Source organism: Coregonus lavaretus (assembly GCF_964263955.1).
Source record: "Coregonus lavaretus genome assembly, chromosome: 32".
Classification (NCBI taxonomy): Eukaryota; Metazoa; Chordata; class Actinopteri; order Salmoniformes; family Salmonidae; genus Coregonus; species Coregonus lavaretus.
The window spans coordinates 10,942,571-11,063,779 of record NC_140019.1 but is presented as its reverse complement, the minus strand read 5'-3'; the positions used below and the strand labels follow the sequence as shown (position 1 = coordinate 11,063,779).

Below are 121,209 nucleotides of genomic sequence, written 5' to 3'. Positions count from 1 at the left end.
ACCGAAATCCACAATGCAGCAAAAAGTACGAAAAATTGAGAGAAAAAACAGTGGTAAATGCGTACAGATGTTCATATAAATCTAAATCGAATGTATGCAATCGAAATATATATATATATCAAACATATAATTTCATAGAATAAACCTATGAACAACACACACAATGAAAAGTTAGGATGATTTAAATATGAAATAGCCTGATAACTACATAGGCAGTAGCCTAAATGTGTACGGTGAAATGAGAGCTACTACAGTCCAATTCTTCTCCATGAAAATATGGCCACCAGCGTGGTCACATATGGCGGGGAAAACTAGCCAATTCTGCGAGTCCATATCGCTAAATAACCACCTCAAAATTTGGTTGTCTTTTGACACCTCGTTTATTCGTTTACGGACAACACATGTATTGTGAACTGCTTCAAAAATATTACTACGAAATTATTATTATTCATAGAGGAAATTCTACAGGATGAATCTGAAAACCTTAACGCAGTTTTGATAAGAAAAAAATATTACATGTTTAGATGGAACATTATAGCCTAGAAAAAAAATCAAGATAACCTCCATTTATTCGTAGAACAAATTCGATCGAGTTGATCATTTTGCATGTGGCCGGTAGGCTACCTATCTCATATTGCCTCATCATATGAATCATGAAAATAGTCTTATTCATTACAGTTACAGTTATCAATGCGTGTCAAAATTAAAACGTATTGCAACCCAAAATATAGGGTTCAATTATATATAGGCTAATAGTTACAAAAAGTGAAACCTGTGTTGAAAATCTTAAATATTCTAAATAAATTAAATGTTAAATAGTTGAAAGACTAGGCCTATATCAGTACCAGAGATGAGGACAGGAACCCATTTCAGCAAGGCTCTAGCCAGGGGTCGATGAACAGTTAATTGTGTCCCTCTTTTCATTGCGTCTGATGGGCAGCAAGTTCCAGCGACCATGCAGACCCTCCACTTCATCTGTACTAGCCCGTGGCCTCGTCACACAATTCCCTTTTATTAACAATTGATGTGGCACAGCCGGGGTGCACTGTGCACCATTTCCATATAGTTTAGGCCTTATAAGGACTTAAAGCATTATTCCTATTATAATTATTAATCCTGGCGTGTGTATGATATAACCCACTTGTTTACTTACAGAGGAGGAGTAAATTGTAGCTGTTAACAGATGCCCGTAATCATAACGGAGAGGTGATGCCTCGCATCTTCTATACCTCAAACCAATGGCCCTAACCAAGGACCACCTCAATCCATGACGAATAGAGAGAGACTCTTGTGTTAATACAGGACCTCTCGTGTTTCTCATAGAAAAAAATCAACAAGACGACTGAACTGCCTGCGTTCATCTCCACTACTCCATACTGGTCCAGGGAGAGACGCACAGCCCACAACACACGTAGCGTTATGGACTGTTCTGCATATCACAGACATACCATAGAGAAAAGACAGGCATAAACAATAAAGAGACAAGAGCTATTGAGATAATCAAAGATTAAACGGTATATTATACAAATAGGAAACAGCAATAAGAAATAGAAATATATGTAGGCCTAACTGTTGCAACTCTTGTATGTTATTTCAGTTCAATGGAAATATTATATTACAGCATACTGTATTTCCATGGAGACCGGGACAATGGTTACAAAATGGAGATTAGAAAACATGGACTCCGATCACCTTTTCAAAGCCTGTAAACCCACTATGTCAAGTGAAGGATTGTCCAAACAGGTCAAATTAAAAGGTTTAGAAATCGATGCTCTGAAATCGCACTAAATTGTACCAACTCTGAGAGCTAAGAAGGAGTATGGTGCCAAATGATACCCACCATGCTTCAATCAGTCATTAAAATGACAGCCAATGAACAGTCAAGGCGTTGACAGCATCAACCAATAGAAACACAGGAATGGGGCTTTTGGGGGGAAGCAGCTAGACCAAGATGTTTTGACGCAAGGAGTAGAGCGTCACAGATGTCTCCAAACGCACATTAAACTTTCACTGGCGCGCGGGAGGATGATCTGAAGGAGGCCTTTCCGAAGTTGCAGACCGTCGGATTTTAAAAGGAGGATGACATTGGAGCCAACGGCATCTTCTCTTTGGCATAAACCGTCCGTTTAACCTCTTAATTTAATTTCCATCCAGTCCAGCCATCCCACAGTCTATTGAAAGGTGAGGATGGAGCGCGCACCCAGCGCCCCAAGTCCTCCTCCCAAAGCGGCCCAGCACGAACCCATCAGCTTCGGTATCGACCAGATACTCAGTAACGGTGCTGACTCTGAGACCGGCCGGACCAGCAGCAGATACGGTTCGGATACAAGCAGTGGAGACGGTTACCGTTTGGGAAGCACAACTGGAGGGAGTGCTGCCACCTACACTGCGCTGTCCATCTCCCTCTCCGGCATGGTACCACAGTTAGAGGATCCTGGTTTGTACGGAGTGAACCATAGCCTGGGCAGCAGAGGAGTGATCCGGGTGCCCGCTCACAGACCGTTGACTACCTCGGGGCCGCCGCACTTGACGAGCGCTGTACCCGGGTATGGAGGCCTGTGTTACCCGTGGGTCGGGAATAGGTTCGCCAAGGACAGGTTATCAGGTAACTTTCCGATACAACCCTTAGCATCAAATAATGTTATTGAAAAAAATACACAATTTCATGCGCAGTGATTTAGGTTATCTATTTGAACATCTCCCCGTTTCCCGTAATGGCAATTTTACTTTCAATGTGTTCAAAACAGCTTAGCTTACAATAAGCAATAAAAACTAAAATAATAAAAATGATGTGATCAATAAAATAACCATTCATTTAATCTTCAACCTTTTATGCATAAAACAAATCAGAAAATCTAGGTTTACATTTTAAAAATGTAGTCATTTAGCAGACTTGACCCATGCAATTTTACTGAAATTGTAACCTGTTTCGTTATTCTTCTTAACTATTTAGCCTATACTGTAGCAAGGAAAATCACACAAATATTGAATTGGTCTATAAAAAGATGGCCCTTTTTTGTTAATTTTTGACCTATAACAACGAAGTGAGTGAGAAAAATCTCAGACAAATTATTTGGTGCTAGAAGACCCTAAACCCTAAACTGGAAGTCAATGAAAATGGAGGCATTTACAGAGAGATCAAATCAAATATAAAATATACTATTTTGGTTGATTTTACAATGCAATTTCAATCAATTATAGGCTACCGATTAAAAAGTTATTAACATACCACGTGAAATAGGAAAACATAATAAACAATGTTATTGTACCAATTATGTTGGGAGTCATTCTTTTCCACAGGGATTTTATTTTCACCATAGTTCACACCCAACAGTTTAGACAAAGACATATGAAGAACTCGAAAATATTCTCCCCAAGAGTGGTTTCCCATAGTGTGAATGTTATGCCATAATGCTATTGATCTATTTAATTTTTAATATTCCAATTCGGCACTCAGAACTGAACCCAAAATGATTAACTCCCTGTATTTACAAGGCTATTTCATGTGATTGTTTGTTCACGCTAGAGGAAGCAAGCCTAACTTGAATAGCCAGACAGGAATGATGGCTTTATCCACAGAACATAATCGGATAAAATAAAAAGGAAGATTCACACATTTCAGGTGGGTTAGTCGATGTAGGTCCAAACAGAACTGCTCGGTTTTATGCAGGCGTCAAAATCAACCAATATAATAAATATTATTCTGTTCTACTACTTTCTTTCTCCAAAAACATTTATACCCTAACCTTTGTTTTCGGGTGAGGATTATGTAGGCCCTACAAGTAGGCCTACTACCAAACCTTATGAACTGTAACGAAGTTGGAGGCTCACCTCACTCTTCCACTACGTAAACTCAACCTCCAGTCTGTCTTTCTGCTCTCTCCATCAGCTCTCGTGCCATTCACGGTGACCCGGCGAATAGGTCATCCATACCAGAACCGCACGCCACCCAAACGGAAAAAGCCTCGGACATCGTTCTCCCGTGTGCAGATTTGTGAGTTGGAAAAGCGCTTCCACCGGCAGAAGTACCTCGCGAGCGCGGAGCGGGCCACCCTCGCCAAGAGCCTGAAGATGACGGACGCGCAGGTCAAGACCTGGTTCCAGAACCGCCGGACCAAATGGAGGTCAGTTGATCCATGAGCTTACATGTTTACTCAAACCTTGAGTTTACCTCATAGAGATGGATAGAGGTATCTAGTGCCCAAAAGCCAGTTTTAGCATGTGCAGGCCATTGAGGACTTTCACCATTTTGAAGCAGTCAACTGGGTGGGACTTCCTAAGGGTTAAGGAAGGACCACATGATTCCATCCAGGTCATCAGGAGGGATCAGCCAATTAATTATACTAGTGAGCAAACATTCCATAACTGCAGATGACACCATAAATAGGACAGGTAAAATGAAGCGATGTCTATCTAAGTCTATGGTTTACCTCTTCATTTTATATGTTTTCAAATCTCATTCACCAGTCACTTCCGCTCATGCACAATTAGTCTGGGGAGGAGGTTAGTTTTCAGCTAGGCCTTAATGGGGACTAATCATTTTCGGGTTGTGTGAATGTATAATTGCAGAGGATTTTAAACTAAAGGAAAACAGACTCAGGCTGTTCTTACCATCATGTTTGTTCCTGGCACTGATTTCAATTCCTGGTTCTGTCTTAAAAGGAGACATACTGGTGGTAGGCCTACAGGATATTCCTATCGTTTTTTGGGAAGAAACATTTGGGATCTACCAGCTGGTTCCAGTTGCCTAGTGTGCTTATTATGGGATTGTTCAGGAGAGTCGCTATGATCTATGTACTGTGATGCCAATTTTTACACTTGTGTTATAAGAAAAAGTAAGCTGTAGATGAATATGGAAAGTTGAGGTGGTTTATAAATGTCCACTATAGGCTACTTAAGTGTGACCATTGCTGAATGTCAACATATAAATATATTTTGTTCATATTTCGATTTTATGCAATTAATCTCTCTCTTTTTGCTCTCTCAGGAGACAGACAGCGGAGGAGAGGGAGGCTGAGCGGCAACAGGCCAATCGGCTGATCCTGCAACTGCAGGCCGACGCCCTCCACAAGTCCCTCAGCGAATCAGCAGGCTCCGACCCACTGTGCTCACATAACTCCTCCCTGTACGCCCTGCAGAACATGCAGCCCTGGGCCGAGGAGAGGGAGTAGGAGGAAGTCTCCCCTAACCGCTGATCCAGGGTCGCATATTTGTTCATCCGTCCAATTGGGATGATCTGATCTGATCCTAGATGATTTGTTGGTGCCAAAATGGAGGGTATGGACAGTGTGATGCCCCTTTGAGACTGTGTAGAGACTAGGTGTCTTATAGGACTACACCCTCAACCTGAATGAGTGACTGTACTGTTGACATTACACAAGCACCGTTACCAGTTTACACAAGTGTTTTTACCCCTATCTGGCCTTATGTTACATTCCACACTTTGACTCTATGGCTAAAGACTGAGGTTGTAGACTAAAGAGAGAGGGAGGAAGAGGGGGAGAGAGAGGGAGGAAGTGGACAGGGGGGAAGAAGGATGCATGTAATGTTGGTAATACAACTAAAACACACATCCTCAAATGTTTCATTTGGGACACATTTCCTATGAGGATGTAAATGTTTCATAATTTGTACTTGGGATGTATAGATATGTAAATAACGATATAACCTCTTCACTTGAGAACACTTTGTTTATGTTGTTTGTGACATACAGACATGAATGGAAAGCTTTATTTTAGTCACAGCCTCTCTCCCTTGCTAAAGAAGACACTTCAAACGTCACTACTTTCTCTGAAAAGTTTATTGTTAAATATCATTTTGTACAACATTTCAATATACACTGATGTGATTTCTTTTTTTCTGTCTGTCATTCTCTGTCTGTTAGTCTCACCTTCCTGTGCTTTGCTGATCATGAATCTTGATATTGTATAAAAGTATAGGTGACGGTAAGGTAATAGGTGGCTGTGAAATAAGGGATTCTGTGTTTTGTTGTCAGTAAGTCTTCACATTGATTAGGCTATTGTCATCATCACCCATGGGTCATGGCTTTCATTCCTGTATTCTCAGTGACAAGGTATAATTCTCTCTCTCTCTCTCTCTCTCTCTCTCTCTCTCTCTCTCTCTCTCTCTCTCTCTCTCTCTCTCTCTCTCTCTCTCTCTCTCTCTCTCTCTCTCTCTCTCTTCACAGTGAGTGGTTGGGTATTGTCTTGAGAGTTGTTACTGTACAGTCGTAATGTCCCACAGGATACCACGCACACACCCATATTGGCACAAAACAAACATAAGAATACACTTCAAAATAGTGCTGAGCAATTAGTGCTTTTTGAAGCCTGTTCAGTTTTGGTTTGTTTTTGGAAAAAGAATCACGGTTTTCAATTTAGGTTAATTTTTTTCATATTTTTTTAAACAATAAATGCATTATGTGTTCAATGCTGTAACAATGAATAAAACAATTGACAGTAGTGAGTGACAGCCTATAACTATCAGTTATTAGAATCTAACCATAATTTATTCACATTACTTTACTTAAATATTTTGGTTGTGTATATTACATATTTGTTTTTAGTATGGTGATGACTTTATTATTTCATTAATAAAATCCCAATGATGGTAGTGACTGGCCATTACTGCATATCACTTTTCAACAAACCATTCTTTATTCACATGACTTTAATAAAATATTTCAATTGTTGTGTATATTTTTATTTTTATTTGATGACTTAATATTTTATTCCAAGTCATCATCTCATCTCTGCTCAGGCAGTAGCAGCCAGCCAGCCATCTATCTCTGTGCTCCCCAAAGAGTCATCCTTCAGGATAGTAGGCTAGCCTAGCTGGCTAGCTGCCTGCTGTCTGATGAAATCACTTTTTAAGTAGTTATTTCAAGTAGATAAGGTATATTTTTAACACTGCTAAATAACAACTATCAATCAATTAGATGTATTGTCGGGTAGAGATACCCAGGCAACCGCTTTCTATCCCTCTCCTATCTCTCTATCGCTCTTCCTCAGTGTCTGTCTGTCGGCCCACAGGCTTGCCCGGCAAAGAACCAATGAGAACAGGCAGCTAGCTGTAGGCAATGGATTCTGGTCATTGTAGTTCATTACCACGTTTTCGGCGCTTAACTCTGATGAGTTGGACAACATGTCCCAGACAGAAATCTCTCTAGAGAAATGGCACAAATGACGCACAGGAAAACCCCCGAACTAAATGGAATTCAAATAATTGAACCACCGTCAGTCAATTAGTTATTTACAAACAAAAAATAAACAAAAAATGTCGGTTAATCGCTCAGTGCTACTTCAAAATTGGACGTAATACGTTTTTACTATTGTATATTTCTGTCATAGGCCACAGAACATCCAATCCAGGCTCTGTGGGCAGGAATATCGTCTGGCCAGATTGATAGACAAAGAGACAGGTCAACAGAGCTCAGTGCAGACAGAAAGATAGAAGCCAAAAACACTGACACAAGGCACAACAACACGAAAAACATTGACTAACACTAACACTAACACACAAAGTAGGAGTGGTGCATTTAGCAGGGTTAGGACTGACTTGGTTTAAATGTATATTTCTTAATATGTTGCAGTCAAATACAGATCATATGAATTCTACAAATGAAAATGCACAGGAAATGTACTTAATGTGTATTTGTAAACTGTATTTGTGGTGAGACTGAGGCCAGGATTCAATCCAAGGTGTGTTATTGAGCAGCGCACTGACTGCCGACAATGCAACTTTTAAGGGCAACTTCCCCAACGTTCGCGGAGATTGCTTTATAGTGCGCCTCGGATTGAATCCCGGCCTGAGACAGTGTAGGTATGTGTGTATGTCTTAATCTGTGTGTATGTCTCTATAATGTCAGTATGTCCATTAACAGGTGTTATATACACTCTCGGAGAGAACAGTAACCATAACAACAATGTCAACATCAACAGAACAAGACTGAGAGAGGTCGGACCAGGGGTGAAAGGTTACAGGGTCACAGGAAGATCAAAAACAGGTACAGGGGGTCAGAGGTCAATGGGAAGGGTCATAACCCAGCCTGTTGATTGGTCACTGCCATGGTAAGGTGATGGTGAGACACTGTGCCACATGACAGATGCATATAGCTGTTGCTGGGCGGCCAGTGTTGAGTACCTCTCATAACCATGGTGACAACAAAGTTTATGTGTGTCCCTTTTTGCCATTAAATGGCAGGCTGCTCTTCCTTCTCACAGTTCAAAGGTCTCTTCCCATCCCTCTTTCATTTTCCCACTGTGTCTCTTTTCCTCTCCTTTTCTCTGTTTCATCTATATGACGTTTTCGAAAAGCTGCAGGGACCTCATGATGTTTTCATCCTGGAAAAGAAAGTATGAAAAAAATGAGAAAACTGATCAGGAGGAAAATAACAGTAACACCTCTGAACTTGCACATACAGTGCTCAGTGGAGTCCTCTGACTGCATCATATAAGTACCACTAGGGGGCAACAAAGACTTAGAAGAGGTTAAAGCAGTTTAAAATAGAGTACCACATTATGAGTCATAATACCCATAAAACCTAGCAGTCAAAAAAGGAAAGGGTTCCAATCATTTTTCCACCATTCATTTTTCCCATAGGGGATTTTAGAAACTGAAAATAAGGGCTGTGTTTTGTGTAGGCTTACCCTGGCATGACGTTTTGATAAGCATGTAAATCTCTAGGACAAGGTGACTTTAATCAATATATTCACCTGTATTTATCCCCCAAAAATGAAATGTTAATTAGCTGCTAATGTGGCTATCATAATGTACTACAAATGCCATGATGAGCTCTGGGTGCCCATGCGCCTGTCATCGAAATAATTTTGACAGTAACCCTCCAAAAAGTTGTTCATAAACCTTTTTAATTTCCATATGTACTAGGAAGATAAGTGTTTGTTTCTTGGGCTTCAGGAATGTGACTGAAAAAGTGCCTCAGGCCTTGAAAGGGAAAAAAATTTAACTTATTGAAAGGGGATATCGGTGAAAAAATGCCCACGGTTATGACCGCGCCAGTGCCTGGAGCTTACTCAGGTGTTCAAAAGCGCATATCAGACCGAGAGCATAATGCTTATTAATTAGTTATTTATGAGTTTTAGTTTAGAAAATAATCTCTCCACAGAAGCAACAGTTACAGGGATGGTAAAAACAGCTTGAATACCATGACAACATCAGGTAAACTGGGCAGGAGGGAGCTGTGCTTCTAATACAGCAGTTCTGCAACATCTTTAATTGAGCCTCTCATTCTCCTTAATTGCCGGCCTCAAGAAAGGGATTAACTGTATAAGAAGCTCTGTGGACAGGTCATCTGGATAGCCAATACATTTGCAGATACAAACATATGATCATCTTTAGAGGACAACAGTTCTTGAGGGCTTGAACAAAAAAAGCAGTTTGCGATTTCTTTCATACTGGTAAACCGGCGTTTGAGTTGTGTGGTTGAAATATCAACAGTCCCTTATCTCTGGTATAGCTTGGCATGCATCATTCAAAAATAAGTTTAAATTGTGTGCAGCGCCATGAGCATATAATGCACAACGTCTCAGGAAAGACTGTCTGGGTTGGCAATACTCAGTATAGGAAACAGTCGGGCGCGCAACCTGGACCTACAGGCGGTGGTGAAAACATTTGCTCACAAAAATGCAAGGCGACGCAGTCGCATACTGTAGCTACTATAGGCCTCTACATAAAAAGAAAAGAGAGTACAGATATACAAATATACTTTATTCTAAGAGAAAAAAATAGAAAAAGAGACGCAGACAGAGAAAGCAAGGATGACTTCAGGAGACCAGGGGAGTCTCTCAAATTGGATGACATTTTATTTGATTCAATTTAATTTACCTTGAATACTGCAGCCCATTTGTGTAGGTTATTAGCCAGACAAAACCCGCTGAGTTCAACAATAAACAGCCGCAGAATTTATCCTCAAGCCTACTACTTTTTCCCTAATTGTTATAAAACGTTTATAAATAGCAGCTAAATACGGTATATAGCTATAGATAGTAGGCTACACTGCATAATGAATCCGTCCCTAGTAAGCTAGTGTTTTGAGGGTGGACTGACTGTATTATTAGGCATTAATAGACTGGTTTTAAGCACAACAATGTTCTATCCAAGCTGGGAGAGAGCCCGAGGATGGCTCATGTCATGCAGCTTCAGGTAGGCTATACAGGACAGCTGTATATTAAAACAAAAATCAATTGGTAGCTGTTGCATCGAACATTTATTTTACAATCTGCAATTTTTGAATTTCCAACTTTAATTACTGAATAAGTAATTACATTATTTTCACCAGCCAGCAGTTTAAATGGAAGGATTGCGACACCGTGTATATCGCTTCATGACATTTTAGGCTTAACATGAGAAAATTACAACCAAATAGGCCTACCAATAAACATTTATCCATTAGCTAAAGCAAAGCTATAGGCTACATGCCCTGGCACCACAGAAAGCCTATCGATTCAATAGGCAGCCGCATAGACATGTAGACAGGCCTCCTGTAGCTCAGTTGGTAGAGCATGGTGCTTGCAACGCCAGGGTTGTGGGTTCGATTCCCACGGGGGGCCAGTATGAAAAATTTATGCACTCACTAACTGTAAGTCACTCTGGATAAGAGCATCTGCTAAATGACTAAAATGTACAAATGGAATGTAGCAATTTCAGCACCATGGACAGTGATCGGTAGTCTATACTTTGTGAGTGGCTGTCTGGCTGACGCATAAAAAACAAATTAGTGGGGGGGAATCTGACCTTGCAGGGATCCAGAGAAACTGCGTTATGGCAGTGCTGTGAGACCAATGGCTCTGGTCTACTTATTGCTCTCTCCACCCGCCCCGCCATACCAGAAAAAAATGAGGGAATGGGGTGTCTCGCTTTCTCTGCCCTGTCTGGTAAAGTGTAAAGACCAACAGAAGGGGAAAATGATAGTGTAGGATTATTTTCTAAGTTATATTATTTTCTAAGTCACTGTTGTGTAGTTCTAAAATAACAAACTACTCAAAAGTGTTTGGAATTGTAATGATAATTGATTATCGACTACGTTGCTCTATTCTGATTGGTCAAATGTTTGTTGATGGTTGGAAGAGTACAGGAAGTATTTGAGTTGAAACGTGCAGTCCTAATGGCGGTGAAAATGGTCAGTTGATCAACATTTGCATAAGAGTAATCAGTCTCCAGCCAGTATTCGTCTACATAGAGAGTGATCCATCCAACATCTAAAACCCTCAAACTACAATAGTATTAGACAGGATTAAGTGGGAGGGATGTTTAAGGATCAAATCTAATTTTATTTGTCACAACAGGTGTAGAATTTACAGTGAAAAGCTTACTTACAAGCCCTTTCCCAACAATGCAGAGTTAAAAAGTAAGAACTATTTGCTAAATAAAAAAAGGGAATAGTAAAACAATAAAATAACAATAATGAGGCTATATAGAAGGAGTACTGGTACCCAGTCAATGTGCAGGGGTAGGAGGTAATTGAGGTAATATGTACATGTAGGTAGGGGTAAAAGTGAGTAGGCAATCAGGATAGATAATGAGCAGAGTAGCAGCAGCGTATGTGATGAGTGTGAAAGTGTGTCTATGTGTGTGTGTGTGTGTGTGTGTGTGTGTATGTGTGTGTTGGAGTGTCAGTGTAAGTATGTGTGAGTGTGTGGGTAGAGTCCAGTGAGTGTGCATAGAGCCAGTGATAATCATATAACTCCAGATAACTCCAGTTTACCTCCTGGCAGGACAGAATGAACTCATCCAGAGTGACTACTCCATCTCTGTTCTTGTCCATCTTCTGGAAGAAAGCATCCACATGTTGTTTGGGAGTGTCTGTCTTCAGGGCTGGGTATGTATACTTCCCCATCATGTCATATATCGCTCTGACGATGTCTGTCATCTCCTGTAATACACACAAAAGCACAGTTTGTCTGTCAGTGGATGTTGAATGATGAAACAAAACACATCATTATTTAGAAATGTACTTCATACATAAACACACACACACACACACCTCCTTGTTGATGTAGCCATCTCTGTTGATGTCATACAGGTTGAAAGTCCACGTCAGCTTCTCCCTCACTGAACCCCTCAGTAAGATGGACAGAGCCATGACAAAGTCCTGGAGGAGGGAGAGAATGACAGAATGAGACACTGTCACAGGGACAACAAGAGGAAGAATGATCCAGCATGGAATACACAAAGGGCGAGTGATCTGAGAATTGTGAGAGAGAAAGAGAGATAGAGAGAGAGGGGGAGAGAGAGGGGGAGAGAGAGAGAGGGGGGAAATTGAGAGACGGCAGAGGAATGTTAACCTCAAACTTGATGGATCCGCTGTGTGCTGAGTCAAAGGCGTTAAACAGGTAGTGTGCGTAGGAACTGACATCTGCAGAGCATTGGAGAGAAGAGAGATTTGTGTTACTCTTTGTGCTTACACGACATATCCACTACACAAGTCAACACCTTTAAATGTTATGTAGACACAGACACAAACCAATTTCCTACCTCCATGGGGAAAGAACTGGGCATATATCTGTTTGAAGGTGTCCTCATTCACCACACCACTAGGGCACTCCTGCGGTGGAAATAGAAAGAGAGAAGAGAGAGAGTGAAAGACAGAGAGAAAAAAGAGAGAGATCAGCCACAGACAGACATCAGTGACAGACACTAAGTGATGAAGTAATGAAGAAATGGAGTGATATGGGTATATTGACTACATACGTTTTTGAAGCCACGGTAAAGGACTTGTAGCTCTCTCTTGCTGAAGTTGGTCTGAGCCTCCAGTTTATCCAGCCCTTCTGGCCGATGACACACAATGCTCATCTCAAAATCATCATCAATTTTATCTAGAGAGAGAGATATATATACTGTAGGTAGGTAGGTAGATAGATAGATAGATAGATAGATAGATAGATAGATAGATAGATAGATAGATAGATAGATAGATAGATAGATAGATAGATAGAGAGAGAGAGAGAGAGAGAGAGAGAGAGAGAGAGAGAGAGAGAGAGAGAGAGAGAGAGAGAGAGAGAGCGAAAGAGCGAAAGAGCGAAAGAGAGCGACTGACCATCATCAAGACCCCAGAGGGGATTTACACAAAAGGTTGCATTTTCATCAGCTATAGAAAATAGAAATAGGTAGGGAGAGAGAGAGAGAGAGAGAGAGAGAGAGAGAAGGGGGGAAATAAAGAGAGGTTCAGGTAAGGGAGGGCACAATAGGACAGGGACGGAGCAGAGAGAGTAACAGAGAGAGAGGAGGGTAGAGAGAGAGAGAGAGAGAGAGAGAGAGGTCAGTGTAGAAATCCCTGTGTTGCGCCACCTCAGTGACCTGATCATTAACAACTCCTTACTGCCTCTGCCAGAGGGAAGGGGACCAGAGGACGGACGGATGGGCACACACACACACACACATGCACACACACTCCACCAGGCCATTTGGTTTCATCATGGTGGCAGAGCTGTCTCTGTCAGTGACTAATTAGTGAGAGGTGGAGAGTGCTGACTCTAGCCCAAGGTGAGGTAATTCAGACACAACTCACCTAGGAAGCCAAGTGACACATAATGCTACAGTTGCTCTGACAGAGGCACTGTTCAATGATACTGTACAGTCACACATTCACTGACACACAAAACCATCCTCACACAGAGGTAGGGTTGCAAAGCTACTGGTACTTTACCAAAGCTACTGGAATCTTCAGTAATTTTGGTAATTAACAGAAAATCAATGGCAATATATTGTAACTTTGGTCATTTATACTAACTATACTAATTTATATTAACTTAAAAAATGTATTCATGTATAGTATTCCTTTTTTGGTCCCGCTTTAAATGACGTGCAGCTTATAAAGGCTTCATAAACACTACTTAAATGTGTTACAAATCATTTATAACAGTATGCCATGCTTTATAAAGTGTTCATAAATGTGGCATAACCACCAATAACAAATGTGACATAACCCACAATGTCAAATATTACATAAACCTGTGCTTTATAAAGGGTGGCATAAGCACCGCTTAATAAAGGCCTTATAAATCATATTAAATTGAGGCTTCACAAAGCATTTATAACCCTGTCATGCATCTTGGTAGAGTATTGCAACGTCAGGATATTGGGTTCGATTCCCAGGATCACCCATACGTAAAATGTATTCACACATGACTGTAAGTGGCTTTGGATAAAGTGTCTGTTAAGTGTTATATTATATTTCACTAAAACATTTCTAGGATGGCCCAACCTCTTTCCCTCTTGGGTGCAGAGTCAATATTGGACCTGACCTCAACATCCCACAAAATGCTGTGCTGCAGGATGACATACACTCTAAAGTGTATGTCATGCACAGCAAAACATGTTGGTAGGGCCTTTTAAAATCATTTTTTGCCCAAATTTCGTTTTCTTGGTTTTGTTTTGCCAGGTTTCGGATTTCCCCCATTTTTTCTGGTTTACCACAGTTTGTTCACACTTTTTTGATAGAAAAACAACATAATTAGATTTTTTGTGTTCACAACAATGCTTAAACCACATTAGGGGCTGACTTTTGAGGTCTGGGAAAAATCTAAGAAAGATTTCTTTGTGTAATTGCCCTTTAATTCAGTGAGCATGCCCTGCACTGTTGTTTGGTTAGCGGGTTTTCTGTAGTGCATTAAGTGCACATGTGAAGTGATTCAGCCGCCAATGGAATGGGGATACTCAACTTATTGTAGCCTCACGTGGAGGAAAGAGTGGCGGAGGAAGGACTTAGCTTCTGCTGCAGTGTTCATGGTAAAATATTACGCATTGTGGCTGTGCTTCGAATAAAAGGCCAGCAACACTCTGTATTATTCAGAGCCCCATGAAATGATACCATATACAGACCCTACTGAGTATTCCCTAACATACTTTTACTGCGGCACCCAGAATTGTTCTTGCTGTAAGCCAATATGTATTCCATATACAGTGATTCGCACTGGCAGCATTTATTTGACCTTGGAACATGTTTTAAAACCCAAATGTAATGAAAATGTCACTTAAATATTAACAAATATGAATCATTGTTAATGTTTCAACAATTATTTTTCATATATCATTAATGGTTATTGACACTGAGTAAAGTATTTTTTATCGTCACTACTTAACACAGTCAAAAAGTTATAATTATGGCTAAACCCTGCCCATTTCCACAATGTATCTTCTTAAAATGTGATTTTAAACCTAACCCTAACTAATGAAGGCCAAGTTTGATGCGTTGGTCCACCTGACCTTCCGCACATTTGGGCGGAAGTGTCTGGGAACGAGATGAGGTGTAATGTGACTAACATGACATCACTTTAGAGCGTGTGTCATCCTTCAGCACAACATGTCACCCTTTATAAAGCGCATGTTAATATCACATTCGACACAGTGGGTTACGTCAAATTTGACATTGGTGATTATGTCACACGGTTATGCCACATTTATGAACCTTTTTATAAAGCATGACATACGGTTATAGATGATTTGAAAAGCATTTTTGTAGTGCTTATAAAGGCTTTATGAAGCCTTTATCAACTTAACCTAATTTAAAGCGGGACTCATTTGGATCTATCTGTGTCCATATTGTCCATGAGTTTCTAGTAGATAGGGTTAGGGTTCAAGAGAAAATAGACTAATTCATGAAAAAAGCATCTAATCAACATTTACATTTACATTTTAGTCATTTAGCAGACGCTCTTATCCAGAGCGACTTACAGTTAGTGAATACATATATTTTTTTATACTGTGCCCCCCGTGGGAATCGAACCCACAACCCTGGCGTTGCAAACGCCATGCTCTATCAACTGAACTACATCCCTGCCGGCCATTCCCTCCCCTACCCTGGACGACGCTGGGCCAATTGTGCGCCGCCCATGAGTCTCCCGGTCGCGGCCGGCGGCGACAGAGCCTGGATTCGAACCAGGATCTCTAGTGGCACAGTGCCTTAGACCACTGCGCCACTCACTCAACAATGGTATTATTTTCAATTACCTCTGCAACTCGTCCAACTATTAACTTTTTTCAACAAGTAAATACATATTGACATAGTGTCAGGGGAAAATTAACGTATTTACCTGCTTTGTTGATTATTTCTGTATGAATATTGATCGATCTCTTTCTATTGCTAGGGGATTTCTTAACTACCAATGCTGTGCTTTTCATAAGGATGGTTCCCTCTAGCTCCCTGCAGCTGGTCTGGGTGTTTCGTCAAGGACATGGTGTGACTCGAGTTTAGAGATTAACAGAACAGACCTGTATTGTCTCCCCTCATCTTTGCTTCTGTTCAACTTGGTCACACGGTCAAGAGAAAGAGCCTCAGAGTGACCACAGTTTTTCAGTTCATCCTGTCTTTTACTATCTTACAAGGGCACAGCTATGTGGAGATATGAGGTGAAACGGAACTAACTTTATCACTTGCTCATGCGCTATGACCCGATACACATAGCCACAAGAAGAAAACAAGGTAGCTTATGATGCCCTGAGCTGCCGGGGAGGGGTGGAACCAGCCATGACTAAGCATTTTTAGGTCCTCTATATAAGACGTCAGCATTTCCTGTATCGTTGGGCTCTCAACGAATCACATACGGATGGTCGTTGACCAGCTCCATTATTGCAATAATTAATCGATATCAAATAAAGATGAATTGTTTGAAGAAATGACAGTCTCTCTCACTTGATTCGAATTTCCACGACAATAGTAAAATAAATAGAAGTGTGTAAAAACAATATATTTCATGCTGAAACATTCATATTAAACACAAAAGGTATTCAATAAATGTATGGTTTATATTTAGGATCATGTTTTACAGCTTTGTCATTCTATTTTCATCTTATTTAATTATTTAACATATTTGACATAAGGCCAGAGAGAAGACCAGAGAGAGGGCCAGAGATAATTACAGACACCTACAGTGCATTCGGAAAGTATTCAGACCCCTTGACTTTTTACACATTTTGTTATGTTACAGCCTTATTCTAAAATTGATGAAATTACACACAATACCCCATAATGACAAAGCAAAAACAGGTTTATAGAAATTCTTGCACATTCATAAAAAATCAAAAACGTAAATATCACATTTACATAAGTATTTAGACCTTTTACTCAGTACTTTGTTGAAGCACCTTTGGCAGTGATTACAGCCTTGAGTCTTCTTGGATATGACGCTATAAGCTTGGCACACCTGTATTTGGGGAGTTTCTCCCATTTTTCTCTGCAGATCCTCTCAAGCTCTGAGAGGTGGACTCCAATCAAGTTGTAGAAACATCTCAAGGATGATCAATGGAAACAGGATGCACCTGAGCTCAATTTCAAGTCTCATACTAAAGGGTCTGAAGACTTATGTAAATAAGGTATTTCAGTTATTTTTAGTTTTACATTTAGCTGTCATTATGGGGTATTGTGTGTAGATCAATTTTAGAATAAGGCTGTAACGTAACAAAATGTGGAAAAAGGGAAGGGGTCTGAATACTTTCCGAATGCACTGTATAATGATCTAAAGTCACCAAAAGGACGACTAGATTACATAAAATCCTTCAAAAGATACAAACATTCTGGTAGTTTACTTTGAAAGCTTCCAGTAATATACCCTCCCTTTGCAACCCTACACACAGGCACCGCTAGCTCTCTCTCTCTCTCTCTCTCTCTCTCTCTCTCTCTCTCTCTCTCTCTCTCTCTCTCTCTCTCTCGCTCTCTCGCTCTCTCGCTCTCTCGCTCTCTCTCTCGCTCTCTCGCTCTCTCGCTCTCTCTCAGCCCTAACTTCACACACAGTCACACCCCATAATATTACAGCAATAGTCATAGAAACCAATACTAATTTCTGTCTTCTATTCAAATGAAAAAAAATATTTGCTCAGCGGGCTAACATGGTCAAGAGACACAGACTATCCGGGTTGATATCCTGACAGATTCAGTATAGTAGTAGTGCCAGTGGTAACTACTCACCCTCAACATGGATGACCCCCAGAAGGTGCAGTAGTTTAACCGCCCCACATATCAGAAGCATAATAGCTATGATATGGAGACTGCTCGCCTCATGTTCTCCATCCTCATTATCCATTTATCCTTTATCTATCTCTATACCTATCAGGTCTACCTCTGTTTTTTCTTCCTGTTCTCCCTTCTCCCCCTGCTCTGGCGGTACTTATCTAAACTTTCTATAGAACTTATCCCACCCCTCTCTCTCCTTCCCCTCTATCTCTACCTCTCTCCTCTCACTGACTGCAATCACTATCACTCTACCTGCCTCGCTCTCTCTCTCTCTATCTCTCCTCTCCGTATCCCCCTCCCTAGGGCATCTCTTTCTCTCCCCCTAACCTTCACTCCATGCCTGTGACCCTCACTCCCCCTATCCCCAGTTTCTCACTATCCCTCGCTCTCATTTTTCTCATTCCCTCCCTCTTTCTCTCTGTTTAGTAATAGAATGTCCTTCACTCTCAGGATGGACCCCACCTCCAGGGTGAGAGCTGAACCGCTGAACCTACCAGGACAATGATACACTCACCTTCAACCTGCCAGCTGTGTGTGTGTGTGTGTTGATGAAGGAGCCTCATTAAGAGGTGACGTCACGCTGTACTTTACATCACAGAGCTGTGCTTAACTTGCTTGAAAATTACTTTGCTAAACTGACATTATATCCATTCAATGATACACAATTACAATAGACACAAGTTATTGTCCCCCATGTAAACCAACCAGTGACACCCAAGAGTTATTATTTTTTTACCTAGAAATTACATCCCACTGTCTGAATAAAGTAAAATCAACTTGCAGTAATCAAATTGTACCAGTAGAGGGAGGCAGACTGTCCACTTCCTCCTTTCATATTGGTCTAATGGTGTTTTTTCCAGAACCTGTTCAGCACACTGAACATGACAAAAGCAAACACTCCTGGAATCTTGTCAGGGTTTCCGTACAATGGAGTGGGCAGTAGGTAGCCTAGCGGTTAAGAGAGATGGGACAGTAATTAAATCCCCAAACTGACTAGGCGAAAAATTGGTCAATGTTCCCTTGAGCAAGGCACTTAACCCTACTTGCTCCTGTAAGTCTCTCTGGATAAGAGCGTGATGTATATGAGTGTATACGTCCCTATTCTTCTCTCGTTCTATTGAAACTGATCCCTCATCTTCCGTATGAGACACTTGTTTGCATAATCTGAATCAGCCTAATCTGGCAACGGCTACAGCTGCCTCTCATTTGTCATTTAACAGTGAGGAGCGCTCTCTAAGAAGCATAACCACTACTCTGACATCACAATACTGAGCAGGTACAGTGCCTTCAGAAAGTATTCACACCCCTTGACTTATTCAAAATGTTGTTGTGATACAGCCTGAATTTAAAATGGAATATATTGAGATTTTGTGTCACTGATTCACACACACAATACCGCATTATGTCAAAGAAATGTTTTTAGAAATGTCAACAAATTAACACAAAATGAAAAGCGGAAATGTCTTGAGTCAACAAGTATTCAACCCTTTTGTTGTGGCAAGCCTAAATAAGTTCAGGAGTAAAAATGTGCTTAACAAGTCACATAATAAATTGCAATGATAGTGTTTAACATGATTTTTAAAGTACCCCATCTTTGTACCGCACACATACAATTATCTGTAAGGTCCCTCAGTTGAGCAGTGAATTTCAAGCACAGATTCAACCTCAAAGACCAGGGAGGTTTTTCCAGTGGTTCACGAAGAAGGGCACCTATTGGTAGATGGGTTAAAAAAAAAGCAGACATTGAATATCCCTTTGAGCATGGTGAAGTAATTAATTACACTTTGGATGTTGTATCACCCAGTCACTACAAAGATACAGGCACCTTTCCTAACTCAGTTGCCGGAGAGGAAGGAAACTGCATTGTTTGGGGCAAATCCAACATTACTGAGTACAACTCTCCATATTGTTAAGCATGGTGGTGGCTGCATCGTGTTATGGGTACGCTTGTCATCGGCAAGGACTAGGGAGTTTTTTAGGATAAAAATGGAATAGCACTAAGCACAGGGAAAATCCTAAAGGACAACTTGGTTCAGTCTGCATTCCAACAGACGCTGGGAGACCAATTAACCTTTCAGCAGTACAATTACCTAAAACACAAGGCCAAATGTACGCTGGAGTTGCTTACCAAGACAACATTTAATGTTCCTAAGTGGCCTAGTTACAGTTTTGACTTAAATTGGCTTGAAATCTATGGCAATACTTGAAAATGGCTGTCTAGCAATGATCAACAACCAATTTGACAGAGCTTGAATAATTTTTAAAAGAATAATGAGCAAATATTGTACAATCCAGGTGTGCAAAGCTCTTAGGTCCCGATTCCGACCTGAGTTAAGCACGTAAATGGAACTTGGTTTCCCTTTTTGTGCGCTTTTCACTCTCTGCGTATTCTGACCATGAACTTAAGCGTGAGAAGAACATGCTATTTACACACTATTCGTTTGAGGTGGAGCTCGAATAAATGAAGGCGTGGAGGAGGTGTGTCTACAGATATGCCGTATTCGGACCTTGACTTAATTCCCTTATAATTCCACCACGTTTACACACGAGGAAACAACGAATAAGGTCAAGCGAACCTGCCGGTTCCAAGTGGAAAAAGCATCTACTTTCTTTTTTTTCAATAGAAATAACATAATTCTCCATGCACTGTAATTTATAAATTGATAAGCGCTATTGATAAGAGCTAGGTAAAGGTGTAATCTGTTTGGAGAAGGGGATTGTAAATACACATACCAATTGTTTTAGATTATTTTTCCTTGTGATCCCTGGGGATGCATGTGAAAACAGCCATATGGAAACAAACTGAAAATCATATGACGTAAAGCGTCCCCTTTTCCACAGTGAAATAGGATATAAATAGCTGTGCCGTTATTCCTCATAATTTGCGTGGATGAAATGTGGAGACCCAAGCTATAGGCTTCAGTAGGGCTGAACCTGCCAAGTTGATCTATGAGCTTTGTTTTGATTATATGGCTGGGCTTTTCTCCGTTTTATTTGACAATTTGTATCATGTTAAATATTATCCACTATCGGGAGCCACCGTCAGTAATTCCCACATACATGTTTTTTTGCATCATTCCATTCCGTTTACCTTTCTTACCTCTGTCACATGGTTGTCACTTGTTCCTGAGGGTTGCTAGCATTAGTGGATCATATTAGGCTAACGTTGTGCAATAATTTGGGACATGTAGCCTATTTGTATCATTATGGAACTCAGACTACACATAGCAGGTTAAACCTGGAGCCTGGCACACAGTTCATGACGACTGTATCGTTGTCGTCAGTTCCATGATTAGTGAGGATTAGGGTAGATTTATAGGATTGTTATTCAACTCTTATTGTACACCTTTTTCCACCTTCCAATATTTCATGAATTGAACTTGAATATGACAACTTTCAGGATGAATCAAACCACTGTACTTTTTATTCATCAATATATTTCATGTGTAAAGGCTCTTCAAACCATTTTTTATATTTTTTATTCATACATACCTAACCATAAATATCAGAGTATTTTTTAAACTACCAGTGCTGAAACAGAGACGAATATGCATAGATGGCTTTCTTTCATTGAGCCCTATATTCTGACCCTGTTTTCTCAATGTATTCTATTGAGTCTGTCGACAAAATTGTAATTAAAGGTACACCTTATTTAAAGGGATGGCTTAAGGTACTGAAAACCCCATTGAATGAAAACTCCATGAGAATATCTGTTGGCCAACTAGTGGGAGGGTTTTCAGCGGTTGAATGAAATGTATTCAGAGCACGCAAGGTACAGTGCATTCGGGAAGTATTCAGACCCCTTGACTTTTTCCACATTTTGTTACTTTACAGCCTTATTCTAAAATGGATTAAAAAAAATAAAAAATCTACACACAATAACCCATAATGACAAAGTTATAACAGGTTTTTAGAAATTTTAGCAAATGTATTACAAATTAAAAAACAAGCCATGAGGTCGAAGGATTTGTCCGTAGAGCTCCGAGACAGGACTGTGTCGAGGCACAGATCTGGGGAAGGGTTCCAAAAAATTTCTGCTGCATTGAAGGTCCCCAAGAACACAGTGGCCTCCATCATTCTTAAATTGAAGAAGTTTGGAACCACCAAGACACTTCCTAGAGCTGGCCGCCGGGCCAAACTTAGCAATCGGGGGAGAAGGGCCTTGGTCAGGGAGGTGACCAAGAAACCGATGGTCACACTGACAGAGCTCTAGAGTTCCTCTGTGGAGATGGGAGAACCATCCAGAAGGACAACCATCTCTGCAGCACTCCACCAATCAGGCCTTTATGGTAGAGTGGCCAGACAGAAGCCACTCCTCAGTAAAAGGCACATGACAGCCCACTTGGAGTTTGCCAAAAGGCACCTAATGACTCTCAGACCATGAGAAACAAGATTCTCTGGTCTGATGAAACCAAGATTGAACTCTTTGGCCTGAATGCCAAGCGTCACGTCTAGAGGAAACCTGGTACCATCCCTACGGTGAAGCTCGGTGGTGGCAGAATCATGCTGTGGGGATGTTTTTCAGCGGCAGGGACTGGGAGACTAGTCAGGATCGAGGCAAAGATGAACGGTGTAAAGTACAGAGAGATCCTTGATGAAAACCTGCTCCAGAGCGCTCAGTACCTCCAACTGGGGTGAAGGTTCACCTTCCAACAGGACAACAACTCTAAGCACACAGCCAAGACAATGCAGGAGTGGCTTCGGGACAAGTCTCTGAATATCCTTGAGTGGCCCAGCCAGGGCCCGGACTTGAACCCGATTGAACATCTCTGGAGAGACCTGAAAATAGCTGTGCAGCAACGCTCCCCATCCAACCTGACAGAACTTGAGAGGATCTGCAGAGAAGAATGGGAGGAACTCCCCAAATACAGGTGTGCCAAGCTTGTAGCGTCAAACCCAAGAAGATTCAAGGCTGTAATTGCTAACAAAGATGCTTCAACAAAGTACTGAATAAAGGGTCTTAATACTTATGTAAATGTTATATTTCAGGGGGGTTTTGTTTATATATAAATTGTCATAAATTCGAAAAACCTGTTTTTGCTTAGTAATTATGGGGTATTGTGTGTAGATTGATGAGGGGGGAAAAAACTATTTAATACATTTTAGAATAAGTCTGTAACGTAACAAAATGTGGAAAAAGTCAAGGGGTCTGAATACTTTCCGAATGCAGCTACACCTGCAGAGCGCATTACGCAACTCAATAATGTAAGTCTGAATACCAAATACTGAGAAGTGCGTAGGAAAGGCATGCATAGGTAAGGCATCAATGCCACGAGACAGTCAGTGTGAAAGGCATTAGAGTTCATTTGTCCGCTCATCCCCATGGACAAGAAGAGAGGCTTCTGCATATATGGTGTCCACAGTTGAAGACACACACATACAGTGAGGGAAAAAAGTATTTGATCCCCTGCTGATTTTGTACGTTTGCCCACTGACAAAGAAATGATCAGTCTATAATTTTAATGGTAGGTTTATTTGAACAGTGAGAGACAGAATTACAACAAAGAAATCCAGAAAAACGCATGTCAAAAATTTTATAAATTGATTTGCATTTTAATGAGGGAAATAAGTATTTGACCCCCTCTCAATCAGAAAGATTTCTGGCTCCCAGGTGTCTTTTATACGGGTAATGAGCTGAGATTAGGAGCACACTCTTAAAGGGAGTGCTCCTAATCTCAGCTTGTTACCTGTATAAAAGACACCTGTCCACATAAGCAATCAATCAATCAGATTCCAAACACTCCACCATGGCCAAGACCAAAGAGCTCTCCAAGGATGTCAGCGACAAGATTGTAGACCTACACAAGGCTGGAATGGGCTACAAGACCATCGCCAAGCAGCTTGGTAAGAAGGTGACAACAGTTGGTGCGATTATTCACAAATGGAAGAAACACAAAATAACTGTCAATCTCCCTTGGCCTGGGGCTCCATGCAAGATCTCACCTCGTGGAGTTGCAATGATCATGTGAACGGTGAGGAATCAGCTCAGAACTACACAGGAGGATCTTGTCAATGATCTCAAGGCAGCTGGGACCATAGTCACCAAGAAAACAATTGGCAACACACTACACCGTGAAGGACTGAAATCCTGCAGCGCCCGCAAGGTCCCCCTGCTCAAGAAAGCACATATACAGGGCCGTCTGAAGTTTGCCAATGAACATCTGAATGATTCAGAGGAGAACTGGGTGAGAGTGTTGTGGTCAGATGAGACCAAAAGCGAGCTCTTTGGCATCAACTCAACTCGCCGTGTTTGGAGGAGGAGGAATGCTGCCTATGACCCCAAGAACACCATCCCCACCGTCAAACATGGAGGTGGAAACATTATGCTTTGGGGGTGTTTTTCTGCTAAGGGGACAGGACAACTTCACCGCATCAAAGGGACGATGGACGGGACCATGTACCATCAAATCTTGGGTGAAAACCTCCTTCCCTCAGCCAGGGCATTGAAAATGGGTTGTGGATGGGTATTCCAGCATGACAATGACCCAAAACACACGGCCAAGGCAACAAAGGAGTGGCTCAAGAAGAAGCACATTAAGGTCCTGGAGTGGCCTAGCCAGTCTCCAGACCTTAATCCCATAGAAAATCTGTGTAGGGAGCTGAAGGTTCGAGTTGCCAAACATCAGGCTCGAAACCTTAATGACTTGGAGAAGATCTGCAAAGAGGAGTGGGACAAAATCCCTCCTGAGATGTGTGCAAACCTGGTGGCCAACTACAAGAAACGTCTGACCTCTGTGATTGCCAACAAGGGTTTTGCCACCAAGTCATGTTTTGCAGAGGGGTCAAATACTTATTTCCCTCATTAAAATAACATTTTTGACATGCGTTTTTCTGGATTCTTTTTTTGTTATTCTGTCTCTCACTGTTCAAATAAACCTACCATTAAAATTATAGACTGATCATGTCTTTGTCAGTGGGCAAACGTACAAAATCAGCAGGGGATCAAATACTTTTTTCCCTCACTGTACTACTAGATAGTCAACTGAGGCTGTCATCACAGGATGTCTTGGTTAATAAGCACTCTCACACCCTGTAATACAAAGTCTACACCACAGCGTGGGTGAGAGAAGCGGGAGGGAGGGAGAGGTGGATGAGAGCAAAAAGAGGGATGTGGAAGGGTGGGATGAGAGTGAGGAGAAAGATGCAGATGATATCCTTTGGAGTGTGTGGGAGAGAAGAAAGAAAGAGATGAAGAAAAACAGAAGAGTGGAATGAGTAGGAGATGAGGATAAGGGAGCACAACAGAGGGAGGAAGGAGACAGATTGGGGACCAAAAAAAGATGAGGTTGACAGATAGAGCGAAAGAGAGAGAGAGAGAGTGAGGGAGAAAGAGATATGGAGAGAGAGATGGAGGAAAAGACAAAAAGGGACAGAAAATATAAGAGTGAGAGTGGCAGGGAGAGAGAAGATTAAGGCAACATTGCTGCAGGGGGCCAAGTAAGGGAGGGAAGGATGGAGGAGGAGGAATGAAAAATTCAGCAGAGAGAAAAATACATAAAAAGCCCCTGTTGGAGCTGGCTGTCATAAGACTCATGTCACTAAGACTCTGTCAGACTGACTGTCACAGAAGAGACACACACACACACACACACACACACACACACACACACTGTCACAGAGACAACAAGCAGAAGAGAACATCAGGGAGATAGAAAGACACAGAAACAGAACAGGATAACACACTTCCATAGCACAGCTTTATTATGATAAAGCTATGACATGTCAAGGCATTACTAGAATAGGACTATAATCACCTTATACATATCACATATTATCTGGAACACGTCACAAAGGATATCTGACTGTAATCTGACGTTCTCGCTGCCTTGTATTGAACACAGAGTAGGCCTAGCACACATCATTGATATGTCAAGACTGATATGGAGAGAACTGGGAACAGGACAGATAATGCCCTAAACTCTATTTAATCATGTACATGTTCATATACAGTTTGTCAATATTTCATGATATAAAACATATGATATGTTAGCCAATGTGATTTACACTGAACAAAAATAAAAAACCTAACATGCAACAATTTACAGTTCATATAAGGAAATCAGTCAATTGAAACAAATTCTCTAGATTTCACAGGACTGGGAATTGATATGCATCTGTTGGTTACAGATACCTTTAAAAAAAGGTATGGGCGTGGATTAGAAAACCAGTCAGTATCTGGTGTGATCATCATTTGCCTCATGCAGTGCGACACATCTCCTTCACATAGAGTTGATCAGGCTGTTGATTGTGGCCTGTGTAATTTTGTCCCACTCCTCCTCAATGGCTGTGCGAAGTTGCTGGATATTGGCGGGAGCTACAACACGCTTTCGTACACGTCAATCCAGAGCATCCCAAACGTGCTCAGTGAGTGACATGTCTAGTGAGTATGCAGGCCATGGAAGAACATTTTCAGCATCCAGGAATTACAAGATGGGGGCGTGAATTATCATGCTGAAACATGAGGTGATGGCGGCTGATGAATGGCATGACAACGGGCTTTAGGATCTCGTCACGGTATCTCTGTGCATTCAAATTGCCATCGATAAAATGCAATTGTGTTCGTTGTCCATAGCTTATGCCGGCCGTTACCATAAGCCCACCGCCATCATGGGGTACTCTGTTCTCAACGTTGACATCAGCAAATCACTTGCCCACACGGCTCCATACACACTGTCTGCCATCTGCCAGGTACAGTTGAAACCAGGATTCATCCGTGAAGAGCACACTTCTCCATCGTGCCAGTGGCCATCGAAGGTAAGCATTTGCCCACTGAAGTCGGTTATGATGCCGAACTGCAGTCAGGTCAAGACCCTGGTGAGGATGACGAGCACCAGCTGTCCGGGTGGATGGTCTCAGACGATCCTGCAGGTGACGAAGCTGGATGTGAAGGTCCTGGGCTGGCGTGGTTACACGTGGTCTGCGTTTGTGAGGCCGGTTGGACGTACCGCCCAATTCTCCAAAACAATGTTATCTTGGCAAAGCAGAAGTGCTCACTAACAGGGATGTAAAGAAATTTGTGCACAAAATTTGAGAGAAATAAGCATTTTCTGCGTAAGAAAGATTTCTGGGATCTTTTATTTCAGCTCATGAAAATGGGAGTAACACTTTACATGTTCCGTTTATATTTTTGTTCAGTGTAATATTATAATATTATAATATGGCAATGGCCCATATGGCAATATCCTAGAATGACAGCGTAATATGGAAAAGTATGCAAATTAGCAATAAGTAATATGCAAAAGAATGCAAATGAGCAATAAGCACATGTTCTTCTGGCGAACATGAAGAGCAACAGGTCCTCAACATCTCCTTCTCTCCACTCTCCCTTTCCATAACCCCCCCCCCCCCCCCATTCTCCCTTTCTCTATAAATCTTTCTCTCTCCATCTCTCTCTCTCTTAACTTGTGAGTATATGCCCTATGGCCTCGGTTAACTTTGGAAACCTATCTTATAACATCACACTGACACTTCCCTCCCAAAATGGACATATTTTGTTGCCATGACAACCGTGCTTCCAAGGAAACAGCCAAGAAAAGAGTGTGTGAGCAGAGTGATAAATACCTCCACTGCTGTGCACACACACACACACACACACACACATACAAACACAATGTCACTTCCTTCCACCTCTAACCCATGCACAAGCAAACACACAGACACCACCTGGGCATGCACATAGACATGAACACTAGCTATACATTATCTCTTTCCTGATGAAACTCTGTCTCTCTTTAGTTTTTACACACCTGTTACCTCAGTCTCTCTCTCACACAAGCATTCAACAGATTCTTCCATGGTGTAGTTACGTAGTTACCTGATTATTCGTTTGTGTGTGTGTGTGTGTGTCTGACTTTATATTGGTTGCATGTGTTATTGATAGATGTAGGTTGTGTTGTTTTCATAAATGTGTGTATGTGAGTGCTAACATCCTTTTTTAAGCTGTGTGTGTGTGTGCACGTAAATGCTCATGTGTCTCTCCTCTGGACAGCCTCCTCCTCTCACCCTTGGTTCTCTCCCCCATTGTTAACGTGCCCACCACAGCGCCCATGTTGTCGTCGTGGAAACAGCCTTGTCTCCAATCTGTCTGTCTACAGAGGTCCGTCACGTGTCTGATGGTTTGCACTCACACTGCCTTCTCTCTCCCCTCTCTCACTCTCTCTCTCCCCTGAAACTCATTTGTAGTTGTTGCTGTGCTCCTACCCCCAAAACACTCTAGAGCCTGAATTGGTGAATCAGTGAATCAGGGAATTGGTGAATCGGTGAATCAGTAAATCAGAGAATCGGTGAATCTGTGAATTAGTAAGAGGTTGATTCATTGAATCATAGATCATGACTCAGTGACTCGGATTTCACTACTGTTACACCATTCCATCCCCCCCCCCGAGTATAAACATGACACTCAAACACACAGATAGAATTACACACACACACACACACCCCTCCACAAACAAATTATTTAGGTACGTCAAAGAAATTGATTTCACATATAATCATATTGTCACACAAACACCTTCACAGACACACACACACAAATCATTCTCAAGTGGACAGAGACCTGTGTGTCACATCTTCTCCTCCCTCTCCCCCTCCCCCCCACACACAGCCCTCATAGCTTGTTCATGTAAGCACAGACAGCACTCCAATCCATCAACCCACTAACCACCCCAGTACATACATCATATACATCCCCCAGTACATACATCATATACGTCCCCCAGTACATACATCAATCTATGAAACACACAATAGGAGAGAGAAGAAGAGGGAGACAGAAATAATAATAATAATAATATGCCATTTAGCAGACGCTTTTATCCAAAGCGACTTACAGTCATGCGTGCATACATTTTTGTGTATGGGTGGTCCCGGGGATCGAACACACTACCTTGGCGTTACAAGCGCCGTGCTCTACCAGCTGAGCTACAGAGGACCACCGAGAAAGAAGCCGAGAGAGAGGAAGGGAGGTGGAGGGGGAGAAGGAGTGTGAGGAAAGGGAGTGTGAGGAATGGGAGGAGGATGAGGAGGTGAGGACTTAACAAAATGGAAGAGAAACAGGAAGAGAAGGGGAGAGAGGGGATATATAGAGAGAATGGTGTAATAGACAGGTGTTAGGGAGCGAGGTGGAGAGAAGGGGGGTAATGACAGAGCTATAGGGGGACTAAATATAAGTGTGATTTATTGTGTGATATCCTGTGCAGTGTCACACATGTGTGTGCTATATCTGTTCTGTACTCTATGTTCTGTCCCCAGGTGTGAACAGAGACGAATGTATGATCACAGTGCAGCCAGGTCTTTGAGGAGTACTGTAGCATGTGTCCTCTGCGACTACATTTACATTTAAGTCATTTAGCAGACGCTCTTATCCAGAGCGACTTACACATTGGTGCATTCAACTTAGGATAGCCAGTGGGACAACCACCACTGGGGGAGGGGGGTGTAGAAGGATTACTGTTAGACTATTCCAGGTATTCCTTAAAGAGGTAGGGTTTCAAGTGTCTCCGGAAGGTGGTCAGTGACTCCACTGTCCTGGCGTCGTGGGGGAGCTTGTTCCACCATTGGGGTGCAAGAGCAGCGAATAGCTTTGACTGGGCTGAGCGGGAACTGTGCTTCCATAGAGGTAGGGGGGCTAGCAGGCCAGAGGTGGATGAACGTAGTGCCCTCGTTTGGGTGTAGGGTCTGATCAGAGCCTGAAGGTAAGGAGGTGCCGTTCCCCTCACAGCTCCATAGGCAAGCACCATGGTCTTGTAGTAGATGCGAGCTTCAACTGGAAGCCAGTGGAGTGTGCGGAGGAGCGGTGTGACATGAGAGAACTTGGGAAGGTTGAACACCAGACAGGCTGCAGCGTTCTGGATAAATTGTAGGGGTTTAATGGCACAGGCAGGGAGCCCAGCCAACAGCGAGTTGCAGTAATCCAGACGGGAGATGACAAGTGCCTGGATTAGGACCTGTACCTCTTTCTGTGTAAGGTAGGGTCGTACTCTGCGAATGTTGTAGAGCATGAACCTGCAGGATCGGGTCACAGCTTTGATGTTAGTGGAGAACGACAGGGTGTTGTCCAGGGTCACGCCAAGGTTCTTTGCACTCTGGGCGGAGGACACAATGGAGTTGTCAACCGCGATGGCGAGATCATGGAGCGGGCAGTCCTTCCCCGGGAGGAAGAGCAGCTCCGTCTTGCCGAGGTTCAGCTTGAGGTGGTGATCCGACATCCACACTGATACGTCTGCCAGCCATTTTATTTTATTTTATTTCACCTTTATTTAACCAGGTAAGCCAGTTGAGAACAAGTTCTCATTTACAACTGCGACCTGGCCAAGATAAAGCAAAGCAGTGCGATAAAAACAACACAGAGTTACATATGGGGTAAAAAAACATAAAGTCAAAAAATACAACAGAAAATATATATACAGTGTGTGCAAATGTAGCAAGTTATGGAGGTAAGGCAATAAATAGGCTATAGTGCAAAATAATTACATTTAGTATTAACACTGGAATGCTAGATGTGCAAGAGATTTTGTGCAAATAGAGATACTGGGGTGCAAAAGAGCAAAATAAATAACAATATAGGGATGAGGTAGTTGGGTGGGCTAATTTCAGATGGGCTGTGTACAGGTGCAGTGATCGGTAAGGTGCTCTGACAACTGATGCTTGAAGTTAGTGAGGGAGATAAGAGTCTCCAGCTTCAGAGATTTTTGCAATTCGTTCCAGTCATTGGCAGCAGAGAACTGGAAGGAATGGCGGCCAAAGGAGGTGTTGGCTTTGGGGATGACCAGTGAGAAATACCTGCTGGAGCGCAGACTACGGGTGGGTGCTGCTATGGTGACCAATGAGCTAAGATAAGGCGGGGATTTGCCTAGCAGTGATTTATAGATGGCCTGGAGCCAGTGGGTTTGACGATGAACATGTAGTGAGGACCAGCCAACAAGAGCGTACAGGTCACAGTGGTGGGTAGTGTATGGGGCTTTGGAGACAAAACGGATGGCACTGTGATAGACTACATCCAATTTGCTGAGTAGAGTGTTGGAGGCTATTTTGTAAATGACATCGCCGAAGTCAAGGATCGGTAGGATAGTCAGTTTTACGAGGGCATGTTTGGCAGCATGAGTGAAGGAGGCTTTGTTTGCGAAATAGGAAGCCGATTCTAGATTTAACTTTGGATTAGAGATTCTTAATGTGAGTCTGGAAGGAGAGTTTACAGTCTAACCAGACACCTAGGTATTTGTAGTTGTCCACATACTCTAGGTCAGACCCGTCGAGAGTAGTGATTCTAGTCGGGTGGGCGGGGGCCAGCAGCGTTCGATTGAAGAGCATGCATTTAGTTTTACTAGTGTTTAAGAGCAGTTGGAGGCTACTGAAGGAGTGTTGTATGGCATTGAAGCTCGTTTGGAGGTTTGTTAACACAGTGTCCAATGAAGGGCCAGATGTATACAAAATGGTGTCATCTGCGTAGAGGTGGATCTGAGAGTCACCAGCAGCAAGAGCGACATCATTGATATACACAGAGAAAAGAGTCGGCCCAAGAATTGAACCCTGTGGCACCCCCATAGAGACTGCCTTAGGTCCAGACAACAGGCCCTCCGATTTGACACATTGAACTCTATCTGAGAAGTAGTTGGTGAACCAGGCGAGGCAGTCATTTGAGAAACCAAGGCTATTTAGTCTGCCAATAACAATGCGGTGGTTGACAGAGTCGAAAGCCTTGGCCAGGTCGATGAAGACGGCTGCATAGTACTGTCTATTATCGATCGCAGTTATAATATCGTTTAGGACCTTGAGCGTGGCTGAAGTGCACCCATGACCAGGATTGCATAGCGGAGAAGGTACGGCGGGATTCGAAATGGTCGGTGATCTGTTTGTTAACTTGGCTTTCAAATACTTTCGAAAGGCAGGGCAGGATGGATATAGGTCTGTAACAGTTTGGATCTAGAGTGTCACCCCCTTTGAAGAGGGGGATGACCTGCTACAGCTTTCCAATCTCTGGGGATCTCAGACGTTACGAAAGAGAGGTTGAACAGGCTAGTAATAGGGGTTGCGACAATTTCGGCGGCTAGTTTTAGAAAGAAAGGGTCCAGATTGTCTAGCCCAGCTGATTTGTAGGGGTCCAGATTTTGCAGCTCTTTCAGAACATCAGCTGTCTGAATTTGTGTGAAGGAGAAGCGGGGGGGGGCATGGGCAAGTTGTAGCGGAGGGTGCAGAGTTGGTGGCCGGGGTAGTGGTAGCCAGGTGGAAAGCATGGCCAGCTGTAGCAAAATGCTTGTTGAAATTCTCGATTATTTTAGATTTATTGGTGGTGATAGTGTTTCCTAGCCTCAGTGCAGTGGGCAGCTGGGAGGAAGTGCTTTTATTCTCCATGGACTTTACAGTGTCCCAAAACTTTTTGGAGTTAGTGCTACAGGATGCACATTTCTGTTTGAAAAAGTTAGCCTTTGCTTTCCTGACTGCTTGTGTATATTGGTTCCGAACTTCCCTGAAAAGTTGCATATCGCGGGGGCTATTTGATGCTAATGCAGTACGCCACAGGATGTTTTTGTGCTCGTCAAGGGCAGTCAAGTCTGAGGAGAACCAGGGGCTATATCTGTTCTTAGTTCTGTATTTTTTGAATGGGGCATGTTTATTTAAAATTGAGAGGAAATTACTTTTAAAGAACAACCAGGCATCCTCTACTGACGGAATTAGATCTATATCCATCCAGGATACCTGGGCCAGGTCAATTAGGAAGGCCTGCTCGCTAAAGTGTTTTAGGGAGCGTTTGACAGTGATGAGGGGTGGTCGTTTGACCGCGGACCCGTTACGGATGCAGGCAATAAGGCAGTGATCGCTGAGATCCTGGTTGAAGACAGCGGAGGTGTATTTAGAGGGTAAGTTAGTCAGGATGATATCTATGAGGGTACCCATGTTTACGGATTTAGGGTTGTACCTGGTAGGTTCGTTGATAATTTGTGTGAGATTGAGGGCATCTAGTTTGTAGGATGGCCGGGGTGTTAAGCATATCCCAATTTAGGTCACCAAGCAGTACGAACTCTGAGGATAAATGGGGGGCAATCAATTCACATATGGTGTCCAGGGCACAGCTGGGGGCTGACATGCAGAGATGCGATTTGCCACCCGGTTATCAGAAGGGGGAAAGGAGAAAATGAATGGTGTGTCATCTGCGTAGCAATGATAGGAGAGACCATGTGAGGATATGACAGAGCCAAGTGACTTGGTGTATAGAGAGAATAGGAGAGGGCCTAGAACTGAGCCCTGGGGGACACCAGTGGTGAGAGCACGTGGTGCGGAGACAGATTCTTGCCACGCCACCTAGTAGGAGCGACCTGTCAGGTAGGATGCAATTCAAGAGTGAGCAGCGCCGGAGATGCCCAACTCGGAGAGGGTGGAGAGGAGGATCTGATGGTCACAGTATCAAAGTCAGCAGATAGGTCTAGAAGGATAAGAGCAGAGGAGAGATAGTTAGCTTTAGCAGTGCGGAGAGCCTCCGTGACACAGAGAAGAGCAGTCTCAATTGAATGACCAGTCTTGAAACCTGACTGGTTTGGATCAAGAAGGTCATTCTGAGAGAGATAGCAGGAGCAGGTTGAGAGCTTCAAGTTCCTTGGTGTCCACATCACCAACGAACAGGTTGAGAGCTTCAAGTTCCTTGGTGTCCACATCACCAACGAACTATCATGGTCCAAACACACCAAGACAGTCGTGAAGAGGGCACGACAAAGCCTATTCCCCCTCAGGAGACTGAAAAGATTTGGCATGGGTCCTCAGATCCTCAAAAAATTCAACAGCTGCACCATCGAGAGCATCCTGACTGGTTGCATCACCGCCTGGTATGGCAACTGCTTGGCCTCCGACCGCAAGGCACTACAGAGGGTAGTGCGTACGGCCCAGTACATCACTGGGGCCAAGCTTCCTGCCATCCAGGACCTCTATACCAGGCGGTGTCAGAGGAAGGCCCTCAAAATTGTCAAAGACTCCAGCCACCCTAGTCATAGACTGTTCTCTCTGCTACCGCACGGCAAGCGGTACCGGAGTGCCAAGTCTAGGTCCGCATAGTCACTTTAACTCTACCCACATGTACATATTACCTCAACTACCTCAACTAGCCGGTGCCCCCGCACATTGACTCTGCAACGGTACCCCCCTGTATATATAGCCTCCCTACTGTTATTTTATTTTACTTCTGCTCTTTTTTTTCTCAACACTTTTTTTGCTGTTGTTTTATTTTTACTTTTTTTGTTAAAAATAAATGCACTGTTGGTTAAGGGCTGTAAGTAAGCATTTCACTGTAATGTCTGCACCTGTTGTATTCGGCGCATGTGACCAATACAATTTGATTTGATTTGATTTGATTTGAGAGTTGGCTAGAGACGGCACGCTCAAGAGTTTTGGAGAGAAAAGAAAGAAGGGATACTGGTCTGTAGTTGTTGACATCAGAGGGATCGAGTGTAGGTTTTTTGAGGAGGGGTGCAACTCTCGCTCTCTTGAAGACGGAAGGGACATAGCCAGCGGTCAAGGATGAGTTGATGAGCGAGGTGAGGTAAGGGAGAAGGTCTCCGGAAATGGTCTGGAGAAGAGAGGAGGGGATAGGGTCAAGCGGGCAGGTTGTTGGGCGGCCGGCCGTCACAAGTCGCAAGATTTCATCTGGAGAGAGAGGGGTGAAAGAAGTCAAAGCATAGGGTAGGGCAGTGTGAGCAGGACCAGCGGTGTCATATGACTTAATAAATGAGGATCGGATGTTGTTAACCTTCTTTTCAAAATGGTTGACGAAGTCATCCACAGAGAGGGAGGAGGGAGGGGAGGAGGAGGAGGATTCAGCAGGGAGGAGAAGGTGGCAAAGAGCTTCCTAGGGTTAGAGGCAGAGGCATGACATTTAGAGTGGTAGAAATTGGCTTTAGCAGCAGAAACAGAGGAAGAAAAGGTAGAGAGGAGGGAGTGAAAAGATGACAGGTCCGCAGGGAGTCTAGTTTTCCTCCATTTCCGCTCGGCTGCCCGGAGCCCTGTTCTGTGAGCTCGTAATGAGTCGTCAAGCCATGGAGCAGGAGGGGAGGACCGAGCCGGCCGGGAGGATAGGGGACATAGAGAGTCAAAAGTCGCAGAAAGGGAGGAGAGGAGGGTTGAGGAGGCAGAATCAGGAGATCGGAGGGAGAAGGATTTAGCAGAGGGAAGAGATGATAGGATGGAAGAGGAGAGAGTAGCAGGAGAGAGAGAGCGAAGGTTGTGATGGCACGTTACCATCTGAGTAGGGGCAGAGTGAGTAGTGTTGGAGGAGAGCGAGAGAGAAAAGGATACAAAGCAGTGGTCGGAGACTTGGAGGGGGTTGCAGTGAGATTAGTAGAAGAACAGCATCTAGTAAAGATGAGGTCAAGCGTATTGCCTGCCTTGTGAGTGGGGGGGGGGGGGGGGGGGGGGGGGGGCGGTGAGAGGGTGAGGTCAAAGAGGAAAGGAGTGGAAAGAAGGAGGCAGAGAGAAATGAGTCAAAGGCAGACGTAGGGAGGTTAAAGTCACCCAGTACTGTGAGGGGTGAGCCATCCTCAGGAAAGGAACGTATCAAGGCGTCAAGCTCATTGATGAACTCTCCAAGGGAACCTGGAGGGCGATAAATGATAAGGATGTTAAGCTTGAATGGGCTAGTGACTGTGACAGCATGGAATTCAAATGAGGAGATAGACAGATGAGTCAGGGGGAAAAGAGAGAATGTCCACTTGGGAGAGATGAGGATTCCTGTGCCACCACCGCGCTGACCAGATGCTCGCGGGGTATGCGAGAACACATGATCAGACGAGGAAAGAGCTAGCATCCAATAACACACGGTTTAGCACCAATACTTGGTTACAACAAACTACCAATAGTGTGTTAACACACTAAACAGATCATTCATGTCCGTGTCTAGTTCCTTTCATAATGCATAAATAATTCAACGTTGGCTAGCTAGCACAAAGTCAGTCATGCTAGCTACACAAGTGGACTACACATCTCGAATGTTCAGAAAGTGAAGCTTTGCGTTGCAAAATTCTCATTGACTAAAATGATATTGTATTTAGTTGCTACATTACTGCTAGCTCGTAGTGTTGGCTAGCTAGCAATGGCTGCGGTGTTGACTTTGTTTGAAAAAACAGTGTCGCTGCGAACGAATGTAGCTGGCTAGCTAACCTCGATTGTTTCTCTATACTACACCTTTATCTTTGATACAAAGACAACTATGTAGCTAGCTAACATTACACTAATCAAATCGTTCCATTGTAATGTAATGTGTCATATTACCTGCGGAGCGAAGTACAGCATGACCACTCACTCCAGGAGCCACCCATCACTACGTGTAATGTAGGCATCATGACCATTGTCAACTGTAGCTAGCTACCACTCACCATGCTCAGAAAATAGAAAGAGGTACAGCGCCAGGTTTGCGATGCCGATAAAACACAAATGCCACTTTAGTGGTCTGTGCTCTTCTCTTTCAACAGTCTGTCTTTCTCTCTACCATTCTCTCTATCACTTGATCCCTCCAAGGAAACCATCTCTACCTCTATCGTTAATTATATTCCTTTATCTCGAAATCTCTCTCTCTACAGTACCTCCCATTCCACACTACTTTCTCAAGGTGTAGCCTAACTTGACACTCCTGGGCAAGTTGCAATCTCCTGCTCCATCTCTCTAACTCAACAATGACAGGGAAAGTCATTTCCCTGAGGTACCCATAATCGTTTTTCTTGCTAGTAATAATTTTACTCAATGGAGGAGGAAGCCCCACAAAGGGTGGTTGTGTGTGTCATATCGTGTGTGTGTGTGTGTCATATTTTGTGTGTGTGTGTGTCGTAATGTGTGTGTGTGTGTTGTATTGTGTGCATGTTTGTGTGTGTGTGTTGTATTGTGTGCATGTTTGTGTGTGTGTGTCGTATTGTGTGTGCCTCTGAAAAGCTTGGTGAATCCCTGCAGGCAGATTGAGGAATAGATACACTGTAATTTAAGGTCCCTGTTGCGATGAAAGAAAAAGATTGAGGAAGAAGATAGATAGAGAGAGAGAGAGAGAGAGAGAGAGAGAGAGAGAGAGAGAGAGAGAGAGAGAGAGAGAGAGAGAGAGAGGAAGAATAATCGTGAAACAAAGGAGAAGACAGAGAGGCAGAGGAGGTATGGAAACACGTGAATTCAGGAGAGAAGAGAGAGAAACTGGAAATGGCAAGAAAAGAGAGGGACAGTGGGGGACAGACATAATGATCTCGATGAAGAAGTCAGTCAAACCAGCAACTCAAACTCATCCCTCAAACTCATCCCTCAGACACACTCATTTCCCCTTAGACTAATGATTTCACATCTACATGCATCTCTTCCCTTTATCAAGATAGATGTTGTGAGCCTTGAGACAAACATACTGTATCTCTTCACAAAAAAAACATTTCAAATTGATAAATTGATAGAGAAGAGAGAGAAACTGGAAATGGCAAGAAAAGAGAGGGACAGTGGGGGACATACATAATGATCTCCATGAAGATGAAGAAGTCAGTCAAACCAGAGGCTTTGGCGCCGGAGAAGATGGCTGCCATTTTACAGCCCTCTAACCAATTGTACTATTTTGTGTGTTTTTTCGCGTTATTTGTAATTTATTCTGTACATAATGTTTCTGCCACCGTCTCTTATGACCAAAAAGAGCTTCTGTATATCAGGACAGCGATTACTCACCTCGCATTGGACTAAGATTTTTTCTTCAACGAGTCGGACGCAAAGGATATTCTACAGACACCCGACAAGGCCCAAATCCCCGTTATTCGCATGAGAAAGAGACGGAAATATCGTGGACGTAGGTCGGGTGCCTTGTAAGGATCTGACGGCGAGCGAGTAAACTGCCTCTTCCATCAATCCTATTAGCCAATGTTCAATCATTTGAAAACAAATTGGATGACCTAAGACTAAGGTTATCCTATCAACGGGACATTAGAAACTGTAATATCTTGTGTTTCACCGAGTCGTAGCTGAACGACAACATGGATAACATACAGCTAGCGGGCTACACGCTACATCGGCAGGATAGAACGGCTGACTCCGGTAAGATAAGGGGTGGCGGTGTATATTTGTAAACAGCTGGTGCATAAAATCTAATACTAAGGAAGTCTCAAGGTTTTGCTCCGCCTGAGTTAGAGTATCTCATGATAAGCTGTAGACCCCATTATTTACCAAGAGAGTTTTCATCTATATTTTTTGTAGCTGTCTATCTACCACCACAAACTGATGCTGGCACTAAGATTGCACTCAATGAGCTGTATAAGGCCATAAGCAGACAGGAAAACGCTTATCCAGAGGCAGCGCTCCTAGTGGCTGGGGACTTTAATGCAGGGAAACTTAAATCCGTTCTACGTCATTTCTATCAGCATGTTAAATGTGCAACCAGAGGAAAAAAAACTCTAGACCACCTTTACGCCACACACAGAGACGCATACAAAGCTCTCCCTCACCCTCCATTTGGCAAATCTGACCATAACTCTATCCTCCTGATTCCTGCTTATAAGCAAAAACAAAAGCAGGAAGCACCAGTGACTCGGTTAATAAAAAAGTGGTCAGATGACGCAGATGCTAAGCTACAGGACTGTTTTGCTAGCACAGACTGGAATATGTTCCGGGATTCTTCAGATAGCATTGAGGAGTACACCACATCAGTCACTGGCTTCATCAATAAGTGCATTGATGACGTCGTCCCCACAGTGACCGTACGTACATACCCCAACCTGAAGCCAGTGCCAGACGGATTACCAGGACGTGTACTCCGAGCATGTGCTGAACAACTGGCAAGTGTCTTCACTGACATTTTCAACATGTCCCTGACTGAGTCTGTAATACCAACATGTTTCAAGCAGACCACCATAGTCCCTGTGCCCAAGGACACTAAGATAACCTGCCTAAATGACTACCGACCCGTAGCACTCACGTCTGTAGCCATGAAGTGCTTTGAAAGGCTGGTCATGGCTCACATCAACACCATTATCCCAGAAACCCTAGACCCACTCCAATTTGCATACCGCCCCAACAGATCCACAGATGATGCAATCTCTATTGCACTCCACACTGCCCTTTCCCACCTGGACAAGAGGAACACCTACGTGGGAATGCTATTCATTGACTACAGCTCAGCGTTCAACACCATCGTGCCCTCAAAGCTCATCACTAAGCTAAGGATCCTGGGACTAAACATCTCCCTCTGCAACTGGATCCTGGACTTCCTGACGGGCCGCCCCCAGGTGGTAAGGGTAGGTAACAACACATCTGACACGCTGATCCTCAACACGGGGGCCCCTCAGGGGTGCGTGCTCAGTCACCTCCTGTACTCCCTGTTCACCCATAACTGCATGGCCAGGCACAACTCCAACACCATCATTAAGTTTGCCGACGACACAACAGTAGTAGGCCTGATCACCGACAACGATGAGACAGCCTATAGGGAGGAGGTCAGAGACCTGGCCGTGTGGTGCCATGATAACCACCTCTCCTTCAACGTGATCAAAACAAAGGAGTGGACTACAGGGAAAAAAAAGAGGACTGAGCACGCCCCCATTCTCATCAACGGGGCTGTAGTGGAACAGGTTGAGAGCTTCAAGTTCCTTGGTGTCCACATCACCAATAATCTATCATGGTCCAAACACACCAAGACAGTCGTGAAGAGGGCATGACAAAACCTATTCCCCCTCAGGAGACTGAAAATATTTGGCATGGGTCCTCAGATCCTCAAAAAGTTCTACAGCTGCACCATCGAGAACATCCTGACTGGTTGCATCACCGTCTGGTATGGCAACTGCTCTGCCTCCGACCGCAAGGCACTACAGAGTGTAGTGCGTACAGCCCAGTACATCACTGGGGCCAAGCTTCCTGACATACAGGACCTCTATACCAGGCGGTATCAGAGGAAGGCCCTAAAAATTGGCAAAGACTCAGGCCACCCTAGTCATAGACTGTTCTCTCTGCTACCGCACGGCAAGCGGTACCGGAGCGCCAAGTCTAGGTCCAAAAGGCTTCTCAACAGCTTCTACCCCCAAGCCATAAGACTCCTGAACAGCTAATCATGGCTACCCTCCCCCCCCCACCCCATCCCACTCTTTTACAATGCTGCTACTCTGTTTACTATATATGCATAGTCACTTTAAGTCTACCCGCATGTACATATGACCTCAATTACCTCGACTAGCCGGTGCCCCCGCACATTGACTCTGTACCGGTACCCCCTGTATGTAGCCTCCCTACTGCTATTTTATTTTACTGCCGCTCTTTAGCTATTTGCTTTTATTTTTTTATTTTTCTTAATTAACACTTTTTTATTTGACATTTTCCTTAAAAAACTGCATTGTTGGTTAAGAGCTTGTAAGTAAGTATTTCACTGTAATGTCTACACTTGTTGTATTCAGCGCATGTGGCAAATAAAATTTGATTTGATTTGATATCCTTTCCTTTCCTCCATAGTCCTCAGACATGTATCTCCATCTGGGTAGATATCAGTCTTCAGATATGTATCTCCATCTGGGTCGATATCATATATTATATCCTCAGACAATCTATTCTGCATCAATATAAATTCCTTTCCTTCACAGTCTTCAAAGATTCCTCAGGACATACAGTATATATTTAGCAGGATATACTTCACAAGCCTTCAGTCATGAACATATCTCTTCAGAATACAATTTCACGTTATCCATTCCTTTCCAACCCATTTAAAAAACATCTCTCTCAGCACAGACGTCATGAGCCCTTCAGACATGAACAGATCTCTTCAGAATACCAATTTCACATCGATATCTGTTCCTTTGACTCACAGTCCAAAAGATGAGTCTTGATGCTCAGACAGAGATAGATATATCTCTCAGAGTCTCAGACCTAGCTTTACCTCTACCAGCATAGATATGATCAACCTTCCTTCAGACTCAAATCTCAATCAATCAATCCAATCTATTTTATTAAGCTATTTATACATCAGTAGTGCTTTACCGATACCCAGCCTGAACCCCTGATGAGCAACCAATGCAGAGGCAGATGAACACAGACTGATTAAGAATCCCAGTCCCATTGATCTGTCACCAACACCCTGAAACAGACAGAGAGGGAGACAGAGGGAATAGAGCCACCATACTCTGACACGCTTTGCTTTTATTCTCAGCTAACTGGGGCTGATGTGATTTCTCTGCTCCCAGTGCTGTGACAGACTGGGGACTCGGTTCAGAACAGGATCTCCTCCCATTCTGATTTGCTCTCTCATTTGTTTGTGGGGCTGGGAGCGGGAGCAGGGAGGAAAGCAATTCTGACAGTCACACATGCAGGGATACACACACACACACACACAACTTAGAGATGACAGCACACAAGCTTGCACATACATATTGGTTATGGCAACACACACAAACGGATATATAACAAATGGGTCAGTTCAGTTGACGGGCAAAACTCAGTTTGAGCTATACCATGACTCATTGGCCTCCTGTTGATTAGGGCAGTGACATAAGCCTCTCTTCACATCATAATGGTCATGGCCACAGTCATTTACAGTCACACGTCATATAACACCCCCTCAGCTACTAAAACACACAGCTATAATCACTCAAGCACACAGAAACACATACAAGATAAACATATAGTGGCACAAAGGGAAGAAAAAACACCACAGGCATGTTATAATACATGCAGTATCAATATGAGTCTTATGGTATGTGTCAGAACCATACAGTGCAGCTAAGCCATGTATCACTTCTGTCATTTCAATTAAGCCATCGATCAATCATCACACCTATATTATAGCACACAGCTCATTACAATAACACTGGGCTGGGACGTCACTCTTAGAAATTCTGTCTGAAAATGTTGGGTGTTTGAATAATTCAGATGTCCCTAATCTCTTATTATTAAAGTAAGTCAGTTTAACTTTTCATATCTAAAATGTCTGCCTGTCATCTTCCCCGGGCATGTCAGAGATACTGTATTTAGCCACTCACCCCGGGGACAATCGAATCAAATCAAGCTTTATTTACAGTATATAGCACATTTCAGACATGAATGCAACGCAATGCGCTTCACAGAAAAATTGTGAAATAAAAAACGATTAAAATAAAAACAGAAATATTTACTACAAAACAAACATGAGGATAAAAAACAAAAGAATAACAATAAAAATTGAAAGACTAAAAAAGCACCCTAAGGAAAAGCAAAGCTAAAAAGGTGTGTTTTAAGATCTCTTTTAAATATGCCCACAGTTTTGGCCCCCTTGAGGTTCTCTGGCAGGTTATTCCAGAGGCTGGGGCCATAGTAGCTTAAGGCTGCCTCGCCATGCCACTTGGTCCTAGGATTTGGGATAGTGAAAAGGCCAGTGCCAGAGGACCTGAGGGACCTACTGGGTACATAACTCAAAGGCATGTCTGATATGTATTGGGGTGCACAATCATGGATTGATTTAAAAACCAATAGAATAATCTTTAAATGAATTCTAAAACTCACAGGCAGCCAATGCAGAGACCTTAAAACCAGTGTAATGTGTGCTCTCCGTCTGGTCTTGGTCAGTACCCGAGCTGCAGCATTCTGCATGTTTTGCAGTTGATCAATGGCTTTCTTGGGTAGACCAGACAGGAGAGCATTACAGTAGTCAAGCCTGCTTGTAATAAAATCATGGATGATTCTCTTTGTATCAGCCTGAGAGAGAAACGGCCGCACCTTGGCAATGTTCCTCAGGTAATAAAAAGCTATTTGGTCACATTCCTAATGTGTGATTTGAAATTGATTTCAGAATCTAAAATGACACCTAGTTTTTACCTGGTGTTTTATCTTTATTTACCGTGAATTAAAATGTGCTGCCATATTCTCTCTCTGTGCTTTGGCTCGAATAATAATTACTTCGGTCTTGATTTGATTTAGCTGGAGGAAGTTGTGAGCCATCCAAGTATATCAATTACTAATACAGTCTAATAATTTATCTGTGGAGCTAAAATCCTCTGGTAACACAGAAATGTGAAGTTGCGTATCGTCGGCGTAGCGGTGATAAATGCCGTTCTTTCTGATAACGCTGCCAAGGGGTAACATATACAGTTGAAGTCGTAAGTTTACATACACTTAGGTTGGAGTCATTAAAACTCGTTTTTCAACCACTCCACAAATTTCTTATTAACAAACTATAGTTTTGGCAAGTCGGTTAGGACATCTACTTTGTGCATGACACAAGTAATTTTTCCAACAATTGTTTACAGACAGATCATTTCACTTATAATTCACTGTATCACAATTCCAGTGGGTCAGAAGTTTACATACACTAAGTTGACTGTGCCTTTAAACAGCTTGGAAAATACCAGAAAATGATGTCATGGCTTTAGAAGCTTCTGATAGGCTAATTTACATAATTTGAGTCAATTGGAGGGGTACCTGTGGATGTATTTCAAGGCCTACCTTCAAACTCAGTGCCTCTTTGCTTGATATCATGGGAAAATCAAAAGAAATCAGCCAAGACCTGGTTCATCCTTGGGAGCAATTTCCAAACGCCTGAAGGTACCACGTTCATCTGTACAAACAATAGTACACAAGTATAAACACCATGGGACCATGCAGCCGTCATACCGCTCAGGAAGGAGACGTGTTCTGTCTCCTAGAGATGAACGTACTTTGGTGCAAAAAGTGCAAATCAATCCCAGAACAACAGCAAAGGACCTTGTGAAGATGCTGGAGGAAACAGGTACAAAAGTATCTATATCCACAGTAAAATGAGTCCTATATCGACATAACCTGAAAGGCCGCTCAGCAAGGAAGAAGCCACTGCTCCAAAACCGCCATAAAAAAGCCAGACTACGGTTTGCAACTGCACATGGGGACAAAGATCGTACTTTTTGGAGAAATGTCCTCTGGTCTGATGAAACAAAAATAGAACTGTTTGGCCATAATGACCATCGTTATGTTTGGAGGAAAAAGGGGGACGCCTACAAGCCGAAGAACACCATCCCAACCGTGAAGCATGGGGGTGGTAGCATCATGCTGTGGGGGTGCTTTGCTGCAGGAGGGACTGGTGCACTTCACAAAATAGATGGCATCATGAGGAAGGACAATTATGTGAAGCAACATCTCAAGACATCAGTCAGGAAGTTAAAGCTTGGTCGCATATGGGTCTTCCAAATGGACAATGACCCCAAGCATACTTCCAAAGTTGTGGCAAAATGGCCTAAGGACAACAAAGTCAAGGTATTGGAGTGGCCATCACAAAGCCCTGACCTCAATCCTATAGAACATTTGTGGGCAGAACTGAAAAAGCGTGTGCGAGTAAGGAAGCCTACAAACCTGACTCAGTTACACCAGCTCTGTCAGGAGGAATGGGACAAAATTCACCCAACTTATTGTGGGAAGCTTGTGGAAGGCTACCCGAAACATTTGACCCAGGTTAAACAATTTAAAGGCAATGCTACCAAATACTAATTGAGTGTTTGTAAACTTCTGACCCACTGGGAATGTGATGAAAGAAATAAAATCTGAAATAAATCATTCTCTCTACTATTATTCTGACATTTCACATTCTTAAAATAAAGTGGTGATCCTAGCTGACCTAAGACAGGGAATGTTTACTAGGATTAAATGTCAGGAATTGTGAAAAACTGAGTTTAAATGTATTTGGCTAAGATGTATTTAAACTTCCGACTTCAACTGTATAAACTGATCTGTACCGGACCCAAAATCAAACCTTGTGGAACGCCACAAAGGATATCTATAATGACATTTGAATAGAAAGTGTTTCTTTATCATTAAACCCCAACACGTTTCAGCACACCAGCTTTAATCAGGGTGCTTCTTACATCATTGAACAGACTCTGGACACTCAGGCTCCTCTGGCAAATATCGTTGAAGAGAGTGAATTTAAACTTGGCAACGACTGAAACAATTGCACATCAAGCTAATTAAATACTTTACACATTCACCGGCAAAAGCATGCGCACACGTGAATACACACACGCACGCACACACAAAGACAGACACACACACAGTACTGTGGGCAGTGGATTATCACTCCTGGATAGAGCCATGTGTCTGATAAAGCTATTTGCCCGTTCTAATTGGTCCTTTTGGTGAGTGTCTTTTGATGTGGGTGGATGAGGGGGTAACTGATTAAGCTGTAGAAGCAGAGAGGAGATGTGCTGCTCCTCTATTGCTGCTGCTGTAGCCTCTTTAGCCTGAGGCTGAGGGAGATATTAACTCAAAGACACACTCATTACAGGCACACACACACCCGCAAACTCTACCCTAGATAGCCCCACATTCACTCAACGTGATTAGCCCAACACTTCAAATGCTTCAAAGACTGAGATCAGCTTAGAGTAGCACGCAGCGTGGACATCCCTATCAGACCTCAAAGACAGAATGAGGAAGAGAGAAGAGCGGAGAGCGAGAGCGAGAGCGAGAGCGAGAGAGAGAGAGAGAGAGAGAGAAAGAAAGAGAGAGAAAGAAAAAATTTAGGCAAAGAAAGAGAGAGAGAGCTTGAATATAGAGTAAGATGGGGTGAGCGAGAGAAAGAGAGAAGGGGGAAGATAAATGTTTTTATAGAGAAAGAGAGGGGTGAAGGGGGACATTTTTATTTATAGCTAGGTTTCCATCCAATTGGCAATTAATTTTCATGCAAATATTCTAAAATCTGCATTTAAAAAATATGCGCATTTTCCCACCAGAGATGTGTTTCCTTCAAATGTAGTTGTTGCAGATAAAAGGCTGTGGGTGATGACATAGCGCACATAAAAATACCTTTTATGGTTAAATTGACATGTATCGAATAAAAAATACATTGCATTTTCAAATCTACTGATGGTTTTCTCACAAAAACAATTGCGTTATATAGCGAGTGTGCCCACTCCGGTATTTTAGAATATTTGCATGGAAATCTGTCACCAATTGGATAGAAACCTAGCTAATGTTATGGATTTTTTGTTATTACCTTCTCTGGGGAAATCGTTGCTATTGGAAGTAGTGTGTGGTGTGAGGTGACAGAAGATAAAGGATCATCGTTCCCTGAGGCTCCACAGAAGAAGCGATCTGTTATCAGTGACAGAGCTATGATCTCCTGCTGTACTGAAAAATGTCTCTTCACCTCTCAGCAGACCTTCGCTAATCTCCTCTTTCTCTACCTCTCTCTCTATCTATCTACCTACCTACCTATGTTAAAGGTCCAATGCAGCTGTTCTTATCTCAATATTAAATCATTTCTGGGTAACAATTAAGTACCTTACTGTGATCGTTGTCAACCCAACCCCCCCCCCCCCCCCCCCCCCAACACACACAACATAAATTGCTTCTTAGCAAAGAGCAATTTCTCAAGCAAGAATTTTGCTAGGACTGTGAGTGGTCTGAGTGGGGAGGGGAAAACTGAAAACTTCTGTTACTCGCAGAGAGATTTGGAACTATCTTTCTTATTGGTCTATTGCAGGCCAAGACTCCATTCCACCAAAACAGGATGACATTTCAGGCGGTCTTTTCAAACAGCTCTTACATTTTCACAATTTCACAGTTTTGGCCCATTTTGACTCCAATGCTTCCCACAATTGTGTCAAGTTGGCTGGTAGTGGATCTCTACTCCGAATAGCTCATTCCATCTCATCCCACAGATGCTTAATTGGATTGAGATCTGGTGACTGCCAGGCCACTGCAGTAAGCTGAATTCACTGTCATGTTCATGGAACCATTCCTGGACAATCCTAGCCTTATCGCATGGGGCATTATCCTGCTGAAAAAAAATCTATTTGCAGATGGCTAAACTGCTGCCATGAAGGGATGCACCTGATTGGCAATGATGTTTAGATATCCTGTGACATTCAAAAGTTGCTCCACTTTTATCAAGGGGACCAATGTGTGCCATGAAAACACATCACACACCATCACACCACCACCACCTGCCTGCAATGTTGATACGCGGCATGATGGATGCATGGACTCGTGGTTTTCTCCACACCCTAGTCCTCCTATCAGCGTGAAACAGCAGGAACTGACTCCATGGTAAAGTGCTAGTGCTGGAGAACTAAGTTGGTTTTCCTCGCTGTAACTTTGCTTTCCTCCGGTATCCAATATTCATTTGCATATTCACTCACACATTGTACAGTTGAAGTCGGAAGTTTACATACACTTAGGTTGGAGTCATTAAAACTTGTTTTTCAACCACTCCACAAATTTCTTTTTAACAAACTGTAGTTTTGGCAAGTCGGTTAGGACATGTACTTTGTGCATGACACAAGTCATTTTTCCAACAATTGTTTACAGACAGACTATTTCACTTATAATTCACTGTATCATAATTCCAGTGGGTCAGAAGTGTACATACACTAAGTTGACTGTGCCTTTAAACAGCTTGGAAAATTCCAGAAAATGATGTCATGGCTTTAGAAGCTTCCGATAGGCTAATTGACATCATTTGAGTCAAATGGAGGTGTACCTGTGGATGTATTTCAAGGCCTACCTTCAAACTCAGTGCCTCTTTGCTTGACATCATGGGAAAATCAAAATAAATCAGCCAAGACCTCAGAAAAAAAATTGTAGACCTCCACAATTCTGGTTCATCCTTGGGAGCAATTTCCAAACGCCTGAAGGTACCACGTTCATCTGTACAAACAATAGTACGCAAGTACACTGCTCAAAAAAATAAAGGGAACACTTAAACAACACATCCTAGATCTGAATGAATGAAATAATCTTATTAAATACTTTTTTCTTTACATAGTTGAATGTGCTGACAACAAAATCACACAAAAATTATCAATGGAAATCAAATTTATCAACCCATGGAGGTCTGGATTTGGAGTCACCCTCAAAATTAAAGTGGAAAACCACACTACAGGCTGATCCAACTTTGATGTAATGTCCTTAAAACAAGTCAAAATGAGGCTCAGTAGTGTGTGTGGCCTCCACATGCCTGTATGACCTCCCTACAATGCCTGGGCATGCTCCTGATGAGGTGGCGGATGGTCTCCTGAGGGATCTCCTCCCAGACCTGGACTAAAGCATCCGCCCACTCCTGGACAGTCTGTGGTGCAACGTGGCGTTGGTGGATGGAGCGAGACATGATGTCCCAGATGTGCTCAATTGGATTCAGGTCTGGGGAACGGACGGGCCAGTCCATAGCATCAATGCCTTCCTCTTGCAGGAACTGCTGACACACTCCAGCCACATGAGGTCTAGCATTGTCTTGCATTAGGAGGAACCCAGGGCCAACCGCACCAGCATATGGTCTCACAAGGTGTCTGAGGATCTCATCTCGGTACCTAATGGCAGTCAGGCTACCTCTGGCGAGCACATGGAGGGCTGTGCGGCCCCCCAAAGAAATGCCACCCCACACCATGACTGACCCACCGCCAAACCGGTCATGCTGGAGGATGTTGCAGACAGCAGAACGTTCTCCACGGCGTCTCCAGACTCTGTCACGTCTGTCACATGTGCTCAGTGTGAACCTGCTTTCATCTGTGAAGAGCACAGGGCGCCAGTGGCGAATTTGCCAATCTTGGTGTTCTCTGGCAAATGCCAAACGTCCTGCACGGTGTTGGGCTGTAAGCACAACCCCCACCTGTGGACGTCGGGCCCTCATACCACCCTCATGGAGTCTGTTTCTGACCGTTTGAGCAGACACATGCACATTTGTGGCCTGCTGGAGGTCATTTTGCAGGGCTCTGGCAGTGCTCCTTCTGCTTCTCCTTGCACAAAGGCGGAGGTAGCGGTCCTGCTGCTGGGTTGTTGCCCTCCTACGGCCTCCTCCACGTCTCCTGATGTACTGGCCTGTCTCCTGGTAGCGCCTCCATGCTCTGGACACTACGCTTACAGACACAGCAAACCTTCTTGCCACAGCTCGCATTGATGTGCCATCCTGGATGAGCTGCACTACCTGAGCCACTTGTGTGGGTTGTAGACTCCGTCTCATGCTACCACTAGAGTGAAAGCACCGCCAGCATTCAAAAGTGACCAAAACATCAGCCAGGAAGCATAGGAACTGAGAAGTGGTCTGTGGTAACCACCTGCAGAACCACTTCTTTATTGGGGGTGTCTTGCTAATTGCCTATAATTTCCACCTGTTGTCTATTCCATTTGCACAACAGCATGTGAAATTTATTGTCAATCAGTGTTGCTTCCTAAGTGGACAGTTTGATTTCACAGAAGTGTGATTGACTTGGAGTTACATTGTGTTGTTTAAGTGTTCCCTTTATTTTTTTGAGCAGTGTATAAACACCATGGGACCACGCAGCCGTCATACCGCTCAAGAAGGAGATGCGTTCTGTCTCCTAGAGATGAACGTACTTTGGTGCGAAAAGTGCAAATAAATCCCAGAACAACAGCAAAGGACCTTGTAAAGATGCTGGAGGAAACAGGTACAAAAGTATCTATATCCACAGTAAAATGAGTCCTATATCGACATAACCTGAAAGGCCGCTCAGTAAGGAACCGCAATAAAAAAGCCAGACTACGGTTTGCAACTGCACTTGGGGACAAAGATTGTACTTTTTGGAGAAATGTCCTCTGGTCTGATGTAACAAAAATATAACTGTTTGGCCATAATGACCATCGTTATGTTTGGAGGAAAAAGGGGGACGCCTGCAAGCCGAAGAACACCATCCCAACTGTGAAGCACAGGGGTGGCAGCATCATGCTGTGGGGGTGCTTTGCTGCAGGAGGGACTGGTGCACTTCACAAAATAGATGGCATCATGAGGAAGGACAATTATGTGGATATATTGAAGCAACATCTCAAGACATCAGTCAGGAAGTTAAAGCTTGGTCGCAAATGGGTCTTCCAAATGGACAATGACCCCAAGCATACTTCCAAAGTTGTGGCTTAAGGACAACAAATTCAAGGTATTGGAGTGGCCATCACAAAGCCCTGACCTCAATACTATTGAAAATGTGTGGGCAGAACTGAAAAAGCGTGTGCGAGCAAGGACGCCTACAAACCTGACTCAGTTACACCAACTCTGTCAGGAGGAATGGGACAAAATTCACCCAACTTGTTGTGGGAAGCTTGTGGAATGCTACCCGAAACGTTTGACCCAAGTTAAACAATTTAAAGGCAATGCTAACAAATTCTAATTGAGTGTTTGTAAACTTCTGACCCACTGGGAATGTGATGAAAGAAATAAAAGCTGAAATAAATCATTCTCTCTACTATTATTCTGACATTTCACATTCTTAAAATAAAGTGGTGATCCTAACTGACCTAAGACAGGGAATTTTTACTAGGATTAAATGTCAGGAATTGTGAAAAACAGAGTTTAAATGTATTTGGCTAAGGTGTATGTAAACTTCCGACTTCAAATGTACATGTAAAGACATATGCATAAACAACTCATCATGAATTGATACAGACACTAATGGATACCATTACATATGCATCCATATACAGGCAAACACATGTGCATAATGTAGCCCACGCACACTCACATACATAGAGTGCATTCACCTACAACAAAGTCTCTCACACCCACAGTAAACTGAATTCCTGTTCTTCCCTCTTTTACCTATTCTCTGTCACCTCCTCTTACTCTACCTCTCTCTTTATCACCCTCTCATTACAAACCTCTGTTCACCTCAATCACTCCTGCCTTTTGGGACGCACACTCTGAAGCTACGTCCTGGAGGTTGAAGCTGAGGTTTTGTAAGCATGTTATCACATGTTCTGTTTCTCAGGAGCTTGTAGCTCTGGACTGCTAGTCCAATTCTGTAGAAACTGTACAGTTTCAGCTGTGTTAATTAAATAGACGTATAGATAATGGATAGTGTCTTTATTGTAATGGATAATGCTCCTGTAGACCTAGTTCCTGTTGATCTAGCATTTTATAGATATACGTCTGGGAGTTCTATGCTCTCTAGTTCTGGGTCCACTGGTGTGTGACAGAGTCAGTCTGGAGATCAGCAGACACACCACAGCCAATGGCTGACAGATTACAGTGATTTCCTCAACACAACATCCCAAAGGATTCTTCTTGTCTGGCCCCTCTGGCCCCCTCTGGCCCCCTCTGAGGGCTAGAAAGACGCCCCTATACCCTAAAAACAAACAGACAGACAAATGCGCACTCAAGCACACACACACACAGACAGACAGACACACAGACACACGCGCGCACACACACACACAGTTTCCTGTCCTTGTCAGACAGTGTCAGACAGTACACAGGTGCTGTTTTAATGAACAGAAGGAGAGACGTGGAGGCTAGTGAATACCATCACCTTTTATAGACATTGGGACCCTCTATTTACCTTAGCAGAGTGCTGTGTACACACACATACACACACATACACACAAGCACAGGCACACGCATTTAAACACACACGTACACACATACATACGCACACAAGCACACACACAATGTTTATAGAAAACAGGAGAAGATGACTCCATGGTAAAGTGCTTGTGCTGGAGTACTAAGTTGGTTTTCCTCGCTGTAACTTTGCTCTCCTCCGGTATCCAATATTAATTTGCATATTCACTCACACATTGAACATGTAAAGACATATGCATAAACAACTCATCATGAATTGATACAGACACTAATGGATACCATTACATATGCATCCATATACAGGCAAACACATGTGCATAATGTAGCCCACGCACACTCACATACATAGAGTGTATACACCTACAACAAAGTCTCTCACACCCACAGTAAGCTAAATCAGTTTACAACTCTGAGAATAAACAATGGAGGTCTTACCTTTCCGATAGGTCCTATCCTGCTTATTGGATTGCATGGAAAAGGTCCCCATGACGAGCCCCATGTTAACGGCCACACACAGAGTTTGTGTGTGCGATTGATTGAGTGTATGTGTATATATGTGTGTGTGTCTTGTACAACTGATTCCGTTAAGATATGAACGTGACGCTACTCTGTTCCTCTTCAGTCTGACACCTACGCAGTTGTAATGCCTGTGTGTATGAGAGTGTGTGTGTGTGTGTGTGTGTGAATGAGAGAGAGAGAGAGCAAATGCACTACGGAGCTAGCTACCTTTGTCTGTATGGCAACACTGACACCCCTGGGTTTACAGCCATCTGTCTCTCTCTCTTTCTCTCTTTCTCTCTCTTTCTCTCTCTCTCTATTTCTTTCTCTCACACACTATCCCTCTCGATCTATCTCTCACTCGATCTCTGTCACTGGCTTCCTGTCATTCTATCAATTCCTTTCACACTCTCCCCATTTTCCCTTTATATACGCCCATTTTCCCTCTTTTTCCCTCTCCGTCTCTTCCTCTCTTTGTCTGTCTCGTGGGGAGACGATGAACACACTGTTGCTTACAGAGGAGAAAGAAGCCAGACACAATCTCGCTCTACCTCATACCTCACAGGGGAAAGCTGAAAGCCCGAGAGGAGAGAGGGAAGAAAGCCAGGAGGAAGAGAAGAAAGAGGGATGCAGAAGGAATGGAGGAAAGAAAGAGAAATATTCAGCTTGATGAAAAGAGAATTTGAGAATTTGACTCTAGGTAATGTAAGAAGCAGGGGAGTGAGAAATGAAGAGAGAGAAAGAGAGAGATGAGGTGAGAAAGGGGTGGGGCTCTTCTCGGTCCCTTGATATTCTGCAGGCACGCCGTCTGCCTGTTGTGAGTGGTTTTGGGATTATCTCACACATGACTGGCTTGGCGCGCACGTGTGTGTAGGGGTTGCTTGTGTCTGTGTGTATGTAGTGTGCGTGTACATGTGCGTAGGGTCTGTGTATTACTATTTCAAGTGAGTATGTGCTATAGTGTGTATGCAGAGTGCTGATATACAGTGAGGGAAAAAAGTATTTGATCCCCTGCTGATTTTGTACGTTTGCCCACTGACAAAGATATGATCAGTCTATAATTTTAATGGTAGGTGTATTTGAACAGTGAGAGACAGAATAACAACAAAAAAATCCAGAAAAACGCATGTCAAAAATGTTCTACATTGATTTGCATTTTAATGAGGGAAATAAGTATTTGACCCCCTCTCAATCAGAAAGATTTCTGGCTCCCAGGTGTCTTTTATACAGGTAACGAGCTGAGACTAGGAGCACACTCTTAAAGGGAGTGCTCCTAATCTCAGCTTGTTACCTGTATAAAAGACACCTGTCCACAGAAGCAATTAATCAATCAGATTCCAAACTCTCCACCATGGCCAAGACCAAAGAGCTCTCCAAGGATGTCAGGGACAAGATTGTAGACCTACACAAGACTGGAATGGGCTACAAGACCATCACCAAGCAGCTTGGTGAGAAGGTGACAACAGTTGGTGCGATTATTCGCAAATGGAAGAAACACAAAATAACTGTCAATCTCCCTCAGCCTGGGGCTCCATGCAAGATCTCACCTCGTGGAGTTGCAATGATCATAAGAACGGTGAGGAATCAGCCCAGAACTACACAGGAGGATCTTGTCAATGATCTCAAGGCAGCTGGGACCATAGTCACTAAGAAAACAATTGGTAACACACTACGCCGTGAAGGACTGAAATCCTGCAGTGCCCACAAGGTCCACCTGCTCAAGAAAGCACAAATACATGCCCATCTGAAGTTTGCCAATGAACATCTGAATGATTCAGAGGAGAACTGGGTGAAAGTGTTGTGGTCAGATGAGACCAAAATGGAGCTCTTTGGCATCAACTCAACTCGCCGTGTTTTGAGGAGGAGGAATGCTGTCTATGACCCCAAGAACACTATCCCCACCGTCAAACATGGAGGTGGAAACATTATGCTTTGGGGGTGTTTTTCTGCTAAGGGGACAGGACAACTTCACCGCATCAAAGGGACGATGGACGGGGCCATGTACCGTCAAATCTTGGAGGAGAACCTCCTTCCCTCAGCCAGGGCATTGAAAATGGGTCGTGGATGGGTATTCCAGCATGACAATGACCCAAAACACACGGCCAAGGCAACAAAGGAGTGGCTCAAGAAGAAGCACATTAAGGTCCTGGAGTGGCCTAGCCAGTCTCCAGACCTTAATCCCATAAAAAATCTGTTAAGAAAAGATCTGCAAAGAGGAGTGGGACAAAATCCCTCCTGAGATGTGTGCAAACCTGGTGGCCAACTACAAGAAACGTCTGACCTCTGTGATTGCCAACAAGGGTTTTGCCACCAAGTACTAAGTCATGTTTTGCAGAGGGGTCAAATACTTATTTCCCTCATTAAAATGCAAATCAATTTATAACATTTTTGACATGCGTTTTTCTGGATTTTTTTGTTGTTATTCTGTCTCTCACTGTTCAAATAAACCTACCATTAAAATTATAGACTGATCATTTCTTTGTCAGTGGGCAAACGTACAAAATCAGCAGGGGATCAAATACTTTTTTCCCTCACTGTATGTATCGATACACTGAGCCATACATGTCTGGAGCTCATCATTCTTTCCACACAGCTGTCACTACTGACCTGATACACAAGGGACTCCCTGGGACCACAATAAACCTCCTGTGCTCTCACACACATGAATGCATATTAGACCACGAGTGCTTACACACACGGAACCACATCAGAACACTGGCATTCTGATTACCAGGAGACCCCATGGGACCACAAGTACCCGCACACCCATGCCACCCCATGGGACTACTTTGGCATTGCAATAATATAATCAAAATATATGCCATTTAGCATACGCTTTTATTTAAAGCGACTTAGTGATGCATGAATACATTTATGTACAGGTGTTCCCGGGAATCAAACGCACTATCCCGGCGTTGCAAGCGCCATACCCTACCAACTGAGCTACAGAAATGAGGAAATGAAACCACACGAAATTACCTGAAATCACAAAGGACCATTAGCACCATAGCATACAAACCTCTGTGACCCCTATTAGACTTCCTTTCTTGTCCTGTATAGTGACATTGGCAGGACTGCTACGGTATGGAGCTCTGTGTATCGACTAGAGCTTATTGAAATTCCCTGCATGACTTTACCAAAGAAAACTGTTTACAGCAGAGAGGTCCTCTGTAAGGCCAAGCATAAATGCCAATAATAGTCATTAGGGCAGAACTCTCATTAAACACACTGCTCTCTCAGCACTGGTAATCAATCAGGACAGGAGAGAGAGCGAGAGAGCGAGAGAGCGAGAGAGCGAGAGAGCGAGAGAGCGAGAGCGAGAGAGCGAGAGAGAAGGGGGAGAGAGAGAGAGACACAGAGAAAGAGAGGGAGGCAGAGGCAGAGGCAGAAAGGTCATGATAAGTGACATTTTCGGGATATGCAAGAGTCACCCACCACCCCACGTCATTCCTTCCCATTCCCTCTGCCCTCTGTCTCTCTGGCTCAGTGAAAGTGATATGACGGCATTTTAGATCCACCCTCACACAGAGGAGCAGCACACACACACTCTTTCTCTCTCTCTCTCTCTCCATCTCCCTGGAATGCACAGGAGGGTTGCAAGGAATACAAAACAGTGTGTCTGATCAGACATGTCAGGCAGGGCAGCAACAAAGCTCACACAGCCAGCCATTCAGCACCAGCTACTCTAGCACACGACCACAGGGCCACACCACTGAGCTTGTAACATACTGAAGTGGAAAGATAAAGCAGTGCTAGCCTGCTTGTGTTGCTTTAGTTGATCTCTTTGTTGCTTCCTGAAATAAACAGCCCAACACATTAAAATGATATTATTCCCCTGCTATTCGGTGTACACTCTTAGAAGAAAGGGTTCCAAAAGTGTTCTTCGGCTGTCCCCATAGGAGAACCCTTTTTGGTTCCAGGTAGAACCCTTTTTGGTTCCAGGTAGAATTCTCTGTGGATAGGGTTCTACATGGAATTCAAAAGGGTTATACCGGTAACCAAAAAGGGTTCTTCAAAGGGTTCTCCTATGGGGACAGCCGAAGAACCCTCTTAGGTTCTAGAAAGCACCTTTTTTTCTAAGAGTGCACATGAAAATGTTGAAGGCAGTGTATTCGTGTTTGTATTCGTACTTGAGGAGCAATAAAGTACAATTCAATTCAGTATGAAGCAGTTTGGCACAGTCAAACACTAAGCCACTCTAGGCAGATTAAGTGGAGATAGAAACACAAACAGCAAGGTTGACAAATGACCAGAACATTAAAGGACATTGAGGGAGACCGAGAGCAAGAGAGGGAGAAACATGGAAGGTCAGAGAAGAAAGACTATGTAAGCACTGTGGGTTGGGCAGTGGTGATTTTAGAACATAAATATTGGTGGGGCAAAAAAATTATAAGTGGGATGAATGCCAGCAAAGCCATTACACAACACTAAACAATACATTAATTGGACTATAACGGTGACAAACGGTGCTCACAAACTGTTAGGGCCTACACAAAGCTGTCCCAACAACAGAGTCTCAACAACAATCCCAGCACCTTACCACTGCTACACCTGGCTATAAGCGGAGCCTTGTCTGGCAGCGAAACAGTTAATTCAGCCTCATTTACTGCCTTTAAAGAAAACTTAGATGAGATGGCTGACAACTGAGATGTATAAACTATGGCATAAGGGGACGACAAGCGAATAAGAGGCAACCTGTAATTTCGATTAAGACATTAATGAGCGAGCTAGGACAGACGTAGTCAATATAATTTGTTCAGCACTTTTGAAATGTACAGCGACAGAATTCAGAACATGGGCCGTTCTTACAGTGTTATCCCTGTACACCAAGTCAGAACCGTAGGATAAATAAAGGGGGCCTTCGGAAAGTATTCAGAACCCTTCATTTTTTCCACATTTTGTTACGGTACAGCCTTATTCTAAAATTGATAAAATTGTTTTTTTCACTCATCAATCTATACACAATACCCTATAATGACAAAAGCAAAAACAAGTTTATAGAAATGTTTGCTAATTTATTACAAATAAAAAACGGAAATATCACATTTACATAAATATTCAGACCCTTTACTCAGTACTTTGTTGAAGCACCTTTGGCACCGATTACATCATCAAGTCTTCTTGGGTATGTCGCTACAAGCTTGGCACACCTGCATTTGGGACATTTCTCCCATTCTTCTCTGCAGATCCTCACAAGCTCTGTCAGGTTGGATGGGGAGCGTTGCTGCACAGCTATTTTCAGGTCTCTCTAGAGATGTTCAATTGGGTTCAAGGTCGGGCTCTGGCTGGGCCACTCAAGGACATTCAGAGACTTGTCTCGAAGCCACTCCTGTGTTGTCTTGGCTGTGTGCTTAGGGTCATTGTCCAGTTGGAAGTTGAACCTTCGCCCCAGTCTGAGGTCCTGAGAGCTCTGGAGCAGGTTTTCATCAAGGATCTCTCTGTACTTTGCTCCGTTCATCTTTGCCTCATTCCTGACTAGTCTCCCAGTCCCTGCCGCTTAAAAACATCCCCACAGCATGATGCTACCGCTACCATGCTTCACTGTAGGGATGGTGCCAGGTTTCCTCCAGACGTGACGCTTGGCATTCAGGCCAAAGAGTTCAATCTTGATTTCATCAGACCAGAGAATCTAGTTTCTCATGGTCTTTAGGTGCCTTTTGGCAAACACCAAGCGGGCTGTCATGTGCCTTTTACTGAGGAGTGGCTTCCGTCTGGCCACTCTACCATAAAGGCCTGATTGGTGGAGTGCTGCAGAGATGGTTGTCCTTCTGGAAGTTTCTCTCATCTCCACAGAGGAACTCTACAGCTCTGCTAGAGTGACCATCAAGTTGTTGCTCACCTCCCTGACCAAGGCCCTTCTCCCACGATTGCTCAGTTTGGCCGGGCGGCCAGCTCTAGGAAGACCCTTGGTGGTTCCAAACTTCTTCCATTTAAGAATGATGGAGGCCACTGTGTTCTTGGGGACCTTCAATGCTGCAGGAAGTTTTTGGCACCCTTCCCCAGATCTGTGCCTCGACACAATCCTGTCTTGGAGCGTTACAGACAATTCCTTCGACCTCATGGCTTGGTTTTTGCTGTGACATGCACTGTCAACTGTGGGACCATATATAGACAGATGTGTACTTTTCCAAATCATGTCCAATCAATTGAATTTACCATAGGTGGACTCCAATCAAGTTGTAGAAACATCAAGGATGATCAATGAGAACAGGATGCACCAGAGTTCAATTTCGATTCTCTTAGCAAAGGGTCTGAATACTTATGTAAATAAGGTATTACTGTTTATTATATTTAATAAATTTGCTCAAATTTAAAATACTGTTTTTTGCTTTGTCATTATGGGGTATTGTGTGTAGATTGCTGATGATTTATTTATTTTTAATCCATTTTAGAATAAGGCTGTAACGTAACAAAATGTGGAAAAAGTCAAGGGGTCTGAATACTTTCCGAATGCACTGTAAGCAGACAATGAAAGCTCTTGCAATATTCGATGATTACATTTCTCTAAAACAGGCTATGGGCTATATGTGCACCACCAAGTCAGAACAGTAGGTGAAATTAAGAGGGGAAAATAGACCAAATGATTAGGGTGAGGCACATGGGCTACTAACAGCTTACTACACAACATATACTTAGTTTTACTTTCTTAGCTACAGTATACATATCTCCCTGGCATATTACATAATTTATGCAGCAGCATACAATACTTTTTTGGACTCAACTTGTTGTGCTGTGCTCACTTGAACAGGAAGGTGGCGCGGCGGTCCTTTGTGGGCAAATTTTGTCATCAAAGTTTGGCATCAAAGTCTGGCATCCTCTGGATTTATGGTGATTTCAAGACAACTGGGAACTCTGAAAAAAACAAGGTTGAATCATGATGACGTCAGTGATCTTCAGGTCATAGCTCTAGAAAGAGGCCCGAGTTCCCGACTTACAATTACGAGTTGGATGACCGTTCAAAACGTTTTTCCCAGTCGGAGCTAGTTTTTTCCCCGAGTTCCCAGTTGTCTTGAACTCAATGAAGATTCCCAGTTCCAAGTTAACAGTTGTTTTGAGCGCGGCACAAATCATTCTTCATTGACAGCATGGTCAATGTTGAATGTTTATCATTTTAAGCTTGGAAAAGAGACCCTTAAACCCAGACTTGGGACCACACAGCCACTCCACTGAATAGCAGGCTAGTTATTGCTTTACATTGCTTGCAGTTAGCCACTGATTCCTTCCAAACCACTCATTGTTGAATTTGCGATTTCTAACTTGTGTAATGTTTATGTCCAATGGCCGATGAGCACCGATACATTTTATCCATAATGTATGTTCATTATTTATCTTCATTGACAAGGAGTAAAAAGGATTTGCCAGTAGGTTATCGACTTGATTCATGATGATGACTGCTAGCTAACATTTTGAAAATATGATGTTGACATGATCAGACCAATCAAAGCTACTGTAGAAATAACGTGATTTGACATAATTTTATCTGTGGCCAATGACCTTGAGCCTTCTTGGATGGGCACTTCTAATGTAACTCTATGGCAGCACCCAAGGGGCTTGAATATTTTTGCTCTACCCTTAGACTTGGCGGTAACGTAGTCGCCCCATGAGTGACAGAACACTGAGCCAATCACAGCGCAACTAGAGAACATTACCAACCCCTACGCTCCGTATTTTCCCCTGGCTGCCCTACCACCACAGAAAGCACTGAGCTAGGCTGAAGCACCTGCATTTTGGAGCTGCCTTACTCAAGAAAGCAAAAACAAGACCATGTTTGTATGTGGCTTTATTAACTCAATGATTGATTATTTTATTTTACATTGTTTGCAAACTGATATGTGACACATATTAATGCCAAAATAACATGCAAAACAGGCAAGCCCGCCCCACCCCACCCCATTTTTAGCTCTGCCCCACCTTCCCTGAATGACGGGTCGCCACTGGGGTTGGGTGAACTAGAGATTGAGCAGCATTTCCTACTCCACTGCTGAAAATACAACTCAATCAGAGGTATTTTATGCCAGTGTTCTAATGTGGTTGCGTGTGTGAAATTTAAAGAAATAATTGCAGGATTTCTTGAACTGCCTGTTGAGGAGAAAATCTGCATTTTGTTTGGAGAAAACGTTGAAACTGTCACGATCGTCTAATGAGGGAGACCAAGGCGCAGCGTTGCAAGCAAACATATTCTTTAATAAGTGATACACGATCAAAACAAACAAAGACGATAACGTGACAGTACACGGTGAAACTAAACTAACTCGAAACAAGAACCCACAAAACCAAAGGAAAAACCGACAGATTAAATATGGCTCCCAATCAGAGACAACCAGCCGACAGCTGACACTCGTTGCCTCTGATTGGGAGTCACACCGGCAAACATAGAAAATCGACAACCTAGAACACCCACCGAAGAAACAGAAAACATAGAATGAACACACCCTGGCTCAACATAATGAGTCCCCGAGCCAGGGTGTGACAGTACCCCCCCCTAAAGGCGCGGACTGCGACCGCGCCTAAATACGAGCAAAACAGGGGAGGGCTGGGTGGGCATTCCTCCTCGGCGGCGGCTCCGGCTCCGGGCTTGATCCCCACTTCCTCTCCAACCCCCCAAAGTACTCCTGGTCCTGTCTAGCCCCGCTGGCCGGATCCGGACTGACGACACGCGCCCCTGGCTTGGTGCGTGGAACAGGAACGGACCGGACCGGGCTGACGATACACACCCCTGGCTTGGTGCGTGGAGCAGGAATGGACCGGAATGGGCTGGCGACGCGCACCACCGACTTGGTGCGGAGAGCAGGAACGAGCCGGACAGGGCTGACGAGACGCACCACAGACTTGGTGCGGGGAGCAGGAACAGGCCGGACCGGGCTGGCGACGCGCACCACAGGTTTGGTGCGGGGAGAAGGAACAGGCCGGGCCGGGCTGGCGACGCGCACCACAGACTTGGTGCGGAGAGCAGGAACGAGCCGGACAGGGCTGACGACACGCACCACAGGCTCGATGCGGGAAGCAGGAACAGGCCGGGCCGGGCTGACGACACGCACCACAGGCTCGATGCGAGGAACAGGAACAGGCCAGACCGTACTGGGGACACACACCACTGGCCCTACGCAGGGATCAGGAACGGGCCGGACCGGACTGGTAACACACCCCAGTACCTCTCGCCGTGCCTCCACACTTTCCCTCTCCTCTGTGACCAGTGGCCCCCTTAACCTGGCGGCCTCCTCTTCACACCCGCTGGACCGCTCCATCGCGGCCTCCTGCTGCCCCGTCGTCCACATCGTGAGCCCCCCCCCTAAAAAATTTCTGGGGTTCTCTCCTCCCCAGCTCTCGCCAGACTCTCGATCCATTGCTTCATAGACCAGCCTCTCTCCTCTTCACTTAGCGTGGCCCAGCCGAAACTCCTACTCCCCTGATCCCAGGTCCTTCCTCTCTCCTCTTCACGCTGCTTGGTCCAGTTTTGGTGGGTTCTTCTGTCACGATCGTCTAATAAGGGAGACCAAGGCGCAGCGTTGCAAGCAAACATATTCTTTAATAAGTGAAACACGATCAAAACAAACAAAGACGATAACGTGACAGTACACGGTGAAACTAAACTAACTCGAAACAAGAACCCACAAAACCAAAGGAAAAACCGACAGATTAAATATGGCTCCCAATCAGAGACAACCAGCCGACAGCTGACACTCGTTGCCTCTGATTGGGAGTCACACCGGCAAACATAGAAAATCGACAACCTAGAACACCCACCGAAGAAACAGAAAACATAGAATGAACACACCCTGGCTCAACATAATGAGTCCCCGAGCCAGGGTGTGACAGAAACAGTAGATCTTGCTGCAGATTATGTCCTGGCATGTCATAAAATAGCTCCCGCCTTCTCATACACATGAGCCCTTGTAGATTGAATTTCTCAATTGTTGCTGTTTGTTTACTTTTGTGTATTATTTTCCATGTATAATTGTTTCTGTTGATATATGTTATTATTACTCCATGCCAATAAATAAAGCATTTATTAAAATAAAGAGAGAGAGAGAGAGAGAGAGAGAGAGAGAGAGAGAGAGAGAGAGAGAGAGAGAGAGAGAGAGAGAGAGAGAGAAAGATGATTTCATATCATTATACGCAGACAATATTTTACTGTATCTAGACAATATATTTCAATTGCTCCCAAACACATTGAAGATCATAGATAAATTCAGCTTCATCTCAAGTTCTAAAATGTATTTAACCAAATCAGCCCTACTGCCTCTCAAGACCCCGATGTAGGACTCCATCTCTACTTATGGAATCCCAATCATTTCCCATTTTAAATATTTGGGAGTAGACATATTTCCTTCTTTAGATAAAACCATTGCCAGAAGCGTTAACAGAATGCTCAAATAAATTCAATCTGACCTCAGTAGATGGAATAATATTCCAGTTGCTTCAACCGGCAGAATATCTATTGTCAAAATGAATATATTGGCATGGCTGAATTTTTGTAGTTCAATGCTTACTATGGCTCCCCCTCCTGGCTATTGGGATCAAATTCATAGTGCGGTTTCAAAATGTACAGTATATGGCAAGGTAAACGATCCCGGATAATATTTATACTTTTACAAAGAGGGAAAGATGTAGGAGGACTATCCGTACCAACCTTTAAATTGTATTTTCAGGCTCTAGCATTTCGCCCTATCCTAAATTGGTTTAGACATGATTCTTCTGCCCCCTGGCTGAGTATAGAGAGAAATATGGTGTATCCCATTGCCCTGGAAGAGGTGGTCTTCACTGATATATCCATTAAACAATATAAATTACGCTTTGGTCGTATTATTGCTCACACAAAATTGAAAAACAATGTAACTGGGAATTTAAATGGCATGCCCATACCACAATATTTCACAATAATGCCTTGCGATCTGGAGGGCGGCCTTTTTGCATCCCCCCAATGGTCCAAATGTGGAATCCGTACCCTTACTGATATCATTTACATTTACATTTTAGTCATTTAGCAGACGCTCTTATCCAGAGCGACTTACAGTTAGTGAATACATATCTTTTTATACTGGCCCCCCGTGGGAATCGAACCCACAACCCTGGCGTTGCAAACGCCATGCTCTATCAACTGAGCTACATCCCTGCCGGCCATTCCCTCCCCTACCCTGGACGACGCTGGGCCAATTGTGCGCCGCCCATGAGTCTCCCGGTCGCGGCCGGCTGCGACAGAGCCTGGATTCGAACCAGGATCTCTAGTGGCACAGTTAGCACTGCGATGCAGTGCCTTAGACCACTGCACCACTCAGGAGTAGCACTTGTTTAATATTCTCCGGTTTTGCCTGGCAAAAACAGAGTAACCTACTTACGTTAATATTATCCTTATAAAGAACCGTTTAGCATATTTGCCACAACAATAGGCTACCTGGTGATTTCATTGATCATTTTCATATTTCAGATAGGCCTAGTTTGTGTGGGTTATAATTATATACCTCAGTGGTGGTACTGACTATATTATGTCTAACGATATCACTACTTTCAATACTTATGGGATGAAGATGTAACATATCCTGGCGAATTAATTACTATATTTGTGAGGAAGAAAAAGGCTACAGACAGATCATGCTTTCCATCCAATCCTGCAACCTCCACTGCATACAGGTAGGACGTATGATCCTAAATTTACTTGCTCTTGACTCCAGTGAAGTGACAATGTGACATGATATAGCCCTAGTTGATATTGTCTGCTAACAAGAATGACTTTCACCTCAAAATGCAGGTGAAAAAAGCAGTTTATTTCTGTGTCATGTGTTTTGAAAACGCATCACCGTTTCTGGCTGTAATTACATTTTACATTTGCGCCGCGATTGGGCGTGCATGTTCGCCCTATGGGCTCGTGCATGTGCGTGCACGAGAGTCGCACGCTTTGAACCACTCATTTTTGGCGGTCGCAGGTCAAAAAGTTTGAAAACCACTGATTTAGCAAACAGATTACTGATTTTCTGTACAGCTATAGGATCGGGTGCAGCGCAAACGTCAAATTGTAGGGAGAGAGGATTGCCATAAATGAGTATGCAGCTCCCAAAATTGTTTTGTGATCAATAATATAAACCGTTTACTTTGCAAGGTCACCAGCAATGGGGCATCAAGCAACATTTACTAGCACAGGCCTACTGGTCTTTTGGTATGTAAAAATGGCTTGAAATTGATAATTTACTTATGAAGCTTGCATTTGGAATTTGTTGTTAAAATTAATTATTACATAATCAAATCAATGTGTTGTAGACAAAATAATGAAAAGGGCTGTCTTGTAACCTCAATAAATAGACAAAGATTTGTAGTTGAACAAGTCATTGCCTGTATAGATGTTTTCTTTTTACTTGACTTGAGAACATGACTTGAAAGCACGATTTGGACTTGACTCGAGACTGGGCCCGTTCTACTTGGGACTCGACTTGAGACTTGGACCTTGTGATTTGAAACTTGCTTGTGACTCGAATAATAGTGACTTGGTCCCACCTCTGATTAACAGTGATAGCCCCTTGAATCTCTCAATCAATCAGAGAAGATTACTGCTGGATTTTTTTTTTTACTCTAAGATGGCAACCACCTCACTCTCTCCCAGTTAACAAGTGGATACAGTTACTATTAGAAGTTATAACATTATAACTATCTACAGCGAGAATGAATGGTGCTAGTCAAGGAACAATTGAGGCCTGGACAAATACAGTGCCTTGCAAAAGTATTCATCCCTCTTGGCGTTTCTCCTATTTTGTTGCATTACAACCTGTAATTTAAATGGATTTTTATTTGGATTTCATGTAATGGACATACACAAAATAGTCCAAATTGGTGAAGTGAAATTAACAAAATAACTTGTGTCAACAAATTCTAACAAATAAATAACGGAAAAGTGGTGGGTGCATACTGTATGTATTCACCCCCTTTGCTATGAAGCCCCTAAATAAGATCTGGTGCAACCAATTACCTTCAGAAGTCACATAATTAGTTAAATAAAGTCAACCTGTGTGCAATCTAAGTGTCACATCATCTGTCACATGATCTCAGTATATATACACCTGTTCTGAAAGCCCCCAGTGTCTGCAACACCACTAAGCAAGGGGCACCATCAAGCAAGCGGCACCATGGAGCACCATTATTAAAAAATTGAAAGAATATGGCACCACAACAAACCTGCCAAGAAAGGGCCGCCGACCAAAACTCACAGACCCGGCAAGGAGGGCATTAATCAGAGAGGCAACAAAGAGACCAAAGATAACCCTGAAGGAGCTGTAAAGCTCCACAGCTGAGATTAGAGTATCTGTCCATAGGACCACTTTAAGCCATACACTCCACAGAGCTGGGCTTTACGGATGAGTGGCCAGAAAAAAAACCTTTCTTAAAGAAAGAAATAAGCAAACACGTTTGGTGTTCACCAAAAGGCATGTGAGAGACTCCCCAAACATATGGAAGAAGGTACTCTGGTCAGATGAAACTACAATTGAGCTTTTTGGCCATCAAGGAAAACGCTATGTCTGGCGTAAACCCAACACCTCTCATCACCCCGAGAACACCATCCCCACAGTGAATCATGGTGGTGGCAGCATCATGCTGTGGGGATGTTTTTCCATCGGCAGGGACTGGGAAACTGGTCAGAATTGAAGGAATGATGGATGGCACTAAATACAGGGAAATTATTGAGGGAAACCTGTTTGGGGGGAATCTAAGGGGACACTCAGGATGGATGGGTGGAAGGGGGACTGATAAGCAACCTTGGTTGCTGGGTGGAATAGGAAGGGGTAGGAAGCATGGTTTCCAGGTGGGGAGGGAGATTGCAGGCGAGTGGATGGGGACTGAGGGGGGGATGGGGCGAGGTTATCTTTATATTAATTTATTTGATATTCCGAAGGGAAAAAAATGACCAAACTAAATAAAAAGTTGGTCACAAAAAAAAGAAACATCTTTGGTTAATAATCAATTCCCAAACCATAATCTGACCTCATATAACCTTCTGTATACACCTTCCATTGAGAAATATTAAAAACTCCATTGAGGTGATATAAGGGAAATAGATGGTACTGTTATGCAGTGTATGGATTGATAACGGTGTTGGAAGGGACAGCTTCACCCCAGAGCTAGCTGCCTGAGGAATTATTATGCATTATATTTCTTGTTAAAGATGCAGTAGATCCCCTGTGGAGCAGAGAAAGTGATATGACAGCATTTTTAGCTCCAGCCTCGTGCATTACACACTGAGGTGCAGTACACATACACACACGCATTCACTCTCTCTCTTCATCTCCTTTTTTCTCTATCTCTGTTTCTCTTTCCCAGGTCTCTCTTTCTTCCTCTTTGAATACAAAAGCACAACCACCCCTCATGGCCACCACTCCTTGACTTCAAGGAAGGCCAGAGGCAGTTGAATGATGCAGTTCATTTTTAATTAGGCTCTTCTGAAGAACACCTAAAGCGGGAGGAATAGGGAGAGAGGAAGGACCCTGTGAACTTGTTACATCTCTCCATCTATCAATCAGTGTCAATAATGGTTTGTGCCAAATCGCTTTATCACCAATACTTTGTGATGATAAGAATAAAGCCTCCATCAACATTATAGGCAGACTGATCTCTTCTATTTTATCAATAGCAGCCAATGTGATTCAGTGGACTATCATGAATCAGAATTAAACTTCTATCGCCCTCTGCTGTTCACTAGAGGGACATGGCATAATGACAGGACATTTCAGGGGCTGAGATATACAGAGATACCATGCCCAGGTACAATTGTAACCCTGTACTTACAGCGGTAACCCTAGCTCTAACCCTAACTCTAGAATGGTAATACATTGTACATACAGCAGTAACAATGTAGTAATGATGGTAAAAGCAAAAAAGATCCAGCAAAATGGTAAATCGAAAGATATGTCAGGATGCGAAAAATAAAAGGACACGGTTTCACCTGTTCTATTACACCCAGTTTCACCTGTTCTATTACAGCCAGTCAGTGGTGGGGAAAAGGTACCCAATTGTCATACTTCAGTAAAAGTAAAGATACCTTAATAGAAAATGGCTGAAGTAAAAGTGGAAGTCACCCAGTAAAATACTGCTTGAGTAGTAAAAGTCTAAAAGTATTTGGTTTTAAATATACTTAGGTATCAAAAGTAAATGTAATTGCTTAAATACTTAAGTATCAAAAGTAAAAGTATAAATCATTTCAAATTCCTTATATTAAGCAAATCAGAAGGCAGCATTTTCTTGTTTTTTAAATTTACAGATAGCCAGGAGCAAGCTCCAACACTCAGACATAATTTACAAACGAAGCATGTGTTTAGTGAGTCCACCGGATCAGAGGCAGTAGGGATGACCAGGGATGTTCTCTTGATAAGTGTGTGAATTAGACAATTTTCCTGTCCTGCTAAGCATTCAAAATGTAACGAGTACTTTTGGGTGTCAGGGAAAAATGTATGGCGTAAAAAGTACATACTTTTCTTTAAAAATAGAGTGAAGTGGAAGTAAAAGTTGTCAAAAATATAAATAGTAAAGTAACGTACAGATACCCCAAAAAACTACTTAAGTAGTACTTTCAAGTATTTTTACTTAATTACTTTACAACACTGCAGCCAATTTCACCTGTGGCAATTATCTGACTTCTTATTCTATGGCAGGGGTACTCAAGTACTATTTGAGAATGTCTGGTCATACATATTTACTAGGTGGCAAAGGTCCGGATGGATATTGTCATTTATCAGCATAGTAACAAACCCCCACCTCACAACCCATGCAACCCCAAACTGTTCACACCCCTCTTGTTGGTGGAGATTTCCCACAATTCTACACATTTTGCATGGGGTAGAGAATTTTTTTGCTGTTTTAAAGCTAATTTCCTGCAACTCTTCAAATTGTTCCGTGTGTTATGTGCAGTGGCTTGTATTCATTGATGCCAAGGGAAGCCAGGCTTCCCCCAGAATATATAAATATATATTTTGTCACTCTGTTTCAAAATTTCCTTCAATTCACAAGAGGCTGAATGTATCTCACCGGAGAAAGCATCCGTGAGAAAACAGTGGCCTTCTGTCTCTGTAGCTTAATTATGTTGATTGGTTTAAATCGTTTTTTGTTAATTTTACTTGTCACTGTATTAGACTAAGCATAGGTGATTTGATTATGTTGAACTAACAGGATAAATTATAGAGCAAAATAACGCAATTATCACAACACGTAGGTTGTAATATGGCTTTGTTTCCTGGCTTGGCTTCCTCAGTAATTTTACCCACGAACCGTTACTGCCTGACCGAGTTTCCCTTGATAATTTTTCCTCCTTTCCCCGCTACCATTCCTTTCCTAACTTATTTGCCTGATTTCCTAACTTCCTTTCCTTCTTCCTTTCCTAGCTTCCTTTCCTCCTTTCCTAGCTTCCTTTCCGCCCTACCTCCATTTCATCTCCTCCTTCCCTATCTCATTTTCCTTATCCTTACGTTTCCTTGCTCTCTTTTCCTAGCTTTCTTTCCTTCTTCCTTTTCTAGATTCCTTTCATCCTTTCCTAGCTCTCTTTCTTTTCCTAATTTCCTAGTTTGCTTTCCTAGCCTCCTTTCCTTCTTTCCTAGCTTCCTTTCCTACCTCCCCTCCATCCCTATCTCCCTTCCTTTATCGCCTTTCCTAGCTCCTTTCCACCTTTCCTAGCTTCCTTACCTCAATTTCCTCACCACCTTCCCTATCTCTCCTTTCCTAGCTCCTTTCCTCGCTCCCTTTTCTTCCTCCTTTCATTTCCTAGATTTTTTTCCTCCTTTCCTAGTGTCCTTTCCTTTCTTCCTTTCCTACGATTAACCACGGCCAGTAGAGATTAAAGGAAAGAAGGAAACTAAGCTAGGAAAGTAAAAGAGATAGGGAAGGTGGAGAGGAAAGGGAGGTAGGGTAGGAAAGAAAAGGAAGCTAAGAAAGGAGGAAAGGAAGCTAGGAAAGGAGGAAAGGAAATGGAGCGAGGAAAGAAGAAAGTAATCTAGGAAAGAAAAGGAGTAAAGGATAGGAATCTAGGAAAGAAAAGGAGGAGTTCAAATGTATGTGGTAGGGATTAACTACGGCCAGTAGAGAGGAAAGGAAGTTAGGAAAGGAGCAAAAGGGAGCTAGGAAAGGAATAAAGGAAAGGGAGCAAGGGAAGGAGGAAAGGAATCTAAGAAAGAAAAGGAGGAGTTCACATGTATGTCGTAGGGATTAAGCATGGCCAGTAGAGAGGAAATGAAAGCAAGAAGGAAAGGATGCATGGAAAAGGAGGAAAGGAATCTAGGATAGAAAAGGAATTCACATGTACCGTATATGGTAGGGATAGGGTTGCAAAATTCCAGGAACTTTCAATAAATTCATTTGTTTTCCAGAAATCCTGTTTGGAGGCTTCCGGATTTCCTGCTTATTCCCTCCTGATTCCAGGAATGTTCCAATCGGGATTTCGGGAAAACCAAGGAATTTATTGAAAAGTTTGTAGAGTTTTACAACCCTAGGTAGGGATTAACCACGGCCAGTAGATGGCGATAGTATTGGTTTTAGTGACAGGCTAGTTTTAGTGACATGCTAGTTTTAGTCACAGGTTGCTGCCGAGCTGCAGCCGGATTCATCTCACTGTCCTGGTGGTAAAGGATATAAAAAATATCATTTGTAGGAAAGGGGAAAAAACAGACATCATACAAAATACAAAAATAGACACCTTAAAAACCCATCCCACTCCTTCAGTCACATTCCAATTCAAGTCACATTCCTACACAGGCTCAGGGGCCTGTGAGGGACGGAACATTCAACAGGATTTCTTGCAATGCCTCCCAAAAAACGTTCTGCTGCACAGATTTCTTCTTCGTTTGTGCTGTGCAGTTTATGTTCATTACAATAAATGTTACAAAGTCCACCTTTTTCACATGCAGTGCCTTCAGAAATAATTAATTCCCCTTGATTTATTTCACGTCTGAAATCAAAATGGATTAAAAAACACAATACACCATAATGACAATGTGAAAACATGTTTTTAGAAATCTTTGCAAATGTATTGAAAATTAAATACACAAATATCTAATTTACATAAGTATTCACACACCCGAGTCAATACATGTTAGAATCAGCTTTGCAGCAATTACAGCTGTGAGTCTTTCTGGGTAAGTCTCTAAGAGCTTTGCACATCTGGATTGTACAATATTTGCACATTATTCTTTAAACATATTCTTCAATCTCTGTCTAGATAGTTGTTGATCATTGCTAGACAGCCATTTTCTAGTCTTACCGTAGATTTTCAAGATTTAAGTCAAAACTGTAACTATGCCATTCAGTAACATTCAGTGTTGTCTTGGTAAGCAACTCCAGTGTATATTTGCTATCACAGCCATTAATCTCTGTATGTAACTGTTTTAAAGTCACCATTGGCCTCATGGTGAAATCCCTGTAGGTTTCCTTCTTCTCCGGCAACCGAGTTATGAAGGACGCCTGTATCTTTGTAGTGACTGGGTGTATTGATACACCATCCAAAGTGTAATTAATAACTTCACCATGCTCAAAGGGATATTCAATGTCTGCTTTTTTGTATTTTACTCATCTACCAATAGGTGCCCTTCTTTGCGAGGCATTGGAAAACCTCCCTGGTCTTTGTGGTTGAATCTGTGTTTGAAATTCACTGCTCGACTGAGGGACCAGATAATTGTATGTATGTGATACAGAGTGTCACGGTCGTCTAGGAGCGAAGGAGACCAAGGCGCAGCGTGTGCTAGAAACATGACTTTATTAATTAAAGTTTCAAACTACAAACAAAAGACGACTCATGAAGTCCACGGTTACACTGACCGAAACGGAACAAAAACCCACAATTCCCACAGGAAAACATTCAGATTAAATATGGCTCCCAATCAGAGATAACGAGCCGACAGCTGACACTCGTTACCTCCGATTGGGAGTCATAGACCAAACCTAGAAATGAAGCCAACAGAAAAGCAAACATAGAAAATACACCCAAACCCAACATAACAAAATACACCCTGGCTCAAATACAAAAGTCCCGGAGCCAGAGTGTCACAGTACCCCCCCCTAAAGGTGCGAACTCCGGGCGCACCAGCATACAGTCTAGGGGAGGGTCTGGGTGGGCGTCTGTCCCCGGTGGCGGTTCTGGCCCTGGTCGTGGTCCCCACCCCACCTTAGTCACTATCTGCTTCCGTAGCCTCCTCCACATGACCACCCCCCCACTAAACCCCACTGGATTAAGGGGCGGCACCGGACTAAAGGGCAGCACCGGACTAAGGGGCAGCACCGGACTAAGGGGCAGCACCGGACTAAGGGGCAGCACCAGGATAAGGGGCAGCACCGGGCTAAGGGACAGCACCGGACTCAATGGCGGATCCTGGCTGGCTGGCTCTGGCGGATCCTGGCTGGACGGCTCATGGCTGGCTGAAGGATCTGGCTGCTCATGGCTGGCTGACGGATCTGGCTGCTCATGGCTGGCTGACGGATCTGGCTGCTCATGGCTGGCCGACGGATCTGGCTGCTCATGGCTGGCCGACGGATCTGGCTGCTCATGGCTGGCTGAAGGATCTGGCTGCTCATGGCTGGCTGACGGATCTGGCTGCTCATGGCTGGCTGACGGATCTGGCTGCTCATGGCTGGCCGACGGATCTGGCTGCTCATGGCTGGCCGACGGATCTGGCTGCTCATGGCTGGCTGAAGGATCTGGCTGCTCATGGCTGGCTGACGGATCTGGCTGCTCATGGCCGGCTGACGAATCTGGCTGCTCATGGCAGGCTGACGAATCTGGCTGCTCATGGCTGGCGGAAGGCTCTAGCTGATCCTGTCTGGCAGAAGGCTCTGGCTGATCCTGTCTGGCGGAAGGCTCTGGCTGATCCTGTCTGGCGGAAGGCTCTGGCTGATCCTGTCTGGCGGAAGGCTCTAGCGGCTCCTGTCTGGCGGAAGGCTTTAGCGGCTCCGGTCTGGCGGACGGCTCTGAAGGCTCATGGCAGACGGGCGGCTTTGCAGGCTCAGTACAGACGGGCAGTTCATGCAGCGCTTGGCAGACGGACAGTTCAGACGGCGTTGGGCAGACAGGCAGTTCAGGCGCCGTTGGGCAGACGGGCAGTTCAGGCGCCGTTGGGCAGACGGGCAGTTCAGGCGCCGTTGGGCAGACGGCAGACTCTGGCCGGCCGAGACGCACTATAGGCCTGGTGCGTGGTGCCGGAACTGGTGGTCCCGGGCTGAGGACACGCATCTCAGGGCTAGTGTGGGGAGCAGCAACAGGACGCACAGGACTCTGGGGACACACAGGAGGCTTGGTGCGTGGTGTAGGCACTGGTGGTACTGGGCTGGAGCGGGGAGGTGGCGCCGGAAATACCGGACCGTGCAGGCTTACTGGCTCCATTGAGCACTGAGCCTGCCCAACCTTACCTGGTTGTATGCTCCCCGTCGCCCGACCAGTACGGGAAGGAGGAATAACCCGCACCGGGCTATGTAGGCGAACCGGGGACACCATGCGTAAGGCTGGTGCCATGTAAGCCGGCCCGAGGAGACGCACTGGTGGCCTGATGCGTTGGACCGGCTTCATGACATCCGGCTCAACGCTCAATCTAGCCCGGCCGATACGTGGAGCTGGAATGTACCGAACCGGGCTATGCCTGCGTACAGGAGACACCATGCGCTCTACTGCGTAACACGGTGTCTGCCCGTACTCTCGCTCTCCACGGTAAGTCCAGGGAGTAGGCGCAGGTCTCCTACCTGACTTCGCCACACTCCCTTTAAGCCCCCCCCCAAGAAATTTTTGGGTAGTACCCACGGGCTTCCAGCCTCGACTCCGTGCTGCCTCCTCATACCACCTCCTCTCGGCTTTAGCTGCCTCCAGCTCTTCACGAGGGCGGCGATATTCTCCCGGTTGTGCCCAAGGACCCTTTCCAGCCAGTATCTCCTCCCATGTCCATGAATCCTTTGGAGCTGGGTCCTGTTGCCGCTTGACACGCTGCTTGGTCCTCTTGGGGTGGGTTTTTCTGTCACGGTCGTCTAGGAGCGAAGGAGACCAAGGCGCAGCGTGTGCTAGAAACATGACTTTATTAATTAAAGTTTCAAACTACAAACAAAAGACGACTCATGAAGTCCACGGTTACACTGACCGAAACGGAACAAAAACCCACAATTCCCACAGGAAAACATTCAGATTAAATATGGCTCCCAATCAGAGATAACGAGCCGACAGCTGACACTCGTTACCTCCGATTGGGAGTCATAGACCAAACCTAGAAATGAAGCCAACAGAAAAGCAAACATAGAAAATACACCCAAACCCAACATAACAAAATACACCCTGGCTCAAATACAAAAGTCCCGGAGCCAGAGTGTCACACAGAGATGAGTTAGTCATTCAAAAATCATGTTAAACCCTATCATTGCACACACATACAGTTATCTGGTCCCTCAGAGTGAGTCCATGAAACGTATTATGTGAGTTGTTAAGCAAATGTTTACTCCTGAACATATTTAAGCTTGACATAACAAAGGGGTTAAATACCTATTGACTCAAGACATGTCAGCTTTTCATTTTTTTATTGATTTGTAAAAATGTTGACATTATGGGGTATTGTTTGTAGGCCAGTGACACAACATCTCAATTTAAACCAATTTATAATTCAGGCTGTAACATAACAAAATGTGGGAAAAGTAAAGGGGTGTGAATACTTTCTGAAGGCACTGTACCAGGATCCCTTGGTTGCCACCTCTGTCTACTTCACCCTAACAGGGCAATCCGGGAACTCTGGCTCATGTTCGCCACCACTGTTGCAGCATATAACCTCAGCTGGCCAACGATATTCTTCCCACCTGCATACACGTGACACATGTCCAAAACTTTTACATTTATAACGCTGAAGGGGCTTGTGCACAAATGCTCTTACAGGGTATCTCATAAAGCTTTCCATGAGAAGGGAGAGACTTCATCCGGATCTCCCAGGGAACGTTGATCTAAACCCTCACTCCGACTAAAAACATAACTTTACTCTTTTGTTTCCTTTCTTTTTAGCGGCTGTAGTCCACTCATTCTCACTCTGTGCTCTCATCTTCAGCCGACCCGCCATCAGTTTCGAACAGAACATTAGTTTCTGCCAACTTCCCACCCTCTGACTGATGCCATATTGCCATTAACCCCTTAAATAGTGCTCTAAATGGTGAAACCATAAATGTCCAGCAGGTGTCATCATAACCTAAACAAAATGGGGTTTCAATAAACATCAACATATTTATTTTCCAAGTTATATTCTATATACATTTCACACACAATTCAACACATTTTCTTTCCCACAAAATGGCTCTTACAATATGAAAAAGAGGAAATGGCCAAAAAGTAAGGTCTCTTCTTCTATACTATTAATAATGACATATGCCACTTTGCAGATGCTTTTATCCAAAACGACTTACAGTAGGCTATTAGTGAGTGAATGAGCGCATGTATGTGGTCTACATACCTTTTAGTTGTTAATTTCTCTTTTGAGACAATGATTGTAAGCTAGCGTTTCCCATACGCGGTCCTCAGGACTCCAAAGGGTGCACATTTTGTTTTTTGCCCTAACACTACACAGCTGATTCAAATGATCAAAGCTTAGTGATTAGTTGATTATTTGAATCAGCTGTGTAGTGCTAGGGCAAAAACCAAAACGTGCACCCCTTGGGGTCCCGAGGACCGAGTTTGGGAAACCCTGTAAGCAATGATGAGTGTGCAGTCTGTACACCTCATCCCAATAGTAAACAAAATAAGGGCCCCGTGTAGCTCAGTTGGTAGATGAATGGCGCTTGCAACGCCAGGGTTGTGGGTTCGTTTCCCACGGGGGGCCAGTATGAAAAATGTATGCACTCACTAACTGTAAGTCGCTCTGGATAAGAGCTTCTGCTAAATGACTAAAATGTAAAAAAAATTTAACCAATGAGATAAGCAGGACCTCTAGTGGTCATGAAAGGAACTGGCATATCATAGGAGAGCTACACAGCTACCAGCAGAGGTCAGTGTTACTCTATCAGTGACTACTCAGTGAGCCAAAGCCCAGACAGATCTGGGGCAGTATTCATTACTCCGATTCTTTTACAAAACGTTTCTTAAACAGAAGCAAACGGAACGAACGTGAGGGACCTACATGAATTTGTCCAATATAAACTTTAGTTTTCTTTGCAAAACACAACTGTTTGCAACTGTCTGGACTAATGATTATACCCTAGACATAGTGCTTTCTGTCCTCCATTAGAACTGAAATAAGAAGCAATTGAAAAGCAGTGTGAACAAAATAAAAATCTATATACCTACAAAGACAAAATGTGTGTGGTGTTCTGTCTTGCCCATTGCCTTTATGACCATTGTGTAATCCGATGTTCATAGATACAGATGTAGCTCTTGTTCCCTGTGGAGCACTGAGACTGTGCAGAGACAGCCCAGTGAGACTGTGTGTGTGTGTGTGTGTGTGTGTGTGTGTGTGTGTGTGTGTGTGTGTGTGTGTGTGTGTGTGTGTGTGTGTGTGTGTTTGACATGATGCAGACCCTGATCTCTTTCTTTTCCTCCTCATGTCCTAATCACTGTGTGTGAGTGTGCGCGCTCGTGCATGCATGATTGTGTGTGTATGTGTCTTTTGTGTGCGTGTGCATGCGTTTGTATGTATGTGTGTGTGCCTGTGTGTGCTTTCATCTTTTAAAGGAGCCATTTGTTACACAACATAACCTCTGCAGGGCCCCCTAATGACATCATCTCAGTGTGACCTGGAGGCCAGTTTTACCCACTCTCTCAGAGTACAGAGCCAGCTTTACCACTAGTGTGTGCTATCAAGTTTGTTGCACCCTCCAAGCACAAAGTAAATTGCATTATGCCTGTGCAAGTGTGTGCACAGCCTGGTCTCATAGACTAGACGTAACATAGTAATTGTTAATCCGGGACACTCAAATTAGTATGATATGTTACGTTTGGAAAGTAGGGTGGTTGGGTAGGCGTATATGGCGAACGTCTAGCAACCCCGAGGTTGTTTGTTTGAATCTCATCACGGACAACGTTTTAGCTCATTAGCAACTTTGCAACTACTTACAACTACTTAGTATGTTAGCTAACCCTTCCCCTAACACTAACCTTAATGCCTAACCTAGCTAACATTAGCCACCTAGCTAATGTTAGCGTTAGCCACCTAGCTAATGTTAGCGTTAGCCACCTAGCTATTCGTAACATATCATACCTCTGAGTCCAGGTTGGTGTGCATGTGTGTGTGTGTGTGTTTGTGTGTGTGTGTGTGTGTGTGTGTGTGTGTGTGTGTGCATGCTTGTGCTGTATATCCTCCAGGCTCATAATGTACTGTACAGTACTGTAAATGAGATTTAGCTCTTTGTGCTTCCTCTTGCCCTGCTTTCCTCCAACAATAGAGGCAGTGGAATGAAATAATGAATCACAATAACACGAGCACACACACACACACACACACACACACACACACACACACACACACACACACACACACACACACACACCACTCACACACACACAATAAAACAATGAATCACAACAATAAACCCCTTCCTTTTCCTCCTATAGTGAGAGCATCACTGTGTTCCCCCGCCCCACTATTGCGTTGCCATGCCAACACATTATTACACACATTCATCACACACACACACTTCGCTCTATCACGTTTATCACTCCTCCATTAGCACTCACTCCCTCCATCTCTTGTCTCGTTTATACATGAATGAACATCATTCTGACAGAGATAGGGGGAAGAGAGAGGGAGAGAAGGAAAAGGTGAAAGAGAGAGTGATAGAGTAAGATAGTGACACAAATAAAGAGAAATGGATAAAGAGAGTCGGGGGCCGGAGTGGTGTCACCTTTTTTCCCCATCTCAGCTGATTAAACAAATTGCATTCTAAACTGAAGATCATGATTATTGGAGTCAGGTGTGTTAGCTGGGGCTGGGGCAAAAGTGTGACACCAGTCAGGCCCCCGAGGACTGGAGTTGCCCATCCCTGCTCTATAGGATAGATGGAGCTTTCCATGAGATGCCGTACAAACTCTATACAAACTGGCACACAAACGCATGTACTCAGCTGTATACAAACTCCCATACAATCTCATTCACTTACATACAGTACAACAACCCCACAACAGACACTCAAACCCAGGTACAGCATCTTAAACCCTATACACTTCCATACACACACATTCTGCTTCATACTGTATAAACACTATGTTCACGCGACCATGCTCAAACTTGTCCTTGGATGCACGCTTGCACACACACACACACACACTGGCCGGTGACATACCTTTTTTGAGGGTCCCTGTGACGAGTTTGTGCAGGGACAGGACAAACTTCACCAGTCCCTGTTTACAGCGCTTGGCACACCCCGCCATTCTGACTCCAAGCTGGGCCAAAGCAGGCCAAGACTGGCCCAAGGGTGCTAATGTGATCTGGAGCAGGAAGTACAGTCTATGTTTGATGTCGAAGGAGTTTGGAGATATTTCTTCGAGAAGATACGCAGTTCAGAGGAGGACCTCTTCTGAATCTCTCTTCCTGGGCTGAAAAAAACAGTAATCTCACCCTTTGTTTCCCGATCTCTCCCTCCGTCCCTCCCTCCGTCACATACCCCTCCTCTTTCCCCCTAAATCTTTCCAATTCCCAGTCTCTGAGAGAAAGCGAGAGAGTGTGTGTGAGAGAGGGAGAGAGTGAGAGAGTCAGAAAGAAACAGATATGATTGGTAAGAGAAGTCTGATGTCAGAATCCAACTTCTTATCTTCCCTTACAAATGACTCCATACTTCAAAAATAAACCTTGTATAGACAATCCAGTGTACTCTGAGTGTCAGAAATGATCATGCTTTAGTTTCTTATCTCTTTCTTCCATACTCCACTTTCAGCACCACTACCGGTGGACAGCTTCTAACAATGCAGGGCAACACACACATTCTGAGCTCTAACATTTGCTTTCTCTCTCGCTCTCTCGCTCTCCCCTCCCTCTTCCCCACATACACACACAACCCCCCTGCACTGTGCTCACATATGCTTTCTGTGTCTCTGTATAATTCCAGTACATTATCTCACTAACAGCCTCTCCATATAGTCTCATATAATGTATGTACACTGCTCAAAAAAATAAAGGGAACACTTAAACAACACAATGTAACTCCAAGTCAATCACACTTCTGTGAAATCAAACTGTCCACTTAGGAAGCAACACTGATTGACAATAAATTTCACATGCTGGTGTGCAAATGGAATAGACAACAGGTGGAAATTATAGGCAATTAGCAAGACACCCCCAATAAAGGACTGGTTTTGCAGGTGGTGACCACAGACCACTTCTCAGTTCCTATGCTTCCTGGCTGATGTTTTGGTCACTTTTGAATGCTGGCGGTGCTTTCACTCTAGTGGTAGCATGAGACGGAGTCTACAACCCACACAAGTGGCTCAGGTAGTGCAGCTCATCCAGGATGGCACATCAATGCGAGCTGTGGCAAGAAGGTTTGCTGTGTCTGTCAGCGTAGTGTCCAGAGCATGGAGGCGCTACCAGGAGACAGGCCAGCACATCAGGAGACGTGGAGGAGGCTGTAGGAGGGCAACAACCCAGCAGCAGGACTGCTACCTCCGCCTTTGTGCAAGGAGGAGCACTGCCAGAGCCCTGAAAAATGACCTCCAGCAGGCCACAAATGTGCATGTGTCTGCTCAAACAGTCAGAAACAGACTCCATGAGGGTGGTATGAGGGCCCGATGTCCACAGGTGGGGGTTGTGCTTACAGCCCAACACCGTGCAGGACGTTTGGCATTTGCCAGAGAACACCAAGATTGGCAAATTCGCCACTGGCGCCCTGTGCTCTTCACAGATTAAAGCAGGTTCACACTGAGCACGTGACAGACGTGACAGAGTCTGGAGACGCCGTGGAGAACATTCTGCTGCCTGCAACATCCTCCAGCATGACCGGTTTGGCGGTGGGTCAGTCATGGTGTGGGGTGGCATTTCTTTGGGGGGCCGCACAGCCCTCCATGTGCTCGCCAGAGGTAGCCTGACTGCCATTAGGTACCAAGATGAGATCCTCAGACCCCTTGTGAGACCATATGCTGGTGCGGTTGGCCCTGGGTTCCTCCTAATGCAAGACAATGATAGACCTCATGTGGCTGGAGTGTGTCAGCAGTTCCTGCAAGAGGAAGGCATTGATGCTATGGACTGGCCCGCCCGTTCCCCAGACCTGAATCCAATTGAGCACATCTGGGACATCATGTCTCGCTCCATCCACCAACGCCACGTTGCACCACAGACTGTCTAGGAGTTGGCGGATGCTTTAGTCCAGGTCTGGGAGGAGATCCCTCAGGAGACCATCCGCCACCTCATCAGGAGCATGTTCAGGCGTTGTAGGGAGGTCATACAGGCACGTGGAGGCCACACACTACTGAGCCTCATTTTGACTTGTTTTGAGGACATTACATCAAAGTTGGATCAGCCTGTAGTGTGGTTTTCCACTTTAATTTTGAGGGTGACTCCAAATCCAGACCTCCATGGGTTGATAAATTTGATTTCCATTGATAATTTTTGTGTGATTTTGTTGTCAGCACATTCAACTATGTAAAGAAAAAAGTATTTAATAAGATTATTTAATTCATTCAGATCTAGGATGTGTTATTTTAGTGTTCCCTTTATTTTTTTGAGCAGTGTATATTCCATCCAGGGCATTCTCAAATTCTCCAGTCTCTACATAAGCAACAAATGTCATACACACTCAGCCTAACATCGCACTTCACTTTCAATCTGTCCTGTCTGGTCAATCAACTCACCAATCACATTCATACCAGGTCAGTCCCGCTGTCAATGTTTCTATCAACCAATCATTCATAGTAACTAATTTAGCCTGTTTTCACAGGTCATATATGAGTGAACATAAAGTGTAGACTCCACCTCCTCCTCCTCAATCTCTCCGGTTCAGACCCGGAAACGTTCCTTCCTAAACAAACTCACTTCAGCTATAAGTGAGGAGAAAAGGAGGGAGCGAGAGAGGGAGAGGGAGGGAGATGGCTGAGAGAGAGAGAAGAAGAGGGGGAGAGAGAGAAAGAGAGAGTTACATTTTACATTTTAGTCATTTAGCAGACGCTCTTATCCAGAGCGACTTACAGTTAGTGAGTGCATACATTGTTTAATTTTTCATACTGGCCCCCCGTGGGAAGCGAACCCACAACCCTGGCGTTGCAAACGCCATGCTCTACCAACTGAGCTACATCCCTGTGTAGCGAGCATAGTTAGAGAGCATAGCAGAAAGGATGGAGCAGTAATCTTGTAAAATGGAGCGCTTTCATGCCTGTACTATGTATAGATGCTTCTTTATTAATCCCCAAAGGGAAATCATTTCTCAACACAGCCAAGACAATAGTCATACAACATAAAGCATTTGAATGCATTTTTTCATAAAACACAAGCTGGTAATGGTCTAATAGCATTAACACATGAGAAACTGGGGGAAAGCAGATACACAGGGGCATGAAGGGAATGAGAAGAGGGTGGAAAGAAAAATAAATACAGAGGAATAGCAAGTTAAAAAGCGAGTGAATATTGAGTGAGAGAAAGAGCTCAGGAGAGTAGAAGCGGTGATGCCGGTGGTGCCGGATAATGTGTCCAATGCGCCATAAACTCCCATAGTTTATACATACTCAGGCTGTGGGGCTCGCCAAGAATACAAGATCGATATCTGCTTATACACAGATCTAGCCCTGAGACTCACCTACACACATAACAAACTAGTTTAGTACCTCTGTGACTGTGACTATCCTGGAAGAGAGGAGAGGAGAGGAGAGGAGAAAGATTAGAAAAGAGAACATTAGGGGGCAGGGAGAGGGAAAGTGTTTGTTTAAGAGGGGTTATGGTCAGACAGATACAACAGAACAAAATAGGAAAGATTGGAACATAAGATGGGGGAGAAAGGAAAGAAAGGAGTGGTGACCATTTAAGGAGAGATCTCAATGTATGAGTTAGAGGAGAGGAGTTGTAGACAAAAAGAGAAAGGTGGGGGAGCAGAAAGTGGATGAGTGGACGAGAATAAATGAGTAGAGTAGAGAAAAGAGGAGAGATTGTTTCCATACAGCTTCTCTGTTTGCGGTTAATAACTGTGGAGATTGTTGAGAGAGGGTGAATTTGCATAAACATGTTATCCTATTAGAGCCTTCATTGTCATACCGCCTTCATTGTTATTCATTAATACGATTAAGGTTATGTTTACACACCGATGCAAGGCTGTAATATGAGCTAATTGCTTGTCTCTTCCCAAATTAGAAGTGTTTTTGTTTTATGTTTGTTTATGCAGAGATTAACTAGTGTTTCCAACTCCTGAGAAAAGAGGAGCTTACCTGATATGCACCATGCCTAATTAAGATGGAGAAAGAGAGGGAAGAAAGAAATACGGGGATGGAGAGATAAGGGAATGGAAGAGAGATTGGTATTGGTATTGGTATGTATTAGGATCCCCATTAGCCGTTGCAATAGCATCAGCTACTCTTCCTGGGGTCCACATGAACCATGACATAATACAATGTAGAGATAGAGTTTCTTTACTTTTAATGCCAATAAAGCTTCTTGAATTGAATTGAGAGAGAAAGAAAAGAAAGGGGGTGAGGGTGTGGAAGAGAGGGGGGAAATTGGCAAAGGAAGGGGTTGAAGGGGAGGGATAAAAACAAAGAGGAGAAAATAAAAATGGGGTGGATGGCTAAAATAAAGAGATAGTAGATTAAGAGATAGAGAGAGAGAGGGAGAGAGAGAGAGAGAGAGAGAGAGAGAGAGAGAGAGAGAGAGGGAGGGGTGAGGAAAGGTGAATAGAGAGGAGGGTGATGCAAAGGGATAAAGAGAGGAATCGGGTAAGAGATATGTGGAGGGAAAGGGGATAGGAGGAAAGAAGGAGAGAGAGGGAGAAGGGATTGCTTTGAATGCAGTTGATCTGTCAGAGTAGAATCACACACACAGCTGTAAGCTCAGATAGCATCCTGCCTCTAAATATAGCTACAGTTAACACCAGAACAAAACAGGGGGGGGAGAGATGGGGTGGGACAGAGAATACGAAGTTAATGCAAACACATAAACATGCAAAAGAAGCCCATCACCACAGAACAGCTTATTTACGTACTCAGAACACACATAACACACACAGGCATAAGACACAAACACACTGCCCACATAGATATTGGCACTAAAACAAATGATTACTTAAGCAAAATCATCAGAAAACCAATTAGCATTTGATTTTGACTGCCTACATGGAATACAATAACATCAGTAACATGAAACATCATGTTCCTTAATAGTTTCTGTCAGAAAAAGACTCAAAATCCAACTTCCATCCAGTTAGGTGGCCCAGACATGCTGGAGGGGGAAGCCCATTTTGGGAGCTCGATAGTTGGGTGTGAGCCGCGAGTGCCTGGAGGGTTGGAACTGGTGCTCCAGACACCCAGACGCAGGTTGACGTTTATTGTCATGAGTATTGTTTTTTGGTCTTCATTTAAGGTTAGGGTTAGGCATTAGGCATTAGGGTTAGTAGTGTGGTTAAGGTTTAAAATGAGATTTTATGACTTTGTGGCTGTGCCAGCTACTGCCAGCTACCATTCTGCAGAGCTGCCTCCAGAACAAGATTCGTGACGAAAAACACTAACCCGCCACCCAGACACCCAGTCTCCATATCCCCCTCGGGACGCGTCACTGTGGGTTTGATGGAGTGACAGTGTCCCTATGGGACATCCACAATTAAAACATCATAGCTAGCATCGCAGCTCTGCCACAAAAATGGAAGAGGCAATTACTCAAAAGAGAAAGGAATTAATTGGTTTGTCTGCCTCAAATGAAAAACCATGCATGGTTAAAATGACTAGTATAAATTGTAAAATGTATACATTTCACCTAAGGTCGAGAGGTTTGACAACTATGCGGCACACAATTCAAGATAGTTGGGAACAGAGTTTTGATGTCCCAATTCCATGGAATCGGTTTTATGAACTGATATGCAAAACAACAATTGACGCATCAATCCGTTCTTTTCAATTTAAACTATTATATAAAATTCTTGCCACAAAAAGAATGCTCAATATATGGGGCATTGAACAGTCAGCCCTGTGCAGACTCTGCCACGAGGAAACAGAATCAATAAATAATCTACTGTCCTTCGGCGGCTGGCTTTTGAAGTCAGGTCCAGGAGTAGTTGTTAAGTCATAATGTCAGTGTTCAGATGGACGTACAAACAGTACTGTTTGGAGAACTGAAAAACCACGATCAATCAATAAAATATATGATTATACTCTTAGGTAAAGTATTTATTTTTATTGAAGTCTCAGTAGAAATGGTACACATAGAAAAGTTCAAGACCCTCATAAGACATCACACTAAAATAGAAGGATGTATTGCAAATGGTAATAGTAAAATGGTAGTGTACTGGGAAAGGTGGGTTAATCTGTGGACATCTGAGGGAGTCATTGGTTGATTGGGGGGTTGGGCATAATAATAATAATAATAATAATAATAATAATAATAATAATAAAAATATATGTGTATAGGGCCTTCAGAAAGTATTCATTCCCTTTGACTTATTACACATTTTGTTGTGTTACAGCCTGAATTCAAAATGGATTAAAATAATACATAATTATCACCCATCTTCACACAATACCCCATAATGACAAAGTGAAAACATGTTTTTAGAAATGTTTGCAAATGTATTGAAAATGAAATACAGAAATATCTCATTTACATAAGTATTCACACCCCTGGGTCAATACTTTGTAGAAGCACCTTTGGCAGTGATTACAGCTGTGAGTCTTTCTGGGCAATTCTCTAAGAGCTTTCCACACATGGATTGTACAACATTTGCCCATTATTTCTTTAGAAATAGAAGTTCTCGGCCTCCCGAGTGATGCAGCGGTCTAAGGAACTGCATCGCAGTGTTTAGGCATCACTACAGCCTGGGGTTCGATCCCAGGCTGTGTCACAACCGGCCGTGACCGGGAGTCCCACAGGCGGCGCACAATTTGCCCAGCGTCGTCCGGGTTAGGGGACGGTTTGGCCGGGGGGGCTTCACTTGGCTCATCACGCTTTAGCGACTCCTTGTGACTCCTTCGGTCGTCAGTTGAACGGTGTTTCCTCCGACCCATTGGTGCATCTGGCTTCCGGGTTAAGCGAGCAGGTGTTAAGAAGCAGCGTGGCATGGTGGGTCATGTTTTGGAGGAGGCATTACTCGACCTTCGCCTCTCCCGAACCTGTTAGGGGAGTTGCAGTGATGAGACAAGATCGTAATTGGATATCACAAAATTGGGGAGAAAAAGGGGGTACAATTATAAAAAACTAAAAACATTATTCAAGCTCTGTCAAATTGGTTGTGTATCATTACTAGACAACCATTGTCAGGTCTCGCCATAGATTTTCAAGTAGATTGAAGTCAAAACTTTAACTCAACCACTCATTCACTGTCATCTTGTTGAGTAACTCCAGTGTAGATTTGGCCTTGGGTTTTAGGTTATTGTCCTGCTGAAAGGCAAATTAATCTCCCAGTCTCTGGTGGAAAGCAGACTGATTTTACCTATGCTTAGCTCCATTCAGTTTATTTTTTTATCCGGAAAAACTCCACAGGCCTTAATGTTTACAAGCATACCCATAACATGATGCAACCACCACTATGCTTGAAAATGTGTAGAGTGGTACTCAGTAATGTGTTGTATTGGATTTGCCCCAAACATAACACTTTGTATTCAGGACAAAAAGTTAATTGTTTTGCCACATTTTTTCCAGTGTTACTTTAGTGCCTTGTTGCAAACAAGATGCATGTTTTTGAACATTTTTTCTTCTGTACAGCCTTCCTTCTTTTCACTCTGTCAGTTGGGTTAGTATTGTGGAGTAACTACAATGTTGTTTATCCATCCTCAGTTTTCTCCTATAACAGTCATTAAACTCTGTAACTATTTTAAAGTCACCGTTGGCCTCATGGTGAAATCCCTGAGTGGTTTCCTTCCTCTCCGGCAACTGAGTTAGGAAGGACGCCTGTATCTCTGTAGTGACTGGATGTATTGATACACCATCCAAAGTGTAATTAATAACTTCAGCATGCTCAAAGGGATATTAAATGTCTGCTTTTTTTATTTTGACACATCTACCAATAGGTGCCCTTCTTTGCGAGGCATTGGAAAACCTCCCTGGTCTTTGTGATTGAATCTGTGTTTGAAATTCACTGCTCGACTGATGGACCTTACAGGTAATTGTATGTGTGGGGTACAGAGATGAGGTAGTCATTCAAAAATCATGTTAAACACTATTATTGCACACAGAGTGAGTCCATGCAACTTATTATGTGACTTGTTAAGCACATTTTTATGCCTAAAATTATTTAGGCTTGCCATAACAAAGGGGTTGAATACTTACAGACTCAAGACATTTCAGCTTTTCATTTTTGATGAATTTGTAAAAATTCCGAAAAACTAATTCAGGCTGTAACAACAAAATGTGGAAAAGTCAATGGGTGTGAATACTTTCTGAAGGCCCTGTATATATATACAATGAGTGAACAAAACAGTAAGAACACCTGCTCTTTCCATGACATAGACTGACCAGGTGAATCCAGGTGAAAGCTATGATCCCTTATTGAAGTCACTTGTTAAATTCACTTCAATCAGTGTAGATGAAGGGGAGGAGACAGGCTAAAGAATCATTTTTAAGCCTTGAGACAATTGAGACATGGAATGTGTATGTGTGCCATTCAGAGGGTGAATGGGCAAAACAAAAGATTCAAGTGCCTTTGAATGGGGTATGGTAGTAGGTGCTGGGTGCACAGGTTTGTATCAAGAACTGCAACACTGCTGGGTGTTTCACGCTCAACAGTTGCCCGTGTGTATCATGGTCCACCACCCAAAGGACATCCAGCCAACTTGATACAACTGTGGGAAGCATTGGCGTGAACATGGGCCTGCATCCCTGTCGAACGCTTTCGGACACCTTGTAGAATCTTATGCCCCAACGAATTACCATACACACACACACACACACACACACACACACACACACACACACACACTGTTTACTGTAACTGACAAAGATATGCTCTCTCTCATACAAACACACATCCACACGTGCAGATAAACACACAGTGAGGAAAGTTCCAGAGGTGTCTGTCTGCATCATACAGTGTGTTCCAGAATCCGTAGTGGGGCCGGGGCCCAGATGATGCCATCGCAGACAAGTACACATACACACGCGAACACGAACGAACGCACGCACGCGCACACACACATTATTGCTTCAGCGCAAACAACATCAGAAAAACCATTAGCATTTGATTTTGACCCCCTACATGGAAAACAATACATCAATATCATGAAACATCATGTTCATTAACAGGTTCTGTCAGAAAAGACTCAAAATCCAACTTCTCTCCAGCTGGGTGGCCCAGACATGCTGGAGGGGGAAGCCCATTTTTGGAGCTCGACAGTGGGGTGTGAGAAGCGAGCTCTGCCTGAAGGTTTGGAACTGCAACTCCAGACACCCAGTCTCCATATCCCCCCCGGGACGCATCACTGTGGGTTTGATGGAGTGACAGTGTCCCTGTGGGACATCCACAATTAGAACACCATAGCTAGCATCGCAGCTCTGCCACAAAAATGGAAGAGGCAATTACTCAAAAGAGAAAGGAATTAATTGGTTTGTCTGACTCCAATAAAAAACCATACATGGCTTAAAATGACTAGTATACAGTAAATTGTAAAATGTATCAGTTTCACTTAAGGTCTAGAGGTCTGAAAACTTCCAGTGCATTCGGAAAGTATTCAGACCCCTTGACTTTTTCCACATTTTGTTATGTTACAGCCTTATTCTAAAATTGATTCAATCATTTTTTCCCCCTCATCAATCTACACACAATACCCCATAATGACAAAGCAAAAACAGGTTTGTATAAATTTTTGCAAATGTATTAAAAATAAAAAATTGAAATAATACATTAACATAAGTATTCAGACCCTTTACTCAGTACTTTGTTGAAGCACCTTTGGCAGCGATTACAGCCTAGAGTCTTCTTGGGTATGACGCTACAAGCTTGGCACACCTGTATTTGGAGAGTTTCTCCCATTCTTCCCTGCAGATCCTCACAAGCTCTGTCAGGTTGGATGGGGAGCGTTGCTGCACAGCTATTTTCATGTCTCTCCAGAGATGTTCGATCGGGTTCAAGTCCGGGCTCTGGCTGGGCCACTCAAGGACATTCAGAGACTTGTCCCAAAGCCACTCCTGAGTTGTCTTGGCTGTGTGCTTAGGGTCATTGTCCTGTTGAAAGGTGAACGTTCGCCCCAGTCTGAGGTCCTGAGCGCTCTGGAGCAGGTTTTCATCAATGATCTCTCTGTACTTTGCTCCGTTCATCTTTGCCTCAATCCTGACTAGTCTCCCAGTCCCTGCAGCTGAAAAACATCCCCACAGCATGATGCTGCCACCACCATGCTTCACCGTAGGGATGGTGCCAGGTTTCCTCCAGACGTGACGCTTGGCATTCAGGCCAAAGAGTTCAATCTTGGTTTCATCAGACCAGAGAATCTAGTTTCTCATGGTCTGAGAGTCTTTAGGTGTCTTTTGACAAACTCCAAGTGGGCTGTCATGTGCCTTTTACTGAGGAGTGGCTTCTGTCTGTTGGAGTGCTGCAGAGATGGTTGTCCTTCTGGATGGTTCTCCCATCTCCACAGAGGAACTCTAGAGCGCTGTCAGAGTGACCATCGGGTTCTTGCTCACCTCCCTGACCAAGGCCCTTCTCCCCCGATTGCTCAGTTTGGCCAGGCGGCCAGCTCTAGGAAGATTCTTGGTGGTTCCAAACTTTTTCCATTTAAGAATGATGGAGGCCACTGTGTTCTTGGGGACCTTCAATGCTTCATAACTTTGTTGGTACCCTTCCCCAGATCTGTGCCTCGACACAATCCTGTCTCGGAGCTCTACGGACAAATCCAATCGACCTCATGGCTTGGTGTTTGCTCTGACATGCACTGTCAACTGTGAGACCTCATATAGACAGGTGTGTGCCTTTCCAAATCATGTCCAATCAATTGAATTTACCACAGGTGGACTCTAATCAAGTTGTAGAAACATCTCAAGGATGATCAATGAAAACAGGATGCACCTGAGCTCAATTTCGAGTCTCATAGCAAAGGGTCTGAATACTTGCGTAAATAAGGTACTGTATATCCATTCTTTTTTTATTTTTTATTTGCTACAATTTCTAAAAACCTGTTTTCGCTTTGTCATTATGGAGTATTGTGTGTAGATCGGTGAGGATTTGTTTTATTTAATCAATTTTAGAATAAGGCTGCAACATAACAAAATGTGGAAAAAGTCAAGGGGTATGAATACTTTCCGAAGGCACTGTATGCCGCATACAATTCAAGATTCAGATTTTTGATGTCCCAATACCATGGAATCTGTCACGCCTGCTCCCGCTCCCCCTCCCTGGCGCTCGAGGGCGCCAGGCTGCCCATCATCACGCACACCTGTCACCATCGTTACGCACTTCAGCGCTCATTGGACTCACCTGGACCCCTTCCCTTTGTTAATTACCTCCCCTATATCTGTCTGTTCCTCTGTTTGATCCCTGTGTCAGCATTAATGTCGTTATGTTTCCCTTGTTCAGACGCTGTCCGTATTTTGTTACATGTCTGTTTACACACTGCCCAAAAAGATAAAGGGAACACTTAAACAACACAATGTACCTCCATGGGTTGATACATTTGTTTTCCATTGATGATTTTTGTGTGATTTTGTTGTCAGCACATTCAACTATGTAAAGAAAAAAGTATTTAATAAGATTGTTTCATTCATTCAGATCTAGGATGTGTAGTGTTCCCTTAATTTTTTTGAGCAGTGTATTAAACGTTCACTCCCTGTACCTGCTTCTCGTCTCCCAGCGTCTGTTGTCACCGAATCGGGTTCATAAACTGATATGTAAAACAACAATTGATGCATCAATCTGTTCTTTTAAATTTTAACTCTTATATACAATTCTCCCCACAAAAAGAATGCTCAATATATGGGGCATTGAACAGTTAGCCATGTGCAGACTCTGCCACGAGGAAACAGAATCAACAGATAATCTCTTTTGTTACTGTCCTTCAGTGGCTCGCTTTTGGAGTGAGGTCCAGGAGTGGTTGTTAAGTCATAATGTCTGTGTTCAGATGGACCTATAAACAGTATTGTTAGAAGATCTGAAAGACCATTATCAATCAATGGGAAATATGATTATACTCAATGGTAAAGTATTTATTTTAAAGGTAATCTCAGTAGAAATTGTAAAAATAGAGAGGTTCAAGACATCACAGAAAAATAGAAGGATGTATTGCAAAGGAAAATGTAAAATGGTAGTGTAGTGGAAAAGATAGGTTAGTCTGTGGACATTGAGGGTTAGAATTAAGATAGAAATGATTGGTTGATTGGCCGATACACTTGAGTCCAGTGCGATTAGGAAAGAAGCTTTATATACAGTATACAGTATTTGTCAATTACATAGTATTAGCTATGATCCCTTATCGATGTCACCTAAATCCACTTCAATCAGTATAGATGAAGGGGATGAGACAGGTTAAATTGAGACATGGATTGTGTAAGTATGCCATTCAGAGGGTGAATGGGCAAGACAAAATATTTAAGTGCCTTTGAACGGGGTATGGTAGTAGGTGCCAGGCGCACCGGTTTGAGTGTGTCAAGAACTGCAATGCTGCTGGGTTTTTCATGCTCAACAGTTTCCCGTGTGTATCAAGAATGGTCTACCACCCAAAGGACATCCAGCCAACTTGACACAACTGTGGAAAGCATTGAAGTCAACATTGGTCAGCATCCCTGTGGAACACTTTAGACACCTTGTAGAGTCCATGCATGACGAATTGAGGCTGTTCTGAGGGCAAAAGGAGGTGCAACTCAATATTTGGAAGGTGTTCATAATAGTTTGTACACTCCATATATATATTTATTACGACCCTACCCCGTTGTTTTACACCAAGACCTCCAACCAGGGGAGAGTGGGGTATGGGCATAATACAATTATATATATATATATATATATATTTAAGGGTTTACAAATTATGCAACTAATGTTATTTGATAAACTCCAATTCTATTCTAATTTCATAGCTGATCTATCCCTTAAAAAAACATAGCTACTCTTCTTCTCTTATACAGTACCTCCCCTCCTCCTCATCCCCCTCTTCTTCCTTCTCCTGCCCTCCTAGGGGCACCCTGCTGACAGCTGTCTGTCTGCACTGCTACACACACACACACACACACACACACTGTAATTGACAAAGATATGCTCTCTCTCATACAAACACACATTCGCACATGTGCAGATAAACACACACACACAAACACACACGCTGTGAGGAAAGTTCCAGAGGTGTCTGTCTGCATCATACAGTGTCCCAGAATCCGTAGTGGGGCCGGGGCCCAGATGTTGCCGTCACTGACAAGCAGACACACAGACACACAACGTTTTGCTAGAGTAGCAAAGCATACAATAATCAATTCATCCATATCACCACCAATTTCTCCATTGCAATTTTTCCTCCACATCTCATAACTGTCTCTACCTTCCTGAAACTTTATCTCTAGAACAGTCAAGATCAACTGACCTACACGAAGACTGAATAACAAGCATGGCTTCATTAAATCAGCCTAATCTTAATTACAGTAATATGGAGGTCATTAACTCCTGTAGAGGAGAGTTCTACACTGCTCTATGGTGCCTGGTGTGTTTTATAAAGACAACGTTACAACCCACAGGTCTTCACCAGCTCTCCATACAGAGAAGAAACATGTAAACAACACCCTTCAAACAGACCTCAAACACATCCTGTGCTACAACCTGGTCTCGGGCATTTTGTATTATTTTGTATGTAAATCCAATACACTCCATTTAGTTTGATATGTTTTAATTTGTGGATGTCCATCACCACTTTTTGTATGATATGTTATGAATTACAATTGATATGATATGTTGCGAATTTGCTAAATGTACAATAGGTTACGAATTTGCTAAACGTACAATTTGTTACGTATTTGCAAAACATGATATGTTTCAAATTCTAGCTAGGTGGCTAGGTGGCTAACGTTAGCTAGCTCGCTAATATTAGCTAGGCTAGGGGTTAAGGTTAGGGTTAAGTTTAGGAGTTAGGTTAAAGGGTTAATGATAGGGTTAGGGTTAGCTAAAATGGGTAAGGTTAGGGTTAAGGCAGGGGTTTCCAAACCTTTTTGGCCCACGACCCCATTTTGATGTCTGAAAATTTATGCGGCCCCAACCATGTGAAAAAAATTCCGAGCATGCGCAGATCAGCTGGCTGGAGTGTTTAAGGACATATTAAATATTTCCCTATCCCAGTCTGCTGTCCACACTTGCTTCAAGATGTCTACCATTGTTCCTGTACCCAAGAAAGCAAAGGTAACTGAACTAATTACTATCGCCCCGTAGCACTTACTTCTGTCATCATTAAGTGCTTTGAGAGGCTAGTTAAGGATCATATCACTTCCACCTTACCCGACACCCTAAACCCACTGCAATTTGCATACCGCCCAATAGATCCACAGATGATGCAGTCGCCATCGCACTGCACACTGCCCTATCCCATCTGGACAAGAGGAATACCTATGTAAGAATGCTGTTCATTGACTACAGCTCAGCCTTCAACACCATAGTACCCTCCAAGCTCATTTTTAAGATCGGGGCCCTGGGTCTGAATCCCGCCCTGTGCAACTGGGTCCTGGACTTCCTGACGGGCCGCCCCCAGGTGGTGGGCAACAACACCTCCACCATGCTGATCCTCAACACAGGGGCCCCACAAGGGTACATGCTCAGCCTCTCCTGTACTCCCTGCTCATCCATGACTGCGTGGCCACGCACGCCTCCAACTCAATCATCAATTTTGCAGACGACACAACAGTGGTAGGCCTGATTACTAACAACGATGAGACTGCATACAGGGAGGAGGTGAGGGCACGGGCAGAGTGGTGCCAGGAAAATAACCTCTCCCTTAACAAAATGAAGGAGTTGATCGTGGACTTCAGGAGACAGTAGAGGGAGCACGCCCCCATCCACATCGACGGGGCCGCAGTGGAGAAGGTGAAAAGCTTCAAGTTCCTCAGCGTACACATCACTGACAATCTGAAATGGTCCACCCACACAGACAGTGTGGTGAAGAAGGTGCAACAGCTGCTCTTCAACAACAGGAGGCTGAAGAAATTTGGCTTGGCCCCTGAGACTTTTACAGATGCACCATCGAGAGCATCCTGTCGGACTGTATCACTGGCTGGTACGGACACTGCACAGTCCGCAACCGCAAGGCTCTCCAGAAGGTGGTGCGGTCAGCCCAACGCATCACCGGGGGCACACTGCCTGCCCTACAGGACATCTACAGCACCCGGTGTCACAGGAAGGTCAAGAAGATCATCAAGGACCTCAGCCACCTGAGCCACTGCCTGTTCACCCCGCTACCATCCAGAAGGCGAGGTCAGTGCATCAAAGCTGGGACCGAGAGACTGAAAAACAGCTTCTATCTCAAGGCCATCAGATTGTTAAATAGCCATCACTAGCCGGCCTCCACCCAGTACCCTGCCCTGAACTTAGTTACCGTCACTAGCCGGCTTCCATTCGGTTACTCAACCCTGCACCTTAGAGGCTGCTGCCCTATGTACATAGACATGGAACACTGGTCACTTTAATAATGTTTGCATACTGTATTCTAATCAAGGCCATCCTATTCACCTATTGCTGTACATATACTACTCTATCCTAGGTATTATTCTGATATACTACATATTCTATCCACATACTGTCCATAATGTCTATACATCCCGTTTGGACACACCTACTCATTCAAGGGTTTTTCTTTATTTTTACTATTTTCTACATTGTAGAATAATAGTGAAGACATCAAAACTATGAAATAACACAAATGGAATCACGTAGTAACCAAAAAAGTGTTAAACAAATCAAAATATATTTTATATTTGAGATTCTTCAAAGTAGCCACCCTTTGCCTTGATGACAGCTTTGCACACTTTTGACATTTTAATGCTTAGCAGGACAGGAAAATTTTTAAATTCACGCATTTATCAAGAGAACATCCATGGTCATCCCTACTGCCTCTGATCTGGCGGATTCACTAAACACACATGCTTTGTTTGTAAATAATATCTGAGTGTTGGAGTGTGACTGGCTATCTGTAAATACAATTAAAATTAAAACAATGGTGCTGCCTGGTTTGCTTAATGTAAGGAATTTGAAATTATTTATACTTTTACTTTGATACTTAAGTATATTTAAAACCATACTTTTAGACTTTTACTCAAGTATTTTACTGCGCGACTTTCACTTCAATTAAGGTATCTTTACTTTTACTCAAGTATGACAATTTAGTACTTTTTCCACCACTGCTGTCAAACTACTCAAGCTTGCTGATGACACCACCCTGGTCAGCCTCATCTCCAACGGTGATGAGTCCATGTACCGGAGAGAGGTTGACTGGATGATGGCCTGGTACAGTCACAATAACCTGGGGCTGACTTCAGCAAGCATCCCTGACCACCTCTCCCCCTTGAAATCAATGGCTCAGCTGTAAGAACGACTGAGTCATTCAAATTCCTGGGGACCATCATCTCCCACAACCTCAAGTGGGAGGACAGCATTACAGCAGTAACCAAGAAGACACACTAGCGGATGTACTTCTTGCGCCAGCTGAAGAAATTCAGACTCTCACAGACGATACTGATCCGGTTCTACACAGCCATCATCAAGTCCATCCTCACCTCCTCGATCAAGTCCATCCTCACCTCCTCGATCACTGTTCGGGAATGCGTCTGCATGGTCCAAGGGCAAACTGCAATGGATTGTCCGGTCTGCTGAGAGGATCATCAGCTGTCACCTGCCCTCCATTAAAGTCATGCACGACTCCAGGGCAAGGAAGCGTGCAGGAAAGATCATCGCCTACCCCTTTCACCCCAGTCACCCCCTCTGGCAAACGGTTCAGGCCAATCACGACCAAAACCTCCCACCACCTGAACAGCTTTCCCCGCTGTGGACCTTACCAACCGGCCACCAGTTCCAAGATGATCTTCCCACTCATACACGTTGCACTCCGCACTACTCATCCACGGATTATGCACCCTGCATTTTCATCTGCACATTGCTCTTCGCACTGCCTTGCGCTCTGCCACAGACCGACTCCCACATATACCGCATATTTCCTCCATGGCACGTCATCCTGTTAAAGTGTTTCTTTTAAACATGCTTTTATTCATTCATTTCTACCCGTATAGTTATAATGTAGCTTACGGTGTTTATAGTGTAGTCTGTAGTTTTTAGCTTCAGTACCAATTGTATACAGAACATACCAGATGTGGATTGTATAAATTGTCTATCTATATAATTTGTCCGTATTTTCTGTTTGTCTGTCTGTTTATTGTCTGTCTGTAACTCTGTAGCAGCACCATTTCACAGAGTCAAATTCCTGTACATGCAATGTGATTCTGATGTGTCTCCAGGGCCTGTGTTCTCTCTATGGCAAGGGGCAAAGTACGGCCCGCAGGCCGTATCCAGCCCACCGGGCACTTCAATCCGTCCCGCGAGACATTTTTTAAATGTATTAAATATTATTATATTTGTGTTACAATTTATATCAACTTTATACAGGCAAGGGGGCTTAACCATCATCAGTTCATTCAGCTGCTCAATGACACAGAGGCAGAGCACCAGGACTTGTTGTACCATTCAAATGTGCGCCGACTAAGCCTGGAAACATATTTCGCCGTGTGTGGGAACTGAGAGGGGAGATAGGTATGTTCCTTTATAGGATTGGTAAAGCTGACGACTTCTCGGAGTTGAACGACAGACTGTCTGGGCGACTTTGCTTTCGGTGTGGACATGTTGTGGCATCTGAACGATCTAAATGTCAAACTGCAGGGAAATTGTGTTTTTGTGCATGAACTGTATTCCAACGTGAAAGCATCCAAGGCCAAACTTATGTTGATCCCCAGACAAATGAGCAGCCGGTCTCTCGCTCATTTCCCGACACTGGCCGCACTGAACTGGCCCACATCGCAGTGCTGCACTGAGACATACAGTAGCACTTTGATCGATCTGCATGCTGAGTTTTCCCGCCGCTTCTCAGACTTCACCAAGATTGAGACTGAGCTGGAGCTTGTATCATGCCCCCTTTCTTTCGACAGTGAGAAAGCACCACCAGACACACAATTGGAGCTAATGTCGTAGTAAATATATAATGTTATAGCTTGGTCTGACTAAAATCTTGTGCATAACCCATCTTGTGTTGGGCCTTTGGATTTAATACAATGCACAAAGACTTCTATCTTGTCGGCCTTATCAGCAGGTGGCTATGGACAACACCCACGCCATAGGTCTCTCAGTTCTCCCAACTCACGAGTTATTGCTCTGAGGACATACACACACACACCCCCACACACACACACACATACACACACACACACACACACACACACATCATCATTGTTAAACATACACACACATACACACACACACACACATACACACCCCCACACACACACACATACACACACACACACACACACACATCATCATTGTTAAACATACACACATACACACACACACACATACACACACATACACACACACACACATACACACACACTCACACACACACACACATACACACACGCACACACACACACACACACATCATCATTGTTAAGCACACACACACAAAAACCCCCTTCTCTTAGGCTGAACATCTGAAGACAGAGAACCCGACTCAGAGCCAATGCAATGGAAGTGACCTCGACCAACTCATCAGGACCAATCAGAAGATCAGAACTACTAGAATCAACCTACTTTATTTTATTGTATAAAATGTCAGCACACAATGTTTAGGGGCTCTCGCTCTCAGATATCTCCCTACGAGGTTGACGAACGGGTCCGTGCACGCTATTTACAGATATCTTTACCTCTGAATAAACTGCCTCATATTATACAATTATCCACCTTGTCCGAAAGTCTCTACTTGGTCTCCGTTCTCCAGTAAACTTGTGATCATCAACAAACTTGGTAGCAGAGGGTGGTTTTCTAACTCTGAATTCGGTCCATAAAAGTTGATAGAGACAGGAGACAAGTAAGAGACGGATCTGAAAGGACGGGTGACCTGTCCGCAGGAGCAGCCGGGAATCCAGCTCGCCTCAGGAAACTGATCTAGACGGCCGTCAATACAAAGGTAAGCAGAACCTGTTAAAACAAAATCTGCATATTGTATTGTAGGATAAACCCAAATTATGATCAGTAGTACTGGGCGTGAGTATGGATTACTGTTAAATTTATAACATATCTATTATGACTCAAAAGGCATATATGTAAAGATATCTGAATTCTTTAGGTTTTTACTGTTGAAATGTGACTCTCTAGGGGAGGAGTCTAGTTACAGAGGTTGTGGTTCACGAGAGACGGACCCTTTTATTTTTTGCTGTTGATATCTGAAATCTTAGGTTTTTACTGTTGAAATGTGACTCTAAGAGAAGAAGTCTAGTTACAGTGGTTTTATTTCCTGTTGAAATGCGGCTTTCTAGTGAGGAGCCTATTACAGAGGTTTTGGTTCACAAGCGATGGACCCTTTTTATTTGATCCACAAGAGAAGGATCTGGTGACTTGATAAAAAGATTCAGATAGTCGGGTTGAGTTAATTCCGTGAGAATCCAAGTCCAGAAAAGGTTCTCCCGACTAGACGCCAGTTGAATGGTTTAAACGACTGGGAGTCTCCTTGAGGAGAATCAAAAAAATAAAAATAAAAATACAAGTTCAGATAGTCGGGCAATTGGTTGACGTGGCACTTAACTATATGTACTGTGAGGAACTTAAACTGAATTCGTGTGTTGATGCTGATATGTAATGAAAATGTAATTGTTGAAATGATAACCTGAATGTTGTGTAAGATTGGCCGTTTCATGAGACTAACTAGTGGATAACTTTTAAGAGGACCACTGAGTCCTATTTTGCCTGTTATGTAGCCGCTGCGCTAAAAGCTGACTTGAACTTTTTCCCTCTTGTGGTGTTGGTATTTTCATAATTCCTAAAATTAGATTGATAATTATTTTGGGAGCGCTCGAGTTTGCTAATATATTGTTCCAAAAGGGCGATTCTGATACCTTTTGGGAAAATATATAATAACTCGAATACCTGAAAAACAATAATAACTTTTGCAAAATAATTCCCAAAATTAAATTGATAATTATTTTAGGAGCGCTCGAGTTTGCTAATATATTCTTCCAAAAGGGCGATTCTGATACCTTTTGGGAAAATATATAATAACTCGAATACCTGAAAAACAATAATAACTTTTGCAAAATAATTCCCAAAATTAAATTGATAATTATTTTAGGAGCGCTCGAGTTTGCTAATATATTCTTCCAAAAGGGCGATTCTGATACCTTTTGGGAAAATATATAATAACTCGAATACCTGAAAAACAATAATAACTTTTGCAAAATAATTCCCAAAATTAAATTGATAATTATTTTAGGAGCGCTCGAGTTTGCTAATATATTCTTCCAAAAGGGCGATTTTGATACCTTTTGGGAAAATATATAATAACTCGAATACCTGAAAAACAATAATAACTTTTGCTAAATAAATTCCTAGAATTAGATTGATAATTATTTTAGGAGCGCTTGGGTTTGTTAATGTATTCTTCCAAAAGGGCGATTCTGATACCTTTTGGGAAAGTATATAATAGCTTGAGTACCTGAAAGACAATAATAACTTTTGCAAAATAATTCCTGGGATTAAATTGATGATTGTTTTGGGAGCGCTCGGGTTTGTTAATATATTGTTCCAAAAGGGCGGTTCTGATACCTTTTGGGAAAATATATAATAATTCGAATAATTGAAAAACAATAATACCTTTTGCAAAATAATTCCTAATAATAAAGCATTGAACATTTTTTGTGTACGAGGGTGGGACATCAGAGATACATCTCAGTCAGCGCCAAGAATACATTGCTGGATTCGGCCAGTGACGGGCTAAGAGCACCAAGATAGTCTAATAAACTGTATAACCATGGCAACCACTACCGTCCCAAAACTCAAATTTAATGAATATCTAGATCAAAAAATACAGGATAGAGCGGGAGGGAAAGAACAGTATAAGACAGTGAAGAAAGTGTGCGAGGGAGTGAAACTCAAATGGACACAGGCAGGTTACTTTAGCGGGGGTGCCCCGTCTAAAGGGCAACTCACCTCTATGGAGAAAGAGCTAGGGGAGGCAGTGAGGGAAGGAACAGAAAGTGAAGTGGAAAGGAATAAGTCTCACTTATTCAAGAAGGAAGGGACTAAACACAGAGAGAGAGCAGAGGCTGAGCTAAGGATAGGTACGTGGGCAATTGAGGAAACACGACGAGCACACCCATACAAGAAACCAGACATGATGGGTGTGGTGATTGAACCCACAACTGAGACAACACCAATAGTGGGGACACAGTCCATGAGTGACATACCAGCGCCCTCAGCACCACTGTATCCGACCCTGCCACAGGAAGCGAAGAGCACACCACCCGCATACACACCCACTCCTCCAACTAACCCTTATAACCCATTCCTAAGTCCTGCAGTGGTACAAGCGCCTGTGTTCGTGGTGCAAGGAGGACACCTAGAGGGGAACATGGCACTAAGCGTAGGGCAAGGAGTACTTCACTGTGTGGAAGTCCGAGCCAACAGCGAGCCACAAGGACGAGAGGAGCCACACCCGGCCGGCGGAACCCAACCCAGACCCAGTCCCACAAGAGGGGGTTCCAACCCAGAGTCCCTGGTAATGATGACTCAAAACCAACCGTCAGATCTATACAGGAAAGGGGGAGCATCTGGCCTAAGACAAGCAGCTGCACCCAATCAGCCTAAACCCAGACTCTCAGAATGGTTTGTCGAAAGAGAAAGGGGAAGTACCCAATCCATGACAGAAGGGGGTGCAGGGGACAATGAGCTTTGGGGGTCGATAGGGTCTGGCTCATTAAGAAGCTCACGGGGGGTCTCAATCGGGGACCCACCAAGTGAGGATGATGAAGGAGAACAAAGGAAGGAAGAAAAAACCTATGAGGCTGAGTGGGATGCGTGTCAGGGACAGGCGTCACATAACACCACCATAATAGAAGAAGCAGAGAAGGGGAAGACCTGGGCCTTGAAAGGGGTGATGGTGGGGGAAGTTGTTGACTTGCATGAACCCATCAGAAAATCTGCCAGACTTAGGGAAAGGGGATTGAACTCCCAAATGCCACTTAGACCAACAGCAGACCGACAACATGAAGAATACCAACCCTGGAAGATGACTGACCTGACCGCCCTGATGGATCAGATGCCCAGCCTCCATGGTGGAGCGTCTGCTTGGCTGTTGCAACTTCAAACCCTTACATCTGGATTTAGGCTTGCTCTGGCAGACATGAAGGCACTCTTGGCCAGGGCCACAGATCACACCACCATGATGGTACTGACAAGAGAGGCAGGTCTGGAAAAGAGCGGAGGTGTGACGCCACCGGAAGTCTATAGAACTGTGTTGTGGGAAGTTCTGAGGAGGGCATATCCTACCGAACGAAACCATGCAACACTGACCTCTTTTACCATCGGCCCTGGGGAACAGCCAGCTGCCTACCTGGACAGGGCCAAAACCACCTGGAGAACGGTCCATGACGAACCATACGATCACTCCGACACCACGTGCAGCATGTGGAAAGAGATGGTGGTGAGCGGGACCCCAAGTGACGTTCGAACCAAACTAAGGGGAACTGTGGGATTAATGGCACTCCCTAGGGCGCAGTTTAACTCCCATGTCCATCATCACATCACCCAATACAATAAAGACAAGGGAGGGGCGGAAACACATGTCCAATCCCTGCAGGTGCAGCTGCTCAAGCTACAACTGAAAGAGGCACAGAAGGGAGATAAGCCAAAGAAACAGATGGTGGCTGAAGACCAACCTGACATTTCTCAAATAATTGAAAAAACTGTCTCACAAATGATACAAACACAACAGCCGCCTCCAACAACACTCCCAACGATCGCAATGGTGCCTCAGCCATACTATCAAGCACCAACTCCACCATATCAGCCACCGGTGGCACCATACCAGACTCAATGGGGACAGCCAAGGCCACAAGGTAATGGGGGGGCCTGTTACAATTGTCATCAATATGGACACTCTGTCAGATGGTGTCCATTACCACCTAGTCCGCAACAGCAACACTGGCTGGCAAACAGGGGTAGAGGTTATGCCTTCAGATCAAGAGGAGGCCCAAGACCGATGTACCAGCCACATGCTGCCCTACCAGCATATAACCACCCACAACAAGACCCAAACCAACAGCCTAACCAGCAGCCAGCTCCTACCTTCCAGGGCATGTCAGACGAATATCCTCCCTGGCCCTGAAGCTGCCCACCACCACAGAACGGGAATGGGGGTCAGCATTTTCCACTCCACACTGAACCAACTGTCATGTGTGAAGTGGAGGGAGTTACCCACCAATTTTTGGTAGATACAGGATGTACGTACTCTGCCATAAGATCTCGTCAACCACTCTCTTCGGAATCAATACAGGTGGTGGGGGTATCAGGAACACCCGAAGCACAAAACAAGACCATACCATTGCTCTTCCAATGGGGCCCTTCCAATTTGAAGCATCAATTCCTATATTGTCCCAACTGTCCAATCAACCTATTAGGAAGGGACCTATTGTGCAAACTGAAATGTTCAATCTACCTTACCGAAAAGGGTGTGGAGGTTTCCATTGATCCCATTACCTCCACACCAGTTCATCCAGTTAGGGTGCTGATGCTACCCATCATCCCAACCCCAGTGCTCTCCCTGACCCAAGAAATATACTGGTTGAAGTGCATCGAATCCGGCCAAGGAACCCCTGAGGTTCAATTCAAGTTCAACCAGCTGAGACAACTCATTTACACATTTCACCCATACAAGACTCCTCAAGCTGAAATCCACTGTACACTTAATGTGACTGATAATGATGTCAACCCATATACCGATGACTGGGATGAAAACATGATGCACCTGACACCAACAATCAGATGTTGTACCATAGTGTGTGGACAGGAAGGAGTGGCTGCTCCGGTTATCCTACCTTCCCATTTGAAATCCTGGTACCTACTGGGCGAAGAATCTGCTCCCCATGTTACACTGGCAGTTGGAAACGGTTTTGAAGCAAGGAGCCTTGGGCCTATGATCAGAAGAGCATCCAAACTCCAGTGGGAACCCACCCAAACTCCAGGAATAACCAAAGCCACCACTGAGAACATGTGGAGGTTTATGACAGTTGACACAGAGGAACATTGCCTTCCTGAACGTTTGACTCTCCCAAGACACCATGGTAAACCTTACACAGACCACCCCTCATCACAAGCACTGCTTTCCACCATTGATGAAGGCATATGGACACACACCCCATTTGATGTTGGACAACTACAGGTGGAACCAGTCACCATCACCTTACTCAACCCTGATCAAATTCCTATCTACCGAACACAGTACCGTCTGAAACCTGAACAGACCAGGGGGATCAAACCAACCATAGATGGGTTGTTGGGAGCTCATGTCATATATCGCACTGTGTCTCCATGGAACACACCAATCTTACCAGTCTTGAAAGCAGGAGGCGAAACATACCGGATGGTACAAGACTTCCGAGCAGTGAACGACGTCACTGCACCCATTGACCTACCTGTCCCTGACCCTCACATTACACTGAGTAATCTCTCACCAAAACACCAATACTTCACCGTTGTGGATCTGGCTAATGCCTTCTTCAGCATTCCACTGGATGAGGCTTCCCAGCCTCTCTTTGCCTTCACATATGAACATCAACAGTATACGTATTCGGTTCTTCCACAGGGTTACAGGTGTTCTCCCGGAATCTTCAATCATATCCTAAAGACACACCTGGCTGAATTGAAAATCCCTGAAGGAGTGATACTCATCCAATATGTAGATGACCTTTTGCTGGGGGCTCCCACATCTGATCTCTGTCTACAAATGACAAAAACCCTACTTGACTTCTTGGCTGTCAAAGGCTACAAGGTCAAAATGAGCAAAGTCCAGTCCTGTCGCAGAACTGTCCTTTTCCTTGGCAGAGAAATCTCAGGAGAAGGTGCTGGTCTCTCGAAATCCCACCGAGATTCCATACTCCATCATCCACGTCCCATCACAGTGTCAGGCATGTTGTCCTTCCTGGGGTTGACAGGGTACAGCCGTACCCACATCCCTGACTACACATCCAGGACTGAACCACTGAGAGAAATAGTGAGAGAAGCAGGACCAAGAAACTTACACTCCTCACTTACCTGGACACCTGAAGCATCAACAGCATTTGCTCTCCTAAAAACCGATCTCTCGGTGGCAGCAGCTCTGACAGCACCCGACTACAAAAACAAATTTCATCTTGATGTTTCTGAAAAGGAGGGGTTCACTTCTTCCATCCTTTTTCAGAAACAAGAGGGGGAGAGAAGAGTACTGATGTATCATTCCTCTAAGTTGGACCATATTGAAGCAGGTCAGACAACATGTTCCAGGTACGTGGCTGCAGTGGCAAAAGCTATTGAAAAAACCGCCCACCTGGTAATGTGCCACAAATTGGAAATCCATACGCACCATGGGGTTGCAGCATATCTGATGAGCAAGGAATTCACGTTCAGCGCTGAAAGAAAGAACAAAATCCAGAATAAATGCACCCAATCACACATTACTTTTGTCAACACCGACAAAAACATGGCAGACGCACTCAATGCAGAAGAAGGGTTGGCACACTCCTGCGAAGAGAGGGCGGCACAGGAACTGAAACTGCGACCAGACTTGGGAAACGAACCCCTTACCAATCCTGATCTATGGTTGTACACCGATGGATGCTGCTATAGAGGAGAAGAAGGGAACATAGCAGCATATGCAGTGGTACAGCAGCTTCCAGACGGGTCACACGTGACCCTGGAATCAGACATCATCCCACAACCTGCCTCAGCCCAACTAGCTGAGATCATTGGTTTGACTCAAGCCCTGGAAAAGGCTGAAGGAAAGACTGTGAACATCTACACTGACTCAGCATATGCTCATGGAGCAGTCCATACAGATGGACCACAATGGGTCAGACGTAACTTCACCACAACAGGAAACCTTCCGATCAAACACAAGGCACAAATGGAGAGACTGATAAAAGCAGTCTCACTACCTGAGCAGGTGGCCATCATGAAGTGCAAAGGACATCAGCAACTCAAGAACAAAGTCAGCGAGGGAAATGACGCAGCTGACAAAGCAGCCAAGAAAGCTGGGGGCTACACTCCAAGACAGATGGTGCTGCAGACTCAACCAGCTAGAACAGAACTCACAGACCAACACATAAAGGAACTACAATTCACAGCGGGTCCGTATGAGCACTCGGTATGGGGACAGATGGGAGCCACCAAAGGACCTGATGAACTTTGGAGATGCCATGACGGCAGGTTGGTGGCCCCAGCTAATCTCTGCCCCGAGCTGATACGTGAGGCTCATGGGCCCACCCATGAAGGGAAACTCAAAACTTTACAGAAGGTTTCCCATATTTGGTGGCACCCACACATTAAGGACATGACAGACTTGTTTTGTGATGAGTGCAGCATTTGTGGCAGCCACAACCCAAAGAAACCTTTCCAAACACCCATGGGTTCATACCCAGTACCTAATGCATGTTTTCAGGACATTAGCATAGATTACACTGACATGGGGGCTGATAATGTAACTAATGGGAAAAGGTACTTATTGGTAATGGTAGATCGATTCTCCAAATGGGTTGAGGCAATACCAACAGCACGTGAGGATGCTAGGTCAGTTATTAAGTGGCTGCAGACTGAACTCATACCAAGGTATGGGGTTCCAAGACAAATTCGATCCGACAACGGGTCCCATTTCAGTAACCAACACCTGAGACAGGTGGAGGAGAGGTTCGGCATTGTGCACAAGTTTGGGTCTGTGTACCGGCCGCAATCTCAGGGCCTCGTGGAACGCGCCAATCAAACTTTGAAGGCTAAGATAGCCAAGGTATGTGCAGGTTCAAAGTTGACGTGGGTTGAAGCTCTGCCCCTGGCGTTGATGGCCATGAGAGCCTCTCCAGGAGCAGGCACCCATCTCTCTCCACATGAGATTATGACTGGTAGAGTCATGCCTGGTCCACCAAGGGAGGGAGGTCATATGCCCGCCCTTGATGTACAACAAATTGTAATGTCTGAATATGTGAGAAAACTAACGGAACTCTCTGCAGCTCTCTCCAAACAGATTCACAAGGTCCAAGAGGGGGAGCTGACGGGAGATCCGGCGCCGCTGAAGGTAAAAGTTGGTGACTGGGTGAGGGTTAAGGTCCACAAGAGAAAGTGGCAAGATCCCAGGTGGACTGGACCGTACGAAGTGAAGGAGGTTACTTCACACTCAGTCCAGGTCAAAGGTAAATCAGGCGCACCTTGGCACCACTTGACACATTGTACACCAGCACCAACTCCTTCCAGAACCCTGACTGAAGTCAGAAGTGATTTAATCACATTAAATTCGGATCAAATTCTTGACACCAACACTATCTGAATATGTGGAGGAGACTCCCATCTTCAGATACTGGAGGGGAAAAACAGAGGAGGGACAGACCACCATGGGAGAGACTGGGGTGCTCTGCTCCACTCCTTGTTTTGCTGATTGTAACTATTGGGGTTACTCTAGGAATCATACTCTGGTCAGTACAGCACATGACACAGACACCCATTACACCCACTAGTAAACCTAACGACACATTCAATGCCACAACCATACGTCCGACCAACCTGCACTCCGACACATTGAGCCCAGATCAGAATGTAAGCCACAGCCACCACGTAAATAAACGACAAGTTGTCTCTAACACCCTTTCCTGTGGGCCCAGACAATTGTATAGAAGCACCACATTATGTATACCCTTTAATGTTACCACTACTGCGACAGTGCCGTGGGTAGACTTCAGAGAACTTACCTACTACCGTGACTGGGACTGGTATATGACAGTGGGGGTCACCCATAGCGATTGGACTTGGACAAACTTGGTATGTGAGACTAATTATGACTGGTCCAGTTGCACCTCTACTACATTAGGAAAACAATGGAGGAAACTCTTGACTTTGACAAAAAACTCTAAAGGACTCAAATTTACTATCTATCCTGGTATTGCATTAGGCTGCCAGGACTTTAGACTTGCTCCTTATGTAAGCTGTACCACTGCACCAGTCCATTGGAATGTTCGAATTTGTCATATTAATAACACAAAAGCACAGGCTATTAATGAAAATGGTAATAAGAATAATTCTATTATTTTACTTACCACTCCACCTACTTTGGATGATGCAATCCTGACCGCTACAGGTGTCTCTGGCCTTTCTAACAACTGGCTCTTGTTGACTGAGGAAGCGGCAAAGGTGACTCATCAGAGTTGTGTGGTTTGTATGGGGGCACGGCCATTGCTTCGCATTATCCCTGCCGCCATTACGCCAGAATGCTTCCTGTCTGTCATGAAACATGACAACCCTTCCGCCAATTGTACACTATGGGACGTAGTTCATCCCTTGGTTACTAAAGCAACTAAGAAACCAATTTTTTCCTATCAGGTGGCTAGAGCTAACTTTACCTGTGTTAATCTCACGAAAGGTCTACCATTGTTGGGTATGGTACCTGTTGGATGGTGTCGGTTTATCTATACGCCTAATGCTGAGTTTAAACCTGTTTCCAGGGCTGATGTCTGGTGGTGGTGTGGAGGCGTTCATCTGTTTGATGGACTGCCTGGAAATGCCACAGGCACCTGTGCACTAGTCTCTCTTTTGCTACCAATTTCTGTGTATCCAACAGGTGTTCAGGAGCTGGTGACCCATGTGTCTGACTTAATTCCTACCAGGACCAGGCGCGCTGTGGGCCCTACTCATGGGGACCCAACCTACATTGATGCAATTGGGGTCCCTAGGGGGGTACCAGATGAGTATAAATTGATTGACCAAGTAGCCGCAGGTTTTGAATCTTCATTTTGCTGGTGGTGCACGATTAATAAAAATGTTGACAGAATCAATTATGTCCATTTTAATGTTCAAAAATTAGGCAATTGGACACAACAAGGTTTTGAGGCGGTGCATGGCCAGTTGGCTGCGACCTCTCTCATGGCTTTCCAAAATCGTATTGCTGTCGACATGCTCCTGGCTGAAAAAGGAGGAGTATGTGCTATGTTTGGTGAACAATGTTGTACCTTTATTCCCAACAATACAGCCACAGATGGCAGCTTGACTGTCGCCCTGGAAGGGTTACGAACTCTTAATGGCAAAATGAAGAGCCACTCAGGGGTGGATACTTCAATGTGGGACTCTTGGATGGATGCGTTTGGTAAATATAAAACGCTTGTTTCTTCTATACTTGTATCCATCTCTGTTTTTGCTGCAATTCTAGTGCTTTGTGGATGCTGTTGCATTCCATGCATACGGACGCTGACAACCAGGATTATAACCACCGCTATTGATCCACATCCTGCAGATAACGGTCAGATGTTTCCTTTGCTTGCTATTGACGATGCTGACCAAGGATATCTGGATGATGAATAGCATTTAAGCTTTTTGTCACGTCTCTTGTGAGACGTGAAGAGGGGGAATGTAAAACTTTATCTTCTGATAAAGTTTTCCCTATTTTGCCAATTGCAGCATTTAAGCTTTCTGTCACGTCTCTTGTGAGACGTGAAGAGGGGGAATGTAAAACTTTATCCTCTGATAAAGTTTTCCCTATTTTGCCAATTGCAGCATTTAAGCTTTTTGTCACGTCTCTTGTGAGACGTGAAGAGGGGGAATGTAAAACTTTATCTTCTGATAAAGTTTTCCCTATTTTGCCAATTGCACTATTAAGCTTGTGTCACGTCTTAAGTTTTCCTTCTTTACTGTTACTTGGTCACGTCTCTGGGGAGACGTGAAGAGAGGGATTTGTCGTAGTAAATATATAATGTTATAGCTTGGTCTGACTAAAATCTTGTGCATAACCCATCTTGTGTTGGGCCTTTGGATTTAATACAATGCACAAAGACTTCTATCTTGTCGGCCTTATCAGCAGGTGGCTATGGACAACACCCACGCCATAGGTCTCTCAGTTCTCCCAACTCACGAGTTATTGCTCTGAGGACATACACACACACACCCCCACACACACACACACATACACACACACACACACACACACATCATCATTGTTAAACATACACACACATACACACACACACACATACACACCCCCACACACACACACACATACACACACACACACACACACACATCATCATTGTTAAACATACACACATACACACACACACACATACACACACATACACACACACACACATACACACACACTCACACACACACACACACACACACACACACATCATCATTGTTAAGCACACACACACAAAAACCCCCTTCTCTTAGGCTGAACATCTGAAGACAGAGAACCCGACTCAGAGCCAATGCAATGGAAGTGACCTCGACCAACTCATCAGGACCAATCAGAAGATCAGAACTACTAGAATCAACCTACTTTATTTTATTGTATAAAATGTCAGCACACAATGTTTAGGGGCTCTCGCTCTCAGATATCTCCCTACGAGGTTGACGAACGGGTCCGTGCACGCTATTTACAGATATCTTTACCTCTGAATAAACTGCCTCATATTATACAATTATCCACCTTGTCCGAAAGTCTCTACTTGGTCTCCGTTCTCCAGTAAACTTGTGATCATCAACACTAATCGACATCCAATGTGACAGTGCTTTGAAGGAGAAGTACAAAACAGCAACAATAGACCAGTTCTATGGCTCACTGAATGAAACAAAGTTTCCAAACATTAAAAAGCACGCCCGTTTTATTCGGGTCCACATATTTGTGTGAACAAATGTTTTCAGTCATGAATTATAACAAATCCTGTCAAATTTAACAAATTACCACTTGTCAGCTGTTCTGAGAATCTCTACATCAAAGATGACACCAGACTTTGATGCCCTTGCCAAGAGAGGTGACCAGACCCATTGTTCACATTAAGACTTGAATAACTGTGACTGTGGTAGGCAAGGATTATGCTTTTTCATGGTGATGGTTATGCAGTGAGAATTATCCAGCAATGCACTTGGATACAAGTAATAACTAATCAGTCAGATTTAGGCTGAGGTGATTGGATAACTGAGAATTGTTCCTTAATATGCTTTCAAAAACAGACCATTCCAAATGAAACGGATGCTCTTACCATATGTTTCACTCAAATTTTAGAATAGTTATTTTTTTACACATCTGCTGTTACATTTTGCATGTCTCCAGTCATATAATTAATATATATATAATTAATATATATATATATATATATATATATATATATATATATAGTTTGCATATTGTGACTGTACGTTTGATTGTAGAAGGATTACTTTTATACTATTCCAGGTATTCCTTAAAGAGGTAGGGTTTCAAGTGTCTCCGGAAGGTGGTCAGTGACTCCGCTGTCCTGGTGTCATGGAGGACAAATTTATATCAATTTTGTGAAAATGTTGTGGAAAATGTGTTCACAAAAAACAAGGGTAGAGATGGTACAAGGGTAGAATTGTTCTGCAGGCATATGTACACCTACAGTACACTTGTAGTTGCATGTCAATGTGAAAATAAATAAAGGCTTCACATGTTTTGTCACGCATATAGTATGTGGCCCTTCACTTGGTTTCAAAAACTCAGTGTGGCCCTTGAGCCGAAAGGTTTGCCCACCCCTGCTCTATGGGCTGCAGCTCTACAGACAGCTGCACTAGTCTTGAATTAAGCTCATGAGGCATTTATTAGTTATATTCTTCAATAATCAATGGGTATATAGAATACATTTTTAAGTCCAAAAATGTATGTAGCAACCGCAATTTGCCTTGGGCAGGTGCAGCAGGACCTCATATGACTCCTTAGTATGACCAACAAACACCATGACCACATTCACCAAGGTTTCTCTTTTCTATATGTGGTTGTTCGTGCGTGTGTGTGTGTGTGTGTGTGTGTGTGCGACAATGAGGGTACACGTGTTCTTATCTCTTCTCCTCTCTGGTTAGGCACGATTGAGCCCCTCTCCATATCTCCCCCATACACACACGCATACACACACAAGCTCTCTCCCACACACTCACACAAACTCTCTGTCTCTAACACACACACACCTTCTTTCTGCTGAGCTGTGTGGTTTTATACTTTCTGAGGAGTTCACACTGCAGCAGACCACAGCAGGTGATTATTAAGCCCCTTTTGCCTCCAATGCTTCTCTCCCTGTGTGTGTGTGTTCGCTCCTGCACCAGCGTGTTTGTACACACCACACAGTAGCGGTTTTAATTCCAAACACAATGATCTGCATCCCATGCATCTCAACGCCATCTATCACAATAAACCTGCAGTTTATTACACTACTCACTCTGCCCCTACTCAGATGGTAATGGGCCGTCGCAACCTTCGCTCTCTCTCTCCCGCTACTCTCTCCTCTTCCATCCTATCATCTCTTCCCCTCTGCTCAATCCTTCTCCCTCCAATGTCCTGATTCTGCCTCCTCAACCCTCCTCTCCTCCCTTTCTGCATCCTTTGAATCTCTATGTCCCCTATCTTCCCGGCCGGCCTGGTCCTCCCCTCCTGCTCCGTGGCTTGACGACTCATTGCGAGCTCACAGAACAGGGCTCCGGGCAGCCGAGCGGAAATTGAGGAAAACTAGACTCCCTGCGGACCTGGCATCTTTTCACTCCCTCCTCTCTACATTTTCTTCATCTGTTTCTGCTACTAAAGTCAATTTCTACCACTCTAAATTCCAAGCATCTGCCTCTAACCCTAGGAAGCTCTTTTCCACCTTCTCCTCCCTGCTGAATCCTCTTTGCCACCTTCTCAAAAAACCAACACTCGATCCCTCTGATGTCAACAACTACAGACCAGTATCCCTTCTTTCTTTTCTCTCCAAAACTCTTCAGCGTGCCGTCTTTAGCCAACTCTCTTGCTATCTCTCTCAGAATGACCTTCTTGATCCAAACCTGTCAGGTTTCAAGACTGGTCATTCAACTGAGACTGCTCTTCTCTGTGTCACGGAGGCTCTCCGCACTGCTAAAGCTAACTCGCTGTCCTCTGCTCTTGTCCTTCTAGACCCGTCTGCTGCCTTTGATACTGTGAACCATCAGATCTTCCTCTCCACCCTCTCCGAGTTGGGCATCTCCGGCGCGGCTCACTCTTGGATTGCGTCCTACCTGACCGGTCGCTCCTACCAAGTGGTGTGGCGAGAATCTGTCTCCGCACCACGTGCTCTCACCACTGGTGTCCCCCAGGGCTCAGTTCTAGGACCTCTCCTATTCTCGCTATACACCAAGTCACTTGGCTCTGTCATATCCTCACATGGTCTCTCCTATCATTGTTACGCAGACGACACACAACTAATCTTCTCCTTTCCCCCTTCTGATAACCAGGTGGCGAATCGCATCTCTGCATGTCTGGCAGACATATCAATGTGGATGACGAATCACCACCTCAAGCTGAACCTCGGCAAGACGGAGCTGCTCTTCCTCCCGGGGAAGGACTGCCCGTTCCATGATCTCGCCATCACGGTTGACAACTCCGTTGTGTCCTCCTCCCAGATTGCGAAGAGCCTTGGCGTGACCCTGGACAACACCCTGTCATTCTCCGGCTAACATCAATGAGGTAACCCGATCCTGTAGGTTCATGCTCTACAACATTTGGAGAGTACGATCCTGCCTTACACAGGAAGCTTTACAGGTCCTAATCCAGGCACTTGTCATCTCCGTCTGGATTACTGCAACTCGCTGTTGGCTGGGCTCCCTGCCTGTGCCATTAAACCCCTACAACTCATCCAGAATGCCGCAGCCCGTCTGGTGTTCAACCTTCCCAAGTTCTCTCACGTCACCCCGCTCCTCCGCACACTCCACTGGCTTCCAGTTGAAGCTTGCATCTGCTACAAGACCATGGTGCTTGCCTACGGAGCTGTGAGGGGAACGGCACCTCCGTACCTTCAGGCTCTGATCAGTCCCTACACCCAAACGAGGGCATTACGTTCATCCACCTCTGGCCTGCTGGCCCCCCTACCTCTGCGGAAGCACAGTTCCCGCTCAGCCCAGTCAAAACTGTTCGCTGCTCTGGCACCCCAATGGTGGAACAAGCTCCCTCACGACGCCAGGACAGCGGAGTCACTCACCACCTTCCGGAGACTCTTGAAACCCCACCTCTTTAAGGAATACCTGGGATAGGATAAAGTAATCCTTCTACCCCCCCTTACCCCACCCCAAAGAAATAAAAAAATATATTGTAAAGTGGTTATCCCGCTGGCTATAAGGTGAATGCACCAATTTGTAAGTCGCTCTGGATATGAGCGTCTGCTAAATGACGTAAATGTAATGTAAATGTTATAATACCTGTCAAAAGCACAGACATAAATAATATATAGAATTTCTATGGTGAGTAGTATCCCACTGGGCACACACTGTTTGAGTCAACGTTGTTCCCACGTAATTTCAATGAAATTACATTGAACCAACGTGGAATAGACGTTGAATTGACATCTGTGCCCAGTGGGATGTATTTGTCTATTGAGAGTAACGGGCTGTCAGCGGTGAGATGACTGCCACCTAGTGGTGAAATCAAGGTTGCACATGACAGTATAATACTCAAAACATAAGACCTACCATTATAAGTGATGTGTCCAATAAACATTTATTCTCTTCATACAGTCTGAATCATTAGGAAATCAAATGACATCATTAACACAGAATGATATAAAAATACATTTCTGGCAGCATGGCCCCAACCATACATCATAATCAGTTAAAGACAAGTATGCAGCAGTCGTGTGCAACACATAATGTGTGTATTTTTCTCCATTTCATTTGAGATGCCTTTAGAGAAGCAGGTCAGAATGTAAAAGTTAACTTCAGTTAGACCTGTAGACAGAGACTGAGGAGATGAAAGGAGATTGATACCCACACAGTCACACATAAAGTACTCAGCATTTGCATACCTCAGGTTATTTAATCATCTCTACAAAATATATCTGTCATAAACTTCTATCCATCTGAATGACATGACTTCATAGATTGAGTCGATTCTACAGTAGAAGAACATCTCAGACAATCAATTTCATGATTTGATTTTGATCCAAAACATTTTTTGTAAATATAACAACGAGGAACAAAAATATCAAAGTCTTTGGAATGGACCTTCTTTTTTAAATATTTGGCTCGATATCTAAAGATCAAGTAAAATGGCCTTGTGAAAACTACGTTGCTTCATCCTCATGTAGCACATTGATATCACCACCATGTTAGAGAGGTTTTCAGACAGATTGTTAGACAGGTTGTCAGACAGACAGGTTGTCACATCATTCAGGCCCACCTTTGTTTTTGACACTTGTCACATACAGAATAATCTTCGGAAACCCAGAACTAAAGTCTTGCGTAATTGTGTCAGATGTTCGAGTTCTGCGGGCAGATGTGTTAGAAACAATACTAGAACGAGGAGCGGAAGCAGCCCGGTAGCTCCACTCCAGTTGCAAGTTACGGGAAGTCTATGGTCCAAATGTCCCCTCCTCTTCCGAAATTGAAAAGATGCAAACACCTGCGAAATCATGATTTGTCCAAAATAATCAGTGATGAAAAATCTGTGCACCTCAACAAAGTTCCTCGTTAGTCGTTGCATCCCACAGTCTGCTGACAGAAGCTAGGATACCAGTTATGCTAAGTGCGTCTGTCCACGAGAGATTAGACACAGAACAGTGGGGATTTTGAAGCACAGAGGTGATTTGACATGATCTCAATGAGCAGGATGTAGGCTAAAAGCATCTGTGTATAGAAGCACAATGTCAAACTGGGCTATACACACACACACATTTAGCCTAGTGCTTTACTGTAGCCTTCCATTTCAAATGACTTTAGGCAGTGAGCACTTACGAATGTTTGTGTCACGGGCAGGCAGCATTTGATGATGTCATTAATGTTGGCCACTATAATATCTCTGTGGGGAAGCATTATTTGATTGGCAGTCACAGTGGCACATCATCTTGTCCTCTCTCTGATTGGCAGTCACAGTGGCCTATCATCTTGTCTTCTCTCTGATTGGCAGTCACAGTGGCCTATCATCTGTTCCTCTCTCAGGAGGAAATTGGGAAGGGGCGGGGCTTACATGTCTGTCTGGAACAAGAACTTCCTCTACAAAGGCAACAGGAGCCAGACCTCGTCTGCCATTCACCTGAAATACACAGTCACTCAGTACGTTATCTACAGTACACCTGCCCTCACTTGAAACACACAGTTGTAGTCTCAGTTTGATACATGAGACACAGATCCACTCAAAGTATCAACACCTAAAACAGCTGCTGGTCTGATATAAAAAAGGTGCAAGCTACAAGCTGATGCACGGCTGGGTGTGGTTGATTGGCTCACCTCGGCGTCACAGAAGCCGTCGTTGCGGGGGTTGCCTAGCAGCGTGACAGTGTCTCCCTCTCTCAGGGTCAGCTCTCTGCTGGGGTGGAGGTTAGGGCTGTGTCCCTCAGAGGACTGCAGTTGTAGATGGCCACAAACTGAAGGGCACGCCATACATACAGTGCACACACACACAAACATGCAAATACCATACACAGAGAGAACACACAGGTCACAAGCAAGCAAGCACAAACACACATTAATACACAAGCCTAGAAGAGACGACTGGTAATGTAGAGAATCACAAATGCATCACAGTTCATTATTTCATCATGCAAATTTCAATGAAACACAGTAACTGAAAAAGGCACACACCATTGCCGTTTGAGCTTCTGGACAGTGCGGCTGAAAATCTGCAGTAAAACATTGAAATGGCTGGGTCAGGTTAGGGTTGCTGTACAGAATTACTCCTCCTGGACGTTACAGACATTACAACTTGATTACATGTTGCTTGGTCTCACTCGTTCTAACCCATTCTCACCCTTTCTCTCCACTCATGTGAGAGATCACCAGACCACAGCCCAGGCCAATCGGGTTCTAGCCATGCACCCTCACCCTTGTGCATGCCCTGTGCATGCAGTGCTTCTAGCCTCTGATTGGCCAGCTAGCCCGACCCATGCTCTCACAAGGGTGGTAAAACTGAGTTTATATAACATTAAGTACACCTTCCTAATATTGAGTTGCACCCCTTTTTGCCCTCAGAACAGCCTCAATTCGTTGGGGCATGGACTCTACAAGGTTTCTAAAGCGTTCCACAGGGATACTGGCCCATTCAGATCGTGACACACTCAAACCGGTGCACCTGGCACCTACTATCATACCCAGTTCAATGGCACAAAAATATTTTGTCTTGCACATTCACCCTCCGAATGGCAGATTTGGAAGCGAGGAAGCGGTGGAGCACTATTCTCTCTGACAACACAGTAGCAGCTCCGCCAGCTAAAAGAATGGCATCCATTTCTAGCAGCGTGGAGCCAACAATGACAACATGGGCAAGCCAACAACAAACGATAACATGGAGAAAAAAATTCATTCGTGCACAATAAATGGCAACATTCAGATCAACATTAATAAATAATTGGCGTGTGTTAATGCTCGGTTTTTGCATACATTTAATGTAAGCTTGCTAGCTAGCCTGTGGTTATGTTGCATAGCAACCAGTCTAGCAATGACACTTTTGTCAGGACTACTTATTCTGTCGGAATGTATTTATTATGAATCTATTAAGCCACGGGGGTTAGTGGTATATGGCCTATATACCACGGCTAAGGGCTGTATTCAGGCACTCCGCGTTACCATGGCAATTACCGTCGCTCTATAGAAAACTTGCTAGCTACTTCTGTGGATGCTGAACACATTTCTACCGGCAAATGTGTTAAATTATAGTCATGGTATAAAAGGGATAATCAACTCGAGGCTCTATGAGTTCTCTGGAAAATAATGCAACTCTGTGGAAGGTCAGTTCCACTCCGCTAGCGTCGTGGAACACACCTTCTCATTATTTTACATAGAACGCACAGCCCCTCGTTGATTATCCCTTAAGTAATAGCCTATTATTGACTTTACCACCCTTTGCTCCTGCTGTTAATGCTATTGCTGTTGTTATTAATTTACTCATAGTATTTCATTTGGTGATACACTTCTCTGCTATTATGTTTATTACACATACAGTCCCAGTCAAAAGTTTGGACATACCTACTCATTCAAGAGTTTTTCTTAATTTTTTACTAATTTCTACATTGTAGAATAATAGTGAAGACATGCAAAGCTGTCATCAAGGCAAAGGGTGGCTATTTGAAGAATCTCAAATATAAAATATATTTTGATTTGTTTAACACTTTTTTGGTTACTACATGATTCCATGTGTTATTTCATAGTTTTGATGTCTTCACTATTATTCTACAACAGACAGATCCAGATTCTCGAGAATACACTGAGAGAGAGGAGAGATACACACTGTCATCCTCAACCATTCAACTCATGATACGTAGAAACTCTGCACAAAGTGATGTTAAGGAAGGAGAAAGAAAGAGGAGTAAAGGAGGAACATTTTGTCAAAGTACTGGTTAATATTGTACCTTGAGGCATGCAGAGCTCATTACAGACTTGTGGAATTCCCCGTCTACATAGATCTGTGGAGAGAGAGAGAGAGAGAGAGAGAGAGAGAGAGAGAGAGAGAGAGAGAGAGAGAGAGAGAGAGAGAGAGAGAGAGAGAGAGAGAGAGAGAGAGAGAGAGAGAGAGAGAGATGAGCACGGCATATGGAGACATTGGAATGTATAGAATGGACAACACCAAAACCCATTTATTTACATTCTACTGTATCCCAGGTGAGAGGCAGCCTACCCTGTATCCATACACAAAGGCTCCCAGCCAATCATGAGGCTGCTCTGTCCCACCATCCTGATGACCTCAACAGAGCCCACCTCAGCTGGAGGTTCTAAAGGGGCAGAACAAAAGACAATCAGACACCCATGCTTTCCATCAAGTGTACAGTAAACAGTGTATGTTGTCTGGGCTACTCTACCCGGCTAAGCTCTGGGTTTGGTTGATTTAGCCTGTTCAGGTTGGCAGTTGAAGACGGGCTTCTTGACACAGTGGTCCTCATCAGGCAGTCGTGGCCTCTCACTGGGGGGCAGAGCAGAGGTGGAGGGGGCAGCTTTAGTGGGGGCTGTAGTTTTAGGGGTAATTGTTGGAGGGGCAGTTTTGGTTTGGGCAGTGTTCAACGAGGCAGTGGTACTTAGTGCTTTAACAGTCTGAGCCATAGCATAGCGGTAGGAGGTGTAGTATTAGAGGTAGCAGCAGTATTAGAACCAGTTTTAGAGAGGGGTTGTTTAGCACGGGTAAGGGCAGTAGTGGTAGTGATGGTGTGGACAGGAGGGTTAGTAGTTGGAGGTTCTCTGTTTAGGGTTTGCTTAGAAGAGGTAGCACCACCACTGGTAGTAGTAGTTGTAGTAGAAGGGGTAGCTGTATGGGGGTATGCTTGGGTCGGTTGGGGGCAGCAAGGTTTGGGTTGGGGTATCCTGGAGAGTTCCCCTGACCTGGAGGGGGACTGGAGTAAACCTGGGGTCTGGTCTTGGAAGGGAGAAGCTGGGGAGAGAAGGGGGAAAAGGGGGTGACATGGTAGTATCTTTAAGTAGACTACATTGGGACTTTGTGAAGAAAAAAATATAAATGTGTGTTTTTACACTGAATGGTACCACAAATGTAGTTTCCCTTGAGAGAAAAATCAAGTTATTCAATATTTCAATAACTCGTGTCCCAGGTAGGTAGCATAGAGGTTGTTCGAGCTGTACTATAGGCCTACCAGGTAGCTGTTGGTCTTCTGCAGCTGCTGGTGAAGGTTGATGATCTTCTCAGGACTGGTAAGCTTCCTACTCAGACTGGCACAGGGGGGAGTCACGATGAGTGGTCTCCCATTCTCCTTTAAGAAGCAGGCAGGGACCAGGGTGTATTCCCCTTTTACCTCTGCTTGGTATAGCCCACGTCTGTCTGGGACTCCAGTAACTTGGACTGATTCACCTGCAAAAAGGGGGAGCTGTAACAGAAATGTGTGGATACTATAAACCTGGTGTATAAGACATGCAACACTAAAGCAACAAGACATCAATTGTTATAATGTTGTTATATGCATCAAAACTAGGCTCTGTAACTGAACACATTATATTTTGAAATCGAAATTAAAGGATGATCCACTGACCGTTGGCAGTAAAGTGTGGGGCATGTTCGGAGAGGGGCAGTAGTCTGCCGTGGCCAGACACAAACCCTTAGTGATGGGCTGGGAAACCCCTTACACAGGTGTGTTATGTTATAAACCCCTTCAGCTGGTGTGAGGTATGTTTTCTGTATTACACTGTACTAAGATGTGTTAGCAGTTCTGTGCAGTGGTCAGGTGTGTTACTGTGACTCTTACATGTGCTGTGGAGGCTGCAGGAGAGGTATTGGAGCACTCTGTTAGTTCTGTGGGAGAAGGTGGGTGTTCTCCTGCAGAGCAGCGGTGGATGCGGGTGTGAAGGTGTAGTCGTGCAGTGCTGTGTCAGTGAGCAGGCCCTCAGCCTCCTGGGTCAGAGTGTAGTCCAGGCAGCCGTACCGACGCAGGGCTCACATCATCTGCACTAGTAGACTGTTCCTCTGCTGGCACTTCACCACCAGAAACGACAGCTTGGTCTACCATTGGACAGATCATCAGTCAATCAAAACCAAATCGTGACAGCGTGGCTTGTCATTGAACAGATCATCAGTCAATCAAAACCAAATCATGACAGCTTGGCCTGTCATTGGACACAACAGCTGTCAGTCAAAACAAGTCCAACAATAAATCCTCTATTAGCTCTAAACAACCATGTATCAAACCAGACACCCACAATTCTCCATTCCCCCTTACCTTTAGAGGAGCTATGTCCAGATCCATCTGGCTCTTCTTTCTCAGAAGAACATTGTACTGGAGAGAAGGAGACAGACAAACAGCCATTAGACTAAATACACTGACTGGAAATAACAAAGACATTAAATAAAAATATATATTACTGACCACAAATACAGCTCTTTGGAGATTGTAAAAACTCTCTTCTAATAAAAATGTATTCCTCATGTCTTTGAGGAATACATTTTAAGCAGGGAGCTGTGGTCTTATCAGAGTAGGATGAAGTTGCTCCTTGACATTGGTCAGTTTTGTATTGGTAAGGCTTGGAATTCAGGCAGGGTATTAAGCTGATCCTAGATCTGTGCAAAAGGATGACTTCTAACTAAATTGGTAACCTAAAGACACATTTTTAACTATCTTATCTGACAGAGGGTTGTTAACCTTAGATCTGATGTCATCATAGCGCACCCTCAGTGAGGTGAGTGTGTCGCCCCACTCCTCTCTGCTGCCCTGGTCTCTCTTCAGGGAAATGTACTCTGAACTCAGCTCCTTTAGATCAACACTGTAATACACACACACACACACACACACACACACACTAGATCTCAGTGAATGAACAACCACAAATTCAGGTACACAGTACACATATAGAAACACTTAGTTAACACTCTCACAACACACACCTTGGCTTTAAGTTCAGCCTGAAGCAAGTTGAAGTTCTCTTCTATCTGGGTCCTGAGTAAGATGGCATCAGTCTTCTCTCTCTCCAGACCCGCTAGTCTGCTCTTCACCTCTCCCACCTAACAAAAGACACAGCCTGTGGGTTATCATCACATTATATTATTACTGTGGTTAGTGAGAGAGGGATACTTTCTCTATTCGTACATCTGCTCTCAGTGTGTGGTTCTCCCTCTTCGTCTCCTCCACCTCCTTCGTTCCCTCTCTCATCCTCTTCACTTCACTTCGTTGGCTGCCTGTGCTGCCCTCCTCTCACCCTCCTCTCGCCTGACCTCAGACACACCCAGCTCATGGTACCACCTCTGAGCCTGCACACAGATTCTGTCCGGTCATGCCTCTGACCTCTGATCTTTCCTCTGATTGGCCAAGAGGACACAGGAAGTAAACAGAGCTCACCTCTGATTGGGCCTTCTCCAGTTCCTCTTGTGACCTTGTGTTCTGCCCCCAACGACTTGATCTCCTCCATCAGTTCACTCTGCTCCACCTCTGTCACATCTTCCAAGTGTTCCTGGATACAGGGATAAGTTACCATGCTACTACTGACAGAAACTCATCAGTGCCAACATACATAACCGCACAACTCACACAAGTAAAAAGATTCGCTCATACCTGTGCAGACTGCCCCAGACGGATGGTCTTGTATTTGGCGCAGCAACCCTTCTCTCTGTAGCCATGCCCTCTATGTGTGTTGCCATGCCAACGTGGTCTCAGAGTACTGCGGGTTGTGACTCTGCCCCTGTAACAGCAGCTGATTCCGTAAAGCAGCGACGTCCATCTGGTCTCTCTCCGCTGTGAGCTGCTCTCTCTGTTTGCTCAGAACATCCATTTAACTGAACCAACTGCTCTCGATCTTTTTTTAAACTGGTCGACCTGGTCTCTGTCTTCTGTTTGAAAGCAGAGAGATGACAGTTTGTCTCTTTCCTGCTCTAGATGGCTGAGTGTGTGTGTGTTAGCTGGTCTCTCTGTGCCTTTAAACCACACATTGATTGCATCAACTTGTCTCTCTCTTTTTCGAGATCGTGGAGTGACTTGTTTACTTGGTCTCTCATCTTTTTGACTGCAGAGAGACTGCGAGAGCTTGTCTCTCTCCTCCTGGAAACCAGACATTGACTGAACTAGCTTGTCTCTCTCCTCCTGGAAACCAGACATTGACTGAACTAGCTTGTCTCTCTCCTCCTGGAAACCAGACATTGACTGAACTAGTTTGTCTCTCTCCTCCTGGAAACCAGACATTGACTGAACTAGCTTGTCTCTCTCTCCTCCTGGAAACCAGACATTGACTGAACTAGTTTGTCTCTCTCCTCCTGGAAACCAGACATTGACTGAACTAGCTTGTCTCTCTCCTCCTGGAAACCAGACATTGACTGAACTAGCTTGTCTCTCTCCTCCTGGAAACCAGACATTGACTGAACTAGCTTGTCTCTCTCCTCCTGGAAACCAGACATTGACTGAACTAGCTTGTCTCTCTCCTCCTGGAAACCAGACATTGACTGAACTAGCTTGTCTCTCTCTCCTCCTGGAAACCAGACATTGACTGAACTAGCTTGTCTCTCTCCTCCTGGAAACCAGACATTGACTGAACTAGTTTGTCTCTCTCCTCCTGGAAACCAGACATTGACTGAACTAGCTTGTCTCTCTCCTCCTGGAAACCAGACATTGACTGAACTAGCTTGTCTCTCTCCTCCTGGAAACCAGACATTGACTGAACTAGCTTGTCTCTCTCCTCCTGGAAACCAGACATTGACTGAACTAGCTTGTCTCTCTCCTCCTGGAAACCAGACATTGACTGAACTAGCTTGTCTCTCTCCTCCTGGAAACCAGACATTGACTGAACTAGCTGGTCTCTCTCCTCTTTTAAACAACACATTGACCACACCACCTTGTCTCTTTCATCTTTCAGACCACAGAGGAACCTTGTCTAGCTGTTCTTTCTCTTCTTTTAAACCGCAGAGTTCCTGATTGACCTGGTCACGTTCTTCTTTCAGAACCCACATGGAGCTGTGTTAGCTGGTGTTTCTCCTCTGTCTGACTGTTGAGTGAGAGGGCAAACTGTTCTCTTTCCTCTTTGAGATCACTGAGAGACCCAATTAACTGATCTCTCTCCTCTCTAAGCTTGCACACTAACTCTGTGGTCAAATGGTCATCCTTTTGACCCCTAACTGACGCGGTCGTGTGGTCACTCTGTAGTTCACCACTATTCATTGACTCTGGCATGTGATCACCTTGTAGACTGGTCACGAACCCTACCGGGGGTTGACCCTGTTGTGCGTGCACTGACCCAACCGCATGCTCACCCTTTTGACCGCACTCTGACTCAGTGGTCAAACCATGGTCACCCTGTTGTAGGCCTAGCTGACCGCTCTCAGTCAGTCTCTACTGCGGCTCCATGATAGTGTTGAGGTCATCCTCGGTCTTCCTGGTCAGCTCGGTGATGAGACCTCCCTGCTCCTGGTTCTCCTGCTCCAGCCTGGTACTCTCGCTCTCAAGCATGGAAACCTGCAGCCTGAGATGGACCAGCTTCCTCTCACTATATCCCTCCTGGACCAGCTTCCTCTCACTATCCCCGTCCTCACTATCCCCCTCAGTGCCCAGTTCTCCTGGTTCAAGGCTAGGGCTAGGTCGTCCTGGGCTAAGCCATACAGGGATAGGTAATCATTGGGTAATGCTAGGATAGTATCATTCTGGGTTGGAGTTGCGGTGAGCTTTCATCACTCACCGGGTCAGTGTTGTCCACAGGGCAGGGGACTGGTTGAGCCAGGGCAGGGGTGTTGGCAGGGCGGTAGCCAGGCTGGGGCTGGAGTCTGCTGGGCTGGCACCAGAGCTAGTGCTGGCGGTAGAGACAGGGATGGGGCTTGGGTCAGTAGAGCCCGGGCTGTGGTTGATCGGTCTCAGGGTGTGGCTGAGCCTCTTACTCTGTGTCTGGTTCTCCT

At 44.1% G+C, this 121,209-nt stretch overlaps 2 protein-coding genes across 5 annotated transcripts; one reads left to right on the top strand and one right to left on the bottom strand.

Annotated features, from left to right (window-relative positions):
* Positions 1-2,187: 2,187 nt before the first annotated feature.
* On the top strand, positions 2,188-5,171 carry LOC311107977 (T-cell leukemia homeobox protein 3-like; the record flags this gene model as incomplete). Its single annotated transcript, XM_084150609.1, has 3 exons — positions 2,188-2,605; positions 3,890-4,124; positions 4,988-5,171. 3 exons carry the CDS (start codon positions 2,188-2,190, stop codon positions 5,169-5,171), a joined length of 837 nt encoding a protein of 278 aa, XP_084006735.1.
* A 3,123-nt stretch (positions 5,172-8,294) lies between these two features.
* kcnip1a (Kv channel interacting protein 1 a) lies at positions 8,295-77,007 on the bottom strand (the record flags this gene model as incomplete). Of its 4 annotated transcripts, none has more annotated exons than XM_084150398.1 (7): positions 8,295-8,342; positions 11,723-11,890; positions 12,002-12,109; positions 12,303-12,373; positions 12,493-12,562; positions 12,709-12,833; positions 76,920-77,007. In XM_084150398.1, the coding sequence occupies 7 exons, from the start codon at positions 77,005-77,007 to the stop codon at positions 8,295-8,297; spliced, it is 678 nt and encodes a 225-aa protein (XP_084006524.1). The 4 variants fall into 4 exon arrangements, with proteins under 4 accessions (XP_084006524.1, XP_084006525.1, XP_084006523.1 ...); XM_084150399.1 differs by lacking the exon at positions 76,920-77,007 and adding an exon at positions 51,615-51,678; XM_084150397.1 differs by lacking the exon at positions 76,920-77,007 and adding an exon at positions 27,923-28,013.
* Between the last annotated feature and the right edge of the window lie 44,202 nt (positions 77,008-121,209).